General features: G+C 42.0%; 6 protein-coding genes across 12 annotated transcripts; 2 read left to right on the top strand and 4 right to left on the bottom strand.

Moving 5' to 3' along the window:
* The first annotated feature begins 17,732 nt into the window (after positions 1 to 17,732).
* LOC134547665 (opsin-5-like) lies at positions 17,733 to 24,458 on the top strand. Of its 2 annotated transcripts, XM_063391813.1 has the most exons (4): positions 17,733 to 17,805; positions 21,175 to 21,468; positions 22,812 to 23,143; positions 23,983 to 24,458. In XM_063391813.1, exons 1-4 carry the CDS (start codon positions 17,733 to 17,735, stop codon positions 24,325 to 24,327), a joined length of 1,044 nt encoding a protein of 347 aa, XP_063247883.1. In that variant the 3' UTR covers positions 24,328 to 24,458. The 2 variants fall into 2 exon arrangements, with proteins under 2 accessions (XP_063247883.1, XP_063247885.1); XM_063391815.1 differs by lacking the exons at positions 17,733 to 17,805; positions 21,175 to 21,468 and adding an exon at positions 22,057 to 22,306.
* Positions 24,459 to 26,622: 2,164 nt separating this feature from the next.
* MMUT (methylmalonyl-CoA mutase) lies at positions 26,623 to 43,903 on the bottom strand. 2 transcript variants are annotated; one of them, XM_063423503.1, is made up of 13 exons: positions 43,845 to 43,903; positions 41,234 to 41,613; positions 39,986 to 40,353; positions 39,091 to 39,248; positions 38,698 to 38,869; positions 37,123 to 37,371; positions 36,731 to 36,842; positions 35,335 to 35,450; positions 34,683 to 34,798; positions 30,203 to 30,334; positions 28,515 to 28,662; positions 28,237 to 28,404; positions 26,623 to 27,034 (listed from the first exon to the last, which is right to left on the bottom strand). In XM_063423503.1, the coding sequence occupies exons 2-13, from the start codon at positions 41,586 to 41,588 to the stop codon at positions 26,906 to 26,908; spliced, it is 2,223 nt and encodes a 740-aa protein (XP_063279573.1). In that variant the 5' UTR covers positions 41,589 to 41,613; positions 43,845 to 43,903; the 3' UTR covers positions 26,623 to 26,905. The 2 variants fall into 2 exon arrangements, with proteins under 2 accessions (XP_063279573.1, XP_063279584.1); XM_063423514.1 differs by lacking the exon at positions 43,845 to 43,903 and adding an exon at positions 43,620 to 43,716.
* On the top strand, positions 43,888 to 49,529 carry CENPQ (centromere protein Q). 5 transcript variants are annotated; one of them, XM_063423581.1, is made up of 10 exons: positions 43,970 to 44,007; positions 44,371 to 44,472; positions 44,945 to 45,107; positions 45,422 to 45,476; positions 45,611 to 45,725; positions 45,880 to 45,948; positions 46,488 to 46,617; positions 46,827 to 46,946; positions 47,208 to 47,285; positions 47,879 to 49,529. In XM_063423581.1, exons 3-10 carry the CDS (start codon positions 44,955 to 44,957, stop codon positions 48,005 to 48,007), a joined length of 849 nt encoding a protein of 282 aa, XP_063279651.1. In that variant the 5' UTR covers positions 43,970 to 44,007; positions 44,371 to 44,472; positions 44,945 to 44,954; the 3' UTR covers positions 48,008 to 49,529. The 5 variants fall into 5 exon arrangements, with proteins under 5 accessions (XP_063279626.1, XP_063279651.1, XP_063279618.1 ...); XM_063423548.1 differs by having other exon boundaries at positions 45,419 to 45,476; XM_063423556.1 differs by lacking the exon at positions 44,371 to 44,472 and having other exon boundaries at positions 43,888 to 44,007; positions 45,419 to 45,476.
* A 123-nt stretch (positions 49,530 to 49,652) lies between these two features.
* On the bottom strand, positions 49,653 to 58,651 carry LOC134564602 (cytochrome P450 2K4-like). The gene is made up of 9 exons (XM_063423527.1): positions 58,276 to 58,651; positions 56,522 to 56,684; positions 55,257 to 55,406; positions 54,632 to 54,792; positions 53,805 to 53,978; positions 53,074 to 53,215; positions 52,205 to 52,389; positions 51,978 to 52,119; positions 49,653 to 50,425 (listed from the first exon to the last, which is right to left on the bottom strand). The coding sequence occupies exons 1-9, from the start codon at positions 58,528 to 58,530 to the stop codon at positions 50,238 to 50,240; spliced, it is 1,560 nt and encodes a 519-aa protein (XP_063279597.1). The 5' UTR covers positions 58,531 to 58,651; the 3' UTR covers positions 49,653 to 50,237.
* A 5,062-nt stretch (positions 58,652 to 63,713) lies between these two features.
* RHAG (Rh associated glycoprotein) lies at positions 63,714 to 76,158 on the bottom strand. The gene is made up of 10 exons (XM_063423537.1): positions 75,523 to 76,158; positions 70,774 to 70,957; positions 68,950 to 69,100; positions 68,641 to 68,788; positions 67,752 to 67,918; positions 66,685 to 66,822; positions 66,332 to 66,453; positions 65,514 to 65,599; positions 64,575 to 64,648; positions 63,714 to 63,898 (listed from the first exon to the last, which is right to left on the bottom strand). Exons 1-10 carry the CDS (start codon positions 75,656 to 75,658, stop codon positions 63,821 to 63,823), a joined length of 1,284 nt encoding a protein of 427 aa, XP_063279607.1. The 5' UTR covers positions 75,659 to 76,158; the 3' UTR covers positions 63,714 to 63,820.
* An 11,807-nt stretch (positions 76,159 to 87,965) lies between these two features.
* Positions 87,966 to 95,575, bottom strand: LOC134564587 (cysteine-rich venom protein-like). Its single transcript, XM_063423489.1, has 8 exons — positions 95,408 to 95,575; positions 93,027 to 93,088; positions 92,115 to 92,246; positions 90,839 to 90,929; positions 90,289 to 90,434; positions 89,595 to 89,689; positions 88,727 to 88,815; positions 87,966 to 88,539 (listed from the first exon to the last, which is right to left on the bottom strand). The coding sequence occupies exons 1-8, from the start codon at positions 95,496 to 95,498 to the stop codon at positions 88,412 to 88,414; spliced, it is 834 nt and encodes a 277-aa protein (XP_063279559.1). The 5' UTR covers positions 95,499 to 95,575; the 3' UTR covers positions 87,966 to 88,411.
* Positions 95,576 to 103,273: the final 7,698 nt, after the last annotated feature.

Raw genomic sequence — 103,273 nt, 5'->3', positions numbered from 1 at the left:
AAATTTAGGTGGCACCTTTTTATTTTCAAGTTGAACTGATGAAATCTTGAGGGAGGAGCATTTCCAAAACTCTCCTAACTGGGAGTATTAAATGAGGGAAAGATGAGAGGAATACTGGCTTCTGTGTTTCAGCTCTCAGGGAGTTTGGGAATCTCTGTAGAGTGAGAAGACTTGTTGATACTCTGAGGTGAGTGAAACAGATGCTGGGGTGTGCAACATGTCTTGCATAAACCTTTTGCTGTTTGAGCAAGCCACAGTATGTGAAAAAACAAATGTAAAAAAAGTCTCCTCCACAAGATGGCTCTGCAGCCATAGGCTCTGCAAAGGAAGGCTGGTATTTTCTCTTCTTTTTAAAGCATTAGGTTTAAAATAATCTTTGAAAGATATCTCCCTCACTAGAAAACCTGCAAAATTCTGCAAAAACTTTACAAAGGTGTTAATCCGAGCCTTTTTCCTCAAAAGTGGCTCTTTCTACTCTTTTTCCTAAAGAAACAGACTATTACTCTTAGCCTGGTATTTCATGATTCCATCATCCAGTGAACAAAATGACCATGAAATGGCTGAGGAATGAATCTGGTCTGATCCAGGCTTCATCTGTCTTTACAAGCCCTTTGCACAAAACAATGTTTTGCAAATTCAGCTTGCAGTGGAGTGATCTGAACCTGCTTGCAACTGCTTGTGCCCACACTCCAGCATGAAAAAAAATTGTAGAAAATATCGTGTAAGGAATAGGACAGGGTGAAAATGGCTTTAAGATGAAAGAGGGTGGATTTAGAATAGGTATTAGGAAAAAATTCTTCTCTCTGATGGTGGTGAGGTCCTGGCACAGGTTGCCCAGAGGAGCTGTGGCTGCCCCATCACTGGAAGTGTTCCAGGCTGGGTTGGACAGGGATTGGAGCAACCTGATCTATGGAAGGTGTCCCTGCCCATGGCAGGGCCTTGGAATGAGATGATCCTTGAAGTTTCTTCCAACCCAAACCATTCTGTGATTATGTGAAATAATAGATATAAATAAGAATTTGAAACAACCCAAATAAATTGTGATTATTTGAAGTGTGGATTTTTGTCATCTTTGTGGCCAGACTGATGGCACAGAGTTACCTCAACTAACATAAGATATTGACCTAAAAGGTGTAGGGTTTTATCCTCTTGCATTTAATCCTGTAGGTTGGAAGGGCCTGTGCCAGTAATTTTGTAAGGTCTTACATCAGTGTCCTTCTGTTTACCAGCCAGGGCATGTAACAAAAAATCAAGCTGGAAATATTGAACAAAAAGTCTAAAAGTTGAGGGATAAAAGATAATGTCACCTTTAGACCAGAGAGAGTCAGAGAATTGTTCCTGGGAAATTTACATTATGTAGGTGCATAATGTAAGTGCGTATGGTCTGGCAGAAGTGGTAGCTGAATACAAATCCAGCTGGAAAAAGCATAGAAAAGAGGCTGGATAAGTTGTAAATGAAGTTATTGATCAATATCAGCTAATATAAAGAGGGAAATATCTCCAGAAGGATTGCTCAGTGCAGTTTCAGCTGTATTAGGACTGTGAACTACAGCGACTGGGAGCTTTTTAACAGCCCAGATGTTGCAGTAACAAACCAAGGCTTAGTAACTAAGTGGATTCTTTTACTATAAAACCTGCTGGTTTGTTTTTCTCTTTCTCACACCGCCTCTGACTATTTTTTTGCTTCTTTTTGAAAACAGCTCCACTGAAGCCTGCTCCATAGGGAAGAGAAGAAAACACATCAGTGAGGACAAAGGGCTGAGCAGCACTTAGGCACAGAGCCTTCTCACACCAAATGCCCACAGAGAATGCAGCTGAAGATTGAGAATCACACAAAATCCCAGCACACTCTGCTTTCCAATACCTTCTGCCCCAAGCAGATCTCTTATCACTAAGTTCACCTTGAACTTGTGGAAACTGCAAAACTAGGGGAAAAATCAGTCTTATTGTTAGGGCACAGGAGGCAGGAAGTTTGATTTCCATTCCTGTTTTTTCTGCCGGTTTTTGAAAATCCCTATTGTTTGCAGAGGGTTTTAAGCTCTTCACATTGCTTTAAGAGAAGAGAGCAGTGCTCTTACATGTTTTCACCTCTCAGTATTGGAAGCAGAGTTTGATTTATTGCCATACACAGCATTTCCCTAAATGTGGAGACAAATGTATCTAAGGTAGAACCCAGGAAAACCTGGAAATACAGAGCCTTTCCTCTCGCAAATTGAGCATGGCCATTCTACTGATTTGGCTCTTTTTCTCTTCATAGAATCATGGAATAGTTTAAGATGGAAGGACCTTTTAAAGGTCACTGAATCCAACCCCACTGCCATGGGCAGGGACACTTTCCACTAGACCAGGTTGCTCCAAGTCCTGTCCAACCCAGCCTTGAATGCTTCCAGGGATGGGCAGTTCTGTCATGTCTTTCTGATGTGAAAGACAGAGAACTTCTGAATCAAAAGTGATTAATTTTTATGAGGCCACACTGATCTGAACAAAGTTAGCCCAAAACTGAATTATGGAGTTTGTTGCAGCTTGAGAGAAACAAAAGTGGCAAAGGAAATTCCAGCTTGAAAGTTCCAGCACAGCAAGACCTCATTGTGGAAAGTGTGAAGAAATCTTAATAGAGGGTGTTGGTGCCTCTGCCTTCTGTAATAATTGAAAAACTGAACATTAAAATGCTGATGATGAGAGAGGGTAATGAGCCATGGCTTGTCAAAAATAATATGTAGGAAAAGGTCAGCCCTTTGGAAAAGCAAGTGCCTGTGGATTGACAAGGTTAATCATAAAAATAAGTGTATTGCTGCCAAATTGCCAGTTGCTGGGTAACCCACAGGTGAAGGGAAGCATTTGCTTAGTTGCAGGAATTTAATGATTCACCATCTGGGTGAAGTGGAGCGTGTAAGATTTTTATTTAGACAACGCAATCTACCTGCTCTGTTTGACCAGCTAATCTGTCTCTAGACTCCATTGATGATATTGGCTGCAAGCTTAATTCAGTTGTCTGAATATGAATAACAATAAAAGTTGTCTTATTAGTTTTTCTGTATTCCTAATGGACTTAAATTAAAATAGTACACCAGGTAAGATAAAATAGCATAATTCGTTTGTGGAGAAGGTGCTTCTTAGGCACAACTTTTGGAGCCCAACTTGAATACATTATAATTTTTTTTTCCTTTTTTTTAATAGAGCAAGGCAAAGGTGCCTCACTAAAAACAAAGAGTGTTCTATTTGCTTTTAACTGGATGTTAATTGATTGTTTAGCTGTTTTCTCACACGGTTTTTGCATTAAATTCTTCCCTGTGAGGGTGGTGGGGCCCATGCCAAGAGAAGCTGTCGCTGCCCCATTCCTGGACGTGTTCAAGGCCTGGTTGGACAGGGCTTGAAGCAACCCAGGATAGTGGAAGGTGTCCCTGCCCATGGCAGGGGCTGAAACAAGATGAGCTTTCAAGTCCCTTCATCCCAAACCATTTATGACTCTGTATTTGTGTGGCAGAGCTTTTCTGCAGATTGGAGGCCTTTTGGTGTGATCTGGTCATGCCCTATTGTGAATTCCTGTTACCCTCCCAAATTGGGTGATTAGTGTTATAAATGCCAATACGATATTCCAATTAAAATAATAATTTGATTTATTAATAAAGATTGAATTACAGAATTTCGATAAACCAAACAACAGCGGAGACAATTGACAGTCTTTTTCCTGGGAAATGCCAAGGGTGAACCGTGAGATACAGGGTCTGGCAGCCTGCTATCTCCCCCAACGGTTCACAAATTTGCCCCGTTCGGGGCTTGGTTTTTATGCACTTTATTCTTCCCTTGGCAATATTTCCCCATATTTCCCATTGTTTCCCGACTAGCTATACAAATTCAAGAGTTTCCCCGACCAGGCTGAAAAGAGTTCTTTTCTCAGTTCACATGTTAATGTCCAGTTTCTATAGGTCCTTATAGCTGATGAATGATCCAGATATGGACAATGTTGCTTGATGGTCTGTGAGGGTGTCAACCAAGGTGTGAGTTGCTGGTGCCACCTTATCTCGATAGGTCCCCTCCTGGTACTTGAGAAGGCTGCAAGCTTTCCCGGAAAATCCTTTGTTCCTTTCTCAATGGAGGCGCCTGCTTTTTCAGGGTTGTTAGTTTCACCATCTGCTACAAGGTCTCCTAAAACATAGACTTTACCCAATACACATTTATACAATTTTATAGTTTTTCAATTTACCATAAGAACATGAATTAATCATTTCACATTTTTCACATTAGGGATGCCTTACACTAGCCAGGTGACTCTGACTTGGATCCAGGCAAACAAAAGTTCTCCTACACAGTTTCCAGGCACAGTTTAGGAGTTAGCATGGGTCAGGGCTAATTTCCCAGAACAGAAATAAACAGAAGGAATGGTTTCTTCTCTGAAGATTAATGCTTGTACAAAATCAGATGAGAACCTCTGGCACTCATGATGCCATCTAGAAAGATGTTTGCTATACATGCAAGTAACTTTTTTATTCGTGTGTTTCAAAGGATTTCTTATGAAGTCCCCCCAAACTGAACTATATGGTGATCAGATGTAGTTTATGGAATTATAGTCATTCTGGTTACTTGTCTGTAGCTGGAAGGAGAGTTTCAGCCAAAAGCAAAATAGATGAATGGTCTTTCAACTGATTTTCAACTTTGTTTTGTATTCTGCAGCTGCTTCTAAATCACAGCAAAAATCAACAATATTATTCATGCTGACAAGATTAAAAATTATGAAAAATTATGGAAAAGGAGAAGCCAAAGCTTTTGTATTTGTAACCTTTTCCTCAGCTAAACATGTCAAGTCCCTCCAAGCTTATTTTTATAATTTTTTTCCAGCTTAGATTCCATCTTAAAAGATTTTAGGTACTTTTTGCATTTTTAGCAAGTGCAAAACATTGTTTTTGTTTTGTAATTTTGTCTTGCATAAGTGGCAGTTACACAGCATGTTGGAAATGACTGAGACATTCACCAAGTGGTATGGATTTCTCACTGAAGATCATTTTTAGGGTGATTGAGCAGTCTAAAGGCATTATATTTATAATTTTCCCGGTGAGGGTGGTGAGGCCCTGGCACAGGTTGCCCAGGGAAGCTGTGGCTGCCCCATCCCTGGAAGTGTTCAGGGAAGTCCAGGTTGGTCAGGACTTGGAGCAACCTGGCCTAGTGGAAGGTGTTCTTACCTTCAGGAATCTCATTCCTTATCTGTATTCATTCCTTATCTGTATTTCTTTATGGACTATTTAAAAACAGAAATCCAGATCTTGCCCTAACAGGTCTGCATTCCCTAATAGATGTATGAATCCATACATCTCAGATATGTCTGTAAAGTTCACAGAGTGCTCTGAGATTTCAAAATACAGCTATTATGGAAATAGCCATTGTCATTCTTGTTTTTAATAGCTGCTGACAGTCAGGAATATTTTGAGGTAGGTGCCAAGTTAGAAGCTGTGATTCTGAATAGTTTTTCAAATACTCAAGGGCTCTATTATGTTTGAGGTAATTTGTCGGGACTGTCATCCCAGAAACATCTGGTGGGAGGGGATCAGACTGGCACAACAAAGACTGGTAGTGGTGCTCCCATGTCCTCTTATGGAGCCACTTTATGGGTTTGGTTGTGCTGAAGATGTTGAATACTTTGCAGGGCATTACTGAATTTTCTTGAGCTGCCTGAAACTCAGCATTTCCATTTCATGGCAGATGTGAAAGTTTCACAGTATGTTTTTATTCTCCATGTGAATATACCCACAAGTATAAAACCTTTCTGCCCATTTAGAAAAGTGTTGTTTTAAATAAGGAATAAATATATAGAGAGAAATTTCACTTCAAAATTAAATTACTGGTTCAAAGCTTACTTTGTTTGGTTTCTAATCTTAGTATGAGGTGTTGATATGTATCTGAAGAAGGACAACGGAGCTGGGGAAGGGTCTGGAGCACAGGTCTGAGGAGGAGCAGCTGAGGGAGCTGGGGGGGCTCAGCCTGGGGAGAAGGAGGCTCAGGAGAACCTTGTGGCTCTGCACAGCTCCTGACAGGAGGGGACAGCCAGGTGAGAGTTGGGTTCTGCTCCCAGGGAACAGGGACAGGACAAGAGGAAATGGCCTCAAGTCGCACTAGGGGAGGTTTAGATTGGATATTAGGAAAAAATTCTTTATTCAATGGGTTACCAATTATTGGGCAGTGGTAAAGTCACCATCCCTGGAGGAATTAAAAAAACATGTAGATGTGGCACGTGGGGACATGGTTTAGTGCTGGGCTTGGCAGTGCTGGGTTAATGATTGGATTCAGTGATCTTAAAGGTTTTTTCTACCCTAAACAATTCTGTGATTCAGTGATTCTCTCCTGACACAACAGTTCTAATGGTTCAGGACATGGCCCAGCTCATCACACTGTATCCTGTCAGGATAAGAACCAGGTAAGGATGCTGTTGCTGGGCAAACTCAGGGGCAGTTTCTAGTGGATGAGATTCATCAGCAATTACTCAGTTTTAGGTGGTTTTTTTTGTGGCGTGACTACATTGGAGCTTGGTATCCAAATTCCTGATTTGGAGAGGGATTTTCTACAGCCAAAAATGTGTGGTCCAAGTCAGTCTTAAACTAGATACCTCTACTTAGATAAGTGATTTCCTGTCTCCACTGCCTGTATTGAGTCATTCTCCACTAAGCATAATGAGAGTCTAGACATGTAGCCATGTCCATTTAGGTTTGACTTTGGTGCTGAATTTCCCCCTATTCTGTTCACCAGTGGGATGAGAGCTTTCTGAGAACTAATTAACGGCAATAACTTGAAGTCTCTTGTCCATTTGTTATTATCTTTATAATATACATAAGAGAATTTTGGGCCTGTGATCCAGAACATGTAACCAGAGCAGGGTACATCAAAGGCTGTCTTGTCACTGGAATATTTTTAAGTTGTTGATATAAAATCCTACTGAGGCAAAGCTTTGTATTTTGTGCAAGAAAACTCAAAACCAACTGGGTTTATCTGAACCTGTCTCCATTAGTATCTTATGTTGATTTTGCTGTTTGATTTAGCAATCAGCTATAAAAGACAACATTTTGGAGGAAAGTCTAATGAAGATAGTTAATGTGATATTCTTCCAACCACATGTTTGAATCTGAGAAAATTACTTCAGGCTTTATTCCCTTTATTGTTGATGGGAGGAAGCAGGAATTTAGAGTGTGAGTCATCTGACCTATTTTAGATGTCCATTTTGGAGTGATGAGTTGCAGATGAAATGCTGATTTCTGCCCGTTGAGTACTAGAGGGCCAGAGGGGGATTAGTTTAGATGCAGGTGAGGGATGGCACTGGAGGAACTCATCCCATCCCCACTTCAGGGTACAACTTTTGGCCTTATAAGCAATAGCTTTGTCACCCAGAAAATGCCATGGCTGATGTGGGATCACTCCCAGAACAAGCCTGCATGGAGATGAGAGCAGCCACTGGAACTGGAGTTCCATTTCCATTGGAGAATGATTCACAGCCCACTGAGGTCAGTGGGAATCTTTCCACTGGCTTCACTGGGCTTTGCAAACCCCAGGGTTTCAGCACACATTAATTTAGCAGCTGAGGGCCACAATTTAGGGTAGCATCATTCTCCTGGGTTTTATGATCAATGTTTTGCCAGAGGTCAGCACTCTCACAGCAGAGCTGGCAGACCAAAGTTAGCCACAGACTAATACCATGGTTCACTTGCTCATAAAATCTGTGCATGTGCTAATCCAAACACATTATTCCTTCCCTTGGTACCTCAGTCTCCTCTGGTTTGGTTTGTCTAGTCCACAGTCTTCATCATCATAGAAATCCACACTTAATCCCTTTGTCCAAGGCTGCCAGTGGTCTGTGGTGTACCAAGAACAGCCTCCCCATCCAATCCCCCCTCCCTGACCTGTGATCTCTGTCCTTTCAGCCTTTGACCACCTTGAAGCTGCATCTCAGTAGCAAATCTGGTGGATTAAACAAATCACCTCTGATAAAGAGGGGGCTGAAAGTACCTTTGATAAGAACTCAAGATACAAAAAAAAAAAGGGGGTAAAACCTGGATGTTTTTCCTTTCTGCCAGGCAGGCAGAGATGTTGCTTATTTGAAAGAAAATTATTAAGAGAAAATTCAGTATTGAATTCTATTACTGAAGCTTGAAACTTCATTAATTAACAATTAAATACCTTGAAAAGATGTTACAGCTTTTGGGTCAAGTGAAGACTTTGGAGAGAAAACAGAAGAGTTTAAATATTTGTCTTATTTTTGTGGTATTGTGGATGCTTTTGCAATACTTAAACTTTTACTCACTCCACTGCACTAAACATCCTTTTCATTATCTGGGAAAAAATTATTCTTTTAGAGCCCACGGAGTGCTTCAGAGAACATGCTACTGCCTTACCAGAAAAGCCTTACAGGTACTGACAATTTCTCTTTCATTAAAAGAGGGGCAAACTCAGGTTTGCTGTGTTGTCCAGGTCAGTGTGATGTGACTTTCACAGTCAAACCCAGATCATTAAAATACTAATAATATCACTGTCTTGGTCATGTTTCTACAGAAAGGAACTGGCAAATAAAAATCTTTGGGAAAATAACATTAAAGTTGGACAGCTAAAATACTCTATTTTGTTCCAAATATCAAGCAGGCTTCATGATCATTGCATACTCTGAGGAATGTCAGTTTTGGCAGTAATGGAAACAAGGGGAATATAATACAGTTGAAAGCCTTAACCCAAGATTTGAGACCATATGGTCCAGATCAACCAAATTTAGCCACCTCAAACTGGATGGCTTATTTAAGACACCTCTCTGGGCTCACTGTAATCCCAGAATGGTTTGGGTTGGATGGGACCATAAAGATCAGCTTGTGCCACCCTCTGCCATGGGCAGGGACACCTTCCACTGTCCCAGGTTGATCCAAGCCCTGTCCAGCCTGGCCTTGGACACTTCCAGGGATCCAGGGGCAGCCACAGCTTCTCTGGGCACCCTGTGCCAGGGCCTGCCCACCCTCACTGTGAATAATAATGGTGGTATTATTATTATTATTATTATTGCTATTATTAAATTTAATGTCAGTAGGCACTTCCAAATAATTGATCTCATCCAGAGAAGATGCATATTTCTCCACCAAGACTGTCTTTAGTTTCAGTGATCTTTCACTATTGACTCCAGGGGAAGTCTGGATGACCAGTTTCAACCAGATCTGAAACTTTTAAATGGTTTTATTTAGCTGAAATACACTCTCTGGTGAAGTTAGAGCTATAAAATCTATTTAAGTATATGTGGCAGATTTTAATATATTCAATTACAAGCCAATAAATGTTTGCTTCAAATGTTCAGGTTATAAAAACCATTTCAACATGTGTAACAGGAAAATATTTTAATACATTCAGTTACAGGCAAAAAATAGATTGGTATTACCCTGTATACTCCACACATTAAAATGTGCATAAGTCAGTATGATAGCAATGATGAGTGAAAAAATGGTCATAATTATGGTTCTTTATTTACCTCATGGTTTTTGTGCCTGTTGTATTCATGCTGTCAGAGTTTTTCTAAATAACCATAATGGATAGAGATGGCCTAGAACTTCCCCTTCTGAATGAATACAGGGATTCTCTCCTGATGAGGACATGGAGTCTACAAACAAACAAACAAACAAACAAACAAACAAACAAACAAACAAATGTTTGCAATGCAGACTGAATAGAAAATGCGGCTCCACTTCCAGATGAGCCCAAGTGAGCCGTGGGGACCTTTTCTCCATGTCCTGATCCAGGTTCAACAAGGCCCCAGCACCAAACCTCATGAAATTCAATGAGGCCAAGTGCAAGATGCTGCACCTGGGTCAGTAAATCCCCTGGTATCAACCCAGAGAATGGATTGAGAGCAGCCCTGCTGAGGAGGACCTGGGGGTGCTGGTCAATGGAGAGCTGGGCATGACTTGGCAATGAGTGGCCATTTCTTGCTCTTACAGCCCAAAAAGCCAGCTGTGTCCTGGGCTGCATCAAAACCAGCCTGGGCAGTGGGTCAAGGGAGGTGATTTTCTCTCTATTTCTGCTTTGTTCTTGTGATATCCCACCTGGAGTGCTGCATCCAGCTCTGGGAGCACCAACACAACAAAGACAGGGACATGTTGGAGCAGGTCCATAGGCACAAAGATTCTCCAAGGGCTGGAGCCCCTCTGCTCTGGAGCCAGGCTGGGAGAGATGGGGATGTTCACCTGGAGAAGAGAAGGCTCTGGAAGACCTTAGAGCCTCTTCCAGTGCCTAAAGGAGGCTTCCAAGAAAGCCAAAAAGGGGTTTTTTTACAAGGGTATTTAGCGACAGGCCAAGGCAAGGGACAATAAACTGACAGGGTTTATATTTGGATTAAATACGTCATCCCTACCTGAGAAGAAAGGAGGCTGCAGTGATGCTTTTCTAAGGCCCTTCCTTGTCTTAGGAGTTTTTCACTGTAGAGTGGCCCTGGGAAGGCAGGCAGAGGGGTAACTCAATATTAGCAAAACAAACTGAGCACTGTGTAAATGTGGGAGAAAGATCTGGAAGTTTCCCTGTGCCAATGCAGGGAATATCCACTTAATATTTAACTTACTCCCACTTTTGGTTCTTGTCAGGTATCAAGAGCAATGAGTAAAGGACCTGGCTGCGGGTCAATAGCACTTGTGGGATTAATTTTTTGCAAGTTTAATGAGCTCTTATATCCCTGCAAAGGGCATTTCACATCACTGCAAAGGAATGAAGTGCAAAGAAATAAAACCTAAAGCACTTTCCATGATGTGGAAAATGCTCTCAGAAAGCAACGTGTTGCTGCAGCCCACTTAACCTTGATAACTCAAGCAATTAGAATGCTAGTGACTAAGAAGTAATAATTTTGAGAAAGTATTTTTTCTTCTTTCCCTCACAATCCTACTCTGTGCCATATTTACAGCCATCTTGAGCTGGCAGTTTTGTATAGGGGGAATTAACCACTGCTTGGCTTAAAGGGGCAAAACCCCTCAGAAAGGAAGTCAAGAGAGAATAGCTGTGACTTCTCTCACTCATGTGATTATAATCTGAAGGCTGGAAAAGAGACCTGAACGTGATTTGGTGAAGAAAATGACAGAGGGTCTTGACATGAGGCTTCTGGTGCTCTCCCTGCTGCCAGGGACCCTTAAACTCCAAGGAATATCTTTCACAGGAAGTTAAAATCCAGGGAAGTTGCCTTAGCAGCAGGTTGCTGTGATAGTTGTCGGTCAGGCAGATCTGCTCAATGCTGTCCTTAACAGGGTCATTGGCGAAGAGCTGGTGATGCCACCAGTTTATCACGGAGCAGAACTTTTGTCTTCCCATTCTACCTGATAAGAGATTTGATATCATCAAGCCTCTGTTATGCCCTTGTTTCCCAGTCTTTTTTTCTTTCTCCATTAAACTTTGTGTTCCAGATTGAACAAGGAAACCTGCTCTTTTCCATCCAAGAGAAGAATCTCCATGAGTTTTCCCTCTTATCTGCATCTGTATTTTTACAGGATTCAGTCTCAGCTATTTTTCTTTTCTCTAAATAATAAGTTGTAATCCTGGCATTTTTGAATTCCCAGTGTGGGTCTATTTAGAAAATAGTAAGAGTAATTCTAAATGAAAGAAAATTGGCCTCTTTAAGCTATTGTTGTGTCACAATGGTGCTGAGAGGCACAAGCCAACAACGGCGCTGCTTTGTTCCCAGGCACTGGGCAGAAATAGCTGGAGATCGGTCAGACCTTGGAAAATGTGCAATTTCAGCAGGTCAGTCAGAGGCAGCAAGAGGAAGGAAGTGACCTGAGGAGAGTCACACAGTAGGCAGCAGCAGAACCAGGGCAATGCCATCAAGTTCTTCTGTAGTGCCATAGGATTGTGCCCTTGAACCTGCCACGTTGTCTGTGTGGGATTCACAGCCATGCCTGCTCTGGGATCACATCCCTGGGCTGCTCTAATCCTGCCTTGGCAGAGAAACTGGAACAGGGAACACAGGTGGGTGCACCCAAACAGTGTCCAGAGACCCCACGCTGTCAACACATCTGGGTTACACCATTTGGGTAAAGATTATCAATATATAATCAGCTCCATCCCCAAAAGTTGTATAAAACCCCTGATCTCTTGTCTTCCACTCTGGGAACCTTTTCTCTGACTACCTTTAAATAAATGTGAAAATGTTCCCTCAAAACAAATCCCCTTTCCACTCTTCAGTGAAGCAAGGAACAGCAACACCAGCTTCAGCCAGTGAGCTCTTTTAGAGGCAGCACTGGGAGGACTTCACTGTCCTCATGCCAGTGTCCGGGAGGGCCTTGCAGTGTTTGCTGTCCCACTGATCCCAAATATCCCACCACAGCTGTTTGGTCCTGTCGCAGTTCTGCAGGATCCTAGTCCTGCTATCAAAGCTAAAGAACAAAGGGAAGGACCAGTTTCACCTGTGCTGCTGCAGGGATGCTCCCAGCATGATTCTGGATTTCCTAGCAAAAAGGGAAAGATGGAATTTTGTCATTCAAAAGACGAAGGGTGAGCCCAAATCAGCACTAGGACAAATGAAAAAAGACAAAGAAGCAGAGCTGGGACTAGTCCTGATGCTGAGGGTCCTGCAGAGCTGGCCTTCCTGCTCCCAGTGCTGCTGGAAGATCTGGGCAGGTCCCAGATCTGGTCCCAATCTCCCAGATTTGGTCCCAGCCCTACACACGGTGATTCCTTGTCTCCCAGTCCTATTTGCTGTTTTGCTGCTTCCAGAACACTTCTGACCTTAGCATCACAATCAAGTCCTTGTTGCCCTCATGCCACAGTAACACAAAACTGGAGACTTAAATGATTAAATCTGTTGAATCTGGCTTTTTAGGGGGTAGGATGGCTGGAGTGTGTTTCTTCCCAGGTCACCCCTCTCTGTAGCCACACTCGTGCTTGCCCAGAGGTGTGCTCACTGTAGAGGTGTGCAGAGGATGAAGAGACAGAGTTGCTGCCCAGCAATATTCCTGTGGTGGCCCAGGTGCTCCATTCCACAGATCATGGGGTTTTTTCCCATTGTCTGAATGACACAAAGGAATCGTGAATAAATAGAGTGCAGGACCAAAATACAAAGGAAAAGTCAGTGGAGCTAGCTACCAAAACCTACATGTCAATAAATGGTTGAAAAAGAAACTGTAAGGAAGTGTCCCTGTGTGATTATTTGTGCAATATCCAGCATCACAGAGCATGGCTTTATCTCTGAGCCCTTGAAAATGAGAGTAATTGCTGTTCATATCACTGTTAAACTGAGATCTGGGAACACAGTCACCATATTAAATATGAGCAGGTTTGCAATGTCAAATTCCATTTCATGAGCAATGCATTTTATTCTTCTCTTTTCTTGACACAATAGTAGCTTTTTTATTTTAGCACCTTTTCTTTCCACTCTTAGTGTATTAGAGCCTGTCTTCTCACACCTCTGACAGCTGTAGTATGCTTCATATTTGAATGATGAATTAACCTTTTCATAGCTCATTCCAATCTCTCCTTTCCCACCTCCTTCTGGGTTTCTCCTGTGCCTTGTTTTCCCAAATTAGAGCCTTTCATTGCATATTTGAGAACACTAGGAGAAAAAAATATGTCCCTGAGAGGGCAGCCTATTGCCCAGTTGAAAAGAGCTGGTTTGTCATGTCAGAGACATCTGTGTGACTTTCCTCACTGCTTACCTGGTATTTTTTTCACCAGTGCATGAATCATGAATATCATGATTGCAACAAATAATGACTTTGTTTAACTAATATGAGCTTCTGTCTTCAGTTCCACAACCTTTCCCCAGCCTTGTTGCTCTTCCCTGGACACACTCCAGCCCCTCAATGTCTTTTTTGTCCTGAGGGGCCCAGAACTGGACACAGCATTTGAGGTGACCCCAGCAGTGCCCAGCACAGGGGACAGTCACTGCCCTGGCCCTGCTGGCACAGCCCAGGTGCCACTGGCCTTCTTGGCCACCTGGGCACAGCTGGCCCACGTTCAGCTGCTGTCACCAGCACCCCCAGGTCTTTTTCCAACTTTCCAGCCACAACACACAAGTATTATATATTAAACTGGCAGTGGTGAAAGAGCAAAATGTATTGATCCAACTGGATTCTTCAGTTCCTGCCAAGGGAAGTTAGGGAGTTTATTGTCCCTAGACTGAATTTAGATTTTGTAAATAACCCCTCTGGCAATAACATGCCAGTCAGTGCAGGCAGCCAGAAGAAAACAATTTAAAAATGATGATGCTTGAGGTTGCAAATACCAGCTTAAACAAGACTTAGTTGTTGAAAACATACAACTCTATGAGGAGACTCTGAGAATTCCACTTAAATGATGGTTCTGGTTCTCATAAATAGAGGTGAAAGCTAGAGAAGCTCAGCTAGAGGTCTCAGCTCAAAGATAAGCTTCCAAAAGTAAAACTGCAAAAATAAACGAATATATAAAAGGAAGGAAGTTGTAGGAATTCCTGGAGAATGTGATGAAGTCGTCTCCTCCGAGGAGTTTGGAAAAGGTGGCATTTTTTGATCAAAAAGCTTGAGCTGTGCATGATGGCAGATGTGTTTGGCAGCAAGGAGAGGGCACCTGAAAGGCTCTGTCCCCACAGACTGTTTGCACCCACTCTGCTCACTTGAGATCTTTGCAAAGAGAAGATCTGGGCACAGCAGCCAGAGAGAAACAGGAATAACAAAGTCATGTCCTCTTCTAAATGATACATGATTATTTCTGGATATATCCAAGATAAGGACCCAGATCCATAGACCTCCCCACATATCAGGAAATATCAGTGATTTTGATATATGGGACCAAACACAAACCAGTGTTCATGTCCCAAACAGCTCCAAACCTTGAGACATTTTATCTCTCTGAATGAACCACTACGTAGTGGCAAATTGGTAATTCAGAGCAATTCCCTTGTTCCTACAGAACAAGCTATTCAGAATACTCCTTATTATTTTCCCTCACACACACCCTGTGGAAAGTAAAAATAAAGCTGTAGGACATTCTCACTGGGTACATCAAAACTCCTACCCTGTTTTATGCCAGGGACATATGTAAACATATGTTTACAGGGACATTGTAACATATGTTACAATGGGAACTTGTTTTATATACATGTCGATATTTACATCAAACATGTGTAACAGTTTCATGGTGAGTTTATTAACTTCATCCTTCTGTCTGCCTCATTTCATGACTACTTTATTAAATCGTAAGTAAATTTCACAAAACAATTATAAAGTATGATCCCCCAAATCTGGGTCTGTCAAGATAAATAGACTTGGGCTGTTGTGAACAGATCTGATGGCTTGATGTGATGTGCAGGAAGATGGTGATGAGCACAACTTGCTATTGTTAAACAACACATGAATAATGCACTGGGTTTGGGATCCATCAGCTCCTCTGGTTTTAATCATTCATTTTCTTTTGTTCCATTTCGTAACTGGACTGTTGATGTAATCCTACCCCATGTGAATGCTAAGTTGAGGGTTTCACAATAAATGAAATGCTATCTGGACCAGCATGACAGAGCCACACATGTAATCTAGGGTGCCCACAAGAGCTGGCAGAGGGCCGGCCTCCTGATGTAGCCAGTGGAGTCTCCAGTAATTAAATAATAATTAGCAATTAAATTCTCAGCAAAAAGTTTTCATCTTGCCCTTGGACTCCTTGCTTGCCTGAAGAAAGGCAGTGTTTTATTTCAGTATAGAGAGGCTGGACCATGCCACAAGTGGGAAAGCAGGAGATCTGGCTGGGACTGGGTGACATCAGGCTCTTTGAACTGAGCTTTCTGCCATGGTTTCACCAAGAAAGGCCAAAAAGAAAGATTTAGTTAGATGATTGCATGGCACAGGCCAGGAATTTTATCAAGAAAGGGTTTTACCATAATTAAAAGCTCTATTTGAGGACTTTAAAACATTCAGTCCTCATCCAATGGCTGCACCTTGAGAATCTAAGTGTTTGCACTTTTAAGGTAAGGATAAGAGCAAAACCCATGGGCAATGTCTGTATCAGGGAACAAAACACTTTGTCTTCAAAGCTGATGATGCTACTGCTTGCTGGGAACAATCCTGGGCTCATTTTAGCCAACCTGTGCCTGGGAATGCCAGGGCAGTGCCAGCTGCTCCAGCCCAAAACAGTGCCAGGAGCTGTTCTGTGAATTTAGCAAGGTGAGCAGTCAGATCCCAGCCTCCTTGTGGTGATCTGGCATTGTGCAATTGTAAACCAATAACAATGGGTTTGTGTACTGGATTAAGTATCAGAATGTGGCAAATCTCTACTTTCTGCCACAGGATTTGTGTCTTTTCTCCCTGTCCTTGTTCTGCCCAGGTACTGCAGAATCACCTCCAGGTCCTGGCCATGCCCCTGTGGCTACTGCAAAATTAACCCTGTCCTGGGCAGAACCAGGACACTCCCCCAAAATGCTATCAGATGATAACCTCTCTTTCTCACACAGACTACCCTGAACTTACCAAGCTGTTTGAAACTCCCAGTACTGGGCATGTTTTTGAGACATCACTTCTTCCCTTTTTTTATTCTATTCTGACAGAAGAACTTCTTTTTATGATTAACTGTCTATATCCTACCTTTCTATGCTAAATTGAGTCTTGCTGATACAGCCATGGCTCAAAAGCATTGCAGCAACCCCCACATTCCTTCAGCTGGATCTCCTCTGCTGTGAAGGACCCCTGCACTGAACAGCCCTTGAGCAGCTGCTGGATTTCATGAGTTGAATGGTGTCTTTATTCCAGAACTGTGTGAGACTTTGAACAAAAAGGCACTGGAACAACTGTTGTGGAGTCTCCATGCTTGGAGATGTACAAAACCCTGCTGAAGCTAAAGGCTTTTGAAGTCTCCCCAGTTCCTATGTTTAGGCTGTTACTGCTATACTCGAGCACCTAAGTTGCACCTAAATCCCACTTGAGATGCCTCCGTGATCTTGTGAATTTAAAAATTCCATATCACAGAGTCACAAAATGGTTTGGGCTGGAAGGGACCTTAAAAACGATCTAGTTCCAGCCCTCTGCCATGGACAACTAAGCCAGGTTGCTCACTGTGGTGATTTTAGGCTCAGATATTATAAGGAGAAGGAAAACATGGAGGTGAGGTGTTCCTGAGGCTGCTTGCCAGGTCAGAATTTGAGTGTCACAGAGTGACCTCAGAGGTTGGTTCTCTTCTGGTACACTACACTGGATGGAGCATCCTCTAGTTCTGCAGCAGCTGCACAGAGTCCTGTCTTCAGTGGTGTGACTTTGACCCTGCTGAGCCCCTGCAGCAAACTCCTTTCCTTTAACACTTCAACTCAGAGACTCCTGCCCCAGCCTCGAATCTCCCATACTCAGACATAGATCTGGAAAACAAAACTCCCAACCTTCGTCCCTTGCCTGCCCCCTCAGCCTGGCTTTACTTCCCAGGGCTGCTGGTGGTGGAAGAACAATTGGTTTTGCTCATCTGAGGGGATTTGCATTGCGAATCTTCCCGAGGAGTCAAGGGTGGGAGAGGAGGGGTGGGAGGAGAGATGCTCTGCCAGCCAGGCAGGCGGGATTGCTCTGGCAGCAGCTCTGCCCAGCTTTCACTCTGCCTCCCAGGGGGAAACCCTTCCTCTCACTCCAGGCTTCTCCCCTGCCACACCAGAGGCAGGACAGGGAGGCAGCAGAAGGGCTCCTGCACTGCCAGCACCCAACACCAGCTCTCACCTGCAGCTGGCAAACCATGAGGACGAGCTCATCGCTCCTGCAGCATCTTCACCCTTGAGTGAAAACCTTCACCCATCTCCACAGGGGACCATGGAGGAGCAGTACATTTCCAAACTCCACCCAGTAGTGGATTATGGAGCTGGGGTCTTTCTTCTAATCGTAGGTGAGTTCACAGCCTGCTCATTCCTTGGGGCCAGGGAACAGGATACAGGGATTCCCTGTCTGTGCCATGGTCAGGCAGAAGAACCTGGAGGGAAATGACAGCAAAGATTTCCCCACAGATTCCCCTGCTTAGTGCCTTGGAGCTGGTTGGCAGCCAGGATTAATCTCCACTCTTGGACTTGAAATCTTGTTTTGATGCTGAAGAATGGCCACCACAAATATGCCTCTGTGGCATCACAAATATTCAAAATAAGTTGTCTGTCACATTCTGTGGCATCTCAGCCCTGAGAACTGAGCCAGGGCAGCTCAGTCCATGGGACTGAGCACGGGGAAGCAGCTGTGGGCTGAGCCTTGGTGGGGGAAGTGTCATTCTGCTGTGTCTTGGCAGGATGAACTGATACAGAACAGCAAAGTGTTTCCAAATAGCAGTTCTGGGGTTTGCAGCAGCCTGATTGCCCTGCTGCAGCCAGACTGAAAATAAAATACAAGTGGGGATAGCTACCAGCCCATGGCTTCAGTTAAGTGTTTTGTTCCTTATCTCTTTCTTGCATGTACCACAGGCATTTGTTTTCTACCCCCGCAGATTTGGAGAGCAGTGGAATTTGTTTAGGCATGCTTTCCACCTGAATTTTTCCTAAGATTCCTTCCTTCAGCTCCCTTGAAAACTCTGACTGACATAAGAAAGACAAGCTTATATCTTTATGTGCTTTAATACTGATGCTCTGGGCAGAAGTACTGGACTAGCACTTTATATTTCCTCTTATTCTGCACAGCAGAACACAACTCAGGGTGAGAAAATCCCTGGACTTTTTCAAGTCAGGCTGCCAGCTCCCTCCTCTCAGAAATGTAAATACATAGATGCAGTAAAGGCAATGGGAAGGGACAGCAAAAAAGGGCTGGAGGTGGAGCTCCCTGTGTTCATATTCCACCATGCTGCAGCCTCACACCTCTCCTAAAGGACTTTGGGGCACTGAAGCTCCAGGCACAGCTTCCAGCATGGGATCCAGAGCCCTGTGTGAAGCCAGGTTCCCTGCATCCTGCAGGGACTCTCAGAAATAAAGCAGGGAACTGGAAAAAGGAGCTGTGTTTATCCACAGCTTTGCCACTTCACTGGGGATGCAGGTCTGTGGCCTGAAATGATGTTTTTATTAGGAACAAGGCCAGGGCATGGGTGGCAGCACTCCCCACCAGCTGTTTGGGTACTGTCCCACAGCTGCAGCTCTGGGGTGTGCCAGCCAGCGGCCCACAGGCTGCGGGGTGGAGGGGAAGAGCTTCTGTCAGGGTGAGAGAGGCTGGGCCTGGATGTCACCTCTGGTGACAGAGCTGCATCCTGTGTAAGGGCTGGGCTCTTACAGAAGTGAGCTGGGTTCATTTTTCCTCCTGAAGCTTGAGGATTTTCTGTTTTGGGACCCTCACTGCAAGAAGCAGAATGAGAGGCTGGAGTGACTCCAGAGAAAGGAACGGAGCTGGGGAAGGGGCTGGAGCACCAGGAACGGCTGAGGGAGCTGGGAAAGGGGCTCAGCCTGGAGAGAAGGAGGGTCAGGGGAACCTTGTGGCTCTGCACAGCTCCTGACAGGAGGGGACAGCCAGGGGGGTTCAGGCTCTGCTCCCAGATAACGAGTAACAGGACAACAAGAAATTGTGTCAAGTTGCAGCAGGGCAGGTTTAGATTGGATGTTAGGAAACACCTCTTCATGGAAAGGACTGTGAAGCATTGGAACAGGCTGCCCAGGGCAGGGTGGAGGATTTAAACGCTGTGTGGATGTGGCATTTGGGGACATGCTTTAGAGGTGGCCTGGTCAATGCTGGGGAAGGGTTGGGCCTGATGATCTTAGAGGTGTTTTCCAGTCGAGAGGATTTGATGATTCCATGATTCCATGATTTCCATGATTCCATGTCCCAGCCTGTGGAGAGTGCTCTGCCCACTGTGCTGCAGGTTGCCCTGTCACCAAGTGGCATCACCCCATGTGTGCAGACACAGAGATCCTGAGAGCTCAGGGAACCCTTCAAGGGCATCCAGAGGTGGCAAGGGAACGTGTTTGGTCAGAAAGTGAATGAAGGAGGGACATGAGGTCTCAGATTTGTGTCCCCATTTCAGCGGAGCCTTTCTCTTGACACCTCTGAGGTTTTTGTACTGATGCCAATATATTTATTCCTTTTTATTGCATGTGCCTCTACTAAGTGCTCTCTGGGCACTTTAAGTGGTACCTGTGAGCAAATGCAGCCTTCCTGCATTCACAGCCACAAGGGAACATGACAGAATCTTTTTCTGTCTCCTTCTTTCACATCTGATTTTAGAGGACACCTTCTCAGGAAAACCTTTCATCAAAATGTTGCTACAGCACCGTGCTCACTTGAAAGAAGGGAGAAAGTGAGTTGTTTGGTACGTGTACTTCTGACACTGCTGTCAGCAGCACTTTGAAGCCCTGTGGCACACCTGAATAATGTATGTCTGACAGCTCCTTTTGCAAAGCAAGCTCTGGGTCTGTTGCATGCCCCTGGCTAAACAACTCCCATGGTCCCACCACTTTCCAAGGCCACCAGAACAGTCCTGCTGATTCTCAGGGATCAGCCAGGACTCTGAGCTGCCCAGGCAGCACATGCCCACCACCCAGGTAGCTCAGAGCCCAGTGCTGGGGCTCCAGCTGAAGCTGAGGGGACTCACACAGAGGGAAGGCTTTGGGAAGTGCAGGGGACAGTGGGGCAGGATGGCTGGAGTACTTCAGCAGGAAAGAGGAGTGAGGATATTCTTAGCTCAGGAAAGATGTGGATGTGCTAGAGTGGGTCCAGAGGAGGCCACAAAGATTCTCTGAGGGGCAGAGCACCTTCACTCTGGAGACAGGCTGGGAGAGCTGGGGGGTTCTCTTTGGAAAAAGCTACAGGCAGACCTCATTGTGGCCTTTCAGTACTTAAAGAGGGCTTATAAAAAAGACAGAAAGTGACTTTTCACATGGGCAGGCAGTGATGGGACATTCCAAACCCTCCATGGGAAAGGACACCTTCCACTATCCCAGATAAGTATATCAGATAAGGAATGAGACTCCTGAAGGTAGGAACACCTTCCACTAGGCCAGGTTGCTCCAAGTCCAGTGCAACCTGGACTGCCCTGAACACTTCCAGGGATGGGGCAGCCACAGCTTCCCTGGGCAACCTGTGCCAGGGCCTCTCCACCCTCACAGGGAAGAAAACCTTATATAAAATCTAAACTGCTCTTTTTCAGTTTAAAGCCATTCTCCCCTTACATAATTGTGTAAGAAATCCCTCCTCAGCTCTATCGTAGCCCCTCTCAGGCACTACACACCCTTCCAGTGGATTTCACAGGTGTGCTAACTGCATGATATCCTTGTCTGTGCTGATCCTTCCCTTTCAGCCATCCTGACAGTCCTTGGGAATGCAGCCGTCCTTGCCACGGCTGCGAAACGCTCCTCGCTGCTGAAGGCCCCAGAGCTGCTGACGGTGAACCTGGCGGTGGCAGACCTTGGCATGGCCCTCAGCATGTACCCGCTGGCCATCGCGTCCGCCTGGAGCCACGCCTGGCTGGGGGGAGACCCCTCCTGTGTCTACTACGCCCTGATGGGTTTCCTCTTCGGGGTGTGCAGCATGATGACCCTGTGCGCCATGGCCGTGATTCGTTTCCTCGTCACCAACTCGTCCAAGGCCAACAGTGAGTAAATCCCCTGTCTGCTCGCCTGCTGGGGCTGGGCTTGGGCTGCGCTGCTCTGGGAGGTGCTTTGTGGAATGTTGTCAGAGTCTAGAACATCCCTCTGGCCATCCTGGAGGGTTTGGAGACCGGACAGGGGGTCTGGGATCTGTCCAAGGGAGTCAGCCAGCCTCACACAGAGCCCAGGAGGACACTGCCTCTGATCCCTGGCCATGGGAGTGAATGCCCACATTGTATGAAGAATCACAAGCTGAGAGAATTCAAAATAAGTAGTATTTCGTTTATCATAGAATGTAAATGTAGAATCTAGGATTCTCAGTATATGGGGTTGAAGAGGCAAGATGGAGGAATTGGGGAGTGGCCCCTGTGCTCCTTGTTCTTGCTCTCGTCCCCCATCTTTTGCTGAGTTGGATCTCAAGGATTGGTTTAGAGTAGAAATGACATGTTAGCATAGCTAGTAGGTATTGGTACAGTTTTGTAAATAAAAAGTTTGTTTTGGACGGTGATTGGGTCAGGGGTACCGTACATAAGGTGTGGGGCTCTCTGATCCGCCCAGTCTGCCGCGTGTCCTGCTCTGCTGGGGATGCCTCACAGAGCTGAGAAAGAACTAAGATAAGGTACCCTGCCAGGGAGCCCTGGCAGAGCTGAAAAAGGACTGAGATAATGAAGAATAAACAACCTTGGAAACATGCACTGGCGGACTCAGCTTGTCGTCTCTACCTCTGGTGTGAAACACTTAGGGCAAAGAGAAGATGGAAAGCCTTATTACCTCTGGGAACAGCAACCCAGAGGAGAATCTCATGGGACAACAACCCTGAGAGAATGTGGTGTGGAATTCCAGGTCAGTAACAGCAGAATAAGCCTCAGGTTTCAGTGCAATGTCAAATCCTGGTGTTCCCAGAAGGATCTGATTAAATTCTGTATGAAACAGTGAGGTTTTTCACTTCTCAGTTTTACCAAGTGAAACTACCTGAGAAAGGAGAGCACAAATGTTCTCCTGGACCAGACTGCCTTCCATTCCTATTCGTATCCAAGCAGATACACTAGAATTTAAAGGGAAGGAATATTCTTCTGGCATTCCTGGGCTGGGACCACAGCACATTCAAGGTGAAATTGATCTTGTAAAGCTCCCTGCCTAACTAAGCTCTCGATGAGCACTGAGGGCTGTGTTCAGGTCTCATCCAGTCCTCTGATACTGTTTCTCTAGAGCCCAAAGGTTGGGGACCTGCAGCAGCAGCCCAGGTGTATCTGTAGCCACCATCCTTCTGTCTCAGGAGAAGTTATGGCAACCCCCCATGTGGCTGGGGATGGGATCCATATACTCTTGCTCTTCCTCTTTCTTGCAGGTAACAAAATCACCAAGAACACTGTCTGCATCCTGATTGCTTTTATCTGGCTCTACTCCTTGCTCTGGGCCATCCTGCCCTTGGTGGGCTGGGGCTACTACGGCCCTGAGCCCTTTGGCATCTCCTGTACAATAGCCTGGAGCAAGTTCCACAACTCCTCCAATGGCTTCTCCTTCATCCTGAGCATGTTCCTCCTGTGCACGGTCCTGCCTGCCCTGACCATCGTTGCCTGTTACTTGGGGATTGCCTGGAAGGTTCACAAAGCATACCAAGAGATCCAGAACATTGACAGGATCCCTAATGCAGCCAAACTGGAGAAGAAGCTGACCCTGGTGAGTTACCCCTGAGATGGGAAGAGTGTGCAGTAATCAGGAGATGGCAGAGAGCTGGCTCTGCTCATGCACAGCTCACAGAATCATAAAATTACAGAGACCTACACAGAAATTTGTATGGAAACAGGATTTTAACATATTAAGTATTAATATTTTATTTTTTTTTCCAAATATACACTTCAGTTGTGCATTTCCTGTGGAAAAGCAGAATTGATCCAAGCTTTCTAGAGGCCAGTCATATAATCAATGAATTATTAAGATTGGAAAAGGTCTCTAAGATCACCAGGTCTAACCATTAATTCAGCACTGACAGGTCCACCACTTAACCATGCCCCTAAGCACACAGTAATACATTTTTCTTAAAATTGCTAATGGCAGTGACTCCACCACTGCCCTGGGCAGTCTGTCCCAATGACTGACAACCCCTCCTGTGAACAAATGCTTCCTAATACCCAATCTAAACATCCTCTGGTGCAACCTGAGGGCATTTCCTCTTGTGCTTTCATTTTTTACCTGGGAGCAGAGCCTGACCGCCCAGGGTTGGGGGGGTCTACCCTCCATGGAGTTGTAAAGAGTGATAAGGTCCTCCTGAGTCTCCTTTTGCCCAGGCTGAGCCCCCTCCCAGCTCCCTCAGCTGCTTTTCCTCAGGCTTGTGCTCCAGACCCTTCCCCAGTGTCCCTTCTCTGGACACGCTCCAGCCCCTCAGTGTCTCTCCTGTCAGGAGGGCCCAGCCAGCCCAGTTTTGGGTGTTGCAGTTCAGTGTGGTCCCACACACCTCTCATGAGCCAGGATGTCCAACCCTGTCTGTGCCAGCCACAAACAGCCCTGTCCCCTTGCAGATGGCCGTGCTCATCTCAGTGGCCTTCCTGAGCTCCTGGACTCCCTATGCAGCCGCCAGCTTCTGGTCCATCTTCAACTCCAGCGCCTCCCTGCAGCCCGTGGTGACGCTGCTGCCCTGCCTGTTTGCCAAGTCCTCCACGGCCTACAACCCCTTCATTTACTACGTCTTCAGCAAGAGCTTCCGCTGCGAGGTGAGGAAGCTGCAGTGCTGCTGGGCCTGGAGGCTTCACTACTCCAGCTCCGACGCCTCTGCCGAGAACGCCGTGTCCAGCATGTGGGGCGGGCGGGACAACGTCCGTCTGTCCGCGGCCAAGGGGGAGAGCCCGGCAGCCGCAGCTCCCTGAGCCAGCCTGGGCTCACAGCTCAGCCCAAACCCGGCCTCACTCCCCGTCCAAAGGAGCAGGGATGCAGCAAATGAGGCTGGCACTGCGCATCTTATGTCAATACAGAGGATTAAGTATATATTTTTAAGCATCTCTCAAATATTGTCTTTAAGCCTCACAGAAAAAAAAAATGTCTTTTTTCCCCAATGAAATCCACTTTAGGGGAAATAGATTTATGTACCAAACATAAAATCATGTAAATTAAACTTATTTTCAGGTAAACACAGAGATTTATTATTTTTGTTGATTTTTTTCCCTTATACTTCTGATTTTTTTTAATGCAATCTATCTGCCAACTCTTGGCTCTGTCAGTAAAACAGCCATCAGAAAAAACCATAGGTTGCACACACTGTTACCAAACAAACACAGCTGAGTGTGTAGTTTTCCAGAAATACAGACTGAAAACCATATGGGGAGCAAGAAATGTTCACTGCCAGCAAAAGGTGAGAATGTGGCTGCTCCCAGAATGATACAGGGATCTCTGGTTCCTTGCTCTCTCAGAGGTGCAGCTCCAGCTCCTCCAAGCACAAGTCCAAGGAGCTGAGCAGCCTTGGTGGGATGAGGTTTAGTGGGAAGGTGGCAGTCAGTGAAGGATGCCTTCTGTGTATCCCAAATGGCACGGCTGGGAAGGGAAGGAAGCTCTCAGCAGGAGCTGTGTCCTTCAGCTGTTGCTGGCTGAGGTACAGCAGCTCTTCTGCCATGGAGCTGTTGGAGCACTTCAGGATCTGAATTACTGAGGTTGGAAAAGATCTTTGAAATCATGTCCAACCATCAACCCATCACCACCGTGTTCACCCCTAAACCCAGTCCTCAAGTGCCACATCCACCTATTTTGGGAGCACTTCCAGGGATGGTGACTCCTCACTTCCATGGGCAGCCTGTCCCAGTGCCTTCCCCCCTTTCTCTGCAGCTCTTCTCTCCACAGGATGGCACGAGGCATTCCCAGCAGTGCCACCCTGCAGATGCAGTCCTGGCTCCCACAGCTTCCATGGGAGCTCCCGAGATCCCAAATTCCCCCTGGCTAGGCACTGACAGGACTGCAACTGAGAGCACAGTTTGCTGATTCAGTACAAGTTTGTTTGGTTGTTTTTTTGGTTTTAGAAGGTAATTTATGGTCAAATTATAATTCCATGGTTCTTTCCTACCTGGCCCTGAACTGTGCTGTCTTTTCAGAGATGGAAGAAGGATGCAAGCACTGAGTTCAGGAGTGAGTCTGGGCACCTCATGTTTGCAATTACCAGTGCAACACCTCAATACAAACAAAAATTTCACCTAAAAACTCAGATCAGACCTCTCACATATTAGGAGTTTTCTCACCACTCTGAGGAGGTTTCCAATGCAGACACTCAACCTGAGCCAGTCACCTTTGGCTTCTTTCTTTCCATTGAGGATGAATGGAGCTCCCTACTCAGATGATAACATATAAAATTTAGTTTAGTTGACAACTAAAACTCTGATTTATATTAAAATATGTTGGATTTCAATGTCTTACTTCAAAAAAGCTTCTAGGCAGTCTCTGGCTATTGCGGCATAGGAATAACTTACAGAATTTTTATAGAAAATTTCTGTTAATGGTTAATTTGCCATCTGTAAAATTAAATGTGACACACTTCAGAACAAAAATAAATTATTTGAGAGGTCATTATTCCAGAAGTTAGAGCATGAGAATAACAGTGCAAAGGCTTGGATCCCACCCCAGTACTTTGCCAGTAATACTGTGCAACTTAAACTTTGTCTTGGGTTCTTTATGCACATAGCAGCGACAGTTTTGCTGCTCATAAATATAAAACACAAGTTGTTTGATGAACAACGTCACAGAATCTCAGAAACACAGAATCATAGAGCGGTTTGGGGTGGAAGGGACCTGAAAGATCATCTTGTTCCAGCCCCCTTCCACTATCCCAGGCTGCTCCAAGCCCCATTCTACCTGGCCTTGAACACTTCAGGGATGGGGCAGCCACAGCGTAACTCTTTATAAAACTATAGGTACATAAACCACGATTTTTGAATTTCATGGCTTAATAAGATACAAACGCTGTACATGGCAGTAGCCTGTATAGGAGCAGCTGTGCACTGTGCTCTGTCCCCATCATTGCCCTTCCCTCCAAGGCACCATCTCCCAAATCAAAGTGCTGCTGGATTCAGTCCCATCTCTGCTGAGTGAGTGATCCTGCCTGAACACTTCTATATAACTGCCAAAGAAATTCAAAACAAGTTCTTTGCATGCGAGAGAGATCAGGCAAAAAACATCAACCATAAAGCTGCAGCGGTTATTTTATTTATCAGTATATCTGGAAAAAACCCCAAACACACTTATTTGAATTCCCTTCACTTCCTGAAGTCATAGTTCTAGAGATAAAATTTTCTCGTGGGTACCTATATAAATAATCCTCAAATAGAACAAGCAGAGAGTTTAGAACTTTCTTAGAAAGCACAAAACACGAGGCCAGGGGCAGTGGGAGCAGAAGTCTGTGGTTGGTCATCCCTTGCTGACAATCAAGTGGTCAGTGTAAGGCTGCTGAGGTGTGACATTTCAGAGTCACATGGATTGCTGCCTCTTCTCCAGGCACTTCTCGATGTCATCCAACACCTGCACAGCTGCTTTTGGAATGCGAGTGCCTGGACCAAACACGTTGGCAACGCCAGCTTCATACAGGAAGTCATAATCCTGTTGGAAAAGAGATTTAAGAGCTGTAGTTAATAGTGAAACAGACAATTGATAATTGATTTATAACTGGAGCATGCTCTATCCTCTGTGCTGGGACTGAGAAAGTAACAAGTTCCAGAGAGAGGCAGCACAGCTTCAAGGAAATGGGAAAAGGGTGGAAGTAAAAAGGTGGAAAAAATACTAAAAAATATCCATAGGAAAGCTTTTATTTCTTTAGAGTCAGACTAATGGCAATCCTTGGAAAGTATTCAAAAGTCAACTGTATATGAGTCTGAATAACCTAACCTAAATTTGATCTAACTTCTAATTTTGAAAATACTGATTTAAACAGGGGCTTGGACAGATGACTGCCAATGGCCTCTTGCAATGTAGAGTTAAACTAATGTTATGACTGTCCTTCTATATAGGATATATTACACCCTTACCAACCACAGGGAAGTAGCATCCCATTGAGAGATACTGGACAGAACACAAATTGTCTCCTAGAAAAATACTATGAGTTTTGTTTGTTCAGTTTAGAATTCTCTCATTCCTGAATACTTACTTAACTGCCTAGAAAAGGGAGAGGTACGGAAAAAGGGAGTAACAGGAGATTTATGTGCAAAATCAATTTGGATCACTACAAACAGAGGAAGGCTGTAAGGTGATGGAGACAGGCAGATTGTGCATGAGCTAAGGAAAATTTAAAGATGAAAGCACAGATCTGACTGCAAGGGAATTCAACAAACTGCTCAACAGTTTGGGACAAAGCAGAGGGAATGAGAGGCAACACCTGCCTGATGATGGGGAAAGGGAGGGGAGGCTGAAAAGTGAGTGAGATGTGCAGCCAGGAGCCTTAGTCACTGGTTGTGGCTCTTCTCAATCATTGCTGAAAGTCAAAAGGTCTTTAAAACAGAAGCCAGCCTGTACCAATGATATGCAAAGACTGGTGATGCAAAACAACAGAGCATAAACATCTCCCTGAAGCTCATCTTTTCACAACACAGCTGCATATTCCATCCCATAAACACTCTAAGTTGAGCCAGGGCACAGTGTACAGAAAATCAGATTGGGCCCCCTCCCCTTGCAGATCTGTGCTGGCCCTGCTGACTGTACAGAGGAGCCTTCAGTGGTCTGACATTGCAGAACAGAGGAAACAGCTCCAGCAGCTCAGACAGAGATACATCAGTCTCTAGGCTGGACGGAAGTGATGCTGCCCGTACCTGAGGGGGGATGACTCCTCCACACATGACCAGGATGTCGGGCCGGCCCAGGCCATTGAGCTCCTTGATGAGTTCAGGCACCAGGGTTTTGTGCCCCGCGGCGAGCGTGCTCACCCCGACGCAGTGCACGTCTGCATCCACCGCCTGCTGCGCCACCTCCCGCGGGGTCTGCGTGCAAACAGGGCGTGGGACAGGGCCCGGCCACGGCCCGGGGGCTGAGCACACGTTCCAGGGAGAAGGGAGCCCTCGGGAACGCCCTGGGTGCTGCCCGGCCCTACCTGGAAGAGGGGACCGATGTCCACATCAAAGCCGATGTCTGCGAAGCCGGTGGCGATGACTTTGGCTCCTCTGTCGTGGCCATCCTGACCCATCTTGGCAACGAGGATTCGAGGCCTGCGGCCCTCACGCTCCATGAATTTGTTAACCCTGGTTGAAAACACACATTCTGTCAGTGCAAGTCACTGAGAATCGCTGGAAGCATTTCCACACATAAAAACCACTTGCTGCAAATGTAGCGTAATTTCATCAAATAAAAAGATCTTCCAAGTAATGGTTTGGGTGTGCAATCTGCACACTGTGTTAATATTCACATTATGTTATTACTAACTCCTCGTATTGACCAGCCTCAAAATACAAAATATTCCTTATTTAAGAAAATCTTCCACTATTCTTTTGCTTTCTAACAGGTAAAATACTGAATTCTCTGAGGGTTTAACGAGCTGAATTACAACTCACTAAAACACATTTTTTAGTTTTTAAGAATGATTATGACCTATTATTTCCCATTTAGTTTTTAGGAATGATTATGACCTATTTAAAAGTACTTGCACACAGATGGGTCCTGGACATCACATTGTGCATTGTCATTCCAGTGGGTAAAAATCTGTCCATGGAAGGATTATTTTGTCTCCTATTCTGTGCACGCATTCCACTGCCCCTCTTTTTTTGGATAGTGGCAGTTCCTATCTCTGTTGTATTGATGCTTCTGTGTAATCACAGCCTCAGACATTAACCTGTCATCTCACTGCTCATTATTCAAGTACCACCAGGATCTGTCTGTGGTTGCAGGCTGGACTTGCTGATTTTAAAAGTATTTTCCAACCTAAATGGTTCTGTGATTCTGTGTAACAAAGGGAGCTACATCATGATTTTCAAGGGGTTAGTTCAGTTCTCTTTCACATAAAAGCATTATTAAAAATAGTTAAATAGTTAAAATAAAAGAACAATGGTGACATTTCTTAGCACAACTACTTTCAAGTCATCTAATCTAATCATCACCACTGCAAAGCCATCAGTAATTCTCTTTCAGGGGAGCCTGAACTCTTTAACAAGCAAACCCCCAAAAAAGGGACTGGTGAGCATCGATTTGTGCTGCATCATCTCCCACAGCAGCAGTTCAGGCTCTGTACCCTTGAGGGCAGCAGGAAGGGCAGGAGCTGAGAAAAGGCCCAAAGAAGCAACTGTTTTCACACATAGCAACATCTTCGATTGCCTTCTCCATCGGGATATGAGTAACACCCAAGACAGATTTTAGCAACAGTTTTAGCAACAGTAAGAGTGAAATTGCAGGAAAAATTTATGGGTAGATCAAAACAAGGTTTTGTAGTATGAACTGCTGGAAATATTTTAGAGATTATTATTACACAGCCTTTAAAAGAAGCAAACTAATGTACAGGGATTTCAGGCAACGTTTCTCAGCTTTGTGGCTGCTTAGGCAATTTGAACAAAACCCTCAAATCATAACTTCACCTCAGTGAATTCAATTAAGTTTTGACTTTGCCTTACTGTACTTAATCCTTGTCATTCTACTTCCCTGCTTACGAGAGTGCTTTTGCAGGTCATTGTTTTCCCCAGGGATGTCACCCAGGTTTGGGAATGTTTTTTTAGGGCACAGTCAGTAGCACATGGACCTCCTGGATGAAATGTGAGGCTATTACATGTCTGGCTACCTGAGAGGAGTCCTCACCTCTTGATGGCATGAAGGATTTCATCGCTCTCCCCAAACTCCTGGCGATAGGCCCCGCTCACCATGCGGTCGCTGGCCTTGTGCTCCCCGAACACCTTCTTCATGGCATCTGTTATCTCCCCCACGGTGCACCTGAGGCACAATGAGACAAATGAGACAAAAACATTCCTTTTGTCAGCAGGCTGAAATGAAAACAGAACACAGACATCACTGGCACTGGCCCAACCACTTGCCTTGCTGCTGGACAAATTTACTTACATTGGTTTTCCTTTCACTGTTGCAACCCTGAACATCTGGCTCACCCCACTGTCACCCACTGATAGAACATGCAAAGGCATTTTTAGGAAAACACTTTATTGCTCATGTGAGAATTGATTTAGAACTGGCAAGGCAATGGAGAATGGCAAAATGCTTCAGAAAATTAAATCAGATTTTCTGAATGGGGATTTTTGCGGAGGGGCTCAGACCAAAAGATTCTGCATTTGGACTCATGCTAAAATACAAAATATAAATCAAGAGGAGAAAAAAAAAGGAAGAATACACAGAAGAGACTGAAACCTAACATTTTATCAGGAATTTATTTGCCTTTCCCTTGATGCTTTTATTTTAGTGTTTGTTCCTCTCTTCTACTCCTGACACAGCTCCTTTATCCACTGAGATGCAGGAAGATCTGGGAAATTTATTTACGTGCAAGTTACAAGTTTTGTTTGCTACTGCACTTATTTGAAATAATACTTCTGCTGTAGCACAAGGGAGAGAAGCAAACTAGGCTGTGCTGTCTTCTTGTACAAACATCAGCAATAACAGTCTCTATCCCAAAGGAATCAAAAAATTTGTGCTGATTACAACTTGCTGCAAACTTCGTCAAAGGAAGGAAATAAAAATACTACTCTTCTAAACCACTTCAAAAGTGCACTTACAAATACAGACACCAAAGCAGTATTAAGTATATACCTAATTAAGCTAGCACATTTCAAATCTCTGGAATTCATATTTTCTCCTGTCACAGTATATTTATTCTCTACAACTCCCTGAAGGAAGGGTGGAGCCAGGTAGGGGTTGGTCTCTTCTCCCAGGTAATAAGTGGCAGGACAAAAGGAAATGGCCTTAAGTTGCACCAGGGCAGGTTTGGGTTGGATATTCGGAAAAATTTCTTCACTGAAATGGGTACCAGACATTAGGACAGGCTGTCCAGGGCAGTGGTGGAGTTCCCATCCCTGCAGGGATTTAAAAGCTGTGTAGATGTGGCAGTTGGGGACATAGGTTAGTAGTGGATTAACAGTGCTGAGGGAATGGTTGGACTCAATTATCTTAAAGGAACTTTCCAACCTAAATGATTCTATGACTTAATTACAAGCTACTCTGAGGAAAAAACAACTTAAGCACTCTCTGAAGCTTTTCTATAAAAAGCTCAGGAAAGACTGGACAAGGTGCACTTGCTGTCCACACACCTCTACAAGGAGACACCCTAATGAGCTGTACTCTGTTTTCCTTCTGCTGTTTGTATTTCAGCAGCCACTGATTCCTACCACGTGCAATCTGCCACACGTGCCCCCAAAGTAACAAGACATGGATTTCTGCTGCATTTTCAGAATCCTTCAGTAAATTTCAGAGAGGTGTTTTACTTCCTGTGACCCCCAACTAATTTGCTCCTTTGCTCTCAGCAAACTTAGTTATAAATGTAAACTATGCAAAGGTAAAATGTCAGGAATCCATTCATGATCACACAGGAAAGATCTGTACAGCTCAGACATCTGATGTGGCCTCATCCCTGGTGTCACTCTTCACAGCTGGCCAGCTTTGCCTAAGGACAGCATCACTGTGGAACACACATTTTTAACTCATGCTATTGATGCTGTTTTGGCCATTTTTGTCATTTCCCCTCCCCTGGCTTTCTGGAATTCTGTTTGACTCACTGTTAATCACTCGTGTCATCAGTTTTGATTTCCAGGACACCTCAATAATCTTATTAATATTATCGCTTTCTGTAATTACTAACAAAGAATGAAAAGGAAACTGCAAAAGTGCCTTAGGTAAGGTGACTTCCCCAAGGTTAAAAAGCAAGTTTGCAGCAGACTTAAAAAACAGTGTCTATAAATACTGACTCCCTTTCAGAGTGCCAGACATCACAGACTGCAGCTCAAAATAAATACACCCCATGCACCAATACTGAGGGCTTACTCCTGGCAGCGTGGTGAAGTGCTACAGTGCCATAAAAGACACCTTTCCTTCTAGAGAAAACTAAGCTTAGATAAATCCTTCTCCTCCTCTTTTGCAGAAGCAGTATCTGAGTATACTTCAGTATTAAATAAAGCCCACCATGGCTGTGGTGTGCTTTTCTGTTCTTATTATGTAAAAGTGTGAATGAAATTTTCGTGTTACAAATGAAGAATAAACGAGGTATAATCTGGTGGCTGGGATGAAGTTGTTTTTGTGTAGTGTACAAAAATGAACCATCTTGCTTCTACAGACACTGCTTCAGAACTCCCTGTGTTTTGAAAATTGTGTCCCAAATCTCTGCAGTCCTATAAAGCTTTTAAGTAATAACTGTTGTGCTTTTAAACTACTCATGAATACTTTCCTGCTGCCTACCAAGAACCGTTTTTTTTAATCGCTGTCACATATGCATCCACAATGGAATAGCTGTCTCTGGAGCACAGCTTCTTTTCTTAACAGAGTCATTTTTTATCAGTCTGTATTTGTGTGTGACTGTCTCCCAGTGGTTCACAACCAGCTATAGAGCCTAAGTACCAGTTTGGAGCAAGTCAATGATGATGATGTGCCTGTTAAAGCTGGCACCCTGTGTCTCAGCCTCAGCTGCTGCTGTCCTCTCTGCATTTCCCCAGCAAGAAGAGGCAGCAGTGTGAAATCAGGTGGGGAAGTACCACGAGGACACAGACAGGGCAGAAATAGAAAAAAAGAAGAGGCACCACCAGCTATGCTGCATTTCTGCCTTCCCTTTCTGCAAGTCTGGAGAGGGACACAAAAACAGCACAGCAGGGGAGGGAGGAGGGAAAGAACTTGGTGTAACCTGTGCCATTTTCCTGTAATGGGGTTTCTCATGAGACATGAGGCACAGGAGGGAGGCACTGCTCTCATTCCGTGTAATTTCAGATCTGCCTTATTTCTCGGGTTAGAGTAACAACGTTAACTTTCTACCCGTGTTTGTCAGTACTGAAATCTCTGTAGTAGCACACAGAATCTTTTCCATAGTTCAGCACTGACAATTCTGTGCTACTCATTTTATTCCAAGCGAGTTGTATTACATCATGCTCAAAATCCATCATTTTGCATTTAGCAGGAAAGAGGCATCAGTCCCTCTCATGCTAGTGATACTGGCCCGCTTGTTTACAGCTTGTGAAGGGTGAATGTGTCAATTTTGCCATGTTGCCCCCCACAGGAAGGCTCCCAGAGCTCACAATCCTCCTTCAAACACTCTGTATCAAATGCCACGACAGTTTCCTTCTGTGGTCACATCCCATATATAGTTTTGGGGCAGAATTAAGTTTTGTATTTGGAACTTACAAAGTGCATCTTCAGTGCATTAATGCTTTTATAATTAACAAAAATGAGGTCACCAAGGAGAGAAAATAAGCATTCACTGGTCAATTTTGGTACAGAAGATATGAATCCCTTGTAAATCCAACACTGCCTTCCTGTGACCTTCCCAGTTCAGAGCAGAATGCAGAGATACTGCTGGAGGTTCCTGACAGGCTGTGGTTAAATGTATTTAAAATACAGTTATTCAGTATGCTAGGAATGGGAATGAAGGGATTTGAGATGTGACAGTAGAAATGGGGCAGCACCCCAATAAGGAGTGAATTTGGTTTGCTCATGTTTGGGCCATTGAGCTCATTAAGGAGCAGACAGACAGGATTTATTCTAGAGACTAATGCTGACCTTGAAACAGGAAAGAAAACAGCCTCAAAAGCACCTGGGGTGAAAAAAGGAACAGTTTCACTGGACTCTAAGGATGTCTCACACTGCTCAAGAACATTGCTTACAACTTTGCCTGACTAAGCAAACTGATTTCTCCTTCAGCCAAAAAATGTTTTCACACCAATCTGTGGTGCAAGGAAAGATGAAGCAACAGAGCATGATAAGACTGTGAATATCCATTTTCACATCTCAGATACTTAAGCTCCTTGACCCATGAAAGAGCTGAGTGACAAAGAAACCCAGTTATGTCCTGGAACTGGTAAGAATATGAGTTGTAAACAGCAGAACAGCATCATTTCATACTGGATTCTTTATATACATAGTGTTCCTTGTGAGAAATCAAAGCATTGCCTTGAGAAGCTAGAAAATGTAATAATAGTGTATCTTACAATGTGAAACTGCAGCCATTATTTATTTCCACCTCTACAGAAAAACCCCAAAACTCCAGTCTTGCTGACACCACATTCAAGAAAAGTTAAAAGGTGAAAAAGAACCATCAATTTTTAAGTAAGAATTGGCTCTTCAACCCCACCCCGAGTACCTGGCACGTGCTGCTTCCACTGCCAGAGCAAGTAGGTTGCCTTCCCCAGTGGCAGCACACTGTGTGAGAGCAGCCAGAGAGCGCTGTGCTGCTGCTTGGTCTCTGCTGGCCTTCACCTGAAGTGAAGAGAGACACATTCAGTTCAAAGAAACCACCGAGTGAAATGGAAACTCGAGTGTGGAGGGCTGTCTGGTTTCAAATATTAATTCTGGAGGTGGAATTGTCAATATCGACTTCCTATTTTAATGAGATTAGAAGTCAAAAGGCATCTCAGACCTTAAAATGTGTACAAGTCCATAACATAACCCTAAACCAATTTTATCCACGTTTTCACTGATTATGAAAGTGGAGGTTGATTTCTGGTTCTGTATTCCCTCAGCAGAACTTGACAAGAAGGATCCAGCAGTGAGTGACTAAGCAGTGTTACACGTTTTTAGAGCAAAACATTGCATGGATGGTTTCTATCTTATTTTCAGAACATGTAAAGCTCTCAATTCCTAAAGGCTGCACATATGGATATATATTCCAGTTTCTCCACTAATGACCAGAATGGCCTCTCAGAAATTGGAAGGTCAAACCTCTGGCCAGCAGCCTTTACTCAATCTCTGTCTGAAATTATGATAAGATTCATTTTTAAGAAGGTTGTTCCCACCTTGTTGATTTTCTCGATCTGCTTGGCACGGACTGCAGAGTTATCAATGGCCAGAACTTCCACTGCCTCCTCCTTCTCTAGCTGGTGCTTGTTCACTCCAACAATTATTTCAGACCCTATTTGCAGTGGAAACACCAGAAACTCAGAACACATTTGAAAACTACTGTGAAAAGACACAATGTTAACAGGACAAGAAGATTTCGAGCATTATTATGCATTGCTTTGCTTATATAACCATATACCTTTCAAATATGTAAAATTTGTTTTTATAGAATGGATTTAAGTCTGTATTTTCCAGATTTCATGACGAGAGATTAAATGCAGGAACATTCAACTCAGTAAACACTGTAGCAGAAAAAAAATGAAATAGAACAATATTTCTCTTGCAAACTGATTTATTAATGAGTCTCTAAAATATTTTGGCTATTTTTCTCTTTTTAAGCTTACGTAAGTGTATCTGACAGAACTAAGCAGAAGTGGTGGTCTGCTCTGCATTTACTTTTCTGATTTAACAGATAAATAAGAAAGTGAAGTTCATACCTAAAACTATTTCATGTACGTAAAAATTAATTTACTGTGTTGGGAAATTATATTTTAGGTTTCAATCAGTATGGACTTATCAACTATTTTTATTTGCAGTGCCTGATAACATTAAAATGCTCTTTGAAGCATGAAGTAATTTACCCTATGAGAGAAAGCACAGAACTTTAGTGATTATTTTTTATTGGTCCTAAGTAAGACCTGCTTCAAATTTATCCTCCATATAAAGAGGTCCACATAATTTCTTTCATGTGTGAGTTATTCCTAGTTTCTGTTCCTGGATTACTACTGGAACAAAGATTACAAAGAGTGGAATAGAGTTTTAAGCACAACTGTGTAAGTATCTCCACAGATACTTACTCCATGAGTACATATACAGATGTATAGCAAACAGGGAGCTGTATTATCCTCTGCTATGATCTGACCATTCAGGAAAAACGGGCAGTTCTCCAGAAAACCCAGGAATTTGGCCAGCTACGGTGAGTATCGCCATCTGGTGGCATTTCTGCTTTTAAACTCAGGAATCACAGCTTCAAGCTCCTATCAGAAATCAAGCAATTCACTATTGTAGGCTGCAAACACTCCTTTAAAATGATGTTTCTGATTAGACCACTACTCGGTCTAATCTGATCTTGAACATGTCAAGCAAGACTTTTCACACTGGTGCCGTATTTTATACATGCTGTCTCTTTCCAGAGCTTTCACTGACATAAAACCATCACCATTTTTCCTATCACTCACAATCTGCTACTCCTAAACTGAGAAATAAAACACCACAATGAACATGTATGTAAAAATCCTCTACACTGAAGTATTCTATTGGCGATTTTCCCTTCTTTCATCCCCCTGCTCCTACCAGAGTCAATCCTGGCTTGTCTCCGGGCTGCACACTCTTCAATACGAAGTTTGGGGATCCCCTCAGCAACAGCTTTGGCCATTCCACCCATTTCTTCTATCTCCTCAATAAGCTGGAGAAATGAAGAGGATTGAGATAATTAGTAGCAAGGTTTAAAAATTGAGCTTTGTACCTATGCTACCACCCACATTTTCATTAAAACCTTTTTATACAGTGTTGTGCTCTACACTGTGTTTTGTAAAGTTTGTTTACAAAGACATCACTGAAGCAGAAGTGTAAAATAATTCCTTGATTAGAAGTTACCAATTTATCAAACAAGACACTAATCAAAGAAGACATTTCTCAAAACTCCTATCCCTAATATTTTCCCAGAGGAGGTTTTGCAAGCAGACCTTTAAAGCAGCTTCATAGACATCGTTGGTGAGGCACTCCATGAGGTAGGATCCCCCCCAGGGGTCTGCCACTTTGGGAATGCCCGATTCCTCCTGGATTATGATCTGTGTGTTCCGGGCAATGCGAGCGCTCTTCACCGTGGGCAGCCCCAAGGCCTCGTCGTAGGAATTGGTGTGCAGGGACTGTGTCCCTCCAAACACCGCAGCCATGGCTTCGATGGTGGTGCGGATCACGTTGTTGAAGGGATCCTGGGGGGAAGAGGGGAGCTCTGAAGCTCAGTGGTTCTGCCACAGGGCTGAGGCAGGTTAGTCATTATGGCAAAGAAACCAATTAAAAAATCCCCACTGAAACTCTGTAATCAGAACAAAAGCTGAAAAAAAACCCGAATCAAATTGATTTATCACTTGTTGATATCTTAACGAAGAGATTAATCCATAAAGAAAGCCAAAATGATCACTGTGCTAGTGAACTGCTCACAATAACAAATCAAAGCCTAATTTATATTCAGTGGTATTTCAAAGAACTTAGTGAATCCAAATCAGAGAGGATGGAACAGTAGCTTGATGTCTTCCATCCTCCAAATCCAGAATTCTTGGAGCAGTAAACAGTGTCAGACAAACTACTAGTCAAGATGTGTTTTGGAACTGAATGTGCTTAAACATTTTCATTAGTGACAGCATCACATAAGATAATTATAGAAAACTGTGATTTGGATAGGTAAGAACGTAAAACATAATTTATGAGTAGATACCTATCTAAAGGCATGTTAAGTATATTTGCCCTCTGAAACCTTTCAGGAGAAAATACTGCACACTGAGAAGCTATATTAAGATACACCACAATGTTTAGACAAAAAAGAAGAGTTATGATCAAGCCAAAAATATATTTACACTGCACACTGGAAGACAATTGAATACAGTTTTGGTAATAGTAACATTTTTGCACTCCCACAATACTTTAATTGAGGATCCACAGAGGCCACTGTTCAAAAAATTCTATTGTTTTACTTTCACTGTACTGTTGTAATGTAAGGAAAAATTACATTTACTTTGAAAAAGAAAACAACAAAAATAACAAGGCACAGAAGTCAACAATGCTTACAATCACAATCTAAAAATAATTCCTATTGCATGACTTTGAGCAGAAGGCCTTGGGGAATCTGGATGCACTCCAATGATTTATCTCCTTGCTGTCATGTAAATCAGCAGGAAGAGCAGAGTGCACCCAGTTTCAAAGGAGCAGAGGAGCTGTGACCATTAATTCTCTTTTCAGCACTGAGCATCAAGGGCATGACTGACTCCCTCGAATGATTTCTCAAGCCATTGATCCTGAGCAAAAAGTTCCTCTACTTGCTGCCTGCACTGCATTTTGGAAGAACAGCTCACAGGACAAGGAGAGAGGTTCATCCTCTAGGTCCTGAATTGACATAAAGGTGCATCCTATGCTAGTGTGTGCATTTGTCAGACTGAGAGGACAGCTGCTGCACCTCAGTGAGTGACACTAGCACCCCCTTTAAGACACACACCACAAGAACACCTTTAAGTAAGGAGGTTGATGGGAGTCCAGTTTCTAACCTGCTCAGTGAGTGACCAGCCTGAAGTCTGACAATGAGCTCTCAGCAGAAGAGATTTGGAATCCTTGGGCTTAAACATTTTCTCAATCAAGTGAGCCCACAGCCGCCTCCCAGCTCTCATCTTCGCTATTTCCATATAGAAGTTCATTCCAATTCCCCAGAAGAAAGAGAGCCTGCAACAGGAGGACATGAACAGAATATTACATTGAATCATTCTAATAACTCTGGATCAGTAATGGAGAAGCCCTACAGCAAGGTCTCTGATTAATGTACTTTCACAGATGATGGGAATCTTCCTACTTCCTTGTATGTATTAAAATACTGAATTTGATATTAAACTCTATAGAGGTTTTACCAAAAGTGAGTTTTATACTTGCAGATTTCTTGAGCTCACCTAGGTGCAAATTCATCAATAGTGAGGCCAGCTTTAAGCCCAGTTCTGCAGTACTCCAAGCCATCTGCTATGGTATAAGCTAATTCCAGGATGGTGTCTGCTCCTGCCTCTTGCATGTGGTACCCACTGATGGAAATGGAATTAAATTTTGGCATATACTGAAAAAAGAAAGATACAACAGGGTATGACAGCAGAAGGGAGGATCAAATATTTGTTCTATCAACATTCACATAGAATCACAAATGGTTGGGGTTGGAATAGAGTTAAAGGTCATCTAGTTTGAACACCCCTGCCTTGGGCTAACCTTTCACTATCCCAGGTTGCTCCAAGCCCTGTCCAACCTGGTCTTGGACAACACTTCCACTAATGGGGCAGCCACAGCTTCTCTAGGAAACCTCTGCCAGGGCCTCAACACCCTCATAGAGAAGAAGTTCTTCTAACATCTAATCTAAATGCTCTTTTAGTTTAAAAATGTTCCTACTTGTCCTGTCACTATCTGTGTAAAAAGTTGGCACTATTGGTGTAAAAGGTTGCTCTCAATCTCTTTTATAAACTCCCTTTAGGCAGTGAAACGAGGTCCTCCTGGAGCCTTCTCCAGGCTGAACACCCCCCCTCTCTCAGCCTGTCTCCAGGGCAGGTGCTCCAGCCCATTCTCTGAATTCCTTGTTGACTGCAAATACAACTCATCTCTACCAAGATGTGTTTGCAGATCTGGTCTGACTCAAACTTTTAATTTATATTACAAGTGATGTTGGATCTTATCTTCTCCTACTGGCCCTTTCCACAACCACGTTACTCTTCTCTATGACACATCTTCCCATTTTCCTTTGTTCTCCACAGTGCCACATGAACAGTTAACCAGGTAATAGAAGTTACACATTTAAACAATGAATACCTGTGAGGTGTACTGGAAGATGTCAGCAATGATCCTCATGGAAGGTTCTGGGGGGAAGATGTAGGTGTTTCTGACCATGAACTCCTTCAGGATGTCATTCTGGATCGTCCCCGTCAGCTTGGCCTGAGGCACTCCCTGCTCCTCGCCAGTCACAATGAAGGTAGCCAGCACAGGAATGACTGCCCCGTTCATTGTCATGGAAACGGACATTTTCTCCAAAGGAATTCCATCAAAAAGGATTTTGGTGTCTTCCACTGTGTCGATGGCAACTCCAGCCATTCCAACGTCTCCTCGAACCCGGGGATTGTCTGAATCATAACCACGGTGGGTGGCTAAATCAAAAGCAACTGATAATCCCTGCTGGCCAGCTACATGGAGAAGAAAGGAAAAAACCCCAAACCCAACAAAGAGAGATAGTTAGAAGTGTTGAATAGACTTGCATTAGGATGGGATCTAAATTTATTAACTCTATTTTATATGATTTAGGCTTGGATGGCTAACTAAATTTTAATGTTAAACACTGTTCCCTCCCCAAATGTGTCTAGTACTCTTTAACTTTAAAAGTTTTTAACTGAGGAAAAAAAAGTGAAAAAAGTGGTCTTAACTGTGCTTTAAAAATTTGCTGAAGAACAGCTCATCCACAAGTTATAAATATGCCTAGACAGGCAATATAAGAGCTCATACACATAAGTCAGCTTGGCTTAGCTGGGAACAGAAATGTCATAAACTGTCACGTTACCTTCTCTTTATCACCAACTAAACACACACAGAATGTTCCCAGGCTCCACTGACACACGTTGTTATTTGTAAATCTGCAGTAAAATTATTCATATAAAGCGAGGAAAGGACAGCCAGAGCTCCTGTTGCTGCAGCCTGAAAGCAGAACCCAAAACTCTGCTGTCCCCAGGCACTCCCCCCTCTGACCAGTAACTGGGCTGTGCTACCGGGTTACCACTTCTGCTTCAGCTCCGTGACCTCAGCTGCTTGCACCCTGGGATGGATCCAAATTATGTCTATGTGTTAAGGTGCAATAACTAAATGCAGCATTTAACACATTCATTCTCCGCAGCAAAATGAAACAAAGGCCAATGATCCAATTTCCCAGTAATAAAGACAGTGGCACTGGAAAGACCTTATCAGAAATCCAAACTCACAGCACTGAATAATCACATTTGCCGTGTAACTGACTGAATTCATGTCCCCCATTGCTTCACAAAGCAGCGCTGTGTCCCAGGTCAGCTGCCCCACCTTTGATGTTGTCCTTGTAGAACCTGTTGCTCTCCTCCACTGTACTGAACCCAGCATACTGGCGGATGGTCCAGGGCCTGTACGTGTACATGGTGGGGTAGGGCCCTCGCGTGAAAGGTTTCACCCCTGGCAGCTCCTCAGGAAAGTCCTCCGTGTCCCTTTTGGAGTACAAAGGCTTGATGTCGATCCCCTCTGGAGTGCGCCAGATCAGATCCTTCGGGTTCTTTCCTTTCAGCTGCTTCTGTGCCAGGGCAGCCCACTCGGGGTGCAGGGGCTGCCTGTGCAGGGTGCGCCAGGCCAGGCGCGCGCAGCGGCGCGGCCGCAGCCGCAGGACGGCATCCCCCGCCCTCAGCATGGCTCTCCTCGCAGGCTGGGGCAAGCTGGGCAACACAGAAACAGGGATTTGGCATCATCATATGCACCTAGCATAGGCATGGGAGGATGGAGAGGTCAAGCAGTTTGCTAAAGCCAAAACAATCCCTCAGGAGAAAAATGAAATGTGTTATTCACGCGCTGATTTGACAGACAGCCCTTCCTCTTGCCTTTCAACCCGGAACAGAGTTCAGGAAAAATCCTACATTTTCCTCTAACCAAGGAAAACATTTCCACAACTCATCTACATCCACATCTGAGATGTGTAACTTATTTCAGTCCCTCAGCATCACTGCCATTAATCAGTCACTGAAAAGTCAGTGTGAGGCATGAAGATGGCACGGCCAGTTACTCTCTCACTTTCACATCTCTCTCATCTAGGAATTCCTTAATGTCAAAAATTCCTTAATGTCAAAATCCCTTAATGTCAATGCCCTTAATGCTTTTCCAGGGATAGGGCAGCTACAGCTTCTCTGGGCACCCTGTGCCAGTGCCTCACCACCCTCAGAGGGAAGAATCTCTTCCCAGTATCCAACATCAAGGAGGCACTCTGCAGGAAGTGAGCTGTCAGAAAATTGCTAATATAATCATACACTTTGGAAAAGATGGCTTGGGCTGGATAGTAACTAGAGATAGGTTGAAAAAGAAGGAGAAAAAAAAGAAGTGGTACATGAGAACACAGGGACAATACAAGCTGCAGAGCTCGTCCCACCATGCATGAGACTGATAGGGGCAATAATGTGAACAATTCCCTGTGAGGGTGGGGAAGCCCTGGCACAGGTTTGTGGCTGCCCCATCCCTGGAAGTGTCCAAGGCCAGGTCGGATGAAACTTGGAGTAACCTGGTCTAGTGGAAGATGTCCCTGCCCATGGCAGGGGTTGGAATAAGATGATCTTTCAGGTCCTTTCTTACTCAAACCAGTCTGTGAGTTCAGTAACTCCTAAAAGCTATAAGCTCCTTTGCTTCTGATCTCCATCCCTATCCCTGCAGTTTTGTGCAAAAACAAAACCTTTACAGCTTGGCTCCAAGGGTCAGTCACCTCCTCACTGCCTCACCTCTTTCACAACTCCCAAGAAAAACACACTTCCCTGACACCTTTATGTGAAATCCTGCATGAAACTGGAAATCACCTGTATCACTGCAGCAACACCCTCCAAACATGTGCTTTAATAATGTATATGCTAAATGTGTACACTTATAACCAGAGAAGCACAGAGCAGCTGCTGAGGAGCACCCATGCCCTGCGGGGATGTGATGCTGCAGCCAGGATTGAAGGGAACCTGTGCCCACAACCCTGCATGGGTCACAGGATGGGTCAGGCTGGAAGGGACCACAGTGGCTCATCTGGCCCTCCTCCCTGCTCAAGCAGGGCCATCCCAGAGCACAGGGCACAGGATTGCATCCAGACAGTTCTGGAATATCTCCAGTGAGGAGACTCCACAGCCTCTCTGGACAATCTGTTCAGTGCTCGGTCACTGCACAGAAAGAAGTTCTTCCTCGTGTCCAGGTGGAACCTGCTGGGATCAGTCCCTGCCCGTTCCTCTGGTGCCATTGCTGAGCCCCCAGAGCAGAGCCTGGGCCCTGCTCGGAGCCTCCCTGCACACAGGGACACTCAGGGGTGAGGGCCCCTCTCAGCTGGGGATCCTCTCAGGGCTGAACAGCCCCAGCTCCCTCAGCCTTTCCTGGGCAGGGAGATGCTCCAGTCCCTTCATCATCTTTGTCACCCTGCACTGGACACACTCCAGGAGCTCCACGTCTCCCTTGTCCTGAGGAGCCCAGAACTGGACACAGAACCCCAGATGTGCCTCAGCAGGGCTGCGCAGCGGGGCAGGATCACCTTCGTGCTGGAAATGCTCTTCCTACCGCACGCCGGGATTATTCCTGCCCCCAGTGCTGGACGCTGCATTTACCCCTGTTCAGTTTCAGAGAATTCTCTGCCCATCTCCCATCCCCGCACCCCGAGGGGACCCCAGAGCCGCCCTGTGCCCCCCTCTCCGCACCTCTCCCCCCTCACCACCCACAGCCGGGCAGGAACGCTCCGCTCTCCGTCCTGGGACAGCGCCCGCCGCCACAGCCCGCCCCCAACACGCCCCTCGGGCGGCCAATGGGGACGGGGGGCCGGGCAGGGAGCTGGGATAGGGGATAAGGACAAGGACAGGGGCAGGGCTCGGGGCTCCGGACAGGGACAGGGACGCGGAAAGCGATCAGGCTCAGGACAGGATAGGATCCCCTCCATTACCTGCCACCGGCCCCTCCGTCAGCGCGCGGCCCCCGCGCACGCGCGGCGGGCCGGAGCGGCACTGCGCGTGCGCGGCGGGGAGCGCGCGTTTGTTTTGTAAGGGGCCGGCGGGCTGAGGCGGGAGCGGCGGCAGCGCCGGGGACGGGGAGGCAGCGCCGGGAAGGTGAGGCTGCGGGCGAGATGAGCCGGGGGGAGACGAGAGGAAGGGTTTTGTGGAGCTGTTATCCGCGATGCTAGCCGGCAGCACCGGGGAGCGGGCGTTGGGGGTCTGAGGGGCTATGGGTGGAGCGGACTACAACTCCCAGCATGCACTGCGGTGGAGGGTTAGTGTCGTAGATGGCGGCGGGGAGCGATACTTGCCGGGAGTTGTAGTCCGTGCCTTATTTGTGGTCCGTCGTGAAAGCCGTCCGACAACATCGGTAGTTATGGAGGAGGCGAGAGGCAGGGCTTATTTACTTGGTTTAGTGTTTTTTTTAGCTGGTGTGGAGCTTATTTACCTAGTGCAGTGTTTATTTACCTGTTATAGGCCACACTTACCCAGCCGGCGCTTGTTTTTCTGGTGTCAATTTCGACACTCACCTGGTGAGAGGTGACAGGACCTGAATGAGGGAAAAAGTGACCTGAGGAGGTGAGGAAAAAGCTGAATAAATCTGAGTCGTGGTGCTTTAGAGACGAGAAGCCTTTTCCTCTGTCTCTATAGTAAGTAAGAAAAGAAACTGTAGGTTTTAACTTAGGTGCTAAGGTAAAAAGTTCTTATAATTGGATGACTGCTCTGAAAATCAGAAAGATAAATCATAGAATCACAGAATGGTTTGGGTTGGAAGAGATCTTAAAGGTCATCTATTTCCAACCCCCTGCCATGGCAAGAGACATCTTCAAAATGGAGATACTTTTTTAATAGTCCTACATTTAAGTAAATTTACCGGATTGACGCTCTAGGTTAGCAAATATTTAAACATTTCATTTCATTTAGGCTTATTTGGAGCTTATTAGATTGAGCCTACTTTCCATCATTTTGTTGTTTTAAAGTATGGTTTGTGCTATATGGGTTATAGTTGCTGGATTTTAATTTTGTCTTTGTTTCCTCCTGTTCCCGTTAGTTTACAGGTAATGAAACCCCGCCACACATCTTCCAAGAAAATGGGGAAACCAACTGGTGGGAAATCAGCAAAAAATCCTTTTAAATCTCAAAATCAACAAGGGCCTTCCAGAAAAAAGAAGAGAGCAGATGAACAAGGAAAGAAACAAGGTCAAAAAAGACAGGTATTCAATATTTTGGACCAAACAAAGTAGGAAAGTAACTGGTGGGTGGGGGGAAGGGGAAAGAGGGTTTTTTTCCCATTTTTTAATTTGGAATTTATAGAGAATAATTAATTAGCTAAGAATAGTCCTCCCAAGGAAATGCCCAGTATGAAGAGCTCTTTTGAGCAGCCTTCAGTAAGGTTTTTCTTTTGTGGTCAGTGTCAAAGACTTTTGTCAGACACTGGCATAGTGAGTTCCTAGGAGTAGATGAATGATTGAACAGTAGAGGATATCTCCAAATTGCCACGTTTTCTGTAAATTTTTCCCTTCAGCAGGTCCCTCACACAGTCGAAAGGGAGGTTAAGGAACTGCAGGACGATTCCTCTGAAGGTAGAGTTCTGTTCTTCCCTGTTCAATCTGAACTGTTTTACACCTTTGACTCCGGTCTGACTGAGCTGGGTCACAAAGCTGTCTGTCCAGGTTTGACAAGTCACGCCTTTCCCTTTTTCTCTTTCTGATAACAGGAGAAAAAGGTTCTTCAAAAAAGGTGAAGCTGTCCAGTGCTACAATGGGATCTTGGCAGCCTCTCTCTGAGAACAGTAGGCTGTTCCTGGACAATATAGTGGATTCAGTAGTACTGTAAGTGCCAAATATCCTGGTGGTTCTTCTTTGTTTCCAGAAGGAATAAAGTAAAAATCATAGTATTACTTGAACTGGAAGTCAGAGTGGTTTTTGATGTGTTCTCTGTGCTTGCAGGTTTATGATGGAAATTCTGCCTTTATTTTCTTTCCAGATCTGTTTTGTCCCAACAGAGGGAGAGAACAGATGATGTTCAGAAGCACCTCAATGTACTGAAAAAAAGGTATGAAATTACAAATTAAAAAAAAACAAGGGAGAAAAGAGATTTCTTGTACTCAATTGTTTTGTACCATACTTTGAAGGGTGAGCTAAAACACTCTCTTTCTGACTTAAAGCTATATATCCTGTTTCATAAAGGCATTTCCAGGTTTTTAGTAAAATGATCATTATTTGGAAGCAGTTAAAAATCCTCCTCTTAGAACTCAATTTGAAAAGCAGAAGGGTCCGAACTGGAAAAATATTAATTAATTTCAGTTTAGAGGCAGGGAATGTAGAGGCCAATGGAACATAAACCACAGAAGGTCAGTGCAAAAGCAAACATGAGAATATTGGGATTTCTGGTTCTTGGTTCCTTCCTTGGACACCTACTCCACATAATTTTGGAAAACAATTCAAGGCAGTTTTCTTACTCTCTGCAACCTTTTATGTCACTGAAAGCAATTAAGTTTAAAACTAAAGTGAGCTTAGTTTTTCCCCAGAATTTTCTTTTTGCTTTGCAAAGAACTCCAAACAAACCATGCTTTCCTTTTTCTCTAATTAAAGGGTGCTGAGAAGTTTCAACACTTTAAAGGTGCCTCCAGGGCAACTGGGCAACCTGAAGAATATCCAGAGCCTTCAAATGGCAGAGAAACAAATGCTTGAGACAAACGAGGAGTCTTTGGTGCAGCTGCAGGTATGAAAAGCAAGGAAGGGAAGAAATTACCTCCCCACACTGCTGGCTGTGCCTGTGCTGTTGTGGAGGAGTGTCCAGGGTTCATCATTGTCACCCACCTTTGCTGCAAAGCTCTCTCTTCTTTTGGCTGATTCAGTGGCTCAGTGTGGTCTGTGGGAAAGACTTATCATCTCTAAAATAAATTTTCTTCTGTATCTGTTTTGTTTTAGGAAGAAATAACTGATGCGGAGAAATCAGCAGAGCGCATTGAGGAAAATACACAGCAACTGCAGTACAAAATCCAGGTGCTGAAGAACCAGTTAAAAGAAGATGAAAAAGATGCCAGGAAGGTATTTCTCATAAATACTTCTGTACTCCTGTGACCTGGAGGAATGGGCTGACTTCCAGAGCTTCCTCAAAGAAATATTTCCCAGACAGTGACATTTAAGGAAGGTGTCATTTGCCTTTGGGAATGGATCTTTGTAATCTTACCAACTTCAGTTGCAGAATTAAGAAGTTGGGTTTCAGAAGCTGGATAATGACTGGTTATTTTCCTACTTGTGTGCCTGATATTTGGAGGTGTGGATTGTTTTTTCATTCTCTTTTTCTAGGTATTCCAGGAAAATGACAGTGGAACACTCCAGCTCCCAGAACTCCCCAAGCGCAGTTTGCAGGCACCCACGTTGCAGGTGAGTGTGGAATATATATTTATCTTTTCAGAGACACATTGGTTATGAGGAGGAAGGCAACAGAATGTGCTTTTATCCTTTAACCTCTGCCAGAAGGAGCAAATTCTGAAAATTCAGAAAATTTGAATAGGTTTTCATTTTCTATTTTTTTGGTTTTTTAGATTGAGGACTATATGCTTATGTTTAAAAACCAGGACAAAATCCTAAAGGACTCCTCATCCTTGGAAATGTTCAAGGCCAGGCTGGATGGGGCTTTGAGCAACTGGGGATAGTGGAACCTTGTGGGAGGTGTCCCTGCCCATGGCAGGGGATTGGAACAAGCTGGTCTTTAAGGTCCCTTCAAACCCACACCATTCTGTGATCTTAAGATTTAAAACATTGCATTTCTTCCTAGAAACCTTATGGCCCTAGGGAACTTGTGATTTCTGAAATGTATAATTGTTATTGTATCTATAATTGTTGGAGGGAAGACTCACTCTGTGACTTTGAATCTTTTTTTGTTTTAGCTGTAGCTGGTCTGCATGACAGTGAAATTCCTGTTGCACTTGACAAAAGCTGTTTTTTAATTTATCTATTGTTCTTTCCTTCTTTAGGAGGAAATTTTGAAGGTAAAGAATCAGAAGGGCCTTTTGAAGGATATGAATGCTATTCAGCAGTCAGCTGACTTGAAGAACTTGTTAACCCTCATTGAAAAGACCTATGAGAAGGTGGATTTGCTTTGAGAAGCCAAAATGTGTGGAGTCTCCATGCTGAGCTTGGAAACTGCTTTCTTCCTTATGGCCTTCCTGCTGTGACTGCAGAATTTCTATTAAAACATTTTCTATTAACATTGGTATATAAATCTGTAGATACATTTTGGGACTTCAGTGATTTAAGTCATTTGTAAGGGTTTTTTGGCGGTTTTTTTTTTTGACCTGTGATGACTTCTAATGATGATATATCCTGCCTTGGGAGAAGGGAGGGAAATGAATCCTGAGTTATTAGGGTGTTTTTACAGAATAAGGGAACTTTTCCATTGTATTTGCACTTCTCTATCTGTAAATCACTGAAGGCAGCGTCTTTTACCAAAGTAGTTTGTATTTGGGAGTTTAAACCTGAAACAATAAAAATAAGCTTATCTAATACTCAGTGGTAAATCCCCTGTTCAACTTTCTTATTATTTTTATTTAAAAAAGCCCTCAATTGAAGAAAATGTAATAATTTTTATCCAATGTACAAAGTTACAAAATGTTTTTACGTTTTCATTACTTAATAAAAAAAACAACATCAAACAACATAAAGTACTTTCTCAGGTTAAATTACCTCCTGGAAGATAGCAGTGCTAGCACTGACTTGTCCATAAACTCTTGTTCTCCTATTTACAAGCTGCTGCTACTCTTAATGAGATAAAAGCTAATTATCTCTCTTAAAATCATGGAATTTCTCAAGTTGGAACAAATGTGCAAGGATCTGTGAGTCCAGCTGTCTACTCCTCACAGGATTACCTAAACCATGTAGGATCAGAAAAACCAGACTAAGTACTTGCTTTATACTGAATCACAGGAAAAGAAATATAATTATTTAAAAATATGTCTCAAATTTGTGATGACTTGGCTAGGGGAGCATTTACTGATATAACCATTTCCCCCAAATAATTTAATCCACAGTATGGATTAAAGATTTTCCTGCATGCCAGGGAAAGGTTAAGTAAAGATATATTTTGCTTTCATTAAGGGTGATTTACTGTGTGGGTTTTGAACTTCCTGAACCAGATAAGAGACCTTTTCCTTTTTAAATTTTTTTTTAGTTTGGGAACAAAGTGTGGAGAAGGGCAGTGAGTAGGAGTCAGATTCAGCTTCCACACGAGAAGTTGAAATAGTAACTGAAGAATGATCTGCTTCATTACAGCTCTGGGTAGTTACAGAGGCAAGCCATAATTACTTCAATTTATTTTTTTCCCCTGACACTTGGTGATTTATGATAGGCTGGCTGTGAGTGTTGTTACTTTGGGGTTGTCATGCACATGTAAACAGGGCAACATGAACCAGGGAACATAAATCCAGACATTTATTAGGTGGTTTTTGCTCGGCTTGACAGTGGACACTGTTGGCCAGAGTTGCAGAATGATCAGGTTGTTGGTTTTGATGAGATTTGAGGCCTCTTGCAGAAGGTTCTCTGTTGTGTGTGTGGAGCTGTGACCACACCTGTGTGATCTGACCTGGGAGCACCTGAAACTTCAATTGCACAAACCTTGGCTTTAAGCAGGTAAGACATTTTTCTATGTGTGTATGCTTTATTTACTGAGTTTATCCATTGAAGGAATACTTGGGGAAAATCTGAATGAACCTCTGGATTCAGATCAACCTGGCTTAATGTTTTTCCTCAGAAGTGACCTACAGCAAGTACACAACTGTGATTTCTTTGCATATGGAAGTGGAAGGAGTAGGGAGAAGAGCCAAGGGGAGAAGCTGTGCTGGGGCACTGGGGGACATCAGGATATCCAGCCCAGCTTCAAACCCAGCTGACTGCCAAGGTCAAACAGCCCGTATGTTCTGACAGCCTGAAACTCTGAACATCCCACATTCATCTCCTTGTACAACCTAAGCACAGCTTCGAGGTTCATGTGTCTTTTGGGAGAAACCTGGACTTGGGAGCATTTTTTTGGGATATGCTTTCAACAAACACTCAGGTGAAAATGGCAGCAAGAATAAGAAAGGGAAGGTCTGTATTATTTAGGCAAGATCAGGTGATCTAAGAGATTAATCCATGAGCCATCAATTACTTCATACTTCTGGTCCATTTCTGCCCTCTCCCAATAAAGAAAAAAAAACAACAAAAGAACACCACTTTGGTTTAGAAGTACTGGAAATCTTAATTGAAATATGGATTGTTTTGGTCAAAGAATTAAGAAGAGAGTTGTCATGGAAAAATGATTTAAACATTTTAGAAACACAATGGATGCTGATTAGAGCTCTAAGAACGTGCCACAGCACACATTTTATAGGGTTTGGGGATGACATTAAATGAAATGGCAGGGCTGAGGTCCAGGTCTGAGTTGGAAACTCCGGGTGGAGGGCGGAAGTTGAACCTCTGCAGGAGACTGGTGAAGAAGAGGAAGAGCTCCATTTTAGCAAGAGTTTCCCCAGCACAGATCCTCCGCCCTGGAACAAAAGGCAAAAGGACCACAAGAAAATCAGTGAGAGCTGCTTCTTCAGTATTGGAAGGAAAAAACCTCTTTTATCAGCTCTTGTGCTGAAAAAGGTCAGTGGGAATCCAGAATGTTATATCTTAGGTATGAATAAAGAACACAGTAGATTTTAAAAGTCTGTTTGGTACAAGTTATCAGAGAGAGGGGAATTTTGATCTTCAGAGGTATCCTACCAAAGCCAGCTGGTGATGGGTTTTTATTTTCCTTTGTCTAGATGCTTGCATTTGGAAAGAAATGTATGGAACTGTAGTCTGAATTCCTTAACTACAGTTTTCAATAAAATCTGAATTTTTACTTCATTTTCATATTTTTCCTCTACTTGGCCCAATTTTTGAATTCCAAACCAACTGGTTTAGTCTAGACTTTAGGTCTGTTGGTCAACTCATAGGCAATTTTTTATCCTAAAATTTATTAGTAAATTCTTTGAAGATTCACAAATGCTGGCCAGAATGGGACTGAGCAGCAAGGTGGAGGAAATATTCTATGGATATTCAAATGTTCTGTAAATATAAGTTCTGTCAAGTCCAGTAGCTAGTAAACTGCCTTATTCATAGCATGATGACTCAAGTCCAGAACTAATAAAACCCTGAACTAAAATTTGGAATTAACACCCCTGAGTGAGAGAAAGTGGGAAATGGAGAGCTGTGGCATGGCTGTGATATGAAATTAGCCCTCCAGGGAAGGCCCAGACCTGACACTCTCTGGATGTGCTTTCAGCTGGGACATCTAGACTGAAGTCTGCAAAAGAAGACCTGGGAACTGGAAGTGTCATAAGTTCTTCTACAAAAAACAAATAAACAAAACCACAAAAAACAAACCAACCAAACAAAACAAAACAAAACAAAAACCCCACCAAAAACAACAAAAAAACCCAAACCAAAACAAAAAAAACCCCAAAAAACCCAAAAAAACCACCAAAAAACAAAAAACCAAAAAAACCCCAAACCCCACCACCACCAAAAAAAAACCCCCCAAAAAAACAAAAAACAAAAAAAATCCCCACCACAGCAAAAAAAACCAAAAAGCAAAAAACAAAAACCCCAAAATGATGGTGTACTGGTGACAAGATAAAATCATATTTAAAGATTATACAGAGTTGAAAATATACAAATAGGGTTGATTAAAAAAAGGGAGAGTGTTGTGGATATGATAAATAAATTAGCCCTAGACTGATGTCTGATGTATGGGAACTTAAAAAGAGCAATTACAGAGCCTGCAAAGCTGGAGAAATGCCAGAGAGGGAGCAGGGTTGGAATCTCCCTTGATTTGGTTTTGGCAAATGGTGCAGGTGTGTAAATTCAGGTGACTGTCATGCTCTGGGCAAGTCCCTTCTGTCCTTTGATTTTACAAGAAATTTAGGGCAACTCCTTCCTGTTCCCACACTATGAAATCTTGATCCAGCCAACATTTTTTGTGCCTTTTAAAAGGGACATGGAAAAATGAAGCAGGAAATGCACAGAAGGATCTTTGCTGCGTGTTCTGTGTAAATGTAAAAGAGAAAGCACCTGCTGAAAAAGGCATGAAAGCATCTTTCTTCACAAATTTCCCATTGGCATCAAGGAAGTGCTCAGGGTAGAACATGTCTGGTTTCTCCCACTGCGACTCGTCTTTCAGGACTGAGGTCAGTAAAGGGACGATGTAGGTTCCCTGCAAAATAGGACAGAGGAATGAACTCCTGGACCAATTCAGAAAGAAGAAATGTTTAAAAGGAGCAATCCTGTAGGCTTCTCACCTTGGGAATGAAATAGCCTTTGAGGGTGACATCTGCAGCAGTCTCATGAGGCAAATCCAGTGGCAGGATATTGGCGAACCTCTGAATTTCATGGATGACAGCATCTGTGTATGGCATCTGAGCTCGGTGCTCGATCCGCGGGGGGTTGGACCCTATCACTTGTTCTATTTCTTCCTGGACCTTTTCTGAAGAAAGAATCAGCTCTAAGATACAGGGACTCATTCACCCCTGAGACACAGTGTGCTTTACTAATGTAAAGTATAATAGATCTGGACTACAAACCATAAATTCTACAAAATCTTTTTTTTCCTTTCAGAAATAATGGGAGGTGAACAGGACTACAGTGTTTGACTCTTCACCAACAAGAAACCTAAAGACTTTTTTTTCTACCATCTCCTCTGTCTAAAGACCCTTAATCTGCCCAAGGGTTGTCTCGAAACCCCCATTGGACTACAAAAAACACTGTAGCATCAGCTGGAATGGAGATGCAAGACAAAGGCAATTCTATTAATCTTCTCAGGTACCTAAAGCCTCAGTAAAGTCCATTTAACATCTGCACAGGCCTTTGGTTTATTGATCGTTTCTGAGGGAAACCTGGAACAAAATTATTGACCAGGACAGGAGAGCTCTTTACTTAATAATTAATGAGATTTCCCTAGGCAAAGGGCCTGGCCTGTATGAAGTGTGTTCTGCTGCTGGCCAACCAGTGTGACTCTCACCAGGTCTGAACCACAGGGCACAGAGACAATAATTGGCTGGAAATCCCAGCTTTTTGTAACTTGGCCTATTAGCAGATGTGTTGATCCTCCAGGTTCCTCTTTGGTCCCTAATACCCTGAGAATAACAGTATCTACAATTAAATCACTTACTCTGGATTTTAGGGTACTTTAGCATCAGCAGAAAGCCCCAGTTTAGTGTGGTGGAAATTGTCTCAACACCAGCAGTAAACAAATTGCTCACCAAGCTTAGCAAGTTGCCATTATGGAAATACCCATTGGTAGTGGATTTCTCCTGAAAAAAGTGGTTGAGACAAAAGGATGAAAACTCAAAGCTTTCCATGTGAAAATGCAATTTATGTAGATAAACATTTGCTAAGATATAAATTCTGTATTTTAAAAAGGTGTGAAAAGACGAAGAAGAGCTCTGGGCTTGTGCCTGGAGGAGAGTCCTGACCCATCGTTGTATTTACTGGGACTGTTTGCAAAGATAATTGCTTTCCCCGTGGGGAAGTTAACCCAGAGATATCAGAGACCCCAAATAAGCCCCAGCAAAGCCCAGGTAGTGATTCCATTCTGTAATGCATTATGCTTTCAAAAGAGCCAGAAGAGCTGGGACAACAGAAAGAGCAGATAAAAAGATGCAGCCTTGGTAAATATATTTATACAGGCTGAAGAAAATAAATAAGGATAAATGTTCGTTGGTTAGAAGAGGTTGGAACTTCAACAGGGTGAACTATCTTTTCCACTCTACCACTTTGTCATATATATTTTCTCAAAGACAGGTTCCCTACAGAAATTCAGCTGTAATTGTAAGGACTGAAAGAAAATTGCAAATGTCTTCACAGAACCATAAAAAATGGAATCAGCAAGAAAATAGTTACCTCCTGCTGTTTAACCAGGAAAGCATCAATAAAACTTCTTTGGTCATTTTTGTCCAGGTTTTTGAGGTTCTCTATAAAAGTAACTCGTACAAAATCGTGGAATTCATCTCTGTTTCGGAGGAGAGCCTTGTTAGCCCTTAGAAGGAATCCAAGATATGGGAACATATTGTAGGTCTACGAGAGTGGAAATTGTTAGAGAGAGTTTATCAGCCAGAGCTCTGAAAACGCTACAGAAACAAATTAACAACATTTGGCCTTCTTTGCAGATGCTAAGTCAAAAACTGAAGATTAATATTTTGTTTTTTAGAACACAAAAATGTGACTGAATGAATTTGTGGCAGTAAATTCATCAAGGAGCACCAAATATATGTAAAAATCTTGCCCCAAATTAATATTTTTCAGGAGTAATGTAGGTGTCAGTCTCAAACAGGTTCAAGCTGCCACCAGGCAGGTGGAAATGTTGTCCAGCAGCTTTTTTTGTTGTTTTAGCCAGCTCTTCCACTAACATTTTTATTTTCTTTTTCAAAACCTAGATAAACATAAATTAATCCAGGGTGTGGCAGCATTGCATGCAGGTATCCAAAAGTATTTTTCACTCACTAGCACTCTTCAAACTATCTCTTAAATATGTTTTTTGAGAGACTGGGGGCTTGATTGTTAACTTCATGTTTCCCAAACTGTCTCTCAAGGGTTTTTTCTCCAAGAAAGTGCTTTGTAAACTTATTATCTCTCAAAGTCTCATAGTTAAATAGAAGAAACTGATCACCAGTATTGTTATTTTCCTGTGGAATCCAGTGGAACAGCAATGTAAACATGTGAATCATTACCGTAACCAAAGGTTTCCCAGCAAGCCTCATGTTTTCATTGGTCAGATTTAGAAGTCTCACAAATCTGGAGTCTTTGTAGTCAAATCGTTTTCCAAGCAATATTGACACAATTATATTAGCAACTGCCGCATTAATTATTTTGCTGGCATCGACGGGTTTTCCTAGACAAGAAACAAGAGAATTTATTACACTGTAATAAAGAGATGTAATTAATAAATGTAAATTTACTCTTAAATATTGCTAATTTTTTATGATTGATTGCTATCATTAATTATTATCCAATGTCAGAAGTACGGTACGGTAGTACCAAGACAAAAATGCCGGAAAAGCGAAATTCATCAAACTGACATACATTTGATAGAAAGGCCTGAACTTGAGAAGGCTCAAAAAACCTCTGCATACTTGAACAAAACCCTAGAGGTGGTGAGGCCCTGGCACAGGTTGCCCAGAGAAGCTGTGGCTGCCCCAATCCTGGAAATGTTCCAGGCCAGGTTGGACAGCGCTGGGAGCAACCTGGGATAGTGGAAGGGGGGGTGGAACTGGATGAGCTTTAAGTTCCTTTGGAATCCAAACCATTCTGTGCCTCTGTGATTGTAGAGGTTTGAGGAAGGAGCCGTCCACCCACCCTCCTGTGAGGCGATGGTGTCTGCCAGGTGCCCGTACTCCTCCACGATCCGATCCTCAATGGCCTTTTTGCCCATCCCAAAATCTCGTAAGGCTGTGAGGGTGAATCTCCGCATCACCTTCCAGTTTTCACCGTGAGCAAAAACAATCCCTGAGACCAAGAGAACATTTCAGTGTGGCAGGAGATTTTAAATAGTTTTGCAGGCATAGAATGGAGCTGGTTAGTAGCAGTCACTTTTAAAACAAGTTAAATTGCATCCAGATGAGGAAAAATGCTACTAACTGTGCCTTAAGTATTTTCAACCCTCAGCATTAGGTATATTACATAAGCAAAGGATAAATGTTTAAGGTTTATTTAATCAAATCTTAAGAAGAATATATATCCTCCAAGACACTTGTCACTGAAAGAAAGCGGACATTAGAAAATCAAGTTCAAAATTCTGGTCATCATAGTTTGGAAGTGGAATTGAATTGAGATCTCTGATGACTGCAGGAAAAAATTAAGTAGGAACAAATGTCTTAAAAAAATTAGATAATTTCTTAAAACCTACACCATCAGTTTTTTTCGCTGAAATTGTTACATCATTTAACTGATGACCTCAACTATGAGGTTTTTCCAAATAAAAAAATAAAGTGAAAAGTAAGCTTCCATGCAATAATATGATCAAAAGATGCAACTGTTGAAATATTCACAAAATTATTCCTGAATTTCTCCTAAGACCTGCAGAGATATAAGTATGAAACTCTTATACTAAATTAGAAAGAAGTTTGGGTGTGAAATTCTTATTTTGAAGCCCAGCTCAGTAGACAGTGTTCCCCTTTTTAAAATAAATCCACAGTTCTCTATGTGTTACATGCTATCTATTGTCACATTCTGGATTTAAAAGCACTATTTACCACTGAAATGACAACAGTAGAATACTAATTTCAGAAAAGGTGGTTCTGCGATAAGTCCAAAGGAATGCAAGTCCAGAGCTATATCATGAGAGCTAAAAATGCTTCTCTGGCATGGATGCCCTGTTCTAGATCCTGAAAGTGTGTCACTCTCCATTATCGGTTGCTGTGGTTATTTTTAGAGTTATGGTTGTTTTGTTGACACTGTCAGTAGTTTCAAAGTTGGATAAGTGTGCTGATGTCAATGAGATTGCTCCCTATTTCCAATGCCTTTTGTGATTTCTGATCCAAAGTGTTGTCCCAGCTCCTGCTTTATCTATAGGGAAAAAAATTGAGTAGGTCAAGCCGATAAGGAAAATAAGATTAGCTTACCATTTCCTTTTGTTAAATCTTCAAAGATTGGGATTTTAGGTCTCTCTGCAAATGCATCTGCCTGGTTTACAAGAGCTTCCTTCACTGTCTCATAGCCAGAAATCACTACAACTTTTCTGTACCCCATCTGAACACTGAAGACTGGACCATATTTTTTGGACAGCTGTCAGGAGAAGAGAAAAGTTATTTACAACTTTTACAGCCCACAAAGAAATCCATCACCCTTTCTAGTGCTGCTTATTTTCCAGTCCTGCCTCTGGGTTACTAACATGGTAGATATTTTCCTGACTACAGGGAAAGACACTTGATTTAAATGATGGGAATGTGCCAGACATTGTGTGGATAATGATGAAATGGCACAGTTGGGAGAAGAGTTCTATTGTGCTAAATTGAGCAGAAGTGTCAACAGCTGAAACCCCAAGTCAGCAAAGGATTGCACTGAGAATTCTGTCTTCCCTCAGAAACCCTTGTAAATTCAGTTTTTGACTCATGTTTTCACACCTATTTCTATGCCATTGTGTTTCTTTTATGTACAGGCTACACCTGAACAGCCTGTTCAAATGTTCATTGCCATTATTTTATTAAAAATAAATAATTTTGTTTCTGGGCCAGGATTAAGCATCAGGTACATTCAAATTTTTTATACATGATTACATGGACGATCGATCTCTCTCAGAGACAATGTGGTACCTTTTTAGCTGGTACAGGTAGATTTATTTCTATGTAACTCTCTGTTGCTGATTCTTCTGACAACTGGAGGGGGGTGTCCTGACTGCACTCATTTTCTAGTTGGTTTGCAGAGAGAAACACAGGGCATGTATTTGGTGTCAAGATCCAAAATGTTCAGCAAGTGGTAAGCAAGTACAGCCAGCTGCAACAACAGGAGCAGTGACCCATGTCTGAATAATGCTCAAGTCAGAGAACCAATATCCAGCATCAGAAAGGAATCACTGAATTACAGCAGATACGTGCTGGTTCTGTTGGCCTGAGAACAGGTGGACCTTGCTTTTGTCAACACGACTGGGCTGTGTTGGAGAGCTACACTGATATTCCAGGTACTGCATCAAAGCAGTCTTTTGACTTGTGAGTACAACATCCATACATGTTTATATCCCTTTAAAAAATATCCCTTTCAAAATCATCAGCAGGGAAGATGTGTAATTTTTATGTCTAAGCAGAAAAAACTCTAAGCAGGTTTATAGAATTTTTCTGACTCAATGTCAGCAAAGCCCTGCAATAAACTAGGTAAAGAAAGCACTAGAAGAAAACAGAAAGATTTAGTATTTTGGCAAAGGTTGGTTCTAAATATTAAGAGTATATAGTTATATCTTTATCTTTTTCCTCTTCAGGGAAAGAAAAGAGGAAAGGGAGATGAGAACATTGATAAATCAGTGAAGCCAAGATGCTGCAGTCACAGCTCCAGGTACATCAATCAGTGGAAGGCAGAGAGGGAAACACCACATATTAAAATCTTTCCTTATTCAGTTGCCTTTTTTTCAAAATTACCACAAAAATAAGGTAGATGCTTGTTATTAATCTGAAAGTTGTTGAAGGCTGAAACCTGGATGCATGGAGAAAATATTACAGTAAAAAAAAATGCTGCATTCAACATTTTCTGCTCAAATAACCATCTCAGGGTCCCTTGTTAAAGGCTGATACATGGATGCAATAGATTGGGTGCAGTAGGAGAAGCCCTCTGACATCTTGGACTGTGGGGCTTGGTTGATAGGACCAATAGAAAAGAAAATGAGTACCTGTAGATAAGTCCTGTAGGGTCTCTTCAAGTCAAACAAAAGAAGGTTTCCAATTATAGGTAATGGTCTTGGACCTGGAGGAAAATTCTGACTTCGGTTGTTCCAGAAACCTGCTGTTTTCAAGATGGAGAGAAAAGCCAGGATCAACACTAAAACAATGGAAGTGTTGCTGTTCCAGAAACCTGCTGTTTTCAAAATGGATAGAAAAGCTAGGATGAGCACAAAGCCAATGGAAGTGCTGCTGTTCCAGCCCATCTCTATTCAGCCAAGTATGTGCCACAGAAGAGAAAATGTGGACTCTGGATCTCTGTCCTCCTGAAGTAATTTCACTTGAGAGGCTCTTGTGTTAGTCCATAATCCTCTTTTCCAGTGAAAGGTATGTTTTAATTGCAGCTGGTGACTTGTTCTCTTCCCGTGTGCTTCCTAATGAATCCTCAGAAGGGTACAGGGGCATATAAATATTTGCTAACCAGTGTGACTGGGTGGGAGTGTGGGTCACTGGGCAAGTACGAAAGTCCAAGAACAGGGAAAACTGCAGGTCATCAACCTGACATTTGTTATAAAAGCCATAAATTCTGCATGCTGTCCAGGTTACTGATTAATCATGTTTTTGCCTTTAGCACAGATCCTTAATACCCTTGAGAAATCAAAATTCTGCTGCCCAGGGGTGTAGTGCACAGAGATTTATTTTTTTAAAGTGTGTGATGTATGCGAGACTCACAAGCTGAGAGCAAATGAATCTGTTTTTTGTGGAGTTAAGACTGCACTTACACACTTGGTGTGAGAATTTCTGTTCAGTCCTTCACACATAACCTGGCTGCAGGCCTCTAATAAATCTGTCACCCTGACAGTTTGTTGTTTTTCTCAAGGTTTGCAGGCTTCGAGGGAACGCCTTTCCTGTTTTCAGATTGTGTGTAATCTGCTTTCTCCTGTGCTTCCCAGGGCTTTTCAGGCCTGCTGTTTCCTCACAAAACTATTTATGGGTGGCAGAACTTTGATTCCATTGAATTCACTGGGAATTTGAAATCACAGAATCACAGAATTATTGAGGTTGGAGGGGACTCTGGAATTTTCCTGGTCCAAATCCCCTTTCAAGCTGGGCCACCATGAGGCACTTGCCCCAGCCCGTGTCCAGACAGGTTTTGAATATCTCCAAGGACCTAAAAAATTTTATGATCCTAAGGAGGGAGGCTTCACATCTCCTGGGCAACCTGTGCTTAGTCACTCTCACAATATCAAAGTGTTTCCTGATGTTCAGAGGGAACCTCCTGAGTTTCAGTGTGTGCCTGTGGCCCCTGGTCCTGGCCCCAGGCACACACTGAGAAGAGTCTGGCTCTGACTTATTTGATCCTTCCCCCAGGTGTTTATACTGCTAAGATCCCCCTGAGCCTTCCCTCCTCTAGGCTAAACTCCCATCCCTCTGTGTTTCCTCTGCTAAGAGATGTTCCAGTCACTCCAGCATCTTTGTGGCCCTTTGCTGGACTCTCTCCAGTCTGTCCATATGTCTTTGGTTCTGGGAATCCCAGAACTGGACACGGCACTGGGAAAAGGTGTCCTCTGCTGGCTGAGGAAAGGGGGCTGAGCTACAGCCTGACTCAGGTGTCTGAGAGTCCAAGAGAGGGAACAGCAGAGGAGGAGGTGTTGGAAGAAGAAGCCAAGGGAAAGACTGGACAAAAAGGCTGAGTCACAGCCCACAGAACAGTGTTTGGAGGAGTTTTCTAGTAGAAATCTAGAACACTAAATTGCATGTGGCCTTGAGGCCAGAACCTGCAGGCTGTGTGAGGTGAAGTGCATCAAGGTTGAGGCCCTTGTCCTTCTCTCCCAGAAGTGTCAGGGTGCCTGCAGAGACATGGCCAGAGGCAGAGGAGAGGAGGGAATGGGGGAATTCCCCAGGGAATGGGGATCCAGAGGAAAAACCCTGGCACATGGCTGGGAGCCTGGGAGAGGAGCTTGAGCTGCTCTTGGCCTGGCTGACCCCGAGCCTGCTGCTGTCCCCAGGGGCTCTGAGGGAGAGACCAGGATTTCCCAGGTGTCCTGGGAAAAGTCCAGGGCCAGTGTCCAGCTGGGCTCCAGTTAGCCAGATTCTGCTTCACCTGTCCAGAGTGGGTAAAAAGGCACAGAAAATGTCCAGTTTTCCACATGTATCTGGAATTTGACTAATAGCAAGGAATTGAGTGGAGGTTGAAAGGTGAACATTTTGCAGGAGGCTTGAGAAGAACAGGAGGAGCTCTCCTTTAGTAAGAGAAGACATATTTTGTTAATATATTTTGAGAAGTTTGATGCCAGTAAGAGAGAAAGAAGACATCTCCAAGAAATGTCAAACATACACAGCTGGTCATCTGAACATTCAATTAATGTGTTTATTCAGCAACAGATTTGAGCACAAATGTTAAAAGAAATTTTGTGAGCAAATATTCAGCCAGTGGCTTTCAAATAAATTTTCTTTTCAGGAATGAAATGCAAAGATACTGCCCTGACAGAGGTAGGAATGGAGAACTATAAGACAGACTTCAAAGCTATGGTCACCCACAGCTATTCTGAAAAAGGCTTGACCTTTGGTTAGTTTAAAAAAGTATTGTTAAAGTTTTTACTCATTAAAAAAAATAATTAAAAAACCCCCAAACCACAACACCTTATTTAAGCTCTTTTAACGTAAAAACACGTCAAAGTGAGAACAAAGGTAAGACAGAAAGTGTTGAGTGGTTCTTGGAAGGGATAAAACATTGCCAGTCTTTTATGAGAAAGAAAAGAAATGCTGATGATCGTGAACCTCAGATTTAGAGTAGTTGTACTTTAACTTTTGTTTACTTTTCAGTCTCATCCTTTAAGCTCAATCTCCACTTTGTGTCTTGTTTAACTCCTTACTTTCCTTTCCTGCCAGTGTAAGGCTTCCTCATAAAAGAATAAAAGGTTCTTAGTAAAATATTCTAAGCCTCTATCTTTTAAGTGTCCAGTCACATATTACACAGAAGTCGTAACTAATTATTAATAAAGCTCTGCTGATTCAAAGCTTTGATTAATTGGGAAATAACCAACCAAAGAAAATACCCAAAGACAGGGAACCAAATACCAATGACATCTGTAATGTGGTGGTGAGCAATTAGGGTAAAAAAAACTTTGGAGAAACAAATTGTATGCTTCAAGGGAACAGTCACATGGAAAAGAAAATAACAATTAAAGCTCTGATTAGACAAAAGGATTCATCTCCCTACTCTGTTTTTTGAGAGAACCTAAGGGACTGATTTCTCTGGGAGAAGAGTCCTCTGAAAAAGAATTTTGGGGACAATAATGAGTACTTAGAGGATGGGGATATGGATTACTATGGAAAGATTATAAGGAGAACTGGAAAACAAAACTGTATAGTTCATTTTTTCCCTTTTCGAATTAAAAAAACCCCAAACCCTAAATGGTATTATTGAAGGCATCAATCATCAGGGAAGGTTTAGGTTCGATATTATGAAAAAATTCTTCACTGGAAGAGTGGTTAAGCATTGGAACAGGCTCCCCAGGGAAGCAGGGGAGTCACCATCCCTGGAAGTGTTCAAGAAGTGAGTGGACACAGCATTCTCAATGTGGTTTACTGGCCACAATGATAATCCATCCAAGGTTGGACTTGATGATCTTGGAAGTATTTTCCAACCTTAAGGATTCTATAATTCAAAGATTTACTGACAGTGGGTGGTGCTTCCTCACTCAGCTATTCCTGTTTGGTCAGCACTCAAATTTAGTGAAATTACCTCACCCCCTTTAAGGTGAATGAAAGACCCTGAGAACTCCCAAGCAGGAATTTGAGGGGTGAAATTCATGTATTTAAGATCAGATTTTTACAGGCTGTCCACAGATGGAATCTTTTTCAAGTACTTCAACACTTCATAAATTATTCACAAAATACTTCTAAAATCTTTACAAATGCAATATTTACATTCTTAAATTCTTCCCCAGTTTTTACAAAGATGAAGGTGTGACAGCTTTGAGAGGATAAAGGATGTCTTACAGCCAACAAGGCAGAAGAGAGTCAGTCATTGCACATCTGCAAAAGAGCTTATCTGAACTAGTGTGATACAACAAATGTGTTTTTATTCATGGATAGGAATCTGACATATCTAGCAGTATACAGCAGATATAAGATATGGGACAGCCCTGCTTAGTAACATTCTAAAGACTTTCAAGGAAAAATGCATCAGCAGAAATGAAATTTTATATGAGAAGAATTTTCCCCTTAGGTCTGAAAAGTAAGAATTGAAATAATATCATAGTACAAAAAAAAGGTTTAAAGTTCATCCACTTTGGCTTTTTATTTGGAGACATCAGCAGTAGCTTTCCATGAATGATGGGTTGAGGCCCTGTGTTCCTTCTGTTTGATTTCCACTTCCCATCCATTGTCTCTCAATGGATTATCCCATGCACAAAGGCACCTCATGGAGTTCCTTCAGCTTCCTCAATTTTTGTCTCTGAACTGAGCAGACACTGTCATCATTCTCTGATGAAGTTAATTTTCCTTCATTTAGTTTCAGTTTTCTTCTTTTTGCTTTCACTTCTTTTAGGAGAAAGTGACTTCAGAGTTGGTGACTCACCCCATGGAAGTTCTCTGCTGAGTCTTCTGTAGGTTGAACATAGTTTCTTTCCAATCAGTTCCAAATAATTCATGTTTTTCTGGAGCTGGCATTATTTCAGGTTATATTTCTTGACATTAACACTGCTACAATCCACTTATTACTGTTGAATAGAATATGTCCTATTATGCAATCACTTGGTTTTCATAGCTCCTGCTCAGTTCCGTTATTATGTCCTTAAAACTAACTAAATCTATGACAATAAATAAATATTTATTTTGTCTATGACAAAAATGAATCTTTTTACTATTTCATTTTCTTTTCCTTTTCAATAAACATATTAACAAAGAATATGGATATTCGTATTCCCTTTCATATTGCCATGTCAATCACTGTATTCTGTGCTTTGCCATAAGAATTATTTCAATATTTTGCTTCCTGTCATAATCAAACTTCAAAATGCGTTGAACATTCAAAGCACCTTTTCTCCTCCATCAGAAAACAGGAAAACACAATCTCTTAAAAAGTTAAGGTAGGATACTCTGGTGAAATGTTTGTTCGAATCCATATAAAAAATATAAATTAATTTCTTCTTGATTACCCCTATAGAGGCTGAAGGATGTCACTCAGAAATCTCACGAATAAATATATTATCCTGTAATAATCTTGAAACCCAAAGTTTATTACAACAGCTATATTGTTGTCAGCAACAACAAAAGATAAAATATAGATAATTTTAAAGAGCAGTTTGTGGTGCCTTTTTATGGTGAACAAAAATAGTAAAAGGACCTCATTTATTCACCTGAGCTTGGTATAATGACTAAATAATCTAAAATCAAGCTTGTTTTCTTTTACAAAAATATAGCTATCTTCAGGCTTTTCTTAAAAAACTTGGTGTGGTCAGGACAAAACTTGGAGGTTATTTCGTTGCTTCTTAGCATTAGAAACAGAAAAAGCATCATTAGGGCAAATATTGCAGATTAATTATTTTTCTACATAGCAGCTTCAAATCTGCTGTGCTCATCTCGGTGGCTGGAGTAAATTTCAGGTACCATCTCCTCCTCTGGAACCTGCCATGAAAAACAAAGAAGAGCTCAGTTAAAGACAGAGAGATAGATTTGCTTTTGCCATGAAAGAAGACTAAAATATGCTGAGAATGTAATTCAATTTGTATATATTATATGTCTGTTTATTAACATTGACACAGCCTGACATGAATCATCTATTCTAGATACTGAGGAATGAACTGAGGGTTTTCTTCATAGAAAAGGGAATTTAATTCATTAAAAAAAACTAATAAAATTTCCTTTAACTTTATATTTTATTTGCAAGGAATGTATATTATATTTTACTTCTTGTCTTGCCTTTTTGGGATTGTCCTGGCATAAAGGATAAAGTTCAGATTGCCTAAATTAAGAATATGTCATCAGTCTCTGATACGGAAGAGAATACCTGATATAGTAAGCACATAGGAGAGAGATAAAGGTCTCCACTGTGATATCAATTTGTTGTCTCTATTTCTGCTTTTTGTTCAGGGTGAGTCCAATGAAAAACGCATGATTACCTAAGAAGTCCAAAAATGATCCTGCAGGTGGCATTGATAAATTCACAGCCTGAGGTAGAGCAGCATTTTTGGATTTTGAAGAGGCAGCCTTTCAGACTCATGTGCACAAACCACAAAGCCCAGGAGAGCAGTGGCTGTACATCCTCCAGCATAATGAAAATAAAAAGAGGTTTGTGTCTTACCTCCCAATAAGCAGAGTCATCAAAGCAGTTCTGGTCAGATACTTGTCCCAAGAAGGGCAGCTTTAGAATAGCACCTGCAAGAGAACCAGCATCAGAGGTTTAAAAAATAAAGAAAATGACAAAATGAAGGTCCCTCAGATGGGACCTAGGCAGCTAGCAAAGTGTCTTGACTGATTTCCTCATCTACAGGAAAGCCCAACCATCCTGGGACGTCAGGACAATTGTTCAGAGAGGTGATGCAGATTTCTTGATACAAACATAAATAAGAGCATAAATAAAAGCTTGTTTATAATTGGCCAGATTTCAGACAAAAATTTTGTATTTCAGCCTGACTTTTGTTTGTTTGTTAGTTTGGAAGTATTCACAAACACGTAGAAACGTGTGATACCTCACTGAATATGTCTTGATCTCAAATTAGTTTCTGTTCAGAATTTGAAGTGTCTGAATCTAGAGAAGAATTCCTTCCAGAACAACACCTTATTATTCCTATAGTTATAAAACTCAGTGTCTTTGCAGAGTGTATTCAGCAGGATATATAGAATCACAGAGTCATGTAAGTATTTAGATTGGAAAAAACCTCCAAGATCATCAGGTCCAATCCTAGACCAAACACCATCTTGTCAACCAGACCAGAGCCCTGAGTGCCACATCCAGTCCCTCCTTGGACACCTCCAGGGATGGGGACTCCACCACCTCCAGGGAAAGCCCTTTCCAATGCCTGGACCACCCTTTCCATGAAGAATTTCTTCCTGACAAACCCGAACATCATTTGAAGATAAAATCATTGGAAAACTGCTTTTCCATATTTGAGTTTCTGGCATCAGGACCCATTATTTCAATTTTATATTATTTACACAAAATTGTTGATACATTTAAGTTCTCCATGGAGAAACCTCTAAATTCACATGTGTTTTTAGTCACTATAAGCATCACACTGACCTGTGAGTGCTCCTCCCACTATTGCAATTCCAAGTGTACTTCCCAGGGCAGCAGCCTGCATGGCAGGAGTAAGCTGGTGACCATTCCTGAAAAGGGTAGAAAACCAAACCATTGCCTATCAAAAATTATTACACTTTGAGGCTGATGATCAGTCTTACAACACTGTACTTGCTGCATGCTGGACAAGTGACTCATAGGAAAATATCCTAGAATATTTATGGTTGGAACAAATCTCCAGGATTATCAAGTCCAACAAATTCTGCCATTGCTGTGTACAAGACTGAACTCATGATTTTAATTTAGTTTTGTTTTAGGCTACAGATGAAAACAACTTCTCTGAGAAGGTTATTAATATCCTGTAAGCCATAAGAGAATACTCTCTGTTGTCAAAAAGACCAGCATTTCATCTTTTTGGAGTTTTATGGGATAATGGAAAAAACCCATTTTGCCTTTTCTTTTCTTTTTTGAAATCTTACAAATACCAGCAGTGTAATTGTAGAGTCATAATAAGATTTTTCTATGTTTGAATGGTTCAGTGTGCTGTTTCTTTATGATGTTTTATGATGTTTTAATTTATTCATTTTTATTTGAGCTTTTAATCTGTAACAAGCTTGACATTTAAACAGTGAGTTAAAGGCAGGAGATCAAGAGGAACCCAAATTAAATGAGAATACAATGCCTGACACCAAATCAATGATGCATTTCTGAAAAAGAATCATAATTACATTCAAAGAAGGCATCAAATAAGAATAGACCTTAAAAAACAAACAAACAAACAAACAAAAAAAACACCTTTCTCTCTTCTCTCTATACCTCACCTCATTTCTCTTTTTATCGCAGTTACTATGATGCCAGCAATACCCCCCAGAATTCCAGGTAAACCATGTAAGTTATGAACTCCACAAGTGTCTTGAATTTTCAGCTTGGAGGCCATCACAGGCTGAAATGAGGTAAAATAGGAAGTTATAGTTTATAGTGAGTTTATAGTCTTCCATGATCTCTAGATGAATATGCAAAAGAATGAGTGGAAGTACAAGAATCAAATCATTATTAAAAGTCACCATTATATGGAATTTAATGTATCTATCCTCCCTTTGTAGCAAATCAAGGGAGCTCCAGGAAAGCCAAAGAGAAATAAAAATGGGAGCAGAGCTGAGTCCCCAATACTTACAGTGAGGAACTGGAATCCAAGGACAGAGACAATTCCAGCAACAAACCCGATGAACATGGCAGAAAAAGGGTGGATTGCCAGGTCAGCACAGGTACCCACTGCTACTCCTCCTGCCAGGGTGGCATTTTGAATGAGCACCTGCAGGGGACACACAGAGTGAGGCAGAGGTCACACATGAGGAGCAGAGGCTTGTTTCAGTGCTGGGGGCCTCTGAAGGCTCTCTTGCACATGCTGGGCTCAGACAAAGAGCTGCAGCTGCTGGAAAGGAGTGGGTGAAAACACAGCTGGATTTTAGGGCAAGGGGGTAGAAGCTGGTTTGGTTTTGTCTGTTGTGCAGCTGCACTGAGATTTCCAGGGGATGGGTCATTTACTTGAGAGACCTATTTTGGTTGTTGTAGTAAGGAAACTCAAGTAAGAACATCTTTGGAATAAGATCCAAAATTCCACCTGAACACTGGACTAATGTCTCTAAGGTCCAGCAGGTTCTGTGGACAAGAGAAATTCATCACAGAATCATTAAGACTGGACGAGACATTTGAGATTAATAAATCCAACCATCAAACCAGTACAATGTTCCATTGTTCCATGTTCCCAGTCTACCACACTGCTTTCCAGCCCTTTCTGTGAGGAAATTTCTCCTAATAGCCAGTCTAAACCTGCCCTGATGCAACTTGAGGCCCTTTTCTCTCAACCTGTCACTTGGTATTTGAAGAAGAGACCAAGCCCCTGGTTCAACCTTTCTTCCTCAGGGAGTTGTAGAGGGTGAGAAGATCCTCCCTGAGCCTCCTTTTTCTCCAGATTGAGCCTCCTTTTTCTCCAGATTGAGCCCTCCCCCATCTCCCTCAGCCTCTTCTCATCAGACTTTATAGGTTTTACAAGTATAATAGTTCTAATTCTGGCCATAGTATGGGGAAAGGCTCCAGATAGCCTAGACAGATAGATGGACCCTGGGAATCTGCCTGCTCACCCTTATTAGAGAGGGTTGACTCGATTTAACTCTTTAATTATTATTTAATTTAATAATTTAATAATTTAATAATTTAATAATTTAATAATTTAATTCTTACCATACTGAATTTTCCTCTTTTATCCACCAAGCTGGAGAGGGCGAATGTTACGACGGCACAGGCAGCCAAGGAGTAGTAAGTGTTGATAATGGCTGTAGCCTGGGCTTCTGCGCCATCTGCAATGGCAGAGTTAAAACTGGGCCAAAAAAGCCAAAGGAACAGGGAACCTGCATGAATAGAAGTCACAACAAAGCAAAAGCTATTTAGTCACAAGGGCCAATACAACAGAGTGAGCTACAAGAAGTGAGGACGATGATTAATGAGAAACATGGAATAGCCAGAATTCTGGAATAAATAATAGAATATGCAGAAGCTTTTGACACTGGCAGCTGGGATTTTGACACCTGGTCTGTTGCCAAATCTTACTGGAAGGCTTTAATGATCCCTTGTCATACCCCACTCACTGTCTGTAAAACCCCAGCCAGAGCAGGAGGCATAGGCAACACAATTCACAAACAAATCCTTTATCATCTATCAATACAACAGAACATTTTAGCTGGTTCATTGGTCAATGAACAGCTCTCATGGACAGACATACATGGTTTCTCACATTCATTACCATGACAGGCACAACTCAGTCATTTTAAAATTATGGACCATTGCTTTGGAAATATTGCTGAAAAGCACAAGACTTAACAGAAAAGAAGTCACCACTAATGTACAGTGAAAACACATATTTAATTTTATTCTTTCCATCCTTGGAAGCAAGGAAAACCTGTAAAAATATGTTGCCACTGATAATTCAGTGCATGCATGAGACTAAAAGGAATTTGCCTCCAAAAGTGTACTTAGGAAAATGAATGTGACATAATAATAGGTAATAAGAAAAAAAAAATAGGGATAGAAGAGGGATGAACAGCTGATCAGGTCTCAGTATTACTTCACTTACCAATCATGGCAAACAGGTCTGAGTGATAGGTGGATTCATCATTTTCATGTTTGTTTGTCAGACCAGGACGGTACAAGACGAAAGCTGCAGCCAAACCAAAATAAGCTCCAAAAGCATGGATAGTCATCGAAGCTCCAACATCTGTGGCCTGTAAGAGGGACCCAAAATAATGCCACAGATTTTATAAAGCATAAAGACAAGGGTCTAATGAACGAGAAGTCTGGAGGACTTAATGGTTTCATTCTGTGGTAGAAACCAGAGCCCAGCATAAACAAACTGGAAGAGAAAACAATTGCTAAGTAGTTGTACCTTGAATACTTGGGTAACTAGATGTTCATTGCATGCAAACATGGTGATCTCCAGAAGAGTCAGGATCAGCATCTGAATGGGACTTGTTTTCCCCAGGAGTGCTCCAAATGAAATCAAAGCAGTTGCTGTACTGAAGTCTGCATTTATCATGCTGATTAAGTTAAGAAAAAGAGAAAAAAACCCCACAAAACATGTTTAAAAAAGGAAATTAGTTTAAAAGCTATAATATCCAACATGCCATTAAAATGATGTCATTAAAATTATAGAGCTTTAACTGTTCTGATAAAAAATGATCAAGCTCATCTTTGTGGATAAAAATTAAATCAAACCCTTTCAGATGGATCTTGTAAGGATCTTACCAGCTAGTGAAGAGTAAGTGCAGAAGGTTTCCTCCTGCTTATGCCATACGTGTGCTTAGCTGGTTGAAATGATGAAAAGGCAGATGAGAAGTGTATTGGGATGTACAGGAATGTAATGGAATCACAGAATCATTTAGACTGGAAAAGGTGTCTAAGATCAACCTTTTACCCAGCACTGCCAAGCCCACCACTAAACCATGGCCCTCAGTGCCCCATCTGCAATTTTTAAAACACTTCCAGGGATGGTGACTCCACAGCTTCCCAGGGCAGCCTGTTCCAATGCCTGACTACCCCTTCTGTGAAGAGATTTTCCCTGATATCCAACAAAACCTCCCTTGGAGTGATTTTCTCTTGTCCCTTGAGGCCATTTCTTCTTGTCCTGTCCCTGTTCCCTGGGAGCAGAGCCCGACCCCACCTGTCTGTCCCCTCCTGTCAGGAGCTGTGCAGAGCCACAAGGTTCCCCTGAGCCTCCTTCTCCCCAGGCTGAGCCCCCCCAGCTCCCTCAGCTGCTCCTCCTCAGACTTGTGCTCCAGACCCTTCCCCAGCTCCTTTGTCCTTCTCTAGACACACTCCAGCCCCTCAATTTCCAGCCCTGACTGCCACCTAGGCTCCAAAGATGACAGTGATGTGTTTTTTCAGATGGTTTATATAATCCTGGAAGCCTCGCACACCTGTCTGTCTCTGTGCATCATCTTTGCATGAGCTGTCCAGCAGGGGATTGGCAAAAGTAAATAAAACCAGAAATGGACCAACAACTTAGAGCAGAGAGAGGCACTAACCTGTGGGTCCCTCTAAATATGCCTGCCTGTAAACATGAGGGTGCTACTTGTATCATTCCTGCTTTGCCCTCAGTAACGTTTGGATGCTGTTCATTTCAAAACTGTTTACAAGTTGTCTCAGAAAACAGAACAGAACAAAATGTGGAAAATTCTGAGACCTTGGCAGAGGCAGGACAAGTGAATAGAAGGAGCATTAAATGTGCCTAGAGACATTGCCCATGAGGTCTCTCATTCTGTGATCAGTGTTCAGACCCTGCTGGAGTATGATGCTCCTGAAAATCATTCCTTGAGAAGTAAGAGAAAACCTTGTGAGTGCACAGACATGCTTCCAGCCTTTCTTCTGTGGCCCCACGTGTCATGGAAAGACAGATCCTTCCATGCTGCAGGATGTGCTGTGCTACTGCTGGAAATCTTCCAGCTTCCACAGCTTCAGAGATTCAAAGCAACCTCTCTACAGGATCCACACCTCCCACACATAATGTGGCACCTCAAATTTCTTCACAAACTTTGGTTACCTTGGCCCAGTGCGCCAGGAGTGGCCCCCTCAGAGGTGAAGGGCAGAAGGATGTGGAGAGGTGGACAGCAAGGTTTAATGAAATTTAGGTAAAATCTGACCCCACAGATGTGATTTATGGCTTTTCCTGATATCTTTAGGGATAGAAATATCTGGTTTTGTAAATTCATACCTTTCGATGTTAACAGGAATTTTCCCATTTTTCATGTGCCAAAATCCTTGCATCAGAATTCCCCACTGGAGTCCGAAGGCAGCAATGAGCATGTTAAAACCAACACTGCTGAATCCATATTTCTTCAGGAAGGTCATCAGGAAACCAAATCCAACAAATATCATCACATGGACATCCTGAAAGTCTGAAGGGAAAACATGTCTGAGTAGAGACTGAGAAGAGTGAAGGGTGAAAAGGAAGGGACAGAGGCAGCTCGAGTAGAGAAGAGTTCCAAACTCTTGCATGGGATCCATTCTTCCCAGGTCATGGCCAGTCTACCAGCTGGAAACTGGATGACTGGAAAATGCCACACCTAATTATTGATTATATTGATTCCTGTATCATTATGGAAAGCCATTGGATCTCTATATTTGCAAATTTACTTGTGTCTGGCACTCTCCTCTCTTTGTGAAGCTCCCTCGAACATCATCACAGCTTCATGTCCTTACAGAAAAGTTATATTCCCCTTCCAATAAAGGTGGTCAGAGCCAGTGTGTTCTGACTAATTTCCAAATTTTACATAGGATTTGTTTGAGTGAGTGCTAGGTGTCCCAGTGCAAAGGAATGCTTGGGATCCCTAAAAATTACTGTCTAAGACATTGATTTTTTTTACATGGATAGAAGAAAAATTAATTTTAAGGAAAATCTTAAATTTAAAAATGAATATAGTTAATCAGCATACAATTAGTCTTCATTCAAATATTTGGTTGTTTTTTGAAATGAATTTTGTTAAAATATGGTTAGTTCTTTTTCTACTTTTTAAAGTTATTATTTTAATTTCCTTTTTTAATGTTTTTAATACAAACTGAATCTATCACCATAACATGGATACATTATATTTTTAAATATTTTTTTACTTTAATGTGATTTAATTGACTCTAACCCAGACAGGTTTGAGTCCCATGATTGCAACATTTTTGTCCGATTTTACTGTTAATGGGAACCTCCAGTACAGAGAGACCATTTTTAATTTTTTTTTTATTTCATTGCTCTTGCGTGCCAATAAGGTGAAAAACTTGAGCTGCTTAGTAGAACATTTGGCTTGAAGTTGCAATTCCCATTACTTGAAGCATTCCTCAGTTTTGCATTACCAGACTTAGCCAAAAGAGGGCCCAGAAGTATAAGAAGTTACTGGGAATTCCTAATAAACTCTTTTATATTTTCAATGTCATATTCCAACCCTGCCCTAGCACTAAAACACGCAGTAAGAGCCTTTACTCTGCTTTTAAGAAGCAACATCATTGGTTGCCTTGGGATTAGATAATCAACTTTAAGGTCCCTTCCAACCCATACCTTTCTCTGTATAGAAATGCAGGTAGTTCACAAAAACCTCCAATCCTTTTTTTCCCCTTCAGGCTGGACATTTTAAAGCTGTTTGGACTTATTCACACAAATGGTTCAAAGTCCTGGTTAAAACTAGCTTAATTCATGGGTGTTGAGGACAAATTCCTTCTAGTTTAGCCTGTACCTTGAACTTTAACTCTCTCTCATGCATGATTTTAAAGAAGAGTAGGTCTGGAGTGACTTCAAATGGTGGAGAAAACTGCATGGTTTGAACTGAGCTGTTTAAGTAACTAGCTGTGTTTGACAAAGAGCACTTCTGTGAGAGAGGAGAATAAAGACTGGGAAAAACACCCAGCAGATTCTGAACAAAGCCACTGCACAGAATTCTGTGAGAGTGTCCAAGACCAGCACATAAACTCCTCTGCAAGGTGGTCAATCTCAACACAAAGATGCTTGTGACATACTCTAAAACTGATCTTGCTTGGCCTAAAGTTGTAAACCACAGAACCCTGAACAAGAGGGATGCGTAAGGTTTCCTAAGCCATGAGTCCTGGATGCTCACAGGACAATGTCTACAGGATGCCAATATGAAAGAAATCCTCTTGTAGTGCTCTAAGAACCATCACACTCTCTTGTTCTCCCACTCTAGTGGCACAATACACCTGAAATTGTCTATCCAATTTGCCATGGCTGTACTTGTATCCACCAGAAATAGATATAATGCAAAGCTACACTTTGGGAATGATCTCAGCTTAACCCTCATCACCTGAGTGCAAAGCTATGCTGATCCTTCACTATTATTTTCATTTTTCTTCCAAAACCGCTGAAACTGCTTGAATTCATGGTGCTGAGGTGTCTAAGGCATACAAAATCAGACCTTGCACTGCAGTCCTGAGAATATAAATTACCTCCTGGATGAAAGAACCAAATCTGTGAGATACAGATGGGTTAACATCCCAAGGCATAGCATGGGAAGTAGTTTGTACCCATCATTTTGGGTTACCATCAGTTTGGGACTCAAGGAAAGTCCTGGCTCAAGATAGTTCCTAATACACCTATAGAACCACAGCAATAAATTTCTGCCAAGTCCTCAGGCAAACTGCACTTTTGTTTGCATTTTGTACAGGTAAATTTGAGAGTAAGGGGTGCTAAAAGTGAAAATATAGGTATCATGAAAATCTACTTTTATTTCCATATTTTTATTGGGAATGAGCTCTGTGAGGTCAGCATCTCAAAATTCAACATGCCATCAGTGGTGCTTGCTTGGTTTATGTCTGTACTGGTAATCTGAACAGCCTGGCCAAAAGAAATACATGTTCTTCTCTCCTAAAACACTGTTCCCACCTTAAGAATAGCCTCTTATCCATGCTATGCCTAAAGCCATGCCTGGCTAGAGGTCAAGGGGCCAGTTTACCTGAGCCCAAACCATTCCAGAAGGCTGCTCACAAATCAAAGGTGTGGGTAGCCAAGGGACAAGTGTGCAAGAACAGACTCATACACTGCCTGTGCAGGGAGGCAGGGGAGACAGCAGGAAATTCCTCCCACACTTTTTAGACATTGATATTAATGGAGAAATAAACATAAGTGATCTCTGACTTGGTAGGTTACATTTAAAGACCTATATTGTAGTGGTAATTCAATTACCTGTGCTGTCAAATCAGTCATGTGGGTTTTGGCATAACTTTTGCTTAGGCCAAAAGTCACCTCCTGGGTCACAGTGGACCAGGAGTAACTCCCAGATCACTGTCTAGATAAGGCCACCTAATTTAGGAACCTGGATAGTTTAATACAGTTGGGATAATTTAATATGACAACAGCAAGAGAGCTGCATTTGTTCAGCCCAGAGAAGAGAAGGTTTCAGAGAGACATTAAAGCACCTTCTAGTACTTAAAGAGGGATTATAAAAAAGTGGGAGAGTGACTTCTTAAATGGGCAGATAATGATAGGATAAGAGGAACAGTTTTAAATTAAAAGAGGAGAGATTTATATGGGGTATTAGGAAGAAATTCTTCCCTGTGAGGGGGGCCAGGCCCTGTCACAGGCTGTCCAGAGAAGCTGTGGCTGCCCCTGGATCCCTGGAAGTGTCCAAGGCCAGGTTGGACAGGGCTTGGAGCAACCTGGGATAGTTCAAGGTGTCACTGCCCATGGAAAAGGGTGGAATGGGATGAGCTTTAAGGTCCCTTCCAACCCAAGGTTTCCTCTTGCTCTATGAACATCATGGAAATGGCCAAACTGTGTCACAGAGAGTGGGCTTGGCACAGCCTGAGTTACCATATCTCAGGGACACTGCCACATTTCAGTGGAGCTAATCTAAATGTGAGTAATGAGCCCCTGATGTCCACCAACAGACTGGCATCTGGAGCTGCCTAATGCCCTCACTCGCTGTTCTCTGACCCAGACAATGCTTTCTGTGAGAATACACAACACGAGATTACTCCAGCCTGAGATCACCTGCCCCTGTCACAGCCAGGAAAGCACAGTTGGAATGAGAGAAGAGAGATACGTTCAAAATAACACAGGTACTACCTGCAGGCAGGGAGTTCTGTACTCTGTGATCCTCAACAAGTGCATTGTAATCAGGGCTACAAGTCATTGAGGCCTCAGAGCCAAAAAACTGGTCAACAAACCTTCAATACTGCCAGGAAAACAGTTTGCAGCTCTGTATACTTTGTTTTCAATTTATTCACAATGGTCTTATCTTTGCTTAAGGAGGAGGGGGTGAGAGAACTCAGTAACTACTTCTCAGACCAAGAGCTTTTTCTGATCTTCACCAAGTATTTGCAGAGCAACAAATCAACAGAAACATTTTCAGGCTAAACCATTGCTCCCTAATGGAGCCACTGCTTTGGAAAATAGCAGGGGGTTATCCACCTTGTCACCAGAACTATGGCCCTTTTTGGAGTCCAGCTTTCACAGAGTCCAGCTTTAACTTTTTACAACAATGATGCACATGCAGCTCAATTTCCATGTTCTCATAATACACCTTTTCCAAACCTGGATGGTACTAATGAAATGTTCTATTCATTTTGATTATTTTCTACAGTGATCAGGATAGAAGGCCTGGCAAGAAACATCCCCATTTCTCTCAGGAAAATGCTGGAATCTTTCAAATTAATACACAGTTCTCCAAATTTTAACCTGCTGTGCAAACACCAGAGGCTCTAGTGGCTTCCCAGGCTCTTCTCTCCCAGAACAGTAAACTTGTCAGCAGTGAGGTACATGCAGAATTTTATATGTGCTCAATTTGGATTTGTCTTTGGAGCCTGCTGCTTTCACTGCTTTCACACCTCAGAAAAATATGCTTGCCCCAAAACAAAACTTTCTTTTCCAGCTTTATCAGTAAGTCTAGTAAGTTATTCAGAAATCTCTCTTAGGATCAGTTTAAAGAAATTTCAGCTTCTATAAATCTTAGACAGAAATACTTACGTGGGTATAACCCTAGACGAGAAGAACTCGTGTCATAATCCACAAATATCCCGTACAAAACAATGACAATCACTTCCAGAAGAAGCGCCAGGATGGAGAACTTGAACCTCATGTTGGTGTCAAAGTCTGGAGGCATTGCTGGAGAGCAGGTGGCTGGGAGAGCTTGATAGTGGGTGTTTGCCTTCAGAGGAGCTGACTGATGCCGTGGAGCTGGGTGATATAGCAAAAAAAAAAAAAAAAAAGAAATGGAGACGTGAACACACCGTCACACCCACTATGGGAGGGAGAAAGATGGGTCAATATAGTGATTTCCATTTCCCAGGGTACTCCTGTGTGTGAAATGCTGGCTTGCATGTGTTTTTTGGGTTTTTTTGTTGCTTTTTTTTTTCCAGTTTGTAATACAAACCAACTCATTCAGCCACTGTTGTACTTCTCACTGCCTATATGTATTTTAAAAAGGAAATAGCCTTCAAGGAAATCTCACAGAGCCTGGTTTGCTGCACGTAGTAAGGAACAGTGACTCTCAATTGTGTTTCCTGCAGTCACTGATATTGTCAAGTTGTAGCTCTTCTTCCAAAAAGTAAATAATTTTGCATCGCAAATAAAACATGGAAAATCACCTCTCTTCATATAGGCTGTGCTAAGCAAAGAGAAGAATCTCTTTCAACAAACTGAAGTAATTTTATTTTTTTTATTTCACAGTGACACTCATTCTCAGAGCACAAGTTCTCATTGTAAACTTTTATTTAAGAAGGAAATTATTGTATTTCTTTACGTGTAAATAGGATATTCATAGTTCTTAAAAAGGAAAACTATAATTTCTAAAAAGAAGAATTTGGAGAGAACAGCTCCATTTTTCATTTTGAATGATTGCTCTTTTTTTTAACATTCCCTTAGCTCAGACAAAGGAAATAGGTCAGAAACCAAATGTATTACATGTTTTAAAAAGCTTAGTTTGTAAACTTTCTCACAAATGGAGGAGAAAATTAAATTTCACTTAATTTACTGTTGGACGATCTCTTGTTCTTGAAAATCACATTGCTTGTCAAAATTTGTCGTGAGTCCTCAAAGTTTTGTAAATATTGTATAAATAAATAATTTTATTGGATAAAGTATTGTATTGATGTGAGCAAATTCACCTCTGTTAATCCAATAGTCAGAAAACAGGGCAAAATTGTACATCAGGAGCTTTCATTTCATGAAAAATCATATCTATTAAAAAGAGGGATGATATTGTAGTAGTTGACTAATTGGTCATGAAGAAGTAGTGCCAGGGTACAGCAATAAAATGCTGTGTCAATACTTGGGTATAAAAAACAGCTGAATATAGAGATTTTGAGAGATGACTGCAAGCTGGGCTGCTGTCTGGTGAGATTCTGCTGGCAAACTGCTCACATTCTATGACATTTAAAAAAACTCAGTTATTTTTTTAAGGTATTTCTGTTCTGGTGTACAGGGCAGTGCCATGACTTTTTCTCTGTTTATAAGTCCAATTAACAATTCTCTCATATAAAGGTAGAGTTAGACCATATCCAAACTAAAATTTAAAATTATTGCAGCTTTTTCTCCCTGAAAATGAGTCTGTGCATTTGGAAGGGAAACCAAAGTATTTAACAAGAAAACACTCGTCCATCACATAATCAAGCCTGCAAGTGGTAAAGCTTAAATAAGCACATATGTGTTGGTTTTTTTTTTTCCTTTATATCAACTGTATTTCACTTGAGCAGCTCAAAGAGAGGAAACAGCTTTGTTAAAAAGCTACCACTCATCCTTACTGCACCACAGGATGGGACACAGCCAGGTTTGATTGTGAGGACATGTGAGCTCCTACATTTGCTCAGGAGGTGATTAAAAAAGGACAAACTCAAAGAATGAAGTTATTTTGTTGGGTTTTTTTTACTTATAGCTCAGCTAGGAATATCCTGTGTATTCATTGCATAAAGCTTTTCCTAGTGAAGATCTCACATGACAATTGTGCAATCCTTATGCTGACATCTTTCAGGATGCAGAAAAGTGTCCTTGATGAAATATTATCAGGAAAAGAGCCTTTTGATAGTGTTTAGAATTTAAAATGTGTCAAATCCATTCAATAACGACTTTTTCTGAGGATGTTATTTTATGTCTTAAATATTGTTCTGGTACATACACACACGGAGACACACAGTCTGTATTGGAAGAGTATTCATCCATGTCTTTCTCTTTTTCCTTGGCCAGGGAGAATAACTTTTAATTTTCCCAGTGAGAGAAACGAATGCCCAGTAGCCACAGAATGGCCCTTAGGCATGCACAGGTGATTTACACACAAATAGAAATACTGAAGAAATTATGTTCCAATATCTATGTGCTCCAATATTTGTTCTTCCAAATAAATGAAACATTTCTCTCTCAACACTAACAAGGCTGAATCTTTCACAAATTATCTTCAGATATTGCCAACTTTAAGCTAAAAGGACTGACAACACAAACTGCCAGGAAGAAGATGCTTTATCCAAGGGGTGGAGCTGGACTCTTTTGCTCACTGGACCTTTTGGCAAAACCCAGTTTGCTTGACTTACTGCCTCATTTTTTGCTTGTTGAGATGGGCTTTGGTGTGTGTCATATTTGGGTATTGCTTCAGGAAGTGACAGGTCGATATTCTCCTCAAGCCTCTCCAAGGGAAGAATTGTGAATAGCCATACCCTGGGTACACACACACCATCTGTGGAGAGTACAGAATGTCTGTCCTGTTAAATCAGGAGAACAAGGTCTGCCTCTGTCAGCCCTACAACACAGGGGAAAGTTTGTACATAGCAGGTCTGTCATTCCCATTTTTTTTGCTGATTGCCTTGCTTGTGACACAGGCTTTCCAGATGATAGGAAACAGCCACTTCCAGCATCCTTCAAATGCGTTTATGTGTTCATCCAGCTGCTGCATAGGGCAATCAAAATGCACACAACTTGAACTGTTCCTCTTTAGGAAATTCCCTTATGTCTCCTTACTTGCTTTATCCCTATCCTGGTGGCTATTAATGCAAAGGAAGGTGTGAGGACGTTCTTTGACAAATATTGTTGCACACCTGGAACTACTAAGTCACTTTACATATTTAGCATTCAAATAGCTGTTGTATTTTTTTATTCAGCTTCCCATCTAAATAGGATATTGGTGACATATCACAAACTTTATGTAAACAAATGTGAACAGCTATGGCAGAGTTTCGAGCTTCTGGAACGATAAAAATAAGAAATAAAGGGGTTGCTTGGGCAGTATCTTACCTAAAGGATGAGAAAGAATGTGCATTTAGTAATCTTCTTACAGAATGCCCTCAAGAATCATTAGGAGTGGCATTCAACTGACCAGACACACTCTGTGCATTTCTGTACCTGATCTAACCTGTAATGTTTTCCTTTTAAACCACAGACTCATGGAATCATTGAAGTTGGAAAAGACGTCTAAGATGGTGAAGTCCAATCATTAACCCAGCTCTGCCAGGTTCACCACTAGACCAGCACCACAAATGATACTCCTTCAGCACAGTATCTACAAGTTTTTTCTATTTATTTTCCAGGAGAAATAGAAACTTCCAAGAGAAATTGTTTTAATATTAAAGGAAGTTACCTAAAATTCCTGGCTAAATTAGCCAGGTGAATGGACGTGCCCTTTTTGGTCATGTTTGTTGGCTGACAAAGGTTCATATCAGGTTCAGGATGTCTCCTAGAAGGGGCTGATATTATTTAAGACTCTGAACTCACTTCACTGAAGTCTGAGCTAAAAGGATTCCTTGGTCAATGTGGTTTACAGAGCATGACTTGGGTGCACATTAATCTTTAATTTTCTTCTTGGTGTGTGCTCTTCTTCTAGACAAAGCTATGGAGAGCAGGGAGGTGGAATAAGGTGCATCTTGCCTTCACACTGGGACAGAAATATTTCTTAGATCTCCTGAACTTTGAGCTAAGTTTTTTTTGAGGACATTGACATTTATCCCATTTCTGCAGTGTTGCAGTAGAAACAGTCTTTTCATTAAATATTAACTTTGATTCTTCGGGTCAGCAGACCCCTGTCTCTCAAGCTGAAAGCTCAGCCAAGAAAATGCAGCTTGACCACGCAGTCCTTAAGTAGCATCCTTCACCTTAAAGAGGGAAGTAACATTCTGTGGATTTTCTGACTCTGTAGTTAGCAACAATAAGATCACAGGGTGGGTCAGGCTGGAAGGGAGCACAGCGGTTCATCTGGTCCCTCCTCCCTGCTCAAGCAGGGCCATCCCAGAGCACAGAGCACAGGATTGTGTCCAGAAAGTTCTGGAATATCTCCAGTGAGGAGACTCCACAGCCTCTCTGGACAATCTGTTCAGGCTCGGTCACTGCACAGGAAAGAAGTTCTGCCTCATGCTCAAGTGGAACTCACTGAGGCCAGTTTCTGCTCATTGCCTCTTTGTCTTGACTGGATCCAAATCACCCCCACCAGCCTCCTAGCTGATTTCTTGTAAATGTGGGTTGATATTTCAGTTTTTCTTTCTAAAAATGTGTTTTATTTTTCCATTTGACATCTCCCAGACTTTGTTCTTGAAGACTTTGCTTGATTACTAGACAGTATTTTTAAACTTTCCAGTATACAAAGAACATCAATAGAAGGTAACACTAGAAGGAATTAGCATTTTTTTCTTTCCTCTAAATAGAATAGGCCAAATAATTACATCCAGTTAGGCTATGTCCAGCTAAAGCATGATTTGTTGAAGAGGAGCATGTTTCACTTAAAAACTTCACTCTTTCACTTCTGCTTTTATTGCAAGAGTGTTGTGAAGCTGGGGTTAAATGCCGAAACAGAAACTTTTGGTGGAGGTATATCCCAAAGTTGCAGGAGAGCTGTTTGCTAGAGATAACAGGGTTCTGCTCCCTCCTGCAACGACTGTGGGCCTGTCTGAACTGCTCTCGTGATAAAAAGGAACCTCAGCTAAGATGGATGCTTTGCATAACACCTAGAAGCTCTACCTATTATTTTGTGAAAGCAATAAGAAATATTAACAATTAGACGTCTTAGCTTTAGTCTTGGGTGGTGTGAGTGATGAATCATGTGTTTCTATTGACTTTTCTTATGTTACTGTAAGTGTTTCTCTTGCTCCCCATCAGTCCCCTGTGCTGACTTGTAACAGGGCACTTGGTGTGGCTGTCCCTGCCTATGTGAAATCCCTCAGAGTCTGGTTCTAGAGGCAAGCAGGTCTTAAGCTTCTGAAAAAGCACAAGGAGATGACATCAGACTCGGCAGTGAATCATCTCAGTTGTCTTTCCTTACAGAGGACTGGCTGCCTCTAGGTTTCAAAATGCACTCTGTAGCTGTGAGTGCATCTGGATTTATGTTGACTCTTTGTACCACGCCAGAGGAGCACTAAGAAAGGACACTTGTAGGAGAAGTTGAAGAGAATTGCATTGAGTCTTGGGTATTAGGAAGGAATTCTTCCCTGTGAGGGTGGTGAGGCCCTGGCACAGATTACCCAGAGAAGCTGTGGCTGTCCCTGGATCCCTGGCAGTGTCCAAGGCCAGGCTGGATGTGGCTTGGAGCAACCTGGGATAGTGCAAGGTGTCCCTGCCCGTGGCAGAGGGGTTGGAAATGGATGTTATTTTAGGTGCCTCCCAATCCATACCATTCTGTGATTCCATGATTTCATAAGCCTTTTCTTCCTCACTGACCTTTCATGGTGCATTCCTTACTTAAATCAGCAGACACAAGCCCAGGTCAATCTGAGCAATTCCAGAAAACCTCCTTCTATGTGTGGCTCTTCCATCATTTATGCAACCAGCAGCCTCTGGAGGCTGAGCTGTGATGTTCTCAGTGGTACAGCATCAGGGTGTGGTTTAGTGGTAGCATGAAATTTTTGATCTGATCCACACAACGATTTGTCAAGCCAGAGAGAGACAGTAAAAATAAAATTTCTATAACCCAGTGAGTGCTGTAAACTCTGATCCACACCACAAACTAAACCCCAATGTAAACTGTTTTGTCCATGTGTCCACACTGACCCACAAGTTCTAATCATTTTGACCTCAGCACAAGTTGCAAATGGGGGTAGAACAATTAGTACATAAACAATTCCTATAAGAAACTCCCATATTGTTTGTTCTTCCTGTGTACAGCTAACATCCCCTCCAGCTGGCTGAATGTTAGGCAAGCAGGGACTTCTTTGTTTGCAGCTTGAATGCTGACCTGATGGAAGACATGATTTGTGACCTTCATAATTAATTTACATGACTGCTTTCTAATTGTCAGGAAGTAGGTGCTAAATCACTGAATATCCCAAAGTGGTCCTGTGCTATTGAACTGACAAGATGAATTTATTATTTCCTCACAATGGGCCAAGAACAAATTCAATGAACAACTACAACTCAGCTTACTATCTAAAATACAACACCCCTTCCGGGACAAGGCAACACAGGAGGTCCTACAGTGAATGGGGAGAAAATAAATATTAGTATGAAGGAAAAATTACCTCAGTGGAACATCTGATCTCTAAAATGTTCATACTAATCTGTGAAAGGTACAAGTTTTTGTGCTATAGCTCTTTAGGTGCTACGTTCTCCTTAGATAACTCTCATTTACCTCTAAAACATGCATAGAGTGTAAATAATTCATATAAAGCTGGATAAAAATCTTTATACTGGTTTGTTCAACAGGTCTGTCTAGATCTGCAATGACTCAGTGCAAGGCTACTGGAAAAACCTATAATACAAAGATTTAAGCTTGGTTGATGACATGTTATGGTTCATATTATGTCAAAATGGTCTGGATTGGTTTTTGGTTTCCAAAGCAACCATCCTTGTGTTTATTGATTACAGAAAGGATGGTCTAGGGCTCATCCAGCAGGCAGGGTAAAAAGCAAGACCAGAGACAGACTGAGCCAAAATGGTGCTCCTGGGCCATGGGCAGGTGCTGGGAGAGGCTTCAAGGAGGCTAAAACCTCCTCAATGCTCATTATTAAATACTAGGCTCAGATGATTATTCATAGTTCTGGCTATTTTTACCTGCCCAGCAAATTTCCATGTATTTGGGTGGCTCCTCCCTTATCACAAGGTTTGTCTCCCTGCCTTCACACTCTACAACTCATTTTCATTTCACCTTTCCCCTCCAGGTTCTTTGCACGTTCCTTTTCCATTGCCATTTTCCTCCTTTCCTATTTATAAGCTGATTTCCTCATGAACACTGAGCCACTGTTATCTGTGGAAGAGGCATGATCACTGCTTCCAACACCTAATTTATTGTGCCTGACATTTTTTACCTCTTCAATCACCCAGCATTTGTCTCTTCAGGAGCATGGAAGTTTTAGGTCATTGAGGACTTTTCCTGCAATTGTAGGTAGGTTACCACATAATAACTTCAATAAATATTTTGCCTTCTGTTTGTAAATTTTTTAATTTTATTTGTCATTCAGGTGGCAGGCTGCTGCTGATTTTTCCCATTTTAATGCTTAGAAATTGACTTTTTAAATTTAATTTCTTAATGAAATATATATAGCTATAGCTATAGCTATAGATATAGATATATAGATAAATAGATATCTTGGTTTTGTGCTGAAAATAAAGAATAAAATGCAAGATGTTGAGAAATATGTCCTGCCATAAGAAATAATGGCACCTGCACAGCAGCCACTCCCAGAAAATAACATCAACTTAAGAGTCTCTTTTAGGAGACATTTTCTGGTACATTGTTGGGTGAGCATGGATAATCACCTCCATCATCTGACCAGAGTTGCAAAGCCACATTTACATAAGAGGTAATTCTTGCTTTGAATTTATAGAAATTCTATAATTTCTGTGCTTCAGAAGCTGTAGTGCTCATAAACTGTCCTTGACTGCTCAGTGTGTCAGTCCTGTGCAAAAATCACAAGGGCTACAGTTCCATTTTTGCCAAAATAAGCTTCTTTTGACCCTTCAGCAATCACTTTGTGGGAAACTTATCACATGTGCCTGCACAAAGAATGCTATATATCACTAAATAAAAATAACACGTTTAATATAAGATAACCTTTCCTTTGTTATCTTTAGTGTAGTTTTCTGGAATTTGTTTACATTGGGAAAAGACATTTTAAATAAGATAGGTGAATGATTTTGACTGCCCTAAAAATCCCTGGTGGTTTAAAGTCAGTGAATGAAATAAAAAATCTTGTTGTTCATTCAACAAAATAAATAAAAGCCATAATTTGATTTTACTGTGGCATCCAGGGCTTTCCTCTTAATTTCAGCACTTCATGGAACAGTGGGAGAAGAGAAGAAAGCAGAAGCGTGTTAATGATGTAAAACACCAAGTGAAAAATATAATTTGATTTCAAATGGTCATTTCTGGAGAAACCCCCCAAGAATCTGATGATAATGATTCTAAAGAGTAATTTCCAGTTACATGTGTTGAGCCTTGGGCTCTCCGTCAGCAACTGAAGGAATATTTAGCATGGCCCTTTTCCATGCCAGTTTGCTACCTCAGCTTTTCCTAAAATCTGCCTTTCTTCCAGTGTTGTTATTGGTGCTGGTGTCAGAGTATCTGTTAGTCCCAGGGAGCAGTCTGAGGCTGGCATTTCACAGACCCCACAGCAGAGGGTTGGTGTTGGAGATTCAGGGATGGTCACAAGAGATCTCTGGACTCTGGGCAGCTCTTGAAATGTGGTTTATTGCACAGGATTGTGATTACAAGAGCTCTGCTTAAAGCTGCCAGCCACAGCTAGAAGTATGCCCAAGAAAAATAGAGCAAGAGAGAGAGAGAGAGAAGGAGAAGAAGAAGATGAAAATGATGCCTAAGTTCTTGTTACATTACATCTCTTTTTGTCTTGAATATGTTAATTTACAATCATCCAACCAGTAAAAGACACAAATCCTATAGAATCTACCTACAGCCTATAAGAATTACTACATTACCATACCATGTTACATTTTAAACCCTAAAAGCTTGTTTCTAGACCCCTTTTTTCTTCCCTGCCACATTGGCAGGGTCTCCCCAACCTTTGGACCCTTGGCATCCCTTTATTTGCCAAGGGTATTGTTCAATCAAGGGAGATTCTCCTTCAACTGACTGAACCATTGTTCTCCAGTTGTTCAATAACTAACAGCTTGGCATCTTACATCTCAAAGCTCGCCTTCATTTCTACTTTGATTATAGGTTTCATATTATTAAAATCTTTTGCCAAGCAATCATCTTTATCAGGCTTTCTTATTTCATCCCTCCCAACAAGCTGGGCCCAGTGACCAGCCCATGAACCCTCGGATGTCACCAGCGTGTTGGGAGGGAGTGTCACGTCCTGGCCTCTATCTCCCAGTGCCCCCTGTGCCCTCTGACTTCTGGTTAAACTGAGATATAATTATGCTGGAGGTGTGGCTATCAAATGTGATATTATAATTTATAGGGCCCAGTGCTTTGTGGGCTCTGTCTCAGCACTCACTAATTAATCTTCCTTGCCCCGACTCTGTGGGTTTATCTCAGCCTCGCAGTTGGTAAGGCTGAGGCTCGTGGGTCAAATGTCTTGCTCAGGGGTTAAAAGTCTTGCTCATAGCCTAGAGTGGAGACAGGAGCTGTCAAGAGAGTTCTTAATCAGAGAGTCCATCTCCTGTTTTTCACAGTTTAACCATGGTCTTTACGTTTAGAGGAATCCCACTTTTGGCAGCTTGGCCTAGAGAGGTGGGAGCAGCCCAGGGGTGGGGAACATCCTCTCCTGTCCCTGCTCTGATGGACCTTGTCTGCTTGGGTTTGCTCAAACATCTTGCTATGATTTTATTTTATAGGAATAAATTGGATAGTCTGACAATACAAATTTCTAATGTTATATGAAGGTTTCCAACCCTTGCCTTCTATTTAGTATGAGGTCTTGAGGGAGTAGCCTCAGGTTGTGCCAGGGAAGATTTAGGTTGGGTATTAGGGAAAATTTCTTCTTGGAAGGGTTGTCAAATATTGGAATGGGCTGCCCTGGGAAGAGATGGAGTTACCAACCCAGGAAGTGTTTAAAAGCCATGTGGGAGTGGCACTTGAGGTCATGGTTTAATGGTGAAGGTCTTTTCTGACCTTAATGATTCTGTAATTTTGTGCTAACCTGATGGTGAGATTTGTCAAGAACAAGAGCTTTGTGGAAGGTTTGTTCTGACACAGCAATAGATGGAGAAAAACAGAGGAGATACAGGCCCGTGACACTCAGCAAGGCATTGGGATACTGTAAGTGATGACTTTCCCTTTGGTTTAACCCAGAGGCCAAATTTGTAAATGAAACTGCTGCCATTGGAGCATTTTAAATATCAAAAATATTCTTTCTTAAGAAACTGTCAGAGTGTTAAATTACTTCATAACCTTTGTTCAAAACTGTGTTTAAGGCCCTTGACATGTGAATTAACAGCTGAAGAGCTCTTACACCCCTCTCCACAGATAAGGCTTAGACTTGTTCTGTAGTAGTTGCTCCTATCATCTCTCAGCATATGTGCTTCTTGTAAACCAAAACAGAAAATGTAAGAAATTAATGGTGTTATTTGCTTCTTGCCTGGACTAACACCTAAAAGGTAGCACAATTCAGAACAAACCAAAAAGCACATCCCAGTATCAAAAATGAAACCACTGTCAAGACATCAGTATCAAAAAAACTTTGTGAAAAAGCAGGCAAGTAATGGAGAGAAACGTCATTTGACATGCTGGATCTCAGCAAATGTCATACTGCTTTTAGCCCATCTGTGTGTGATAAACCCAAATTCAGCAGCATCTCAGCTTTAACGGGGACATGAACAACAAAGGGAGTATCCCAAGCACTCCTTGACGTCACCTCTGAGAAATGGGAATCCCAGGCAGCGTTTCATCTCACCTCCTGTTTGTTCTGCTGCACACCAGCAGGGAAGCAGAATCTTTTGAAATCTCCCACAAAAGCTCAAAGGTTGTGCCTGGATACCCTGCAGTGACCCACCAGGGTGCCTGCTGCTCCAGGGTGGCAATTCAAGTTGTAGGAGATCCCCTCCAGCTCCTGCTGCTGCTGTGCTCAAACACCATAGCTGGATGTCCAGAGCATGAAACCTGGCTCTCTGGGGAGGGAGCTCTATCAGGAATCTCTGATGATAAACTAATCCCTTGTTAAATATTCATTGGCCCAGATAAAGGGGGAGGAAAGAGGAAAGATTTGGAAATTAACCCAGGAAATACCTGAGGGTTTTGCCAAAATTATACATCCTCCCATAAGAGAATTGAGGTTTTACAAGGGTTTTCTGAGGAGAACACAGGGGTTTTTGGAAAATTTCACCAGCTTTAGTGTGAATTACACTCTACAAATCATACAATCAAAGTTTGGGTAGTAAGAAAGCTAAAAGATCATCTTGTTTCACCCCCCTGCCATGGGCAGGGGCACCTTCTACTATCCTAGCCTGGTCCAAGCCCTGTCCAGCCTGGCCTTGGACATTTCCAGAAATCCAGGAGCAGCCACAGCTTCTCTGGGCACCCTGTGCCATCACCATCACTCATCACCATCAAAGCAAAGAATTTCTTCCTTAAATACAATCTAACCCTGCCCTCTCTCTGTTTGAAGCCATTTGCCCTTTTCCCATTGCTTCATGCCATTGTAAAAAAAATCTCTCTCCAGCTTTTTTGGAGCCTTGCACAGTGGCAATGGTCATGAAGGTGGAACTGAGCTTCAGGAAGGTGGAAAATCCAGGCTACCAAAATTAATAATTTACATTCTGGAAACCATACATTTCCCTAATTTGACACTCTCAGTTGTTTTAATATGATGGTAATTTGACCAGCAGAAACAGGACGAAACAATAGAGGGGAGGAAACCACGGCCAAACTGTGTCTACATGTTTTGATTATTTATTGAGCCAATATTAGCTAAGAAACTTTGTGCAAGCAAGTGTTAAAATCAGGCCAGACTAGGCCCAGGACTTAATATCTAAGGAAAGGAGATATCCTTTATACAGGGAGAAAAATGAAAAAGCAATGCAGGTTCATGCGTGGGTAAGGCTCACCCTCTTGTGTCTTTATCTAGAATTGCAGTCTTGTGGGGAAAATTATTTTTACTGGCTTGAAATAAGAAGGGGAAGTGGTGAGTTCTGCCCTGCTCGAGGCTGATTTGTGTGATTCAAGGGCTATGGAAAATTGGACCCCTTCAGGAGCAGCTGGAGACAGCCCAGTGTGGTTCAAGGTTAGTGGGAAAGAGCCACAGGAACAAAGTTATCATTTATCACCTGCAGGCAGATGTAGCAGAATGTTTGATTTTTGTGATTAGGTCAGAGGAAAAGTCGCAGATTCGTGTGCTTCTTATTTTGTCCATACAAAAAATTACTTCCCTTTTTGCTTTTTACTTATTTTCCTTTCTCATCTACACTCATATGAAGTATAAAAGAGCCTGAAAATATCCATAAGGAATTTTCCAAATTTTTTAAAAAAACAACACAAAAACAAACAAACAAACAAACCCAACAACAACAAACCCAAAAAAACCCCCCAAAACCCCAAACAAACACAAACCTAGGTTTAAAAATAACTTTAATTAAAAGCTTCGTTTGTGAACTGGTGATAAATCGTGTGTTTATTTAGCAGGAAGACATTCCATTGACAATCAACAAAAAATTAATGGAAGAAAATTTAGTAGCATTTAACAAATTATGCAAAAAAACCTGAGGTGTTTTAAAATTGGGTTTCCCATGAAAAAGAAATCAGTGGCACATCCACTGCAGGAAAGACACAAAGTAACTCATTAGTGGCTTAAATGTGATTTCTACAAAACCTAAAATAATATTAGAGGTCATTTTATGCTAGTAGTCTAATTTAAGACTAAAGCAATGGCCAGATTTCAGATAAAAGTATTCCCTATAGGTCAGACAGAGCAGATGCACTGAGAGTGAATACACTTTACAGTGGGTTCTACTCTTTCCTTATAATCTCACAGCAGCTGAAATGACACCCAGCAGGAATTTAGATGATTTGAGTGGTGCATTTGCAACTTGCAGGACACTTTTTCTTCACCAGTGAGTGGCTACAGCCAAACAACATTTTCAGATTTTTGCAGTCTCCAAGGAGGTCTTGATACTTGCAAGGGTTGGCTAAAATAAGAGAGAGAAGCAAACACATGAAATGTTATATGGAAACTGAGCTCTGGTTTGATACTTCTGCATTTTCCAGAAATTCCAGTTGTTCATATCTATATAAACTTTGTAATTTTGCTCTGCTATTAAAATGGCTTGAATATTTATAAAATGTGGATTTTTAAAGGAGAATGGAGTGACTTACTGCAAAGTCCTTTGTCACAGTGGCCAGGACAGTCAGCACATTTTGGTCCACTTTTGTAAGGCGTAGCTATTTGCATTGGGTTATTTCCTCTGAAATTTGAAAGAATTACAAGACAAAACAAAGTCAACATGAAGCTCGGAGCAATTAACAGGAGTTTGTTATTTACTGCAGTGAAAGGCATCCAGAGGTTTTTGGGTAAAAGTATTTTCATAGGCAGTCATGTTTTAGTTTCAGATATTTATAGAATACTCCAAAAAATTATTTTAAGTAAGAGGGAAATAAGGTTTAGAGAAACAAAATTAATTGAGTGATTGTATAATTATAGCATTATCTGGTAAATAAATGTACATGCTTCCTAGCTCTGCTTCTCTAATAGATTTCAACTGATTGAGATTATCACACAATCACAGAATCCCAGACTGGTCTGGGTTGGAAGGGATCTTAGAAATCCCTTAGTTCCAGCACCCTGCCAGGGGCAGGGACACCTCCCACCAGACCAGGTTGCTCCAAACCTCAGCAAAACCCTTCTGAAATGCAATTCTTCACCTCTGTGAATATTCACTTGCTGTTGGCTTCCACTTTACATCTGATTTTCTCCTTTGTGCTCGGAATTACTGCATGATTTGTGCCTGATACCTGATTCCCACAGAGATAAACCCTCGTTCATCTGCTAAAATTTCCCTAATATCTCTTTCAATGCGAAATAAAACCAAAACTGATATTCAGCACTCTGTTAAACCCACAACTCACACAAGTATTTTCAAAAGTACAAATGGTTAAAGTAGATTGCACTTATTTTATCCCATAGCCAAGGATGTTTTGGAAACATTTCCATAATCATCACTACTGATAAGAAGGCAGTACGTACGCAGGGCAGTATTGGCACACGTAAAAGTACTTGTATGGGCCTGTGGGACAGTAGGAAACTCCACACCCCACCTTGTAACTGTTGTACCAGATGAGCTGTGGATTAAAAACAAGCATGTTATTTCAGAGTGAATTCTTGTAAAAAAAATCAAAAAACCCTCACAAAGTAACTGAACCAGAAAATAATTTTTTCTTTCATTTTTTTCTAGTCATCTTTTAAATTTAAAGAATACATAGAATAAAGAATACAAAGAATAAGGAATCATAGAAAAATGAGTCATAAAGAATACATAGAAAAATGAGTTTCCTCCAGTTTCCAAATGCTTTTGAACATAGTTTCTGGCAGGACACTAAAGCTGAAATTCAGATATTTTCATCATAGTTATTTTGCTTTGACGCTTCTTAATTATGTATTTCAATCTCTATATAAAAAATATTTATTTCTAAATTAAAGTTTTTTCTACAGACTAATATTTCCTTTTTGGACAGCTCTTTCAAAATACTGGTTCCCTTGCCTCCTACTTAGATGGAAAAGAATTTTAGCTTATCATTCACCTTTGGATCAGAGTATGAATTATAGATACTACTTTCATGACATTGATAATTCTTTTCCTGATTATAAATAACTCCCAGCTGGCTTCATCACACTCCTGTTTTTCTGCTGTATCCCTGCAGTTTGTTTCAAGTCTCCATACCTGGGTGTAGCTTGCAACATTGACATTTTTTGAGATTGCTCCATATCCATACTGGAAATTGGAGGACTGACTGTGCCACACTTGAATTACATCAGCCCATGCTCTTGGGTAGGATGACAGCAGCACATTCTCACCACAGGTGACACCTGGTGCAGAAGTAAATCAATTTTATTAGAGAGAAGCAGACTACAGGGTGGAGGTGGGACAGAGGGGTTGTAGCTATATTCTTAAAATGAGCCTATGATGGTATTCAGTTTGCCCTGTGATTTTAAGGACTTCCAAAAATTTGTCTTTCAGAGTGTTCACCTTACAAAAATGATGGGCTTTTTGTTTAATAATCACAGAATCACAGAATGGTTTGGGTTGGAAGAGACTCAAAGGTCATCTTGTTCCAACCCCCCTGCCATACACAGGAACACCTTCCATCTGATAATCCTAAAAAGCTGTTCTACAACACACTGAAATTCACGCTTATTTCTGTTTCACATTCACAGGGGTCATCTGCAAACTGTCATTAACCCATCAGCTCAGGTTCCATCCTTGTCAGTACCATCAATAACTCTCTTGTCTCTCGGACTGATTTTCATCCCACACTGACTTGCCCATTTCTTAGCATTTTTGGCAGCTTTCTCACTCCACACCTGAAAGACACAAAGGAAGAAGTATCCAGGTCACAGATTAGGTTAGTGCAGCCCATGAGAAGGAAAAAAAAAATAGGGAATGGCTTGGGTGTTGAGCATTGAATGCTGCCATGGCCCTCAGTAGAAAGAGGAGGAGTTGTGCTGATTTAGTCTCCTGGGGCAGAGGAACCACATTTCTTCAGCTCTTAAAGATTTCAGAGTGGGTTATCTGCACAGTTCAATCACACAGTCCTGATCTCCAGACAGTGCTGATTAAAAGGGTTTTTAAAACACACTACTGCTTTCTTTCAGCTTTGTGTCTGAATGAGCACTGCACTAAATGGTATAAACTGGTTTTCAGCCCAGCTGCAGCTGAGTTGTGGTGACAAACATCAGCTGGCTTTGAACCTGGGGAATGTTTGCAGTCTCTGTGCAGGCTTCACCTCAAAGCACTGAACAGCTCATCTGCTCAGGGGACAGGGATAACAAGGACTGTCAGGAGTGACAGGGATGGGAGAAATTTTGCAGATTTAGTTCTCTTTTGCCCTCCTGACAGTGTGACATTCAGAAGCTGCTCCGCCTTTGCTTTGCATGCGCTTTCCTTCCTCCAGGGTTTGTTTCTCTTTTTAAATTCAGAGAATCAGAGATTTGGGTTGGAATGGACCTTGAAAGGACTTTTAGTCCCACCCCTGTGCTATGGGCAGGGACATCTTCAACAGGACCAGGTTTCTCAGAGCCCTGTTCAGCCTGGCCTTGACATATCCAGGGATGGGGCAGCCACAGCTTCTCTGGGCAACCTGTGCCAGGGCCTCCCCACCCTCATCATAAAAATCTTATATCTAATCTAAATGAATCCTCTCTTGACTACTGAAAACCATTATCTCTTGTGCTATTGCAAGAGGCCCTGATAAAGTGTTTGTCTTCATTCTTATAGACCCCTTCAGGCACTGGAAGGAGCTCTAAGGTCTCTCTGGATCCTTCTCTACTCCAGGCTGACACCCCCAGCTCTCCCAGCCTGTCTCCAGAGCAGAGGAGCTCCAGTCCTTGGAGCATCTTGCTGGCTCATGTTGAGTTTCTCATCCACCAATACCTCCTAGTCCTTCTCATCAGGCTGCTCTAAATCCTTTCACCCCACAGCTTTGGTGCTGGGTTTGTCCCATTATTTCCTTTAAGGGAAAAGCAGGCTGGCTGTAATTCATAGCTCACCATCTTCAGCATGTTCCTGGCTGTGGGAATTACAGATCTCCGTATTTCATTGTGCAGCTCGAGAATCTCTTTTTCATTTGCAGACTTCAAATGAGGAAAGGAGAAGGCGTTCACTTGTTTATATAGCAAACCCTGGAAAAAATAACAGTAAAGGTCCCAGTTAACAGATATATAATAAACAAGATAAATTATGAGCTTCTTGTCACTTTTGTTTGGTCAACTGAACCTATCTCAATAACTGGTCTCATAAATCTTGTTTAAATTAAGACATTTATGGTGGTACAAATAACATCTCTGCCAGTTGTTTTAGGCTGCAGCTATACTCAGGTAAAGGAAAGTATCAATTTACAACATGCTTCACCTCAGATTTATTGAAGAAAATGATCATTTTCTTCCCTAAAGTGCTTATCTCTTTTCATCAGAATATCTTGATAAATAGCTCTCATGCAAATACCTGCATAGCAGATATCTTACAATCTAATCCTCTTCGTGAGACCTATGAATCAGATTTCTGAATCTTAAATTAATTATTTATTTATGAAAAATGTCTTTTAAAGTTAGCCCCGTGAAGGGAAGAATATTTTGATAGGCAGAACCACAGAATGATTTGGATTGGAAGCTCAAAGAGCCTGTAGCTCCCAAGCCCCTGTTTTATACAGGGACACCTTCCACTAGATCAGGTTGCTCAACCAACGCATTAATAATAATAATAATAATAATAATAATAATAATAATAATAATAATAATAATAATATCTGTACAAAATGAGAGTTCGTCTTCAATGTGTTACGTTAACAATACTTGCACCCCATAATTCTAAACCTCTAGAGATCACAAGATCAGACTATATCAGGTCAGATATCTATACAAAGGAGTCAGATATAGGGGTTTTGCACAGATGAATGTTCCTACCTGTCCATCAAATTGGTGTAGCAAAGCAGCCAGGAAAATAATTGCAGTTAGTAGATCCATTTCTAGAGGGGGAAAGAACCCAAAAACAAACCCCCAAAATCCATTAGTCTCTGTTGCATACATTTTATGGCATAATGTGATATATGAGTGAGATACAAATCTGTTGCAAGCCTGCACAAAGAAGTTTATTGTAGTTGATCCTGCATGTGGATGTGCTGAAACTGTGCACAGGCACCACTGCCTCCTACAGAGAGAAGACTCCACCTTGCATGGAAGCAGAGACTGTAAATAGCATAAAGTTGTGTGTTATTTGGAATAGATAGATCAGCCCCTTTTGGCTCCTTTATTCAAGATATTTTGAATTTGCAGCATTTACTTCATGTTTGCCTCCCTGTATATAAAAAAAAAGCCCATTAATGTGTTCAGCCCTGTCCCATCAGTATCCTTCTCAAGCATCCTCCACAGTGAGATTTGTTGTTTTGGACTGGAGCACTGAACACATAGACTGTTGTCTAAATTTCTTTCCCACTTCCCTATTTCTTCATTAAATCAGAACCATAATGGCTCAAGCAAATGGTGGTGATCACCCTCGTGTTTCATCTGACACCTAGACATTAAGAAAACCTTCAAATATGATGTTATTAACAAACAGCCTTGGCTACTGCACTCTGAGTCCTGAGGAACCTCATGTAGGTGTACACAGACACTCTGAATCCCCCTCATACTCACAGGATGCTTTTCCTGCACATCAAAATAAGGAAAAGTTATGTATCTTTGTATTGATGAGGATATATGGGGGAAAGGTCGTCTTGGTTGTTAAAAGGATGTGGCAAAATCCCAAGGAAGACTAGCTTTGAGCTCAGAGGTTGCCTTTAACTAGACAGGAAAGAGGGAAATAGAGATAACAAAACTCAACAAATATAAATGTCTTAGAGGTGGCCTCTGAGAAAAATCAACAGTGTAAGCAGGACTGATCAATAGAAATATAGGAAATTCTGCTTGACAGGGAGACTATCATTGTTAAAAAAAAAAAAAAAATTGTCCCTCCTTTAAGTTTAGAATCACTAACCCTTGTCCTATCATGCCATTCAGATATTCAGTCTTTATCTTGTTTTCCTGTGATTTCATAAGGAAATTTGCATGAGGTAGAGGCAAGGATCTCACTGATATTAATGAAGAATAAATTCTTAAACTGCAGGGATACTTTTAGACACAGAGGAGTTGTCTTGCCTATACACACAGAAACAAAATCTTTTTGGGACTTCCCAGATTAAGTGCTGCAACAAGAAACATAAAATATTTCTAGATCCAGAGTTAAAGTTGATTAAATACTACTGCACATCTTCAACTGCCAGACTCCACCATCAAATCTGTCTCTGGGACTAAATGTGCTGGGCTTGACTTTCAAAGTCAAACAATGATGGTTTCCAGATAAAATTATCCTTCCCTGTGTGTAGTGCTCAATCCTCTAAATCACTTCTGTGCTTCTGAAAAACAAATGCCAGAAATGCTCTTTTAGGCAACTCTACTTGAAAACCTGAGGTTTCATCAAAATTTAGTTGAGTGTAAAAACAAGTAAAATAAACATTGTAACTTCAAAACTGTAAGCAAATTTCTGTTTGAAAAATACAGTCTTTATGTTTAATCCTAGTGTTTGATTCCTCAGTAGAACCCTTCTCCTGCCATCTGATACAGCTTTCAGGCATAGCAGGTTTGAAAGTCTGGCAGAGTGTCTTTTGTCTTTTCAGTTATTTTGATATATTTTTCCTCTACCTTCTCTGAGTTTACCTTTTTAAATTTCATTAAAGTAATGAAATCACTCTCCATTAAGAAAAAGTAATTACCATAATAAGGTAAGCTTGTTACGTACAATAATATATATTAGACATTTCAGCAGCATATATACATGAAAGTTTGGAGAGATAGTTTGCATTTAGAGATGACAAAATTCCAAGTTCAGCTGTACTGATGTAACTCAATACCCAAGTGAAATAAATTCAACACGAAAACTATTCAAAAGACTTTAGAAAAGCATTCCCCATGACTTACACCCACATGAAAAAATTTCTTGGTATTCTTTTATGTTCACACTTGAAAAAAGAAGCAAGTAGGTTCAAGTGTTACATTTTGATCTAAGGAAATACAGGAATTAGACTCCACTGTAGCAATTTTTTATCCCTACTCATGGAAGGTGTGGTTTCATAGAAGATATATTTTATTTTAATTCTTTCCCTGAGATATTGTAAGCAGAAATTTCCTTTCAATTATCACATTATCAATTATTGGTAGAACTTAGCTATTAACTGCATAACCTTTGTAGCACAGTGAACAAGAGGCTGTGGATAAAATCCCTAAGGCTGAAGTTCAGTTCTGCACCTTACCTTCATCCACCAGAATCCTCCTGTGCCTGAGGAAGTGGCAGGAGAGTGAGAGGCTCTCCCCAGTCCAGGGTTGGTATATATATACATACATTTCCCGTTTTTTTCCCCCTTGTCAATATTTATTGTTGATAAATGACATCAGCTTTGTGGCTGCCCATTGTGCAAGAATTTTTCTTAAGGAACAGGTGACTGAAAATTAACCAATCCAGCTGGATTTTTTTTTTTTTTTTTTTTTTTTTTGTGTCCAGTGTAAGGAAAAAGAGAAGTCAGAAGACCTGTCCTTTTGCACAACTTCAACTTCTGTCTGATCAGCAAGCGACAGTGTTAATATGTTCACAAAATAAAAGCTTGAATTCTGAGCTGGTTGTTTTACAGTTGTTTTTCCTGTTTCTGGCAGAAGAGTAGGATAAATATTTTGAGACAGAGACACAAGTGAGTAACTTCTTAGCTGTACTGAACAATTGGCTGAATAAAACTTTTATTCCATTAACTCACTGAGGCTGTGGCACTGGGAATCACTTTTTACCAGTGCATGTAGTGATAGGACAAAGGGGAATGACTTTAAGCTGAAAGGGGGCAGGTTTAGAACAGATATGGTGAAGGAATTATTGACTGTGAGTGTGGTGAGACACGGCAAGAGCTTGCCCAGAGAAGCTGTGGCTGCCCCATCCCTGTAAATGTCCAAGACAAGGCTGGATGGGGCTCTGAGCAATCTGGTCCAGTGGAAGGTGTCCCTGCCCATGGCAGGGGGTGGAACAATCAGATCTTTAAGGTCCCTTCCAACCCAAACCATTCTGTGATTCTGTGATTCTGTGATTCTGTGATTCTGTGATTCTGTGATTCTGTGATTATTGTACACATAACTCACCCCAGATCTTGCTCAAGATTAAGTTATTGCTTAATAACATGCTGCAGATGTTTCTCATCTTCCTTCCTCAGTCTGGAGAGATGTGTGGCATGCGCTCTGCTCTAGTGCAGCATTAAAGGGTTTGGGCTGAAAAGACCTTAAAGATCTCCAAGTTCCAACCCCCTGCCATGAGCAGGGACACTTCCACTAGTCCAGGATGCTCCACACCCTGTCCAAGCTGGCATTACTCTGCTCATCCTTCCTTCTTGCAGAATCTTTGTTCCCACTCTCTTATAAGGTAAAATGTCACAAAGGCAGCTTTAACAGGTCCTCATTGCTCAATCACAGCCTTCCCTGCTTCCTTGCATGCATTCTGTTGGCCATCAGAAGCCATAAAGCATCTGCACCTCTCCCAGTTCCTTTCTTGGTTCCCCTCCCCATCCTTGCCTCTGCTGTGCTGTGTTGCACACTGAGCACCCTTTCCACCACACTGGGTGGGGGTTGCTGCCCCTGCAAGTCAATATTGTCTCACTGTTTCCAGATTTCTGCTGAATTCTCAGCTGCTGCCAGAGTTCTAATGTTGTTTTATAATCCCTGTGCTGGAAAACACAGCTGCCTTTGTTCTTTCTTTGTGTAGCGGGCAGCACTTAGGGGAAGTTGCCTCTGATAAGGTCTCCCACATCCTTCCACGTCCTGAGATAAGGGCAAAGGTACTTTTTTATGTGAGGTGCTTGTGACAATTTTGATGAGACCAAGGTTATCACCATCAGAAAGCCTCATGAGGCACCTACCAGAGTTAAGACTGTGTTTCTGTTGACTGTGAGGGGAGGCAGCCCAGCAGCTCCAGATTCCCAATGTCCCAGGAGATACTTCCATTCTTTTACCCCATCCACCATACTCTACAATTTTCATTAATTCACTACAGTGACCTGAGCTTTATTTGTACTGTTAAAATGAAATTATGCTCCCACAAGTATTGCTTGAAAGCATGCCCCACCTGTTTACACAGTGAAAACCATTTGTTCTCCAAAGGATGACTGTCAGATCTGCTACAATTCATGGTCTGTGGGTGAAATAATTGGGAGGAAATAAAAGATTAATAAAACTGACATCCGGAACCATGGTACAAAGAACAATTTAGCACAGCAATTCCCACTTCCCCATGTGGAATACCTGAAGGGGTGGGGTAATTTAATTAAAAAATAAATTAAGAATTTATTCCACAGGTTTCTGCAAATGTATGTGTATTTTTAAAGATAAATCTACAGAAAATTCTTAAAACAGGATCAGCTTGAGTGATTTGAATGTGGAAGTTCTCCTCCAGGCCTTGTGTAAACCTGAACTGCAGGAATCCGATTTATCTCAAGCAATGAAGACAAAAATTCAGTTTCTTCAATTCTTTATTTCCACTGAAGTCAGTGACAGTTACAGCAAAATTTTAGATTAAAATCTATGTGGTTCTGTGTGGTTCAGAACAGTGCACAGATCTTTTTCTTGGCTGTCAGGACACCTTGCAGACCTAACTTTGTTTGACAAAAAGGAACACTATTGATTTCTTCCACACAACCCAACTCACCTTCCACTCCTGATTATCATCATCATCATCATCATCATCATCATCATCATCATCATCATCATCATCATCATCATCATTATCATCATTATTAGAGAGAGAAACAACAGACTCAATCAATCAAAAAGTTGCTGTCAGAGTATAAGCACAGTATAACAGAATAATGAAAAAAAAAAATTATCCAGGAACTTTTAGCAGCCTAGTCCTTCTCTTGTGCTGCCAGAAAGGGATCTGTAAAAAATCAGCTGTTCCTTAGAGATGTTTTTCTATATGTTTCTAGAAAGTTTGCAACAAGGAGATTCCATGGTTTCCTTGGGTGATAAATGTCATTCTTTCCTTTTCTGTTTACTATTCCAGAAAGCTTTTAAAGTCAGACATACAAAATTGCAGGAGGGATTTTGTGTATGTGTGGGAAAGTCATTTCCATGAAGCCCAAAATGGATTAGCAAATGATTCAATCAGTACAATCATACACTTCTCATATCAAAGTACAATGCCTGTGTTCATGCCTGTGTTCACGCTCTTCTCAATCTTTGCTGAAAAATGGCAAAGCTGAGCACTGTAAAAATGCAAAATTGTCCTTTTTAAAGCATATATGGATTGTTAATTCAGCTTCACTTTAGATCTAGTAAGTCATTAGAAACTTTTTCTAAATCTCTGCTGTGGGACATCAAGAATCTGACTCCAGAAAAGAAATCTGGGGTAAAACTCATTCCATCTCCTGGGACAACCCAACAGTGAAAGCACGTGCAATTTCAGCTTGACTTTCCCTTGCAAATAGATAAAACACACCCCTGAAGTCACCTTTGGGAAGCAGCACATCTGATACATTTAAAATGTTAGATTAGAATAAGAAAAAATATCAGATACAGGTCAATGAGAGAGATGAGCTTCTTCTCTTCAATCATATTTCTCCCATAAATCAAATAAACCAATGCCTGCTGTAAGTGAATTATAACAACAGTGTGGAAGGATACACAGAAAGTGAACAGAGGAGAATTCTGTGTGGAAACCATTAGAACAACACAATTTTTTTAGATACGTCTTTCTCTGTGAGAGTCAGGTGTAACCAAACAAAAGCCCAGCTGATCCTTGAGAACAAATCCCTTATTTAAACTAAATATTTTCAACAGGAAAAAGAGCAAACAAACCATAATGACTTTCCTTAGAATTCAATCTGACTTCTGATATAGGTGATTTATTGATTTTTATTGTTTTTTAAAGGAAGTGAGAATGTAACACTTTCTCTCTAACTAATGGTGAAAGTCACAAAGGAGTGCAGACTCAAACTATCACAGATATCTCAAATGTAATGATCACATGGAAGCATTTATTTATTACTCATGAATGAAACAGGTTCTATGTTCAATTTACATGGTTAATAACTTCAGACATCCTTGTCTGAGAAATACAGACTACACAAATGGAATTTTTTCATGAACACCCCTTTTTTGGTGCATATATTTGCTGGAAAAAGATTTTCTGTAATTTAGCAGCAGTGACAATGTGGGGCCTTTTACTGCGAAATCTTTTAAAGAGTGTGGGTGTGCAATTAATTCCTTAAAATGCTTATATTCCTTAAATCTTTATATATGAGCATTTTAGTCTTTTCCTGCATTTGACATAAAAGTAAACCAGAGTTGTTGTAGAGGGTGCAGAAAGAAGGTCGATCTTCTTGTAATGGTATCTAGTTGGCAAAAAATACCTCGAATCTGTTGCAACAAAAAGTAAAATGCGTTACAAAACAGAGAAATCTTATTTCCAAGTGAGTGAGTCTCACACAGAACATTCTATTGGATTGCTTGCAGTAAGAAAAGGAGAAATATCTGGAGCTGTGAAAAGAAATATTTATAGAAACTCCACTTAAAATCACAGAATCCCACCTTGGAGTCATTTGGAAATGATATTGCTGATTAAATGCATTTTGACTCATAATAATTCCTGAACCAACTGCATTTGGCCACAGCCAAGCTTCTTTGTGGAGTGACTTCTCACTTTTTTTAGTAATGGCATAGATTTAACAACAGTCTGAAGCTGGAAATTATTTGATAGCAGATGAGTAGAAGCTACACAACCAGAGGGTATTCTAAATACCCATTCAAAGCATATCTTGACTGAGGGGGCTTTCCACACACCTCTCTGAAGCTGGGCCTTTCCATAGAGCTTCTGGATGGGGAGAAAGGTAAGAGAGCATTTATTTTCTTGGAAAGGTCCTGAGAAAAAGTGCTGCAAAGGCAGACATAGATTCCTGGTTTCTGCATCCTGCAATATTTTTCCCTTTAGAGAGATTGATGTGGTGTGATGTGATGTGGTGTGATGTGGTGTGATGTGATAGAAACTGTACACACAGTCCAGAAAGATGAACCTAGAACACACTGTTCTGTAAGGACCAGCAGAAAAATGATTGCTAAGGAAAAAATATTTCCTGATTGAAAGTGATAGACAGCCTTTACATCTTTCTGCTGTTGGAGAGTACCCAGTTGTTCACACAAGTATCCATATCTCAGTATGCATGCTTGTGTTAGTGCTTTTCTACGGCCAAGTCAGGGAAAAGCAAATACAGTTCAGTTCTTCATAAATCAATGAATAAACTCTTCCGAGAGAAGTCATGAAATACAGTTGAATTATACAGTTGTCTAACTAAAAGGAGTTACCTGAAGTGTAGGTGTTGGAGTCCAGGGCACATGGAGAACCCCTTGGGCTGCCCTGGGGGGACCCCAGGAAGGCGCTGCCTTCGACCTCAGTCCATGGGGAAAGCGTCCAACACTCAGAGATGAACTACGAACAACAAAGATCTGAAATAAACAGTAGTTTAGTTTATCACAGGGTGAAAATGTATAGTTTTAGTTTTTAAAATGGAAGTTGATGAGAGCAAGATGGAGAATTTTGGGTGGTGTCTCGTTCTTCAACTCCATCTTCTGTTGTGACGGCAGCACAGAGACATTGGTGGAATTGTCTAGAATAGGTAGCAATTATCAGCACAAAATTGTAAATATAGTATGTTTTAGGAGTTAATTGGACTAGAGACCTTTAAAAGACCTTGAATTTTCTGTCTGGGGGGGCTTGCCAGCTGTGTTTTTTCAGCTAGTGGCATGCAGACCTTGAGATAAGAAACTGAATAAACATCTCTAAAAACCAAAGCTGCAAGTTCTGCTCATCCTTTCAAACCCTGGTACAGGACTTTCAGAAGAAAAACCCCTAATTAGGGGATTATGGAGAAGAAATTATGAGATGTAGGTCTCTACTACCTTTTCTATTTACATCTCAGTAAGTTATCCCACCAGAAGGAGGGAGATCTTCTAGGTTAGTGAAGACCTAAGTCCTAATTAACAGCCCATGAGGAGGCACTTGGCACCATCTCATATAAAACAAGACATCTTTGCAGTGCTAAGGATGTTGCAAGTGGATATGGAAGACTTGTGCCTTTCTAGATTTTATCTGGAGCCCTGGCAGGAGGCCCTGGGGAATGTCAGGAAGGTGAGGACTCAAACTGAACTGAATGTTTTGAGACATACAAGCAGCTGAGAGAATTGGGTTTATTCACTCTGGAGAAGAGAAGGCTCCAGGGAGACCTTAGAGCTTTCAGCACCTAAAGGGGTGCCCAGAGAGATGGAGAGAGACTTTTGGCAAGGGCATGGAGTGACAGGACAAGGGGTGATGACTTCAAACTGACTGAGGGCAGGGTTAGAGTAGATGTTAGGAAGAAACTCTTTACTCAGGTGGTAGTGGGGCCCTGGCACAGGCTGCCCAGAGAAGCTGTGCCTGCCCCATCCCTGGAAGTGTTCAAAACCAGGCTGGACAGGGCTTGGAGCAGCCTGGGATAGTGAAGGGTGTCCCTGCCCATGGAAGGGGAGTTGGAATGAGATGATCTTTCACATCCTTTCCAAACCATTCTGTGATTCAGCAATTCTGTGAATATTAATTGACTGCTATGCAGGCATTTATGTGCAAGCATGAAGCTATTAATTATATCTCTGACATGTAAATTGAGATCTAGATCCACTTTCAAATGACAATTATATAAATACTGTGACCCAGTTCTATTCCAGTCACCCAGACACTGACCTCATGAGAAGTTTGGGTTTTACAGTGGGTGGCCCTCAGCTGTCCATGGATTGGCATCACTGATGTCTGTACATATCCTCATTCTTGTTATCAGATGATTCACTTCCTTTGATTCTATCCTTGAATAGAATCCTTGATTCTCCCTTTTCCTGAGTCTGAGCCCATCTCCCCCCTTCCCTCTCACCCCATTATCTCCTTTCCTAATTCCATATCCCACTCTGAACCTAGTTTTGCTTCCAGTCTATCCAAACCATGATATTTCTGAGCGTTCCCATGGCAATCTTGTCTGGATATGGCATTACTGACACCGTAAGTGTGAGAGTCACTGCAGCCCAAACCTGCCCTGCCATTTTCCAGGTCATATTTATTGTATTTACTTTACCATAACCAGCCACTTGACGTAATTATTCTATTTTAGCCTTGATTCTTTCAGCTGAACACAAGCAGATTCTTATCTTTTTGTGCCAGCAGTTTGCTTGCTAGAGCAGCAGAGAAACTTTCACATTTCTTGCTTTGGGTATGTAAAGAGGAATGTAAAAGTTCCCTTTTAAGGAATTTACTACCATGAGGCCTCTTCATCTCATAGGCTTGCTTGATGGAAGTTTGAAATACTAGATGTGTTTTGCCATCAGCAGAGCTTCCACAGATTTATGCATTACTTTTTCGATAATTTGAGTCACAGTTTTTCCCTGGATCAGATGAAGTCAGTGATTTAAATCCTCCTTTAGTTCTCTTTTTGGGCAGAAGTTCCATATAGTCCCAATTCTCTGAATGACATTTGTGTGATGATTGTCTTCATGAAATTGGTTATTAAAATCAGAGAATCACAGAATTGCAAGGGACCTAAAAGTTCATGTAATTCAGTAGGCAGGGATGAGACTCACTGGAACAGGTTGCTTAGAGCCTCATCCAACCTTGCCTTGAACCTTGATCATGGTTCAAAAATTTATTCAATTACTTCTGTAAGTATTGGTGAATTTCATCAGCCTTGACTCCCCCTCTGTCATCCCACTGTTCTATTGGAGTGAAAACCATTACATGGATATTTATTGCATTTCCCAGTGTATAAAAAGGGGTTTAAATTTCACTGCCTGGATTATCCCCATGTCTGTGTGGCCTTAAAAGATAAATACAAAACAGTTTTTACATTGTGGCATTCTCATATGACAGACCTGCAGATTTCAGTCTCACAGACTTTTTCTTGCTTGTCCTTTGCTCTGTGGAGAAAAAACACTTTGGGGTCAGTGAAATACCACTCCACAAAGCCAGGGAGTGTTTACCAGGAAATTTGTTGTTTGTCAAAGTAATTTTTCATTAATATTCCATATTGTACAAGCAGGATATTTTTTTCATCTGCTCCAAGGATACTTTTAGTGCCAAG

The sequence above is a fragment of the Prinia subflava genome, chromosome 2, assembly GCF_021018805.1.
Source record: "Prinia subflava isolate CZ2003 ecotype Zambia chromosome 2, Cam_Psub_1.2, whole genome shotgun sequence".
Taxonomy (NCBI): Eukaryota; Metazoa; Chordata; class Aves; order Passeriformes; family Cisticolidae; genus Prinia; species Prinia subflava.
Note: the sequence above shows the minus strand (reverse complement) of the source record. Positions and strands in the feature narration are given on the sequence as shown.

Bases quoted from the DNA above. Each gene is read 5' to 3' on its own strand.
- LOC134564587 (XM_063423489.1), bottom strand. From the start codon at position 95,498: ATGTATGTATATATATACCAACCCTGGACTGGGGAGAGCCTCTCACTC. The intron at 92,247-93,026 runs GTAGGAACATTC...TATTTTTTCCAG, and splicing joins TACACCAATTTGATGGACAG to GGTTTGCTATATAAACAAGT. The intron at 90,435-90,838 runs GTACTGACAAGG...CTTCTGCACCAG, and splicing joins AGACAAGAGAGTTATTGATG to GTGTCACCTGTGGTGAGAAT.
- LOC134564602 (XM_063423527.1), bottom strand. From the start codon at position 58,530: ATGGGCTGGAACAGCAGCACTTCCATTGGCTTTGTGCTCATCCTAGCT. The intron at 54,793-55,256 runs GTGGGTGGACGG...TTTCTTGTCTAG, and splicing joins CACCATCGCCTCACAGGAGG to GAAAACCCGTCGATGCCAGC. The intron at 53,979-54,631 runs GTAATGATTCAC...CCACTCTCGTAG, and splicing joins CTGGGAAACCTTTGGTTACG to ACCTACAATATGTTCCCATA.
- MMUT (XM_063423503.1), bottom strand. From the start codon at position 41,588: ATGCTGAGGGCGGGGGATGCCGTCCTGCGGCTGCGGCCGCGCCGCTGC. The intron at 38,870-39,090 runs GTGAGCTCAAGA...CTCCTGTTGCAG, and splicing joins ATTGATGAATTTGCACCTAG to GCTCTCTTTCTTCTGGGGAA. The intron at 30,335-34,682 runs GTACTCGGGGTG...ATTGTGCCTCAG, and splicing joins GTGGAAGCAGCACGTGCCAG to GTGCACCGTGGGGGAGATAA.
- RHAG (XM_063423537.1), bottom strand. From the start codon at position 75,658: ATGCCTCCAGACTTTGACACCAACATGAGGTTCAAGTTCTCCATCCTG. The intron at 67,919-68,640 runs GTAAGTGAAGTA...CTATTCATGCAG, and splicing joins AGACCTGTTTGCCATGATTG to GTTCCCTGTTCCTTTGGCTT. The intron at 63,899-64,574 runs GTAAGACACAAA...TTTTCATGGCAG, and splicing joins ATGACTCTGCTTATTGGGAG to GTTCCAGAGGAGGAGATGGT.
- CENPQ (XM_063423556.1), top strand. From the start codon at position 44,955: ATGAAACCCCGCCACACATCTTCCAAGAAAATGGGGAAACCAACTGGT. The intron at 45,949-46,487 runs GTATGAAATTAC...CTCTAATTAAAG, and splicing joins CTCAATGTACTGAAAAAAAG to GGTGCTGAGAAGTTTCAACA. The intron at 47,286-47,878 runs GTGAGTGTGGAA...TTCCTTCTTTAG, and splicing joins TGCAGGCACCCACGTTGCAG to GAGGAAATTTTGAAGGTAAA.
- LOC134547665 (XM_063391813.1), top strand. From the start codon at position 17,733: ATGGAGGAGCAGTACATTTCCAAACTCCACCCAGTAGTGGATTATGGA. The intron at 17,806-21,174 runs GTGAGTTCACAG...CTTCCCTTTCAG, and splicing joins GGTCTTTCTTCTAATCGTAG to CCATCCTGACAGTCCTTGGG. The intron at 21,469-22,811 runs GTGAGTAAATCC...TCTTTCTTGCAG, and splicing joins CAACTCGTCCAAGGCCAACA to GTAACAAAATCACCAAGAAC.